Consider the following 144,179-nt stretch of genomic DNA (forward strand, 5'->3'; position numbering starts at 1 on the left):
TAAGCATACACGGACTGAAATAAAGAATATTATACCCAATAGCAGACCAGAGGAGCACAAGAATCAAACCAAAGATTTGACAAAAAACACCCAACTGGAAAAGCAAAATGAAAAAAGAATCCAAAAGTGTGAAGATAGTGTAAGGAGCCTCTGGGACAGTTTCAAGCGGACTAATATCAGAATAATTGGGGTGCCAGAAGATGAGAGACAGCAAGATATTGAAAACCTATTTCAAGAAATAATGGCAGAAAACTTCCCCCACCGGGTGAAAGAAATGAACTTACAGGTCCAAGAAGCGAAGAGAACCCCAAACAAAAGGAATCCAAAGAGGACCACACCAAGACACATCATCATTAAAATGCCAAGAGCAAAAGACAAAGAGAGAATCTTAAAAGCAGCAAGAGAAAGAAACTCGGTTACCTATAAGGGAGTACCCATACGACTGTCAGCTGATTTCTCAACAGAAACTTTGCAGGCCAGAAGGGAATGGCAAGAAATATTCAAAGTGATGAATACCAAGAACCTACAACCAAGATTACTTTATCCAGCAAAGCTATCATTCAGAATTGAAGGTCAGATAAAGAGCTTCACAGACAAGGAAAAGCTAAAGGAGTTCATCACCACTAAACCAGTATTACACGAAATACTGAAAGGTATCCTTTAAGAAGAGGAAGAAGAAAAAGGTAAAGATACAAATTGACAACAACAAATATGCATCTATCAACAAGTGAATCTAAGAATCAAGTGAATAAATAATCTGATGTACAGAATGAACTGGTGCTTATAATGAACCAGGGACATAGAAAGGGAATGGACTGACGATTCTTGGGGGGGAAAGGGGAATGGGAGATTCGGGAAGAGACTGGACAAAAATCGTGCACCTATGGATGAGGACAGTGGGTGGGGAGTGAGGGCGGAGGGTGGGGCGGGAACTGGAAGGAGGGGAGTTATGGGGGGGGGGGGGGGAGAGGAACAAATGTAATCCGAACAATAAAAATTTAATAAAAAAATAAAATAAAATAAAAATAAAACAAACAAACAAACAAACAAAAAAACCCCTGCATTTTGAATCCTGCCTATAAAAGGGCGTCTCAGCAAGCAGGTGTAAAAGGAGCAGTGCTGGAAGAGCTAACCCATAAATGCTCCCTAGAAGGCGGGTTGCCATTCAATTACTATTTGGCTGTAGAGCTATCCCTCTTGGTGGATGCTATTTAATGTTTGTGAAGCACACTAAGTGAAGAGAACTAATGATCACTGTGAGTAAAACATAAAACTTACTAATGTTTACTAAGTACAAGTAGCCCTTCCCATGCATTTTACTCATGTATTTCTCACCACTGTGGATGAAAAAGGGGCCACACACTAAAGCTGACAGGCTCAGGGGCAGCCGCAGGCCTTACAAACTCAGACACCTACAGTAACCACATAGGATGGTCTAAATTTGAAATTCCTAACTAAAAGTGAGTCATGGCTGTAATCATGTCCTAGGCCAGTATCTTTCTTTAAAAAAAAAAAAAAAAAAAGTATTTTTATTGATTTCAGAGAAGGGAGAGGGACAGAGAGACATCAATGATGAGAATCACTGATCGGCTGCCTCTTGCACGCCCCCTACTGGGGATCGAACCCACAACCCAGGCATGTGCCCTTGACAGGGATCAAACCCTGGACCCTTCAGTCCGCAGGCGGATGCTCTATCCATTGAGCCAAACCAGCTAGGGCCAATATCTTCCTTGACAAAAGGTCAATCTTTACTTTAACTGAGCATATTGTGAGTTTTTGTGTATGTGTTTTTTTGTTTTTGCATCTACCAATAACATACTTTTAAAAATGTCAGGGCAATTTCCATTTCACAAACCCCTCGGGGCATAATTCTCCCACCAGAGCCTCTCATTGTTACCATGATCATGTTAACTGCTAACTATCCGGTACAAACGTGTGCAAAAGTAGTAGGTTGTCTATTTATTTATCCAATCCCAGAGATCTCCCAGTTTTGCTTTCTACCACCTCGCTAATCTTTCAACAATGAATTTCATGTATCCCCCTTACATCTTCTCCTTTGATGCTCATGTATAATAAAATAAAGTGCAAAACTGCCATTCTCCGGAGCATTTTCTCAACCCGTTGTGATTCTGCTTCCTGGAAACTGGCTCCAATAAACCCATACAAATCCTTCCAGATGTGGATGTTTCTTTCATCAACACCATAATCCTGTGAAACAGGTACTAACGCACTCATCTTTCGAGAGGAAGACACTGACTCGGAGACAGTAATGCTGTGATGAACGTCTCACAGCCAGCCATCCGAGAGCCTAACGTGATTCTGGAATCTGGTGGATTCCCTGACGAAACACAAATGAGAGGAAAGGGCAGGCCCAGAAGCCAGAACTCCCGACTCAGGGTCCGAGGGGCTTCCATGAGCCCTGCGCGGCGTGGAAGGCCGCAGAAAGGCCCAGGGAGAAACGCAGAGTCGTGTCTGGGAAAGGGCGTCCTACTGTACCTCCCTCCTGGATTCCGGGACCCAGCCCGCCCCCCACGGCACCACCCAGGGCCAGTTTCCCGGCATCCTCCCCCCGCGAGGGCTCACTTCCGGTTCTAAGGGGGCCCAAGCAGAAGCAACAGCGGGCTCGCACCCTGCTCTTTGGACAGGCTCTCCGTTGGGATTCTAGGCTCTACACCCGTTCCACCGCCGCCCCCGCCTTCTGTCCACGCGGCCCCCTTACCTGCCCTGTGCCCCCACCCCCCACCTCGCGGCCCCAAGGCCCCCAGCTGATGACCGCCCTCACCTCCTCTCTCTTCGCCTGCCGCGGTCTTTTACAAACGCGGCCGAACTGTTCGCTGTAACGACAGTCGTTATTGGTCAGAGCCGCGCATGCGCTCTGAGTGCCCGCCCACCTCGGTTCGCATTGTCTGATGGGAGTTGAAGTTTCCTCCTCCTGTAGGCTGCTGAGAATTGCTGCAGAATACGCCGCCGTAGTTTCCTGAGGTTCTTCACTGGGGCTGCAGTGTTTCTGGCCGACCCTCCGAGTTCGGAAGGCACTGTCAGCTCTCGGGCTGGTCTGGAGAGTCCTGTTTCTGAGTAGAGTTCCATTGGAAATGATGGAAAAAATCGCCTTAGATTTTCTACGTTATTAGCAGATATCGGTTGCGTCTTACCGTTTTATCAAAGGAGGTCTTGTTCAACAAATTAATGCGTTCTATCACTTCTCTGTTTATAGTAAGCTATTTTTTTCTCCCTTAACTATAGTCTGACATATTATTTTAACGTTTTCCCTTATCATGAGTTTGAAATCGGCTTCCTACGTCCTAGTTCTGGTCCTTGGGGTCACAAAGAATAAGTACAAATGCTTTTTGTTCGTGAGTGAAGATAAATCCTGAGTGCAGTATGTTAAGGGTGAGGCCTGTGTGTGTTGATTTCCTGAAACTTTGGCCCTGGTCTGGCTACTTTCTAGTGCCGGCGCTGTGGGCGGGTTGCCTGGGAAAATGGCCCTTTCCAGGAGGTAAGGGGAGAAAGGCACACTTTCTTCTTGAGATCATATTTTTTAGTTATTCTCCCATGCTAGGAAATAATTTATTTTGTTTACATTTTCAAGTAAAGCATATTGTTATTGGTATTCTTAACATTTTTTCTTCTTTGTCTAAATTAATAAACTTTTTTGGAGCAGTTGTAGGTTCACATAAAAATTGAGCAGGGTGGGAGGGAGGGAGGTAGAAGAGGGTATGGGGGGGATAAATGGAGATGAAAAAAGTGATAAAATAAAGTTGAACAGAAAGTACAGACAGTGCCCATCTACTCATTCCCTGTCCCTACACACTATTGACATCCTGCACTGCAGTGGTAAATTTGTTAACAATCGATAAACTTACATTGAAACATCATTAACACCTAAAATCCATCATTTATCATTTACACTAGGGTTCACTCTTGGTGGTGTATATTCTATAGGTTTTGACAAATGTAAATAACAGGTATTGACCATTGTAGTATACAGAATAGTTTCACTGCCTTAAAAGTCCTCTGTACTGCCCTAACCTACCCTCAGCGTTGGCCTGCGGACTGAAAGGTCCCAGGTTGGGTTCTGGTCAAGGGCATGTACCTTGGTTGCGAGCACATTCCCAGTAGGGAGTGTGCAGGAGGCAGCTGGTCGATGTCTCTCATTGATGTTTCTAACTCTCTATCCCTCTCCCTTCCTCTCTGTAAAAAATCAATAAAATATATATTTTTAAAAAGTCCTCTGTACTCTGCCTATTCATCCCTCACTTCCTCCTAACCCCCTGAAACCATCGGTACTTTTACTGTGTCTATAATTTTCCAGAAGGTTATATTATTGGTATTATAGAGTATGTAGTCTTTCAGATTGGCTTCTTTCATTTAGTAATATGCATTTAAATTTCCAACTTCTTTTTAAATCTTGGCTGTATCTATAGTGAAAACCCTCTTTTTGTTCCTAATTTTACGTGTGCTTTCTTTTTCCTGATCAGTTTCATCATGATGTTATATATTTTATTAATCTTTTCAAAAGAACAAACTTTTTGGCTTGTTTGAACTAGTTTATTATATATTTATTTTCAATTACATTAATATTTGCTCCCATTTCATTATTTCTTTCCTTATTATTCTTTTTCTAACTTCCTAAGCAGGAAACATAGCTCATCAATTTTATCCCTTCTTTTCTATTAGCATTAAGGTTATGCATTATTTTCAAAGTGCCATTTTACCACAAATTTTGATATGTATTATTTTCATTCATTAACAATTTTAAATATTTAAACATTTTTACTGTGGTCTTCTTTGGCTCATAAGTTTATACATGTGTTTTGGAATTTCTACAAATTTTTGTTATTGAATTTAAAAATTGATTTTAGAAATAGAGAAACATCGATTTTTTTGTTCCATTTACTAGTATTCATGCATTCATTGGTTGATTTTTTTTTTTTTTTTTTTTTTAGAAAGAAGGGAGGGAGGGAATGAGAAACATTGATGTGAGAGAGAACCATCAATCAGTTGCCTCCTGTATGCACCCTGATCGGGGATCAAACCCACAACCTTTTGGTGTATGGGATGACACTCCAACCAACTGAGCCACCCTGTGAGGTTCCTGAAATATATGCTTCAGAAGTTTATTTAGTATTTGATTAATCATTGGTAAATTCTCTTGGCTTTATTTTTTTACTAGAGACCTGGTGCACGAATTCGTGCACAGGTGGGGTCCCTCTGGGTGGCTTGCAGGGATCGGGCCGAAACCTGCAGTCCAACGCCGCCTGCAGCTCCTACCTGCTGCTCCCATTCATCCCAGGCCCACTGTGCCTGCCATGGGCTTGTGCCCAATCAATCCCCTTTGGGAGAGGCTTGCACTGCTGCAGTAGCGCTCACCAGCCGTGAGCCCAGCCTCTGGTGCCCTCCCAAGGGGAGTTGCCTGCGGGATTGGGCTGAAACCGGCTTTCCAACATCCCCAGAGAGGTCCCAGATTGCAAGAGGGCACAGGCCAGGCTGAGGGACCCCACAGGTACACGATCAATTGGGCTGGGGAGGGTCTGCGGGAGGGGTCCAGGGCGTGTCCGGCCCATCTCGCTCAGTCCTGATCTGCCAGACCCCAGCAGCAAGCTAACCTACCCATTAGAGCATCTGCGCCCTGGTGGTCAGTGCACATCATAGCGACTGGTTGACCAGTTGACTGTCTGCCCCTTGGTGGTCAGTGCATGTCATAGCAAGCAGTTGAGCATCCTTAGCATATCATTAGCATATTATGCTTTGATTGGTTGTTCTGCCGTTCAGCCTACAGTGGGGCCTTGACTTACGAGTTTAATTCGTTCCGTGATGGAGCTCATAACTCAAATTACTTGTATGTCAAATCAAAAAGTGAACGAGTGAACCGAAACCGGTTTGGCTCAGTGGATAGAGTGTCGGCCTGCGGACTGAGGGGTCCCGGGTTCAATTCCTGTCGGGGGCATGTACCTTGGTTGCAGGCACGTCCCCAGTGGGAGATGTGCAGGAGGCAGCTGATCGGTGTTTCTCTCTCATCGATGTTTCTAACTCTCTATCTCTCTCCCTTCCTCTCTGTAAAAAATCAATAAAATATATATTTTTTTAAAAAAGTGAACGAGTGAGACACGTGATCCTGGGCTGATGTTGTGGCGTTCACTGTGACGTTCGCTGCGCCAACTAGCGGTGGGGTATCTGAAGCTGGCTCGTAACCCGAATTTTAGCTCAAAATCGGCCAAGAGACGGCTTGCATCTCGAAAAACTCGTTAGTTGGGACACTCGTAAGTCAAGGCCCCACTGTATTTGCATATTACCCTTTATTATATAGGATTTCATCCTCTTGTATGATTGTTTTAGGTTGGTTTTTTTCTTTCAACACATTGAAGATATTATCCCTCTGAATTCTGGTTATCAACTTGCTGTTGACATATTTGATGTCAATCTAATTGTCATATCATTATAGTATTCTTTTTTTCCCTCCCTCTGCTGCTTTTTTTTTTTTTTTTAATTTTTTTTATTGATTCTTTTACAGAGAGGAAGGGAGAGGGATAGAGAGCCAGAAACATCGATGAGAGAGAAACATCGATCAGCTGCCTCCTGCACACTCCCCACTGGGGATGTGCCCGCAACCAAGGTACATGCCCCTGACCGGAATCGAACCTAGGACCCTTGAGTCCGCAGGCCGACGCTCTATCCACTGAGCCAAACCGGTTAGGGCCCTCTGCTGCTTTTAAGATCTCTTTTTAAAAATATATATTTTTTTTATTGATTTCAGAGAGGAAGGGAGAGGGAGAGATGGAAACATTAATGATGAGAGAGAATCATAGATCGGCTGCCTCCTGCACACCTCCACTGGGGGTCAAGCTCACAACGCTGGCATGTGCCCTTGACCAGAACTGAACCTGGGACCCTTCAGTCTGCAGACCGATGCTCTATCCACTGAGCCAAACTGGCTAGGGCTAAGATCTCTTTGTTTTTGATAATTTGTAATTTGACTATGTATGTGAATATGGATTTCACTTTATCCTTTTTGGAATTCAATGTGCATCTTGCATCTGAGAATTCCTACCTTTCAACAATTCTGGAAAATTCTCAATCATTATCTTTTTGAATATTGACCATCCCAAATTGTTTTCTGTCTTTATGGAACTCAAGTATTTATTTATTTATTCATTCTTAATGTATTTTTATTGATTTCAGAGAAGGGAGAGGGAGAGATAGAAACACCAATGATGAGAGAGACAGTGGACTGGAGAGAAAGAGAGAGAATGAGAGAGAGGAGAGGAGGGGGGAGAGGAGGGTCTTTTAATATTGTCAGTGAATTTATTCCTATTTTAATTTCTTGTTCTGAAATTTTACTATTATCACTCTTCTAATTTCTTGAATACATCCTTCTTTCCTCTCAGGATATTACAGTTCTTGGAAATTTTCTAATTGATAGTTGCTTTTTGTTTAGATCTACTTTTCACAATTCTAGTTTCAACTTCGGTTATCTTTGGCTGTCCTTATTGAAAAGTGAAGAGCTAAAAACCTGTTTGGAAGATCTGTGTACATGAAAGTGCTTAATGACTGATATACTCCCACTCAATATAGGGGGATTAGTGGCCATTTGGCTTTTTTCCTATCAAGAGTTTAGCATGGTCAGTGTGGCAGTGGTTGAGTGTCGACCTATGAATCAGGTCACGGTTCAATTCCTGATCAGGGCATGAGTCTGGGTTTTGGGTTCAATCCCCAGTGTGGGGGGGTGCAGGAGGCAACCAATCAATGTTTCTCTCTCTCCCTTATCCAAAATCAGTAAAAATATATATATTTAAAAGTTTAGTTTTTCCACAGAAAGATCCTCCAAATCCTTCTTTGTGTGCAAGTGTGGCCGTTCATGTGTCAGAGCTGAACAAGGAGGAGGTAGGGATCTCATTTATCCATTATGTAAAATTGTACTTAATCCCTATTTTCTGTAGGTATTTCATCCTAGTCTAAGTAACCCTGAGTCAGACGTCTACTTTTTCCTTTTTTGGTTGAATTACTATCAGAATAACTTCTGCCTCCAATTTGAGAGGCTGTAATGTAAAATCCTATTCAATTGAGACACACTCACATAAATTTTATTAAGGCCCTTAAATAAAAATTTCTTGTTTTAGAGGATTATTCTTCAAGTTCTAAACACAACAAAATGCAGTAACTGGAAAAAATGTAATAACCCCCTCCAAAAAATGATTTTTAGAAATCACTCTTTCAATGAAAGGGTGTGCTTTTTATTTCCTATAAACACATTTTATTTTTCAAACTGTCACCTCAAGAGCACCTATAGCACTTAGTAAACCTAACTCATTTGTATATGCAATCTAATCCTAACAACTGCCTTCTCAAATGTAATAGAACTCTAACACAAAAGGAAGGGAGAAAACACTGGGATAAAATAGGAGAATAAAACTATAATGTGAATTTCATTTTCAACAAAGAGAATATCAACAAGAAAAATGAGATCTTGATTTATGAGTTGAATCTAAATAATTCCAGTTCTTTGTTGTATTAAACAGAAACACAATGCAAACCATGGTTTCTGCAATAAGATTTTTAAAAATCTAACAAAAATCTGAATGAATATAACAATATGGCTAGACCAAAAAGAAAAAAAAATCTATCACACAATAATCACTGAAGATCCCACAAGTTATAGAAAACATAAAGGAACTTTAATATCCAAACAGTCAGGGCAAAAAATACTGGATTAATGACCCATTAAGTGTGAGTCACATCAGGTTCTTTACAGTACCAGATGTATTTAAAAATAAAATTTGAATGCATATTGTAAAGATTAAAACCATTTTTTAAAATTTTAATTTCTTTTCTTGATACTAATGCCAGTAAGTTTAGACTAAAAAAAGATCTTTAAGTGATTTAACATTCAGAGTAAGATTTAAACCAAAAATAGCAACATTCCTAAATACGAATTTGTTCAGTAGTAACCTTTTCATCATGAATAATATCACTTTTTTTTCCAGAAAGTAGTCAATGTACATTTTAAGATTTGTGCAATAAAAAAAATATACTGGCTAATAAAAAGTGTTACTACTTGAGATCGTCAAAATGAAAGAAAAACTATACTTTTGCTTATTTATGCCCAAATAATTTACCCTGAACTCCACAGATGTGTAGTAAATATTTCTGAAACAGTGAAAAATAAAGGTCCTAAAATAGAAACATAAGCCAGAATAATTTAAAAATAGTTTCCTGATATTTTATTTTTTGAGTTATTTCACTTACACTGCTTTTGGTTGCATGCCCTGATCTGTAGAAGTTAACAAGGAAATAAAATTTCCAAGTATTTAAAAAATTTACTCATCTTTCATAAAGCAACTTTTAATGTAGCAACACTTAAAAATACACAGTGACTTAATGAAACATTAGTACAACTGCATAGAATTGAGCTCCAGAGAATTATATACTAGTGAGTTGTCTTTCCTGGGCTCTGGTTTACAAGAGTATTGGCTTAGAGACCAGCTTAGTCACTTGTTCCCCTTTAGGAGAAACAGGCCTTTTCTGTTCCTAAATAACGTACTAGGAGCTATCTGAAGCTCTTAAAAACAACTGACCATCCAAATATGTATACTGGGGCCCTTTCCCTTTGTGAGTCAAGGAAGGGAGTTTGTGACTTGCACTGAAAACAAAACAAAACTATTCTAAGAGACTCTGAAATGTACTAGAAATTTCAAAAACTAGAACAATGCTATCAAAGATTAAATCTCTTAATGCTCGGAGCCACCCCAAAATATAATAAAATGGGCAACTCCAGGAAAACAGGTACCAAAAGAATCAAAATAATGATTGCACTGAGGATTCTCCTCTTTGAAGGCTGTTTAAGGAGGTAGGATTTTAAAGGTTTTTTTGTTTATCTTTTGGCCTCTGAATATTTAAAAAATGCTTTGCCCGGCTGGTCCTTCAGGCTAATTTTGGCGTTCACAACGAACCCCAAGCCTGACCTAGGATATTCTACAGTTTCACAGCTATTATCTGTACATATTAAAATTAAGTTGATTTACTCTTTTTGAGTAAATACAAACTAGAAAATGGAAAATTAATATATTCCTTTACATACAACTTTGTCTAAAAATTCTCGAAAAACAAGAGCAGATGACTTTGTATTCAAAGACTACCAAAGTGTGTATTTGATAATCACATGCAAACAACTTAAAACCTTACAAATCTCCTGTCAACTCTGCATGATACCTTTAAGAAGGAAATGACATACAAAGTTTGCTAACTGTGCAAAATATTAAACTGCTAAAACATTTTACACAATGAAATAATACATGTAAATGTAAAAGTTGACACATGAAATTAGCACAGTTCATAAGAACTTATCACATTTCAGAGATTTTTTTTAGTAACAAGTTTTTTGTTTTTATATTTTCTGGTACACAACAAAATTTATCACAGAAGATAAAAATTCTTTTAAACAAAGTCAACAGGGAGTTCTTGAGGCACCTTCTCATATAAAACACAAGATGAATGCAATTAACAATCCATCTGAGAAAAGTTTTCAATCTAAGTGAACATTTGTTTTTCCATTTAAGTATATTATACAGAACTTTAATAAGGCAAGACAAATTTGTGAAAAAAAAATGTAGATACACAAATGATGTAAACTAATAATTTATATTAAAAAATCCCAAAGGGAAAACAGTGGAGATGGGATAGTTCAAACAAACCTTTGTAAAAAGACCTAAAACAGAATTGTGCACAAGCTGAAGATTATAAAGAACTTCTAGACTCTGCACAGTTTTGGTTTTTCGTGTTTTGTTTTTATATCTTTATATTACATGTTTTAAATCATATCAGGAATGCAAACTAGAACTGCACGCTACTTTAGTGGAAAAAAGTTCAACATTGTGCAATTTTCTGCCTCTTAATTTTTAAAAAGTGGCAGCAATCCCTGCATTTGTGTTTGAAACAAGGATCTGAGAAACTTTATTAAAAAGGTAATGAAGGCAAAAATTGGCAGACATCCAGCATCTTGTTTCTTTTTAAAACAATATGGATGGTTAAGTAATTTCATGATTAAAAAATGAATGTTTTAAATAAATACATTGTATCTGACATTTGCACTAACTGATTTGATTAAATCTTTAAGTAAACAACGGCTTTACTACACTCTCTGTAGCCTCAAGCCACTGGCTTTAGATTCTGGAGTCCTTTTTCACTGGGTTTCATACCCTGCCACTCGATACCCTGCAGGCTGACTAGGCAACATGCTGCCGTTCTGTCCTGGAGGTGGTTGCATTCCATAATTTGGTCCCATCCATGGCGCAGAAGTCTGTGTCTGACTGGGAGAGCATGTGAAAGAAGCAGAGGGGAGGGAAATCCACTGATTAAAATGAAAGGTAACACCAAGAACAAATAACATATAGAGAGGAAATATACTTTTTCTTTAGCTCAGAAAAAGAATTATTATGCCAAGGAAAGCAAAGGTACAAGCATCCTCACAGGTTTAATTTGTACAGCTTAATCTTGTTTGTTTAATTACAGCTAAGAAAATACCCTTGACCTGTAAACATTTATCCCCTTTGACCTCAGGAAAAAATTCATCTTTCATCTCAGGAAGAAATACCATACAACTGGGTTGGACATATGGTGAACAAGCCATTTCCTGAAATAAACCTGACCATTTGACATGATAAGACTAGCACTTATATTACTCAAAGAAAAAAGTAAAACAATTATTAGCATATGTAAGCACATAAATTTTTTCAATATTATAAATACAAGTTTCTTTTTTTAAAAAACACTGTAAAGTATTTTAATCTTTACTTTCTCAGATTGTGTTTCAGAAATTTAAGTAAAATTGCATAATTCAGGGTGTATAAAGAAGCTTCCATGTAATAATAAACCCTTTTACACAGAAAAAATGAAGAACGAATAAAACAACTAGCAACAAAATAATTGTATTCAAGAATGGCCAAGAGACCATTAGTCACATTACTTATAATGTTGGTTATACCTCAAGGCAATATATTTCTAGGCAAAACTTTAAAGAGATATACCTAAAACTATAAATTAAAAACTATTCTAAACTAAGTCCTTCAAAGGTTAAAGCTATGCTTTGGAAAGAGGGCCACGCTTCCTACTAATTACTTAAAATCTCTTAAAGTTCTTGACATTTTCAAAGGCTAATAATAAATAAAAAGAGCTAATATTCTTACTTAAATCCTGGCTGGTTCCATGGCTGGCCATACATTCCATATGCAGGTACTTGCCAACCATTAGGCATATACTGGCCAATTTGTTGCGCATTTCCATACCACTGGCCCCATTGGCCATAAGGTTGTGGATATCCAATTTGATTCTGCTATTAAGTAAAATTATAACAGATAATTTAGTATTATTTGAAGTTATATGTCCTAATATACTACAAATAACTAATATACATAGCCATACCAAATAGGGCCATCAGTACAATTAAAATGAAAGGATAAACAAGAGTTTAGAAAGTGACTGCTAAAAAAAAAAAAGTGAGGTTATATTACTATAACTTGACACAATACTCTGAATAGCATATTCTTTGTAAGGCAGTGGATAATGTTCTGGTAATAAATATTAAATTCAGTATAATGTTTAGTGCTTTATAAACTATTCACATGACTGTTTCCTTTAGATAAGGAAGATACAAAGATTATTTCTACATTCAGTTTTCTTACTCCTATCTTAATGCTCCATTTACAATTCCCTCACAGAAATCTTTGTGGGATCAAGTTAACCACTAAAGCTGCCTGGAAAAACAAAAGCAGCAAAATGCCAAGGCCCTAAACATAAATATAACTACATTTTTATTTCAATCAAGTCAACAATGCTTGTGAATTCTCCATATAATATGTGAATAAATCTACCAAGTATTAAGAAAAAATTTAATACCCTGTTAGGTTTGTCGGAGCATTTTAAAATCCACTGTGTATGAGTCAATTGAGGCGGTCACATTCATCATGTCACCACTGCAATCCATGAGCCACCACTCTGGAACTATAATACACGTAGGATGAGCCCTTATATACTATCATTTTAATATGCACTAGAAACTTATTAACATGGATTATAAACAATTTCATTCTAAAACAATATATATATTTTTAAAACAATATTATTAGTATTAGCCCAGTAATTACTTTGCAAAGTCAAGAACCTTCTCACCTGTTGCACGGGATTTATCATATCAAGAGTTTCTTTGCCCCAATAGCATTTCACAACATGACCTTCAATAGTAGTTCCATTAACAGAAACAATTGCATGTGCTGCACTTTCATGGGAGTTGAATCTATTGAAAACAATATTAAGAATCACCAATATAAATTGTTTAAAAACTTAAGAATAAAACGTATTTTTTAAAATCAAGTTGAGCCCAGCTGGTGGGGCTCAGTGGTTGAGTAGCGACCCATGAACCAAGAAGTCACCAGTTCAATTCCTGGTCAGGCACATGCCAGGTTGCAGGCTTGATCCCCAGAAGGGGATATACAGGAGGCAGCTGATCAAAGTTTCTCTCTCACTGATGTTTCTATCTCTCTATCCCTGTCCCTTACTCTCTAAAATTAATAAAAACATATTTTAAAAAAATCAAGTTGAGCCAGGCAATTTACATAAAAGAATCAATAAAATGGCATATTCTCCCCACGCCCCCTCAGATCCTGTAATTCTGGAGAAACTTCTTTTAACAGAGGATGTTTTACTGGCTTTGTGTTGAAAGATGGGAACTATTAAAAAACAGTGGCAGATATGCTAAATGCTAGAGAAAATTTTATTTCTTTATAACCGAAGTAAATTTTTAAGAAAAACACTAAGTTAAATATATAAAAATAATTTGAGAAATTTTTTATAAAGCCACCCCTACCGAACAAATGAATATCCTTTATCTGGAAAGACTCGAATTTCCATTATTTGTCCAAATGGTGAAAAAGTCTGACGCATTAATTGTTCTGTTAGACAAAAACAAAACACAAAAACACACCCATTAAATGATATTAAAATCCACAAATATTAAGCTTTCGGTTTAAAAATTAACCTCAAGATGCCATACAGGTAAAGCCCCCATACCTGTTAGCCCAGAAGTGACACCTCCGCAGTATACAGTACAGTTGCTTGGACTAGACTGATTTACGACCTCATCATATGACAGCTGTTTGGTGTTTGCTGGGGATGGAAAGATTTATATTTTTAATTAAATAAAATGTTCAGAAAGAGAAATGCAGTATTACTAGTAACTACACTACTGTAATAGTAGTTATCTACCTTGAACAAAATACTTATATAATACACATTATATCTGATTGATGATTAAAACCTCCCCCAAGAATGTCTTTAAAATTACTCAATATTCTCTATTTAATAGGAGACTTCACATTAGAGACAATATTTACTATTTGTAATTACAAAAATGAAAACTAAGTACATTTTAGAACAGTAGTCTTGATTTGCTTCTCATCTATTTCTGCAATAAGTCTCCAGGAACAGCTCTAATATTTAAAATCTAATGTATTTTCCTCCAAAATTCCACATTTCCTTTTCTTCTCCAATACACCTACACTCATATGTACTCTTTGGAGCTGGAGGCTTTCGGGTTGCCCAGTTAGTTCTGATTTGTCTTCCTCCGAGCCACTGGCCACCCATCTGTTGAATGGCGTTTTCTGCATCCTGTTCCACACAACATTAGAAATGACAAAGAAGACATTATTAGTTGATGTTAAACTGTTAGCAGTAGAGAAAACTCAAGTTTGCTTTTCACAAATGTTTTTTGAGTGAAAATGCTTTACGAGACACACAATATGTGATAGCTCACCTAAAATGCAATGGCGCTTTTAAATTATCTTTTTTTCATTTGGATATCAGACTTTGGTTATGTTAATCACCCGAAAAAGTCCAAAGCCCAAAAGCCCTTCTGAGGTAGCTATTATAAAGTTCATGTAACAACTTAAGACTATTATGGATGAAAATCTCACTTTATACAATCCAACAAGTAAATAGATATTGAACAGATACCATGTTCTGGACAGCAGGTTAAATGCTAGGGATATGTTGGTGAATAAGGCAGATGTAGTCTCTACTGCCATGGAGGTGACAAAGTAATTACAAATTGTATATGCTATGACAGAAACAAAATGTAGAGATAGAGATTATGGACCTGGAGATCTACTTTAGGCAGCATGATTAGGGAAGGTCTCTTTGAAATAATATTTGAGCTGAAGTTGAGAGGAAAAGGAGCCAGCCAAGGCAAAACACCTGGGAAGAAAGTCCTGGAAAAGGGGAAAGCATTGTAAACTGTGTAAAGGCAGCAAAGAGACTGGATTGCATCCTGAAAGAATGTGAAAGATGCCTAATTTCAGTGGAATCTAGTGAACAAAAAGGGTGCCAGAAGAAAAAACTGAAAGATTTTAAGTAAGAGATGAGCATGATCTGATTTATGTTTTTAATACATCTTATTGATTTTACAGAGAGGAGAGGGATAGAGTTAGAAATATCAATGAGAGAGAAACATCAGTCAGCTGCTTCCTGTACGCCCCCTACTGGGGATGGAGCCTGCAACCAAGGTACATGTCCTTGACCAGAATCAAACCCGGGACATGCCTAGCTGGTGTGGCTCAGTGGTTGAGTGTTGACCCATGCGCCAAGAGGTTGCCAGTTCGATTCCCAGTCAGGGCACATGCCTGGGTTTGCGGGCTTGTTCCCCAGTATGGGGCATGCAGGAGGCAGCTGGTCAATGTTTCTCTCTCATTGATGTTTTTTTTTTTTTTTTTTAAATATATTATATTGATTTTTTACGGAGAGAAAGGTAGAGGGAGAGTTAGAAGCATCGATGAGAGAGAAACATCGATCAGCTGCCTCCTGCACACACCCTACTGGGGATGTGTCCGCAACCAAGGTATATGCCCTTGACCGGAATCGAACCCGGGACCCTTGAGTCCGCAGGCTGACGCTCTATTCACTGAGCCAAACTGGCTAGGGCTCTCACTGATGTTTTTATCTTTCCCTCCCTCTCCCTCTATATCAATAAAAAAATACATATTTTTACAAAGGCCATTCTTAGTGCTAGAAGGAGAAAAACATTTTATAAGACTAATATAATATCCAGATTTTATTATTTTTTAAATATTTCTTTGATTTTAGAGAAGAAGGGAGAGGGAGAGATAAAATCATCAATGATGAGAGAGACTCACTGATTGGCTGCCTCCTGCACACCCTCTACTGGGGATTGAGCCTGCAACCTGGGCACGTACCCTTGGCCGGAATCGAACCCGGGACCCTTCAGTCCGTAGGCCGACGCTCTATCCACTGAGCCAAACCAGCTAGGGCTAATATCCAGATTTTTAAAATGCTGGTGGTCAGAACTAGTACAGTAGTAGTGAATGTAACCTAAAGGAATAGAACCGGGATGGGGGTGCACAATGAATAAAAGGAGAGGAATCAAAGATAACTACTATATTCCTGCTTGGGCAGTAGGAAGGACAGTGTTAACATTTACTGAAATAAGAAGCCTGGGAGGGAGGAGCAGAACAAGTTTGAGGAAGAAAAAAGAGCTCCCCTGAAGACACATTAAGTAAACTTAACTGGAGATATAAAATTAGAGTCAGGGCACATGCCTGGGTTGCGGGCTTGTGAAAGACTAGGGAAAGAAAAAAGCATCCTGGAATAAAGCCCTGAAAAACAGCAAAATCTAAAAATTGAGTAAAGAAAAAGTTGCCAGCTAAGGTGACAGAGGAGGAGTAGCTAGTGATGAAGAAATCTACAAAATTGTATTGTCACAGAGTCAAGGAAGCAAAAGTCAAAGGTGAACCAGAAAACTAGTGTTGGTAGAGAGTGGTAGAGAACGAAAGCCAGCTTAGAATGAACTGAAAAGTAAATGGGGTAACCTGGCCAATGTTGCTCAGTGGTTGAGCACCAACCCATGAACCAAGAGATCACTGGTTTGATTCCCACCCAGGGCACATGCCCAGGTGCAGGCCCAATCCCCAGTAGGGGCATGCCTGAGGCAGCCAATTGATGTTTCCCTCTCTATCCTTCTCTTTTCCTCTCTCTAAAAATCAATTTAAGAAAATAAGTAAATGGGGTGTAGCTTTGGTCTGCATGTGTCAAATGTGGGCTTCAACTAGAAAAAGAATAGGCAAATTCAAGGCTACCTGTCATTCTTGAGACACACAAACAGTAAATACATACTGTACCCTCCCCTTATCTGTGGGAAATATATTCCAGGACCCCCAGTTTATGCCTAAAAATGCAAATAATACTAGGAGGTCACAGTTGGATTCCTGATCAGGGCACATGCCTGGATTGCAGGCTCAATCTCCAGTAGGGAGCATGCAGGAGGCAGCCAATCAATGATTCTCACAAATCACTGATGTTTCACTCTCTCTTTCTCTCTCTCCGTTTCTGAAATCAATAAAAATATTTTAAAAAAGCACTTTATGGCTTCTCTTTAACATAGCTGAATTACGAGCATCACTACTCTTGTGAGGCCATATGTGAGTAAAATAGGGATACTTGAGCACAAGCACTGTGATACTGCTATCGTTGATAACTGAGACAGCTAAATGACTAGTGGGCAGGTTAAGTGTACTGGACAAAGGGATGATTCATGTCCTAGCTGGGATGGAGTGAGATTTCATTATGCTACTCAGAATGGTGTGAAATTTAAAATTAATGAATTGTTTATTTCTGGAATTTTCCCTTTAATATTTTCATGAATTTTCCATTTAATATTTTAGGCAGTGGTTGACCATGGGTAATTGAAACCAAGGAGAGTAAAACTACAGATAAGGCGGGGGGGGGGGGGGGGGGCAGCACTATTATATTCTCTCCCTTCCTCTCTTTCTGAAAATCGATGAAAACTTATTAACAACAAAAAAAGTCCCCTCCTGGAACATTTTATTAGCTACTCTTAAATTATCACAGGACTATAAAACAGGGAGATAATGAACATATCCTTTAGTGAGGGGTGGTTAATTATCAGTGAAATGAACAAATGGCCGGTGAAAGAAAAGACTATTAAAACAAAATGAGTATTTTAATTCTTTACTCTTGAAGCACTGCACATGCACTTTTTCTTTTTTGTGCACATGTACTTTTTATTGAGCTCACCCATTTGTTGAAAAAGGAGACAAAGCCATAGCCCTTAGATTTTCCTGTTGCCATGTCTTTTACCACTCGGGCATCTCTGAAATTAGAACAATCAGAAGTTTAGGTTTGCAAACTCTCCTGTGTATATCAAGTGAGAATTTCACACACAACTTATTTTCATGTTTCATCTTCATTAAAATGAACCTTTAATGCAAATTCACCTTTTATTCTATAAAATTTATCATGTATTAGCAAATGAGGCTTAATTTTATAAACATGCAAATCAATAACTTCTTAAATATGTATATATACATTGTACAAAAACTGCTTCCCATTTCAAAAAGTTTTAAACTTTTAAATATTAAGCATGGTGAAGACAGCTATTCAGATGAATTATTTAACCACTTACAGGGTTCACAGGCACATTAGATGAATGGCTTTCTTTATCCATGCAATTTATAACTTGCTATTTGATACCATATACTACCTAATCATTAAAATAGAAAACTGGAAACTAAGAGAATAAAAAACTTGTATATTCCCTAAATTAAGTACATTATTTTCTCAGATCAATTCATACCCCCGCCCCCTTTTGGACTATTGGTAAACTTTGAAAACTTGACATTTTCAGAAATGCTAAATAATTGAAGAAAAAACTAGACACACATTTTAGTTTTAAATTATATATGATTTTATACTGAATTTTAAAATAGCAATCATGTAAGATTGATTGGAAACTATAAGATATAAGAGCAAAATCTTAAAAAGTCAGAAAGTAAAAAAGCACGCCAACATTTATCCACTGTGAACCGTAGCTTGTAGTTAGCCAGGGCAATTCTGTCCATTCTTCAGAGATACTCTGCAAAATAACCAGACCCCTATTATTTGAGATTGAGTAAAAAACCCAACCATGATAGCTAAAAGTCCATACCTCAAAAAATTGGACTCAAATTGTGCTTCACAGGCAAATCTGCTTTTAAGTTAGCCAGGTATGTTACAATGCTTGTTCTCTCAGGACACATAAACAAAACAGGCACTTTCACAACAAAAACCCAAGTCAGAAAGCCATGCAATATAATTTTATATTAAAGTATACATAAGCATATTTTGATCAACTTCAAAGTGATTTATGAAATTTTTAAGGTCAAAATGACGAAGAGGTAGTGGTAAAAAAGGAAAACTAATGCAAGTCACTTCTTAATATGTAAAAATACTTCTTATCTGTAAGGTACACATGCATTAATTTGGTAGCTGATTCACTTCTATATCAAAATTTGTTAGATTACCCAAAACTCAAGGAATAGAAAGTTTACTATATTAATTAGAGAAAGAAAGTACTATATTTTTAGACTAATATTTTAATAGGTCACCATTTAATGCATGCCTTCTATAACTCACTGTTGTAGAATCTCTACTCAGACTATCATAAGAACCTTTCAATATATAGTTATCAACTTATCTCCTTTAACAAAAAAAAATCAGAAAATGATGCTACCCTACTGAAAATGGTTCTTTTGAATTCAGGAACACACTGCTTGAGTAGCATAAAGTTTAAATATTATTTATATATTACCTCAACTGAAAATTATAAAATTTAAGGGAAGGCCTTACCCAAGAAAAATTAATATATATATAAATAACCATGGTTGGCCTTAATAAAATCTAGACTATAATTATGATACCAACATATTTAACAAAAAGAAATTATTGATCCATGATTAAAAAGTCATGAAATTACTAAAATTTGAATGTCATTTAACTTGAGCTCACTGTTAAATAATCTTTATCTAATCCCAAACTAAAATTCCCATGTTTTCAGAATTTACTTCAATCAAAATTAAAGCATTTAATAAAATAGCTATATAACCTGTTAAAATGTTAGAAAATTTTCTTTCTAGAGTTAAGTTTCAGGAAATGTTACCCTTGAAATACATTTAATTCTTACTTATTTCTGAAAGGATTCTCTAAGGAAGAAGCAGCAAATATCTAGACCAGGGTTCTTTAATCCTTCTTTAATCCTTTTATGGTCCTATGACTACTCTGAAAATAGAATAAAACTTACAAAAGATACTCCACACCAAAAGGAAAACAAAGACAACACTTTTGCATACAGAGATTTATAGAGCCTTTGAGAGGTCAAGGTTTAATACCTTCCAGTCTAGATACTTGAAAGCAAGTTAACCATCATCAAAACCCTATGACAGATTAAAGGGAACAATAAATTAGAACTTATTTTCCCAATCAGTGCTCATAAAGGAAAATGTCACCTAACAAAAGAGTCTGTTTGTTAAACCATAATTTTGCAATTGCCTCTAACTATGCATGTTCATCATCCTACCAATGAACTACAACTCTTCCAACGAAAACTCCCAAAATTCATCACCTATTCTATTGGCACTTAACTTTCTCCTCACCTCATCTTTGCTGTTGGTCTGCTCATGAAACCAAACCAAAGCTAGTGTCTCCTTTGTGCTTCAGTTAAGATAATGTACTACTCTTCTAGCTGGAACAATAATAAAGTAACCAGAAACTCTAAAAAAATTCTGTTTTCTAAATTCAGTGATTATATGCAAAAAAATACTATTATCAAATTATTATTCTTACTCTATTATGGCATGTTTTTCAAAATATTAGAATTTTTTTCTGATGAAACTACCTTGAGTGAGCTATTTACAAAGGGCTTAAACTGTATATTTAATAACAAATGCGAGCAGGACAGAGCTTCACAAAAAACTAAAAGGCATTATTACTGTTGTTGTTAGTAACAACAACAAAAGGGTTGGTTGCCTTGAAATTAACACTTAGTAACTATTTTGGGGGTTAAAATGAGGTTTCTTTTTGTTAAAATATATTAACACAAAATGCATGGTATCATAGAAGTGCCCAAAAGGTCTAAATTCCTTAGTCACAGCACAAGTTTACTAAAGACTATGACCAAGCTAGCAAGACACTTATACATGAAGCAATATGTAGAATAGTAAATTTGTCTCTTAAAAGCTAATGCTAATTGAAAAAAAAGACTTTAAGATAATTGAAGACCAAAGATTTATTTAATGGAAAAAAAATCTTTGGCTCTTAACTGCTTAAATAGCCTCTAAACAATGTAATACCTTATATTCAAGTGTGAAAATTAATAAACAAAATTCACAGTATATTTTCAAAGTACTTCTAAATAAGATTATTTCTAATTAAAAGTATCTTCTGTTACTTACGATATTCTTCCAAATGGCGCAAATGCAGCTTTTATATCTTCAGTTGTTATTTCTGGACTGAGATCACCAACAAAGACATGGAAATGATCTTATAAGGGGAAGGTAAGGGGAAGTGAAAAGAAAAATAAAATTTTAGAATTTAAAAATACTAAAATTTATTCAATAAATTATTCTTAAAATAATTTATGGATTATAGTAGCATACAAATAAAACACTACTCTATATCTACACAAATTCTATCAATTTTAAACATAATGAATCAAGGTGACAATACCTCCTAAAGACTGATATATCTGACAGATATTCTGCTTACAGCCAATTGTTATTCTGGCCTAAGAAAATAAACTAATAATATATGTTTTGCATAAAAAAATTAATGACTTCATTACTGTTTTAATAGTAATTATTTACATTTAATCAGTTTACCACTATAATAAAGCTTTACAATTTAAAATAAAATAGTGGTATTGTGAGTTATGTAGACTAGATTTGCCTCAGTTAAGACAATTCACTGAAGCTAGACATGATATACTTGGTTTAACCATATTTTGTGAAGAACAAGCAAAGAAATACCTTGCATTGCAACAGTTTGATGTTAAAGTATTTGACAGTTTTCTCAAAAGCCAACAGTTTTGGTTGCCCAGACATTACACCATTCAGTTTATGTGAATCCATGTGCATGTGAACTAAGACTGAAGGCAACAAAATGAAAACAGTAATCCCTTCATTTTATATTAGAGCCATTAAAAAAGCATTGGAGAGAAATAACGATCTCATGTGAAGTTTAAAAAAAAGACAATGCTCAAGAAAAGAAACACTTAAAAAATACAAAATAGTTGTATCAACATTTTTAAATAGACATATATATTAATTTTGACAAAATATATTTGGAAAGAAAAGTTACCCCTACTTGGCAGGCCTTAAGCAACATATTGTGTTGCCATTTGGGAAACAGTTTCAGGAGCAACTCAAGCAATCAGAAGATCTGGATATGGAGCACAGATCGTGACCTCAAGGAAGCAGGGTATCTTGCCCTTTAGTTGGTGAAAGTATTTCTAAGGCATCAGCTGCCTCCAAGAGGGTCAGAGAGCTTGAAATAGCACCAAAGTAGTGGACAAGCCACACTTGGTCAACACTGGGAAGAAGGGGGAAAAATATTGCCAGAGACAAATAGAAATACAACCACCTCCCTCCCCACTCCCCCCAATATCAAACAAACAAACAAAAAAACAACAACTTCAGGTGGTTAGTGAATACCCTTTCAAGAGATTTCATTTTATGTTTAAGAAGATACAATTACCTTGTGAACGCTGTGTGCTGACAACGGTACTACCTGATGACAAAGATTAGATTTGTTCTTAAATTTATTAACACAAACACATTCAATCATATCTTAGGATAAAGATCAAAACATTACTGCAAACACGTATGATGTTTTTATGCTTTACAATAAAACTACTGTGTACAATAAAAACAAATGTTCAAAGAGTATAATATATACTTACTGCTTGTATCTTTCTTCTGACTGCTGGGGGTTGTTGCCCAATTCACTTTGACTTCCTAAAAAAATTTTTTTCTACATTTATATTCGATAAAAATAAAGCTCAAAATCAGATATTATAAGATTTGCATCTGTATACACATAGGAATGTGTATCTTTGAGATGAAATAGGTATCAGTTCTGGCCAAAGTTTCTTATCATTTAACCTACACCTATGTAAATAATGTTGTCAAATCCTAATCTTATATACTTATTTGTTAATGTTGAATCAACCTTTTTTATCTAAAGTACCAATAAACTTTTGCCTTCTAGTCTTTCCCATTAGTATCCAATGTTCCTAGATGTTTCATCCAAGCTTGAGTAATTCAATAAATATTTTAGTATTTATCATGTGCAATAAACATGTCCTCTAAAAGCTTTAGCCCACCTTTTTAATAATGTGATTTTTTGCGATAAAGTAAATATAATGTTTCTAAAAAGTAAACAAAGCTGTGCAACTGAAATTTCTAGTTTGGCCTGGCTAGTGTAGCTAAGTGACCAGTTTCAGATTTGACCCCCACCCCAGTTAGGGTGCAGGCGGGAGGCAACCAATTGATGTGTCTCACATCTATGTGGTGTGTGTGTCTCCCTCCCTCCTCCCCTCCCTCCCTGCTTCCCTCCCTTCCGCTCTCGCTAAAAAAAATCAATGAACAAAAATATCCTCAAGTTGAGGATTAACAACAACAATAAATTTCTAGTTCAAGTCACCTTTAATTATGACAGCTTACCTTACCCATTATCTTCCGCCCATTCATTGCAGCCAGTGCTGCAGCTGCATGACGATGCTCATAAAACTCCACAAAACAATATGGATCATTTCCAGCTGTCTGTTGAAGAAAAAAACACAATAGCCAATTTTAAGTTGCATATTCCCATTACCTTAAAATTATAACATCTCATTTACCAGGCCAATGAAAAATAGAGGGTTCATTCCACAAGTAAATCTTTAGATAAGGAAATAAACACTTAAAAATGAGCTATTTTTGCCAAGACGGTGTCGCTCAGTGGTTGAGCACTGACCTATAAACCAAGAGGTCACGATTCGATTCCCGGTGGTTTGATTCCTGATAGGGGCCCGTGTTGTGGGCTCAATTCCCAGTGTGGGGCATGCAGAAGGCAGCCAGTTAATGATTCTCTCTCATCATTGATGTTTCTCTCTCTCTCTCCCTCTCCTTCCTCCCTGAAATCAATAAAAATATATTATTTTTAAAAAGTGATCTATTTTTTTTCCTAGCTGGTTTGGCTCAATGGATAGAGCATCGGCCTGTGGACTGAAGGGTACCAGGTTTGATTCTGGCTAAGGGCACATGCCTGGGTTCTGGGCTCGATCCCCAGTAGGGGGCGTGCAGGAAGCAGCCAATCAATGGTCTCTCTCATTGATGTTTCTATCTCTCTCTCCCTCTCCCTTCCTCTCTAAAATCAATAAAATAAATTTTTAAAAAATGATCTATTTTTATAGAAAGCTATCTTTATTAACAAGTTATACTATTCTACTATATATAATCTTTTATTAATAATTAAATGTCCTAATTATGGACAGATGAATATAGCTACATTCTCCCCATCATTATACAATCCAATCTTTTTTTAAGCTACAGAGGTTAAGTTTGACTGGAATCCTATATTCTCAAGTGTTGGTATTGGTTTTTCTGCCTCTTCCCTGTGATGTTACCTTTTATGTACATAAATGTACATAAAGACTTGCTACCTCTAACTTAGTGAATAGCAGAAAATATCAACCATCTCAAGCTTGTTTATAAAATATAAATAGACTCTGAAAACTGAAGAGGTCCTTTGCTAAGTAGAGTTTTAGAGTAGGTTTTAGAATTGGGACTTTCTGACATCATTTTTCAGCTGCTTAGTAGTCTTTTAAAAATTCTCTCTTTTTTGCTGGTGTTCCAGGTAGTTGATATTTGATAATATGTGAAGCCTGGATGTTTTATTATAAATTAAGGCAGAAAAAATACCCAATATCTTATACCTATCAGTGCAAAATATCAAATGACTTCATTGAGTATTTAAAAATTCTTTCTACACTCTCCTAAAATAAGTGAACGACTAGAATGAGCCCGGCCAGTGTCGCTCAGTGGATTGAGCGTGTCCCATGCACCAAGAGGTGTCTGGTTTGATTCTCAGTCAGGGCACATGCCTGGGTTGCTGGCTGGATCCTACGTAGGGGGTGTGCAGAAGGCAGCTGATGATGATGTCTCTCCCTCCCCGTTCCTCTCTCTAAAATAAAAATGTATTTTAAAAAAAGATTAGAATTATACCAAAATAAAGGTAGCATATTGTTTCAAGCACAATAGTTTAAAAAATTCATTGGTAATGATCTTTAAGAGGCTCTGGCCAGTGCTGCCCAGTGGTTAGAGTGTTGGCCCATGCACAGAAGGGTTATAGGTTTGATTCCCAGCCTCAGTCAGAGCTCGTGCGAGAGGCAACCAATCAATGTCTCTCTTTCCCTCTCCCTCCTTCCCTTCCAGTCTCTCTAAAAATCAATGGAAAAAATATCCTCGGATGCAGATTGAAAAAAAAAAGAATTTTAGAGGTAATCACAAATTGATATTGACATTACCCATTATTTTATTTAAAAAACATTAGGGAATATAAAAATGTTTTAAAAATTGTATAATTCAAACTAACACTACACTTAATGAGAATTCTACTACAAAGATCAATGTTGATAGGCATAGAAAAAGTAATACATTTAAGAGTAGAGCAATAAACTGAAAAAGAATATCACTTTAGTTAGTTGATTTGTACTCCCAAAAAACTATTTTTAGATAAGAATGTAAGCATACACATTATCAGTCTCAATACTCCAGGAAGTGTAAAATGCATAAATATGAACACCAGTCCTACAACATGAAGAGACTAAAATATAGACTTTAATAATAATAAAAACAAAATGTTAATTTAAGCCTTTGAGTGATAAAAAACCAAAATTTATACAAAGTGGCAAAGGCTAACATAGCTAGTCTTTTTTGAAGGTCAAGCAGTCATTAATATTTTGCCTAGTGATCTTTACCAGACAAATATCAAGAATGAACCAGACAAGGAGAGAATGGCAGTCTATAAACCAATGAAGAGGCTTTATATTCAGATAGTTCAATCTGAATATACATGCTTGCTTTGCCTTATTTCTGTTTGGTTTTTTTGGGGGGGGTTGTTGTAAATCCTCACCGAGGATATTTTTTCCCACTGATTTTTTTTTTAGAGAGAGAGTGTGGAAGGGTGGGGGGAGGGTAGAGAAATATTGATGTGAGAGAGACACATCGATTGGTTGCCTCCCACACACTCCTGACTGGAGCAGGGGATCAAACTGCAACCCAGATACATGCTCTTGAATGGGAATCGAACCTGAGACCATTCTGTGAACTCTAACCACTGAGCCCACCAGCCAGGGCTGCTTTGCCTTAATTCTGCATATATTAAATGGGAATAATGTGCTTTACAAAGTTTCTGTTTAACATTTGTGATATGCATCAGGGTTAAAATAACAGGTAAGCATTTAAAAAATGCTATTACTGGGACAAGGAAGTAGACCCACATCAAGGAAAACTGGTTTGTTTTTTTTTGTTTGTTTTTTTAAGTTTTATTGAATTTTTACAGAGAGGAAGGGAGAGGGACAGAGCTAGAAACATCGATCAGCTGCCTCCTGCACACCTTCTACTGGGGATGTGCCCGCAACCAAGGTACATGCCCCCGACCAGAATCGAACCTGGGACCCTTCAGTCCGCAGGCCGACGCTCTATCCACTGAGCCAAACCGGTTAGGGCAAGGAAAACTGGTTTTAAGTTCTCCATCATTTTCCAGTCTCTACTTTATATTTCTTTATGGATACAGGGATCTTTTCTTCTTTATCCAAGGGCATACAGATATTAAATATAAAGAAAACACTTAAAAGAAAATAAAGAACAGAAACATTAATTGAAGCCATCTATATTAAATTCAGAAGACCCTGCTACCCTGCTACTTAGAAGGTTTGACCTTTTAAAATCTTAGACAACAAAAAAAAAAGCCAATTGGCTAAACAATTACTTTTAAAAATATATTTTTATTCATTTTTTGAGAGAGTGGGAAACATTGATTGGCTGCATTCCACACACCCCCTACTGGGGACTGAGCCTGAAATCCAATCAAACAGGCAAACTTTAAATGCACTGGATGATGCCCAACCAACTGAGCCATACCTGTCAGGCTAAACAATTACTTTCTAAATACGAAGTAAAAAGAGAGATAAACTGGAAAACAATAGAAAAAAAAAAGTAGCAGATACACATACTGGTATATGACTTTTTTTCCTGGAGAAAAGAAAACTAAAAGGAAAGACTGTGGATAAATGGATTCTCATTAGCACTGTCTTTCCCATCAAAAAATTTTTAAATGTCTTTTTATGCATGTTATGATTCAGGGTTAACACCAATTAGATGAATTAATTTCTTCTATACACTAAGGTCTGAGGGATGGTAATTGCCATAATGCAAGAAAAACTTGAATCACAACCTTTAAAAATAAAGTTACAAACATTTCACAGTATCACATGACTATTTTTTTGACCCAATGTCCTAATCTAATTGTAATAACTGAATTTCTTAATTAGGCTATCAACTAATACCACATATAAAATAAACAATTCTGATATGTCAATGCACCTTAAAAAGGTGTATATTTCTCATCTACTCTAGAAATCATTAGTTCTGCTCTTCCTGTATTTAATAAAACAAATTAAACTCAGTGTCCAAAACTAATTCACTACAAATTGACTAAAATCCTTATGCATTCAGACTATATAAACTAATTTGAGAGTTCCTGGAAGTAATGGATTTAAATAATATACATAAAAAAGAAGAAAGTTAACTAAAGTAAAATACCCTTACATCCATAATCATTTTGCAGTTTTTACAAGGTCCAATCTGGCTGAAGAGCTGAAGAATTAGAGCTTCTGTCACATCTCTGGAAAGGTTACCGACATATCTGAAACACAAAGAAAAATATTTACCATTTAAATTTGCTTCTTTTGATCAGTTTCTACAGTTGCTTATTGAAAAATGAGTTTAGGAGTAGGTAGATCTTTACCCTAAACTACACTATTTGGGAATAGCTTATAAAAGTTTGCTGAAACTTTAAAATCTTTTTCAAAATGGATGTAATATGTGCAACCTGCAAGTATATTAGACACTGCTAGTAGAGGGAAACTAATGTGTGTTTTTAGTCAAAGTCAGTGGTTCCCAAACTTATTTGGCCTACAGCCCCCTTTCCAGAAAAAATATTACTTAGCGCCCCCTGGAAATTAATTTTTTTTTAATTTTAATATATTTTCGTAAAATATAGTAAAGAAAGGTGTAAATTAGAAACATTGAAGTTTGAAATTATGAAACCATTTATTGAACTCAGAATAGAAAGGTAATACAAAAAAAGTTAAAACAAATGCACCTGTGGCCATCACCGCCCCCCCCTGGATCGCTGCAGCGCCCACTTTGGGAGTCACTGGTCAAGGTGTTGCAAAGTAAACCTGTTATTTCTAAGTTCCTAGGCTTACCTTAGAAAGATATTGCTTTAAAAGTTTCTCAAATGAATCATTAGATATACAGAACATTTTATACAAACAATAGTGGAAACCTTTGCAATTCTTTCTACTACAGTATTGCTAAGAACAATAAAATTTCCCAATTTTTAATTCACAATTCTCCTAACACTATCCAATTTAGGTTTACTTTGGTTTACACAATAAACGTATTTTTTGAAAAATCACAGGTAAATAATTTATCAGGTGTTGTAAATGCTCACAAAGGGATGGAAAAACCTTTCAGTGGATATCACTGATCAGTGGATATGGACAGATACTATGCATTTGTGACTAGCAAACGTAACTAGTATAGTGTATTACAAGACCACATGACTGGGATTCTTTATTTAAAGAGTTTATAAATAAATTTTCAAAATGGGACTTTGAAACCAGATTACCTCTAGACATGTTAGAGTTAGAGGGTTATCACTTCTGAAATAGAGAATGTAGACTCTCAACAATTGTATTTCTTATTCTTCTGCCAAGAATCCTTTAGAAACGGAAAACGGGTTGAAAGATCCAGACTTGCCCTGACTGGTTTGGCTCAGTGGTTAGAGGGTTTCAGGCTTGATCCGGGAGGCAACCAATCGATGTTTCTCTCTCTCTCTTCCCCCTTCCCTCCCTTCCACTCTCTAAAAATCAATGGAACCTGGCCAGTGTTGCTCAGTGGTTGAATATTGACCTATGAACCAGGAAATCAGGCTTTGATTCCAGGTCAGGGCATATGCCCTGGTTGTGGGCTCGACCTCCATTTCAGGGTATGCAGGAGGCAGCCAATTGATGATTCTCTCTCATCATTGATGTTTCTACCTCTCTCCCTCTCCTCTCTGAAATCAATAAAAAAAAATTTTTTTTAAGTGAGAGAGAAGTATCAATGTGAGAGAGGCTGCCTCCTGCACTTGCCCTACTAGGGATCAAGCCCGCAGCCCGTGCATGTGCCCTCACTGGGAATAGAACCATCAACTCCTGGCTCATAGGTCAATGCTCAACCACTGAGCAACACCGGCTGGGACCAAAGTTCTCACTTTTAAAATAGGGTTTTCCCTTCCCAGTTGTTAAGTGATCTATGTGATAACTTTGGCAGCCTGAAAATACTCATGGTATAATACCCATAGGACTTACACATAGTTAATTTAATGTGGTCTGCCTAAATTTATTGATTAGCATTTTTCTGTAAAGAGCTGTTCCCTCATCAACTAGAGCTATTAGATTACACTACACTGGAGTTTCTAATCAAAAGGCAAGGTAAATGCTTATAGGAGATAATGCTTCTCTCCCTCTAATTACTGAGTTTTAGAACAAGGATTTGGTATAATACTAACCTTTGATCCTGGAAAAACTGTTATTGGGTAGATGTTAGCTTTGCTTTTTTGAGTATCATTATTCTATCTGATAGATTCAGTACTTCTCCCTTTACCATTTTAACCTATTCCAGTGCCTTCACCACTCAATATGTTTGTTGAATGGGTAAATGGAAGGAAATGAATCCATGTTTCTGATATGTATAAATGTTTATTTTTCTGGGAAAAGAGTCCGTATCTTTTTTTGTTATTAATCCTCACCCAAGGGTATATTTTTCATTCCTCTCTCTCTCAACTCAATAAAAACATTAAAAAAAAAAAAGTGAGAGCCCTAGCCAGTTTGGCTCAGTGGATAGAGCATCAGCCTGCGGACCAAAGGGTCCAGGTTCGATTCCGGTCAAGGGCATGTACCTAGGTTGCAGGCTCTTCCCTGGCCTGGGGCCCTGGTCAGGGCTCCTGCAGGAGGCAATCAACTGATGTGTTTCTCTCACATCGACGTGTCTTTCTGTCTCTCCTTCTCTCTTCCCTTCTCTCTAAAAATCAATGGAAAAATATCCTCAAGTGAGGATTGAAAAAAAAAAAAAGTGAGAGCTTTGGCTGTTTTACCATTTTGACCCAGTGATCAAACTTTAAATCACTTTATAGATGAGACATTGTGTGTTCAATATGAATTATACAACATCACCTGTGAAGTAGTCAACTCAAAAAGGTCTAACTTGAATCTAGTCAAGCTTAAATTTAGGCTAAAGCTTACCAAATATTGGACATATAAAACAATTACACATATTTAGATATGGGATACTGTATAAGGCAACTTACTTGATCTCTTCAAAATACTATTATTCTAAAACAAAGTAATAAAAGGGAAGCCCGGCTAGCGTGGCTCAAAGGTTGAGCATGGACATATGAACCAGGAGGTCACGGTTCAATTCCCAGTCAGAGCACATGCCTGGGTTGTGGGCTTTATCCCTAGTGTGGGCCATGCAGGAGGCAGCCGATAAATGATTCTCATCATTGATGTTTCTCTCTCTCCCTCTACCTTCTTCTCTGAAATCAATAACATATTTTAAAAAGGGGGGAGGACTGTTCTTCATTTAAAGGATTTAAAAAGACACTGACAACTAAATATAATAAATAATACTTGACTGAATCCTGGATGGGGGAGGAGATAGCTTTTTCTTGCAAAACTCTAATAAATGTAGAAGGAATGAGGAAAATGATCATTAAAAAACCACAATAGTAACTGCGAATGGCAAAATCCACCCATGGATATTTTATAGTTGATGTAATTTTAAGGAGAAATAGGGTGTGTAGAGCCTTAAATTATCTCCCATAAAATACTTGTTAATTACTGGTTTCAACCAATGCAATGATTGTTTTAACGTATATTCACAAATTCTTTGATATGCCTTCCTCTATGAAGTGGAGCTTATTTTCTCTCTCCTTCAGTCTGGGTTAGTCTTAGTGACTCAATTCGAATTATAACAGAGTATATTGAGAAAAGTAGTCACTGTACAGTGAAGAAACAGTAACTTTCAAAAGTGCCATGATCATTAAAGTTATCTTCTCATATTAAAGGAGAATAAAGAGACAAAACTAAATACAGTGGTATCTTGGAATGGATCTTGGAATAGAAAAAAGACATTAGTGGAAAAACTGGGGAAACTGGAATAAACCTTGCATTGTACCATGCTAATTTCTTAGTTTTGATAAGTATACCATGGTTATGTAAGTTGTTAACATTAAAGGAGTATGGGTGAAGATTATATGAGAACTGTACTTTCTCTGTAACTCTTCCTGTGTCTTACTTGACTCTTGTACCCATAAGAAATTCTCAGGATTGCAATGACTAAATGAAAAAAAAAAAAAAAAAAAAAAAAAGCTCTTCCAGGGTGTGGTAGGAGATGGGGGGGGTGTAAAGTGTGTGTGGGGAACGGGGAACATCTGTAATGCTGTCAACAATAAAAATATATATATATTTTAAAAATGGCTCTTCTGAAAATTCAATTCTAACATCTACGTATTTTTAAAAAGCTAGATAACCCAGTGACAAGTGCATAATATTTAGGGAACCTGGATTTTAACATCTGAGAAACATTTTCTGAGTGACATTAACTAATCTGAAGATGTGAGGAAAAAAAAAAAAAAGATTAAGCTACTCTAAAAAGCACTATGGGGCCTTGCCTGGGTATATCAGTTGGTTAGAGTGTCACCCCGATATGCCAAGGTTTCTGGTTCGAACCCAGTCAGGGCACATACAAAAGTCAACTAATAAGTAAGTGGAACAACAAACTGATAATCAATCAATCAATCACTGTGGTTTGTATTGCCTTTCATTTGTTTATTTGATGTAAGCTCCAGGAGCCTCTATGAATTAACTCTACACACAGCTGTTTAGAGAAATGCTCTTCGGAGGAAGTTACAGAAACAACTTGGTCTCAGCCTTAGGCACCATTACAATAAAGTACAAGTAACATATATAACATTTTCATATCAAAGAAATCAAAGGACAAAATCTTTTTTTCTTGTACTAATAAAAATACTGCATTACATTACTTTTTTCTTTTTACAAATAAGTTAATCACTAATACCTATCTCAAAATTTTAAAAACTTAATGATGTTATAACTTTCTATGTCTATTTGCTAAATAGGAGTTTGAGACAGAAAGCCCAAATTTGAAATCTGCAGATCCTTTTTATAGACAAAACTAGAGGCCCAGTGTTTGTGTGTGTGTGTGTGTGTGTGTGTCCCTCAGCCAGGCCTGTGCTCTCTTGCAGTCCAGGAGTCCTCAGGGGATGTCCGACTGATGGCTTAGGGAGTGGGCCTAAGCTGTCAGTCAGACATCCTTAGTGCTGCTTTGGAGGCGGGAGAGGCTCCAGCCACCGCCGCTGCGCTCGCCAGCAGTGAACCCAGCTTCTATGGGAGCGCACTGACCACTAGGGAGCAGCTCCTGCGTTGAGCGTCTGCCCCCTGGTGATCAGTGTGTGTCATAGCAACCGGTCGTTCTGTCGATTTGCATATTAGCCTTTTATTATATAGGATACTTTCAACAGAAAACACACAAGTTTTTTAGTTTGTAGAATGCTCTATATTTTACAAAGTTAATCCTCAATTTTATTTATTTTTAAATATATTTTTATTGATTTCAGAGAAGGGAGAGAGAAACATCAATGATGAGAAAGAATCATTGCTCTACTGCCTCCTGCATCCCCCTTTACTGGGGATCAAGCCCATAACTTGGGCATGTGCCCTGCCTGGGAATCAAACCCTGACTTCCTGGTATATAGGTTGGTCGATGCTCAACCACTGAGGCACTCTGGCCAGGCAATTCTCAATTTCATATATAAATATTATTTAGTTGTTTCATACTAAACAACTTACCAAAAGATTTCCCATAAACAGTATGAATTTAAGTTAACATGTTTAGAGGATTAATTTTTTGACCACCAAACATCTTCCTATTTTTAGAAAAATCCTCATCCTAAGGCAGAGCCTGACTTCTCTATAGAAGCTGAAAAGCCTACATATGGTTTTATAATCTTTTTTTGTGTTCGATCTAGACTAAGTCAATTAGAGATACCAGTCCTCAACCTATAGGGCTTAAAGAAGCAGAGCATGAAGAGAATCCATTTTGGTGGCAAATAGCAATGGAGTCCCATGTCAGTGAATTTGATCCTCAGTGGATTCAGTAATAGTATCTTTTCTGGGATGGCCTATGGCTTGATTAGGACTATGGCCTGACAGTTTCCTTTCCTGAACATTTTCCAAGACAGGTTCCATAACCTTCCTATAAATTTTCGTAGTGTCCTTTATCTTTGTTTTTGTTTTGTTAATCTTCACCCAAGGATATTTTTTCCACTGAATTTTAGAGAGTGGAAGGCAGGGTGGGGGAGGTGGTGGGAAGAGAGAAAGAGCAACATCAAAGTGAGAGAGACACATTGACTGGTTGCCTTTTTCACACTGGGACTGGGGGTTGAACATGCAACCCAGGTATGTGCCCTTAACCAGGAATTGGTCTTCAGCTGACACTCAAACCACTGAGAAACACTGGCCAGGGGGTGTCCTTTATCTTTTTAATAAATTCCTTTTATGGTTAAAATTTTTTGCTGCTTGCATTTAAGAAAATCCTGACTGATACAAATATTAATACTCAAAGCAGTTGCAAGCCAAGGTTCCCTATTATGTTTACTGGACTACTAAACAGAATTGTAATTTTCTTACATTTATTAGTTTTTACTTTTCAAAATATTTTTTGGGGAATAACATTAAAATGTCCCTTTTTAGCTGTTATGTGGAATTCTTGTGAGCAGCATGGATTGAAGTATCCCACGTTGTATCACCTCTGAGATCATATACTAACCTTGTGCAGAATGGAAAGTAAAGACAAGAAGAGAATTAACTTTAAGGCATATAGATTTCAATGAACTAAGAAATGCCTTCCTCCCTGGCTGGGTAGCTTAGTTGGTTAGAGCGTCATCCCAGACAGATAAAGGTTTCAGATTAGATCCCTGGTCAGAGCACATACAGGAATCAACCAATGAATGTGTGAATGAGTGGAGTGACAAATTGATGTTTCTTTTTTTCCCTCTCTCTAAAATCAATAAATAAAAATTTTAAAGATAAAATAAAAAATGTCTTCCTTGGACAACTGGATAAGTGAATATGAATTGTATATCAGTTAAAAATATTGTATCACCGTGGCCCCTGTGGCTCGGTGGTTGGAGCATCGGCACCAAAGGGCCTCAAGTTCGATTCCAGGGTCAAGGAAACATACCTGGGTTGCAAGTTCAATCCTCAGCCCCAGGTCTAGATGCTTGCAGGAGGCAACCAGTAGATGTGCCTCTCTCACATCAATACTTCCCTCTCTCTCCCTCCCTTCTACTCTCTAAAAAAACAACAACAAAAAACAAACAAACAAAAACCCCCCAAAAAAACTCAATGGAAAAAATATCCTCAGGTGAGGATTAACAACAACAAAATTTGTATCAATGTAGTCATCTTAATATGAAAATTATATCATGACTATGTAAGAGAATGTCCTTGTTCTTAGAAAATATATGGTAAAGTAGGCCTAAAGTGTAATGATGTTTTCTCAAATGGTTCAGAAAAAAAGGTAACTGCATTCTCACATAATTACTTTTGAATATTTGGCTATTAGCAATGGATAAATCCACACAAAAGTTACTTAACTCTTCAATGTACTATTTTTTGTTACTTTTCTGTTTTAAATTTTTCAGAATAAAAAGTTATTAATGAAAACTTGCCATTCTGCCAGGGATAGAATTTTATATCAATTTAACATATATTTTTGAAGCTGATAACTAAGTTCAGAGAGTTATAAAACTGGATTCTAAAACATATAATATATTAATTTATATTACTACAGCTCTAGAAAATTTAACCTGAAGAAAACATTTACAAAACAGAAAGCTGTGATGGGCTGTTTTGAGCCACAATCTATAATAATAAAAGCGTCATATACTAATTAGACCGGACATTCTTCCAGACGACCTTCTGGACGAAGCTGGGGCTGCAAGGGAAGCCCAGGTCCCAGGTGCCAGAGGGAAGCCAGTGCTGGCAGCCGGGAGAAGGAAGGCCTAACTCTTGCACGAATTTCGTGCGTTGGGCCTCTAGTTATTGTATAAAATGTAGGTGGAGGAGGTCAATGGGGGAAAATAAGGGGACATCTGTAACACTTTAAACAATAAATTTATTAAAAAGTACAGAATTCGATACAAAGCCTCTGTGAAAAATTTAATAAAAAACATAAATAGGTTTTTAGCTAATAATAAATCTGATAAAGAAATTTTTATTTATGCTATATATCTACTGTCTAGAACCCTGCCTGGGACACTGTAAATGCTCTATAAATATCTTTAAAGAGATAACTGTACTCACAGTATTAATTTTGAATATTTGCAGTTTGCTAGGAAATTATTCCATTTTGTCTGAATTACTTTAGTTTGGGGGAAAAGGTGCATCTTTTACTAATTATGAAATTACGTAGAAGAGTAAATGCTTATATTTATATATAAGCATTTATATAGGCGAAAGTAGGTGTACAGTTGTGAGTATGCTAATACTTATTAATTATTGTATTATTCCCACCTGGATTGTAAACCTACCTTTGCCTACACACACTCACACATATTCTATACCAGCATCCTAACTTTACTATTAAACAATTTCTACTCTTCACAAAGGATCGTCTGTATGATAACTGAAACCCTCTTATGTTATCAGCTATGACCACCTTCACTTGGAGATCAGACTATATATATAAACCAGCTTGAACAAATGTATCTAATACTATGCCTAAAGACATCCTAGATATTCATCTCAAAACTGTTCTCATTTTTACTTATATTTTGCAACAAGCTATCATTTTAAATGACTGTAATTACACACTGGTAAATCTACTTATTGTTGACTTCGTTCTCACATCCCACATCCAAACCACTGGTAATTGCTGTTGCTCTACTTTCAAACTATCTCCAGAATCCACCCACTTCTCACAATATATTTCCAAAGTACTGCTGACAAGAAATTGAATATTGGCAATTTCTAACTTAACAAGGTAATGCTGAACACTCATTTGTTGAAAATGGAGGCATAGTCTCTGAGCCAAGCATGTCAAACTCGCAACCCATGGGCCACATATGGCCCACAAGGAGTATTTTTGCAGCCCAGCCAATATAATGGTATGTAAGAAACGTTTTAATAAAAATTTCGTAACTTAATTTTTACAATATCCTGTTATACATTAATAACGAACTACAGCCAAAACCGGTTTGGCTCAGTGGATAGAGCGTCGGCCTGCGGACTGAAGGGTCCCAGGTTCGATTCCGGTCAAGGGCATGTACCTGGGTTGCGGGCACATCCCCTGTGGGAGATGTGCAGGAGGCAGCTGGTCGATGTTTCTCTCCCATTGATGTTTCTGACTATCTATCTCTCTCCCTTCCTCTCTGTAAAAAATCAATAAAATATATTTTAAAAAATAAATAAATAAATAAAAATAACGAACTACAACGTTCGATAATGACTGATTACTATAATTGTGTTGCATTCATTTCCCTTACCTGCCTTACTCGCAGGCGCACCACTTCTCTCCACTAATACTAACAGCAAATATTTTAGCAGCCAATTGCCACGTTATTAGTCTTGTACTGACTTGTTTGGTGTGCACAATAGAAATATTTCGCTTTCGGAGAACAAGAAAAATAGGTTTATTTGCATTACACTTATTTGTGCAGTTACTCGCTGTCTAGTAAGTTAATGTTCAAGAAAAAAATTAATTTTTATTAAAATGTTCTATTATTTTATGTTAATGATTACTCATTTATTTCAGCCCTTTGTACTAGTATTCAGCATGTCTCTATCAAAATAAACCTATGTTTCTATGAAAATTGAAACTTTTGTTTTTTTTTTGCGGTCCACATAAACTTAAACCTTGTTTATTTGGCCCATGTTAGCCTTTGAGTTTGACATGCTTGCTTTGAGCCATTTAGGTGCCATGGATGATACTGAAATTCAGACGATATCTTACCTCCGAGAATGAGTAATATCTGGGTTCACTGCTTGGAATTGTATCAGTTTTTAAAACAAACTTATTGACCACTTACCACAAATCAGATACTGTGCTATGAACACATTAAAAGTTCTTGACTTCCAGGGTCATTAAAACAAACATTTTATATTAAAAGTAAAAACACTGCTAGGAAAATTTAAGGGTTAGTAGCTACTCATATTTAATTAGATTGGGCTCACTGGAAGAATGGGAGCTTGGTTGAAGGTTGCAGAAGCAGAGGAGATAGTAGGACACGTTTGAGCTTGGACTACTCTGGGAAAAAGATTCTTAGATGGGGTGTTCCTAGCGAAATATACATGGCAAAATAAGTCATACATGTAAGAGTTAAGAGCTGAGGACATAAGAATTGCAGGAAAATGAACAAAAAGTTTATGACCTTGGGTGACTTTAGCTTTTCCCCAGCTGAAAAATGGACCCATTTACTGCAGAGTTCTGATGAGGATTAAACAAACAGGTAAAACACTTGACACAAAACCTAGCAAATCATAAGCACTCTATCTGTTTGAATAAAGCTTCCTTCATTATTCCTCCTGCAATGGTTGGTTTCCTGCACTGCTCTTGTAGAATGGCCTGAAAAAGGTGAAGTTCTCTTCATTATTTGATATTCCCAAATCAACATGCTAAAAAGGTTAAGATCCCAGATATTTCTGGCAGTTTCTGAAATTAAAAAATTTGAAATAATTTAAGAATCTTAAATTTGAGTGCCGAAACCAGTTTGGCTCAGTGGATAGAGCGCCGGCCTGCGGACTAAAAGGTCCCAGGTTCGATACCGGTCAAGGGCATGTACCTTGGTTGCAGGCACATCCCCAGTGGGAGGTGTGCAGGAGGCAGCTGATCGATGTTTCTTTCTCATCGATGTTTCTAACTCTCTATCTCTCTCCCTTCCTCTCTGTAAAAAAATTAATAAAATATATTATTTTAAAAAAAGAATCTTAAATTTGAGGACATTATAAAAGATGAGCATTGTGTGTGCTGTTGGCTATATCAAATTTCTGGCAAAGAGGCAAGAGGAAAAAAAGATTTCCATAAACTCTATGGGCCAATAGTTTTCTAGGGAGTATTCACCTACAGATACAATCTTTCAAAAAACAACAACAACAAACAAAGGTCCTTCACTAATTGCTGCAATCTATTAAAAAGATACTTAAGGTAACTAACATTATCAGGTAAACTATGAAAAAGTTTAATCTATTAAAACAAGTGTGACTATTATTTCTCATACAGATTACAAAATAGAAACTTTTGGTGGTGAAAACAATAACTGCATTGTACTTCATAACAACTCCAATGTCTAGAGTTGCAGAAAGAAACCTAAAATTGTGTCTTTAATGCATAGAGAGTTCTCAAGCTGTCGGTATTTCAAGAATTCAAACAAAAAGGTCTGTAAAAAAATACTCGTCAAGACTTTTTCTTCTTTTCCAGAAAAGTAACCATGACAGAATCAACTCTCCCAACATACTTTGAAAAACAAAGGAGGATGCTGGGGTGGGGGGACGGACGGACGGACCACACAACAAAGAAAATACCCACGCTGAGATCATTGAACACTAACTGTAAAAATGCTGAGGGGACTGAATATATGTTAAAGGTATTTATCAACCGTTGTTTCCTAAAGAGCTGCCTGCTCCTTCTGCAACATGTCAATCCTAACAGCAGCAAACGATGATAAAAAACAAAACAAAAACGCATCAGATCCACTTCCCCTCGGTTGGCATACACCTCCGGGTGAGATTTCCATTTTTCAAAAGCAGTTTCCAAATCCTTAGGGTGTCCGGGTTTCGGCTCTTTGGTTGGGGGAGGAAGTGTTATCGAAGTGAATCCAAAGAGAGATCAAAGAAAAAGCATTTGGCTTTTCTCCCCCCGCCCCCCCCAGCAGGCAACTGCGAGAATAAAGTTTAACTCGCTGAAAACGAGGACAAGCAGCCTCGAGAAAATTAATGGGGGGGGGGGGGAATGGAAGAGTTTCAGGAGGAAATCAAAGCCAAATGAAAGGGAGTGGGCTGTGAAAGGCCAACGCAGGTTACTGAAGCGGCGGGGCGGGAAAGAGGAGGAGGCAGGCCTGGGACAAAAGGCAGGCTCGCCGCGAGCTACCGAGGTTTGAATGAAAACTCCCGTCTGCGGGCCCGAGCGCGCCGCGGGCCGCGGCGAGGCCAAAGGCCACCCTGCGGCGGCCAGGGGAGGGCTTCGTGCCGAGGGTCGAGCCCCCCCGCTCCCTCCGCCTCGTCCTCTCACAGCCCGGGCGTCGGTCCCTAAGCCTTCAGGTGTGCGCTGAGGGGAGGGAGTCGTGGGATCGCGGCGGCCACTGAAGACCATAGGCGAGGGAGCAGCGAAGGGCCGAGGCCTCCCTCCGGGGCGACCACCATCCCGCCCCCCCTCATGGTTGCCTCAGACTCACAGAGTCTTGGGCATCTCGTCCTCCATGGCTGCTGCTGTCGCGGCGGCGCCTCTGGGTCCAGCTCCCTACCCTTTACTACCTCCCAAAACGTTTGAGTGGCTCTGGCTGCAGAATAGCGGGGTTTCTCGGCGGACCGGAGGTTATCCCGCCTCCTTCTCCGGCGGCAATTACACTACACCGCCCGGCCCAGCACGAACAATGAAGCCCCAATACAAGATGGCGGCGAGCCGGGAGCCTCAGAGCAGCCAGCGAAGTGACCCGGACGGCGCATGCGCAGAACAATCTTGCACTTTCAACCTTCCGGCCGCCAAGCGGCACCTCAACCCATAGGTTCACTTGTTGCGCAGACGCCCCTCCACCCGACATTAGGAGTTTCTCCGACTGCGCAGGCGTAAGGCTTAACTATTTCAGGACTTGCTTTTTGCCTTTTGAAACTTTTTTGTCTTCCCTCTCCAGTTTCGAATGTTTCAACAGTAAATTATGACATAAGCATTTTTCTAGAAATTAAAAATGTTTCGGGGAAAAGAAAGGTTTAATAAACTCAAGTTATCTCATAGCGAGAGTAAAAGGGACTGCGCCGCCCGGGAATCGAACCCGGGTCGCAAGAATGGGAATCTTGCATGATACCACTACACCAGCGGCGCCACTGGGTACCTAAGCTTGCTGAAATGTCTTAGGACTAAATGAAAGCTAACACTCGATCCCCGAGGAGGATGATTTGTTTATTTATTTAAAAACAGAAGTCTAAGAGTTTATAACCTGCTATTTTTCGTTGATATAAGAAATTTATCTTCCCAAATACAATTGAATGGTTGTTTCTATTTTTTCTGTATAGAAAAGTCTCAAATTTTTAAGTATACTTTTTTATTGTTAATAGTATTACAGATTCAATTAAAAGTATTTTTTATTTAAAAAAGTAAGAGTGCCCTAACCGGTTTGGCTCATTGGATAGACATATAGAGCGTCGGCCTGCGGACTGAAAGGTCGCAGGTTCGATTCCGGTCAAGGGCATGTACCTTGGTTGTGCAGGGGGTATGCAGGAGGCAGCTGATGTTTCTCTCTCATCAATGTTTCTAACTCTCTATCCCTCTCCCTTTTTCTCTGTAAAAAATCAATAAAAATATATTTTAAAAATAAATAAATAAATAAGTAAGAGTTTCCAAACAAAAACTCATAGACAATAGTATGGTGGTTACCAAAGGAAAGGGGGAGGAGGTGAAGAGTAAAGGGCGTCAAATATATGGTGAAAGAATATTTGACTTTGGGGGGTGGACACAATTTTACTAACCAGTGTCACTCCAATAATTTTAACTAAAAAAATCAAAAGCTATAATGCATACCTATTTTTTAAAAAGTAATAATTTCATTAGAAAAATTTGTCTTGTGTTAACCAGATTTTTGAGAGCCAGGAAAATATTTGTAGATCATTGCTGAATTTTTCTTTTTATTTACATTTTTGTGGCATACTCAATGTACATTGGGAAATATTTTTCAATAATTATTTAATACAAATTAATCATAAGAACTCTAAAACCAAATGAGTCAGAAGATACATAAATTTCAGTCCGTTTTGAGGGGAAGCAGAAAAATAAGGGCTCTGAAATGTGGTTTAGTGACTAATTAGGCATTTTTGTATTACATTTAATAAGTTATGTGAAATATCTCTTAAACATAGGCAATTGTGCACATCCAAAAATGTGATGTCTTCTTTGAAGTAGTTCCTTTAGACTATGTATGATACTCTTGGATTTCCATTTTTGAATTTGCCTTTGGAATCTGTGGCACATCTTTTGGATTTTATTTAAAGATATAAAATAGTTTTTTGAGGATGAATAAAACAAATGTTAATGGTGGATAGTATTTCCTAACAGCTTTTTAAAAATATATATGTTTTTATTGATTTCAAAGATAGGAAGGGAAAAGGAGAGAGGGATAGAAACATCAATGCTGAGAGAGAATCATTGATTGGCTGCCGCCTGCACGACTCTACTAGGGATTCAGCCTGCTACCCTGGGCATGTGCCCTGACTGGGAATCCAACCGGGACATCCTGGTTCATGGGTCTCGCTCACCCACTGAGCCACACAAGCCAAGCTAACAGCTTTTTTATACAACTCACATAATTTACAATTTGTCCATTTAAAGTACAGTTTAGTGTATTCACAGAGATTTGCAACCATCATTATAATCAATTTTAGAATATTTTCATCACCCCAAACAGGAAACCCTTATCAATTAGAAGTCACTCCCTATTCCCCATCCCACCCAACTCTCCACCCACTAATCTTCTGACTGTATAGATTTGCCTATTTTAGACATTTCAAGTAAATGGAATCATACAGTAATGTATGTAGTCATTTGTTACTTGGTTTCTTGGTACTGGTTTCTTTAACTTAGCATTATGCTCTTTTGTTCATCCATGTTGGAGCATGCATCAACACTTCATTCCTTTTTTTAGCCAAATAAAATTCCATTTTATGGATATAGCAGAAGTATTTAATAGAGCTTTAAAAAATCTATTAAATATTGTTTTATTTATTATACTAGAGGCCTGGTACATGAAATTTGTGCACTGGGGGGTAGGGGGCGCGTCCCTCACCCCGGCCTGTGCCCTCTCGCAGTCTGGGACCCCTTGGGCGATGTCCATCTGCCGGCTCAGGCCCAATTCCCCCAGGGGATCGGGCCTGAGCTGGCAGTCAGACATCCCTTTCCCAGTCCGGGGCTCTTGCAGGCCGGGAGCCCTTGCTCCTTACCGTTCGCCTGCAGCAGAGGTGGGAGAGGCTTCCGCCACTGCTGCTGTGCTCACCAGCTGTGAGCCCACTGGCAAGCCCAGCTTCTAGCTGAGCAGCACTCCCCCTGTAGGAGTGCACTGACCACCAGGGGGCAGCTCCTGCATTGATCGTCTGCCCTCTTGTGGTCAGTGTGCATCATAGTGACTGGTCGTTCCACTGTTTGGTCAATTTGCATATTAGCCTTTTATTATATAGGTTATTATATTTATTAATAAAGTTTTGTTGAAAACTTGATTAAAGTTTTAAAGTTGCCAAAGTAATACATGCTCACTGTGACAAGTGAAACAAAATAGGCAAACAAGAAAAGGTTAATAATTCCCTCATTTTCCCTCTCTTGAGGTTATTAATGTTAACAGATTAGTCTATAAGCTTCCACATCTTACTTTATATGCATACAGATGCACATGTATATAAGTACTTGTTTTTTTTTGTTATTTAAAAGAATGTGGTTATGCTATGGATATTACTTTGCAAGTTTCTTTTTTAATTTAAACGTACATTATAGATGTTTTCAATTCAACTTATACAGATCTAATTAATTTTTAAATAATTGCAAAATATTCCATAGAATGAATGTGCCACAGTTTATTCAATGCTAAATTGTGTAAATAATCATAAATAGTACTGATGAACATTCAGGTTATTCCTTTTTTTCATACTACTAACAATGTTGCAATAATCATTCTGATATATATATATATATATATATATATATATATATATATATATATTTAATGTTTTATTTTTATTGATTTCAGAAAGGAGGGGAGAAGGAGAGAGAGATAGAAACATCAGTGATGAGAGAGAATCACTGATCTGCTGCCTTCTGCATACCCCCCCAAGGGGATCGAGTCCACAACCCGGGCATGTGCCCCTGACCAGAATCGAACCTAGGACCCTTCAATCCGCAGGCTGATGCTCTCTGCACGGAGCCAAACCAGTTAAGGCTGGTATGTATATTTTTATAACTGATTATTCTATTTCTGTATAATTAAAATTATCTCTTTAGCCATCTTAAATGTTTTTTATGTAGTCAAATATGTTTACATTTTCTTATATCACTTTTGAATTTCCTGTCTTGTCTAAGACAGAATTAATATGTAGACTATTTAGAATACGAAAGAAATGAGATGTAAAGAAGTAAGATGCTATAAAAATGAATTTCTTCAAGACAGTTTCAAAGAAGAAAAAAGACATGGAGCAGAGACAGAATTACAGATTTGAGTGTTGTCAAAGATAAACAAAGCCAGACACTAAAATTTAAATGTTAATCATAATATACTATTACAATGGGAAAAAGAGTATGTACAGTGTGAACTGAACTTTGATTTGCACAGAAGCGACTGGGTCCTTTAAAGGGAGAATGAAGAAATAGGGCGGGGGATGAGCAGGGGCCAGTAAAGTCAGGGAAGTGAAAGATCACAAAAAATCAAGAAGGGATGGGGGTGGGGGCGTTGGGGATTGTGACACAGGGCTCTATCTTCATGTGTCAGGTGGGACAAAAAGTCAATAATTTGGGGAACCTTGAGTTTTCTCAGACAGGCACTTTAAGGGGTGCTAAGGTTATCCCAAGGAGGCTGCTTTGAGCTGTTAGAAACTGTCAGTGTTTTTTTTCATCTTCATAGGCCAAAGTTGAGGCCTAGTCAAGAGGAGGACTCAGAGAGAAGCTGGGCTAGAGTTTGCCGAAGGAGAGAATCTTAGTGTTTTGCTTCCTAGGGAGACTGCTTTTTTAAGCAACACTCTTGAATAAATGTTTGTTATATTACCTTATTATTACCTGTCAGATATGAGGTAACATTTTTCCCCATGATTAAAAAAAAAATCTTTTTAAAAAGGAGACATATGCAATACTTTAAACAATAAAAATAAATAAATAAATATGTATAAAAAATCTTTTTGGCCGAAACCGGTTTGGCTCAGTGGATAGAGCGTCGGCCTGCGGACTGAAAGGTCCCAGGTTCGATTCCGGTCAAGGGCATGTACCTGGGTTGTGGGCACATCCCCAGTGGGAGATGTGCAGGAGGCAGCTGATCGATGTTTCGACCTCTCTCTATCTCTCTCCCTTCCTCTCTGTAAAGAATCAATAAAATATATTTAAAAAAAAATACTTTTGAATTTCAGTAGCAGTATTATTTTAAAAGGCCAAGAGTACAGAATACGACAGCCTTTGATCCACCTCCCACTTCTCTCACTTTGCAAGTCTTTTACACTATTTCTTCACTGTGTCCTTTCAGTAAATTCTTTTCCAAGGTTTCAGTAGCAGAAATGAAATTTTCCAAATATGATACTTTTAAGGTGATTTACATGGCTAATTCTAATCAACCAACAGAAATTGAGGGCCTAGTAGGCTTAATGCATTGAGATGTTGTGGGCATAATGTAATTTGAAAATAGGAAAGTAAAAGACACACATAGTTTAGTTCTTTCTTTGTAATTCTAGATGTAGTGCAAAAGAGGACTTCATCTTTGTATGTTCATGTTCTTAAGTAGAAGTGTTTCTTTCTTGTATGACTTGCATCTTGATCCATTAACACTTCCACTTTCTCTTCCTTACTCTGCTCCACTGGCCTCCTTGTTTTTCCTTAAACACACCAGATGTTCTTCTTGCCTGGAAAGTTCTTTCCCCAGATATTTGCCTGGTCCACTCCCCTCACTTGATCTAAGCTTTGTTCAAATGGCATCTGACTTAATAAGGCCTACTACCCTGACCATCATATTTAAAATTGCAACCCATTCCCATTCCTCATACCCCATTCTATATATTACATAATTTACTTATATACTCTAATTATCATCTGTCTCCCTTCACTAGAATGTCAGCTTCATTAGAATAAATATTTTTTAAATCAGTTTTATTCATTGATTTTTCTCATTCACCTAGAATATTTCCTGCCACTTAGAAGGAGCTCAATAAATATTTGTCCAGTAAATGAATGTTTTTTTGCACTGCATTTTCTACTTCCCTTCTCCAAGTTCAACTTTTCTTTCTTTTTTTTCCAGTATAATTGATTTTCCTTAGAATCTGGATACAATTAACTGTAGCAAGACAGTGCTCAATACTATTTAAACCTCATTTTAGGTTCTTTAAACTACCTCAGTATTTGTAAATATGAATTCACAATTAACTAAAATTTGACATACCAACAAATTTATTCAATATTGATGTAACTACAACATTTTATATGCAACCTGTGGACTTTAATATAACAGAATTTGACCTTTATAAACTAGTTACTCTTTGCTTATTTGTCCTAACCTTATTTAGTGTTGCACCAACAGAACCCCTTCTATAGCTTTTGCTATGAAACCAGATTCCGCCCCTTAAGACAAAGTGGAAAAGAAGCAAAGTTCCCACCCAGAAAAAACATTAACAGAAAAAAAACATTAACAGAATTATCCAATTCTAAAGTATCAGCAGATATAACATCAGAAATAGATTATGGGCAACTCTTAAGTCTTTTTTTTTTTTTTAATATATTTTATTGATTTTTTACAGAGAGGAAGGGAGAGAGATAGAGAGTTAGAAACATCGATCAGCTGCCTCCTGCACATCTCCCACTGGGGATGTGCCCGCAACCCAGGTACATGCCCTTGACCGGAATCGAACCTGGGACCTTTCAGTCCGCAGGCTGACGCTCTATCCACTGAGCCAAACTGGTTTTGGCAACCCTTAAGTCTTTTACTTAAGTAGTATATAGAAAGTTACAGTGTTGACCAAAAAAAAAAAACAAAAACAAAAACAAAAACAAAAACCACCCAGTTTCAACATTATGGGTTTGATCAACCAATGAATGCATAAATAAGTGGAACAACAAATCAATGTTTTTCTCCCTCCCTTCCTCTCTCACTCTCAAATCAATAAATTAAATACACACACACACACACACACACACACACACACACACATTTCTCATTGTTTTACTGGGTCTCAAAATTCTGTGACAGACCTGGCCTGGCCCGTGTGCTGGCTCAGTTGGTTGAGCATCATCCTGTGCACAGAAAATTGGCCTGTTGGATTCCTGAGCAAGGCACATACCCCAGTTGTGGGTTCCATCCCCGGTAGGGGGCAAGCAGAAGGAGGCAGCCAATCAGGTGTTTGGCTCTCACATTGATGCTTCTCTCTCTCAAAAAAAAAAAAAATCTGCAACACATTTTTACTCAAGTTGTTTCCATTAAAAAGTACTAATTTAAAAAAACTAATAACTTTAAAACTGCTCCCCCATACACACCCCAAATGGTCCACAAAACATTCTCCTTTCCTTCTGAAGGTTTTATGATGCATTATAATCATTAACCAGTCTTTTACTATTACACTTAAATGGCCAATTGAGATAAACAGTTCTGAGACAGCTCTTCCACCACTAAGCCTGGGGTGGCAGATATTAGGGATAATACTCATTTAGCCTTCTGAGCTTTCTGGGGAGACTTGCTGTCTTTGCCACCTCCAGCTGCCTTCTCATCCGCTGCTTTGATGACACCCACAGCAAAACGGCCCAGAGAAAGATAGTCAGAGAAGCCCTCTGGGCTTGCTAGGAACCATATCGATGATGGCAGCATCACCAGATTTAAAAAACGTTGGGCCATACTCCAGCTCTTTCCCAGAATGACAGTTGATCTCCTTCAGCTCAGCAAATCTGCAAGCAATGTGAGCTGTGACAATCCAGCACAGGTGCATATCCAGCACTAATCTGGCCTGGATGGTCCAGGATAATCACCTGAACTGATCAGCCAGCGGCTTCCAATGGTGAGTGCCACAACCAAGTTCTTTGATAGACACGTTCTTGACATTGAAGCCCACATTGTCCCCAAAAAGAGCTTCACTAAAAGTTTCATGGTGCATTTCAACAGACTTTATTTCAGTGTAACGTTGACTGGAGCAAAGATGACCACTATGCTGGATTTAAGAACACCATTCTCCAATAGGCCCACAGGGACAGTACCAATGCCACCAATGTTATAGACATCCTAGAGGGGCATACACAGGGGCTTGTCAGTTGGATGAGCTGGTGGTAGGATGCAATCCACAGCTTCAAGCATTGTGGTTCCACTGGCATTGCCATGTTTACGGGTGATTTTTCATCCCTTCAACCGAGGCAAATTAGCACTTGGCTCCAGCATGTTGTCAACATTCCAACTAGAAATTGGCACAAATGCTACTGTGTCAGGGTGGTAGTTAATTTTCTTAATGTAGATGCTGACTTCTTTAACAATTTCCTCATATCTTTCAGGCTGTAGGGCAGCTCAGTGGAATCCATTTTGCTAACAGCAACAATCAGTTGTTTCGTACCCAGCGTGTAAGCCAGAAGGGCATGCTCACCGGTCTGCCCATTCTTGGAAATACCTGCTTCAAATTCACCAACACCAATAGCAACAATCAGGACAGCACAGTCAACCTGAGATGCGCTGATAATCATGTTTTTGATGAAGTCTCTGTGTCCTGGGGCATCAATGATGATCACATAATAGTTGCTGGTCTCAAATTTCCACAGGGAGATATCAATGGTGATACCACCCTCATGTTCAGTTTTCAGTTTATCCAAGACCCAGGCATACTTGAAGGAGCCCTTTTCTATCTCAACAACCTCCTTCTCAAAATTTTCGATAGTTCTTTTGTCATTCCCACCACATTTGTAGATCAGGTGGCCAGTAGTGGTAGACGTACCAGAATCTACCTGTTCACTCATGACGAAGTTGAAATGAATCTTTTCCTTTCCCATTTTGGCTTTGATTTTGTGATGGTTTTCACCACATCTGTGTTCTAGTGGCAAACCCATTGTGAAAAAGCTTCAACCTTTCTTTCATACAACTTGTTTTCCTTCCACCTGTACTGCTCTTCATATTCATATACTGATTTTTATTTTCTTTTTGGGTGGCTGGATGGGTGGGGTATTTTAATTACAGAAATGGGGTCGTATAGTACTCTCCACTTCGCCACCAATTTTCTCACCTAACAATACCAGGACAATAGTTACAGGTCCTACATTCTTTTTAATGCTTTGCTTAATGTTCCACCATATATATGGGTACACTCTTTTTCACTTCCTTCACCTTGGAGCCCATCCCAGGTCGCCATCATTTTCCCTTTCACATAACATCATGTACCCATTCATCACTTACCCAACAATCCCCGGAACATCCTAGTAGTGATCACTCAATAAGTATTTGGAGCTCCACTGGTCTGTTTTAGACAGGGATTAGCTGTGTGCATTGTTTGAGAGGGAGTGACTAAAGGGACAGAAGAGGACCTTAGTGAAGAAATAAGGTGTTTCATCCAAACAGATGGGAAGGAAGGAGAGCTGGGTGAGCTTCCTCCGGTGCCTTTGGTGTCTCCTTGAAGTAGGGTAGACTTTTTGGAGCTCCTGGAAGGGATGGGTGGGACGGAGGTGTCAGGGTGCTGGCAAAGGGGGCGGGAAACCTAGGCGGGGGAGGCGGGGCCGGCGAGGGGGCGGGGCGGGGCGGGCGGAGCACGCAGCCGCGCAGCCGCGAGCTGAAGCTCAGTGTGGCGCTCCGGGGCTCCCGAGTGCAGCGATCCGGGAGACATGAGTCGTGCAGCGGGGGAACGCGTCTCTTCGCTTCTGGGGCTGTGGCTGCTGCTGTGCAGCTGGGTGTGCCCCGGGAGCACCGAGCTGCAGGCCCCGCCGGACAAGATCGGTAGGCGACCGTGGGGCGGCGCGGAAGGCGGTGCGGGAGTGCGCCCTGCGCCGGGCGGCGGCTGCCCGGTGCACCAGGCCCCGCACTGGGTCGCGCGGGCCGAGCCCTCTGCGCTTGTTGTGATCTTGCCGGTTCGCGTCTCAGTGTCGCTTTCGGTGCCCCGGAGCTGTGCCCACTTGAGGAATGGGCCGTGGAAGGGGACCCACGCGGGCGGGCAAGCACCTTCCAAGCTTCCCTGCAGCCCCTGTCTCGGAAGCCTGGTGGTGGAGGAGCCCTCTCGCCCTCTCGCCCTCTCGCCGCCTTCCCTGCTGCTCCTTTGGGGGGCCGGTCCCCTGGTTTGTCTTAGAGCCACAGGCCGCTTTCGCTCTGCAGATGACAGGCGCCCGCCGACTCAGCACATGGAGCAGTGAACTAGCTGACCCCGTATGCTTCCCTCACCGGGGCGAAACCCCCGTCCCCTCTCCGCTTTGTTGCCGTAGGCCTGCGCTCAGGCCCCTGGCTTGCACAATTTCCCTGCCTAGGATTGCTGCACAGCTGAAATATTGCACTCTCTCTACTTTGTCTTTGTGTGCGTTTGCTTCCTGTTCGTTTTGCTTTGCTTTGTTTCTTTTTTTTAATTTAATTTTATTTTTTAAAATATATTTTATTGATTTTTTACAGAGAGGAAGGGAGGAGAGATAGAGAGTTAGAAACATCGATGAGAGAGAAACATCGATCAGCTGCCTCCTGCACACCCCCCACTGGGGATGTGCCCGCAACCCAGGTACATGCCCTTGACCGGAATCGAACCTACGACCCTTCAGTCCGCAGGCCGACGCTCTATCCACTGAGCCAAACCGGCTTCAGCTGCTTTGTTTCTTACTCCCTTTAAAACTGCTCTTTGGGATCATTGTCCTGTCTACACTAAGGAAACAACAAATCTAGGCAAAAATGGCTGCCCCTTTATTTAAAAATGTATGCTGGACAGACCCATCTCCTCTGTTCCCATGAGTTGGGCACAAAAAAGGTTGTGCAGGCCCATTGGTGCCTCCACAAAGAACTGTGAGAATCTCTGGGCATCTGGCAAATGAATGTCAGCTGGCAAGTTAATTTACTGCCACTTTTTGTCCGAGGTCAGTGTTTGTGTCCAGATTCAGAATTCTATCTTCACTGGCCTTCCCCTATCCTGGCTTCCCTAAATTGTTCATAATAGCCTTAAGTAACATCTGTTATTGCTTAATGGTCTTTCAAAAACAACAAAACCCACAAAGCTGGTAAGAGTGAAATACACTGTTCCCTTTTTTCCCTCCATAGCCGTCATTGGAGCTGGAATTGGTGGCACCTCAGCAGCCTATTATCTGCGGCAGAAATTTGGGAAAGATGTGAAGATTGACCTGTTTGAAAGAGGAGAGGTGGGGGGCCGCCTGGCCACCATTACTTTACAGGGGCAAGAATATGAAGCAGGAGGTTCTGTCATCCATCCTCTAAATCTGCACATGAAGCGTTTTGTCAAGGACCTGGGTATGTAATTTGGTCTTAGAGCTTTCTGTGTGACCATCCACGGATATTTTTTATCATATAGGGAGCTGAAACCTTTCCACCTTGTTCATTGTCTTTTACAGACAAGTTGGTGAAACTCTTGCCTCACTTTCCTTCTAGCAGTTGGTACTGCCTCGGTTAGGAGGCACTCCCCTGTAATGGGACACTAGTTATCAGTATCTTAAGTTAGCTGGAATTACAGCCATGGTGTTGGGGGGATGGGGATGGTTGCTCTTGTCAGTTCTTCAACCTGTGGGTTTCTGTTGAATCAAAGAATGGTTTGGGTTAGCAGAAACCTAGTGAGCTCATAGTGGGAAATGAGACTCAGAAGCTTGTGTCTGGCTTAACGTCACTCACACAGCTATGGGTACAGACATGTGCTTAGAAACCAGAAATTTGACTACTTTCCTACCAGTGTAGAAGCTGGACAGGTTGTGAGGGAAATCTGGCAAGCCTCTGCAGGCTCTTTTCTCAAGGAATATTGGGTAATATTGGCCTCCTCCCAGTTATCTGAAATAGCCAGTTATGCAAAGCACTATTTTCACAGTCCTAGGATTCCTCCTTTCCCTTAGCCACCTTCCGTATCTCCTGTGGATGCTTCCCCTGCCTCTTTTCTCCATGAGGGCAATTGGGAGAAATTTATGCCAGGAGCAATGTATGCTGCAAAGATTCATGCCTGCCGTTTCTGTTTTTAAGTTGAATTCAGTTGATACTCTGGCTTTTTCCTTTGACTTTTTAGTCTCTTCAGACTAAAGATAGCCAGCCTAATTTTGATATATCTGCATGACCCATCTTTAAGAGAATTTGCTTTTGGACAGTGTAGTGAGTGTATCATATCACTTATTCTAAAGATAGTGCTCCTTTGGTATATCTCCTGAGAACAAGGGGAAACCCGGAATTCACTTCAGAGTGTCCCCAGTAAGTTCAGATTACCTTTCATGTGATCAGCATAGACACTACTGACTTGGCTACCCTTTCTCTGTTTTTGCAGGTCTCTCTACTATTCAGAGTTCTGGTGGCCTCATAGGGGTCTCTAACGGAGACACTCTGGTGTTTGAGGAGAGCAGCTGGTTTATAATTAACATAATTAAGCTAATTTGGCAGTATGGATTTCAGCCCCTTCGAATGCACATGTGGGTAGAGGATGTATTAGACAAGTTTATGAGGTAATGTTTTCCCCTTCCATTTAACCCTAAGACCTTTTGGTTAGATGATCATTAGGAATTATGGTTTCTTGGAACAGTTCTCTACCTAACTGGAAGGCTTATTTGTTAGGCAAAATGTTTTGTATAAACTACGATCCACTTGGAAATTAAAAGGGCAGCTTATTTTTGCTTCTGTACATGTACTTTGCAAATGCTTGTTTATTATTGCTAGACACTCTTAAATGCTCTACAAATGTTAACCTGAATTCTCATAACAGCTCTCGAGGTAGGTACTATTTATTAGCTTCTTTTTGCAGCTATGGAAGGTGGAGCATGGAGAACTTTCAAGTGTGCAAGTATACCCCGCTATTAGTGGTAGAGCCAGAGATTCTACCTGGGCAGGCTGACTCTAGTCCTCACTCTTGTTCACTTCACTGTGCTGGTGTTACGTATTAGATGAATGAGGTCCTGTGTGGAAGAGCTTGTAGAAAGGATCAGAAAAGTGGACTTTAATTGTGACATGATGTTTTAGTGAGCCAGCAACCTGAGGTAGGGTATCAGTTCTGTGCCCTAAGAATTTAAATTAAGATAATAAATTCCAGCACTGTCCTGGGAGTGCCTCTTTTTCTTTCTTTTTTTTTTTATATTCTGTATTTTCAGAATTGTCTGTGTGTATGAACGCACATTACTTTGGTAATTGGGAAAAAATAACATAAAATAACCAGTGTAATTTTGAAAAATGTAACCTATTTCTTTTAAGGCTGTTGGCATGTGCTAATTTTTATGCTGGTTTACTTAAAATTTTTATTTACTTATTGATTTTAGAGAGAGAGAGAGAGAGAGAGAGAGAGATCAGTTTGTTGTTGCACTTATTAATACATTCATTGGTTGACTCTTGATTATGCCCTAACCAGGGATGGAACCACAACCTTGGCAATGGGAATGATGCTCTAACCAACTGAGCTACCCGCCAGGGCTGGTTTACTATTTTTATTTTATCTTATTTTATTTATTTACTTATCTATTTATTTATTAAATCTTTATTGTTGAAAGTATTACATATGCCCCCCCCCCCCCCATTGACCCCTTCTGGCCCACCCCCATCTCCCACCCCAGGTTGGTTCACTAGATGCTAGAGATATTGAACTTATAAATGCTGTTAATATTTGATTACTATGACTATTCCAATATAATAAAATAATTATTAAAAAGGTAAAAATTACATGTCATATGTGCCTGCTAAGTGCCTGGTACTATTCTAGGTCCCGAGGATATACAACCTAGAACATGTCCCTGCCCTCAAAGAATATACATTATAGTAGAGCAACAAGCAGTAAATCCATAACTAAGAAAATATATAGAGGCACGGGGACCTGGGGCTTGGGGTGGTCAAGGGGAAGGAGGTAGAGTAGGGGATTAGCATTTCGCTGCAGTTGGTCGCAGGGCCACCAGTGGAAAGCTGTGCCAGGAGGGCCTGGGTCCCGTGGCAGAGGCACCATGAGTCGCCAGGCCTGCTGCTCAACCGGGGAATCCTCTGGGTGACCTCGAGGTCCCATCAGCCGTGTTTGGACCCGGTAACTTATGAGCTTAAAATTAAATTTAGTTCTGAACAAATGCAGCTTTTTTATTTGAGACAAACTATTTTGAAGACTGAGACTGGAGTTTTATCTTTGAGGATATAGTAAATCTTTGGGAAAGTCTGTAATTTATATAGCTAAAATGTGAATCCTGAGATGGAATCTCTAAAAGGCCAGTACAAGGGAATAGATATTGGTGGAAGCATTTACACCCAGGCAGCTTGAAGAGTTCCAAATGGATCCTACCACTGAGAACTCAACTTGGCAGTTCACAGTGGGAAATACAAGAGTGCTGTGATAATATACAAGACAGGGTTCTTTTCACATGGATTTCATGAAATGAATGAAGACAATAGGTTTCTTACCCAACACAAATGGACAGTGGATTTGACTTTCTAAAGACTTTTTGTATCATTAAAACAAGTTCATTTTTGACATTTGAAGATGAAAGATGGCATGTTAACAGAGATGATAGTTTGTATGCCTGGAATTTTTATCAGTTTGATTTGTATGACCTTGTGGAGTGTTAACTTTAATAAAATTTCTGACACTTAAAAAAAAAAAGAAAATAAGTAGAATTTGTGTAGAGATAGGCAGTCTCTTTTTAAAGAAGGTAGGTGGCATGGTGGTACACACTCAGCAGGAAAATCCAGTTCCAATGGCATCAGATGCCGTGCCACCTTGTATGTATAATTTTTTCCTTTTTAAAATTTATTGATTTTGCCGAAACCGGTTTGGCTCAGTGGATAGAGCGTCGGCCTGCGGACTCAAAGGTCCCAGGTTCGATTCCGCTCAAGGGCATGTACCTGGGTTGCGGGCACATCCCCAGTAGGAGATGTGCAGGAGGCAGCTGGTCGATGTTTCTCTCTCATCGATGTTTCTAACTCTCTATCTCTCTCCCTTCCTCTCTGTAAAAAATCAATAAAATATATTAAAAAAAAAATTTATTGATTTTAGAGACAAGGGAGGAAGGGTGGGAGAGAGCAAAAGAAACATTGATTTGTTGCTCCACCCATTCATGCATTCACTAGTTGATTTTAAAAATATATACATATTTTTTATTGATTTCAGAGAGGAAGGGAGAGGGAGAGAGAGATATAGAAACATCAATGATGAGAGAAAATCATTGATTGGCTGCCTCCTGCACGCCCCTGGGATTGAGCCCGCAGCCAGGGCATGTGCCCTTGACTGGAATCTAACCTGGGACTCTTCAGTCCGCAGGCTGACACTCTATCCATTGAGCCGAACCAGCTAGGGCTCACTAGTTGATTTTTTAAAAAATTTTTATTTATTGATTTGAGAGAGAGAGAGAGAAGATAGGTAGATAGATAGATAGATAGAGAGAGAGATTGTATTGTTGTTCAATTCATTTATGTATTATTCATTGGTTGATTCCCTGACTGGGAATCGAACTGGCAACCTTTTGGTGCACGGGACAGTGCCCAGTGAACTGAGCCACATTGGCTAAGGGCCTAATTTTTCTTTTTGATTTACTTTCCTCAATATTTATCAGCTTCTAAATTATGTAATTTCCTCACATTTATTTATGTTTTTATTACCTGTTTCCCTACCTAGAACACAAGGTCCAATTAGGGCAGGTTTTTTTTTTTTCTTTCTCTGTTATGTTGACTGACCTCTGCATCTTTGACACCTAGAACATTGCCTGAATCAAAGTTGATCCTCCATAAATAGTTGAGTGAATAAATGAATGAGTAAATGTTAAGAGTTATACAAATGTAGTTTGAAAAGAAAAAGAGCTGTATAAGCAATCTGATTAGCAGAAACTGCCAGATACATGTCTAACTTTTTAAAAAATATGTTTTTATTGATTTTTAGAGAGAGAGGAAGGGAGAGGGACAGAGAGATAGAAACATCAGTGATGAGAGAGAATCACTGACCAGCTGCCTCCTTGCATGCCCTACACTAGAGATTGAGACTGCAACCTGGGCGTGTGCCCTGACCCGGAATCTGTGACCTCCTGGTTCATAGGTCAGCACTCAACCACTTAGCCATGCCGCTGGATGGGGGATAATTTTTTATAACATCACATGTTATTTTTGTCATGCTGACCATTAGCCACTGGTCACTTTACATTAGCCACTCTTCATTTTATGAGATATTCAGTCGATTATTTTTCTAAAAGAACTCAGTTCATCCTACTTTTTCCAAGTTCCTAGGTCCTAGAGGCCAAATGATACGTCGGGAAGGAGTTATTTAGGTGCTCAGTTTTGGCACTTATATTATTTTTCCCCACAAAAATTTATTCAACATTTTGTTCAGTACACTGGTAGACAGTAGGTAATATTAAAATGGGTATGACATTGTCCCCTGCTCTCTAAAAATATACAGTTTATTTTGTAGAAGAAAGTTGATGTAAAACTCTCTTCTCTTGATCACTGATAAAGATATTTGATAAAGATATTTCTTTGGCACTTATTTCTTCCTTTTTTTTTTCATATATTTGTGCATACCTTATTACCTGTTTCTAACTGTAAGCTCCTTGAGGGAAAGGAACCATGTCTTTCTCATTTTTGTATCACTGGGAATCTGAAAAATTATGTATTGAATTACTGTATGAACTAATTTATATGGACATTCTTTTAAGTCCATAAAGTACAGAGATATGTCAGGTGGTATTTTCTAAAAATTAAATCATACACTGTAGTGTCTAAGTGCTGAATGAGAGGCATGAGTGGCAGGGGTGCTGTTAGGACTGATCAGATAATTGAATTGATACCCCCTTCCCTGGGAACTGACCTTCAGATCACTTCACAACCGACCTTCCCTTTCACTTAGATCACATTCCACTTGCTAAGACCATTATCTTTCCCAGGATCCAGACCCACCCAGAGAGTTCCCCTCCGAAAAAGCCCGCCTAGAGTCCCTCAAAACCTCTGACTCCCCATCCTTGGGTGCTGGTGCCATTTTGGGGCTCAGCCCATCTGGTTTTCCAGATGACCTAATAAATTTATAATTCCTTACCACTTTTGGCCTTGTGTGTACCTCCTTTGGCTACCCTAATAGGTTCTAAATTTTATGGGATTTGGGGAGATGATCTCACTGTGGACTGAGAGGCTGGATAAGACTTTGCAGAGGAGGTGTGATTCAAGCTCTGAAGGAAGTGTAGCTGTTGTCTGTTTAGGAATGGGAACTGTATTCCAGTTGGAGGAAAGAGGTAGTACAATATTAGGGAGTAATATGTAGAGCACTAGGGGCCCAGTGCACGAATTCATGCACCTTGAAAGGAACTATGGGCTGCAAGGCTGCAGTGGGCACAGGGACAGGTCTTGGCCCATCCTCTGCACCCCCGCCCGGCCCCTCCCACTGCGGTCCCTGGTCCCCTCTCTGCCAGCAGCCCTCACTCCTGCTTCTGCTCCCACGCACTGACTGCGCTGGCCCTGCTCGCACCTGCTGATGGTGTGGAGTGATTGGGGCTGGCACCAGCAGTGGGTTTGAGCAGGGCCAGCGCTGTCAGCAGTGCAAGTGGCGGCTGCTGCCCGATCACCCCTCAGGAGCAGGGGGAGGTGGAGAAGCCCTCAGAGGCGATCAGGGCTGGCAGCCACCACTCGCTGATGGCGCCGAGCAATCAGGACCAGCGCTGGGTACTGGCAGCAGGTGCCAGCGGCAGCTCTGGCGCTGGCAGCGGGTGTGAGTGGGGCCATCGCCAGCAGCAGTTGCAAGAGGCAGCTGCCAGCCCCTATCACCCCTCAGGAGCAGGGGGAGGTGGAGAAACCCTGAGGAGTGATCGGGGCTGGCGGCTGCCCCTTGCACCTACTGACGGCACTGAGCAGTCGGGGCCGGCGCTGGCAGTGGGTGTGAGCAGTGGTTCTGGCACTGGTAGCGGGTGAGAGCGGGGCCGGTGCCGGCGCCGGCGCCAGCAACAGGTGTGAGCGCTGGGCGGGACCACGGTGCACGGGAGCAAAGAATTTTCAGTGACCACCAGAGGCTTGCCCCGATGACAACAACTGGCGCCCCGCCTTAGTCTGGCGCCCCCACTCACCTGCTACACCATCTTGCTGAGGCCGACACTCGCCATGTCCCATGCGTGCCCCCTAGTGGTCAGTGCACGTCATAGCAACCGGTTGTTTGGTTGTTCTGCCGTTCGGTCTATTTGCATATTAGGTTTTTATATATATAGATATTTAGAGACTGGTGAATGGGTCAGGTGTGCTCAAGTTGAGGGCATGAGTATGTGTGTATATGTGGTGGTGGGGGTTGAGGGCAAAGGGGGCAAGTTGTGCTTGAGCCTTCTACTTGACGTGTGATTTTTTATTTTATTTAAAAAAATTTTTTTTTAAATTGACTTTCAGAGAGAGACGAAGGGAGAGGGGGAGAGAAAAACATTGATGTGAGAGCAAAACATGTATTGGCTGCCTCCTGCAAGCCCCCTACTGGGGATCGAGCCCACAGCCCAGGCAAGTGCCCTGACTGGAAATCGAACCGGCAACCTTTCAGTGCACAGGAAGACACCCAACCAACTGACCATACTGGCCAGGGCTCAACAAGTTCTTTTAAAACTTCTTTGTTTCTTTACCTGTAATTAGAGCAAAGGAATTAGACTTGAGTTTGGCTTTAAAATCTGTGATTAAAAAAAAAAAAAAGTCAGGACTTTTAGTTAGTAAGCAGCATTAAGCAAAATGTTTTTTGAATTTAAGTGGGTGGATTATAAAATAAAAGAGGTATTTTAGGGCTTCTGAGAGATTATTGGAAGAAACTAGAAGCAGGTAGATCAGTTACTAATTTTAGTAGTTTGAATATAAATCCTGACTCAAGAAGAGGAAAATGAGATTGATAAGGTTTCCTTCTTGGGTGGGAGAAGCAGAAGGGAGAAGTAAAAATGTTTAAGTTTGAAACTGAATGAACTGAGGATGACATGTAGGATGTTAGATGTGTCCTGTTATTTTTGTTTGGGATAGGGATTGGGTGGAGAGGATTAAGCCTGGTGGAAAGATAAATGATAATTTTAGACATGTCTAACTCTTACTGGAGGATACAATGATGAATGAGAATAAGATGTACCCACTTTTTAATTTTTATTTTTAAATCCTCACCCGAGGATATTTTTTCCATTGATTTTTAGGGAGAGTGGAAGGGAGAGGGAGAGACAGAAACACTGATGTGAGAGAGACACATCGATTGGCTGCCTCCCAATTGTCCCTGACCAAGGCCAGGAGCCTGCAACCAAGGTACGTGTCCTTGACCGGAATCGAACCTGGGACCCTTCAGTCCGCAGGCCGACGCTCTATCCACTGAGCCAAACCGGTTAGGGCCCGTACCCACTTCTTTAAAGGTGCTCCCGGTGACTATATTAATGCAGAAGAGTCTATACAAAGGACAGTGGACTTTCAGAGGAGGCAGAGGGAGAGGGAGGGCTGAGAGCTTCTGGGATACCTGGAGAAGATGGTGGCTGAGGTGCGTCTCACATGATAAGTAGGAACCCATCAAAGAGAAACATGAAAGTCAGTGATTCTTATGGTGCTATTTCCCTTATTTATGCACATCTTGTTTGATGTTTAATGACCATTTCTCTCTCTTTTTTTAAAGGATCTACCGCTACCAGTCTCATGACTATGCCTTCAGTAGTGTAGAAAGCTTACTACATTCTTTAGGAGGGGACGAATTCCTTGGAATGCTTAACCGGACATTTCTTGAAACCTTACAGAAAGCAGGTTTCTCTAAGAAATTCCTTGATGAAATGATTGCTCCTGTCAACAGGCTCAATTACGGCCAAAGCATGGATGTCAATGGCTTTGTAGGTAAGCCAAGGCTTGGAAAGGTTATAGAATTGGTTCACAGAGGGGCGTACCTGATGTTATGGTTACTTCTGACCTAAGCCGTGAGTTGGAGAAGACTACCTTTCTCTGTGAAACCTCAGACATTGTTGGCAAAATTGTGTAAATGTAGATGTGCATTTTTATGGGGAGAGTGTCCTTAGTTTTCATTAGTTGAATGGTTCTCAGCTGGAGGAGATTTTGCCCTCAGGGGCCATTTGGCAATGTGTGGAGACATTGGGAGCAGAACTCACCTCATTGGGAAGGGAGAGTGGGTGGAGGGCTCCTTACCGAGCTAGAATTAAAACACTTTTTTTTCCTACTGCTGACAGGGGCAGTGTCACTAGCTGGTGCTGATTCTGGCCTTTGGGCAGTAGAAGGTGGCAATAAACTTGTTTGTTCAAAGCTCCTTCAGGCTTCCAAAAGCAACCTTATATCTGGCTCAGTAATGTACATAGAGGAGAAAACAAGAACCAAGCAGACAGGTGAGCTTGAATTTCTATTTTATTGTTCCTGATTTCCCCTGTAGAAAACAATTGCTCAGGGAGAAAAAACTCTCTTCCTCCATTTCTCACTCAGTTCCAAATGATGGAATTTTAAATTATATGTGTTGTGCCATGTGGAAATATTCTTTTTTTTAAAAAAAAATATTTTATTGATTTCTTACAGAGAGGAAGGGAGAGGGACAGAGAGTTAGAAACATCGATGAGAGAGAAACATTGATCAGCTGCCTCCTGCACACCCCCTACTGGGGATGTGCCTGCAACCAAGGTACATGCCCTTGACCAGAATCGAACCTGGGACCCTTCAGTCCACAGGCCGACGCTCTATCCACTGAGCCAAACCGGTTAGGGCCATGTGGAAATATTCTTAAATGTACTCAAGTACAGTGGCATGATTCCTTGGATTTAAAAAATTTTATTCTCAAAAGTAAATGTTCCTTATTTTGTACTTGTATTATTTTTATTCTGAGTAGGAAATTGGCCTCAGTTTGGGACAGTTATCCTAATAGGTAAAGTCTTTTTTTTTTTTTTTTAGAGAGAGAGATAGAAACATCAATTTGTTGTTCTTATTTATGCATTCATTGGATAAAGTTTTTAATTCCTTAGGACTATAAATGAGTAAGAAGATATAGAATTTTTTCTTTTATAGAATTATTTTTAGGAGGTATAAAGTATAGTATATTAGAAACACTAAAGAAATGTATGTTTCCTTATTTCTTCTAGGAAACCCCACAAAGATGTATGAAGTGGTCTACCAAACTGGATCTGAGACCCGTTCAGGCTTTTATGACATCGTCTTGGTGGCCACTCCATTGAATCGAAAAATGTCCAATATAACTTTTCTCAACTTTGATCCTCCAATTGAAGAATTCCATCAATACTACAAACAAATAGTGGCAACTTTTATTAAGGGGAAGTTGAATTCAACTTCTTTTAGCTCCAGAGCCTTAGATGAATTTGGTCTCAGTACAATCTTAACCACTGATAATTCACATTTGTTTATTAATAGCATTGGGATTGTGTCCCCTGTAAAAGAAAATAATAATCCTCAACCATCTACAGATGGAGCTTTTGTTTGGAAGACCTTTTCCCCGGAAACTCTTACTAACGAGCAACTTTTAAAGCTCTTTTTGTCCTATGAATATGCTGTGAAGCAGCAGTGGCATGCATATCCTTACTATAAGCCTCCAGATAAATGCCCCCCCATCATACTCCATGATCGACTTTATTACCTCAATGGCATAGAGTGTGCAGCAAGTGCCATGGAAATGAGTGCCATTGCAGCCCACAATGCCGCTCTCCTTGCCTATCATCGCTGGAACGGGCACACAGATATGATTGACCAAGAGGATTTGTATGAGAAACTGAAAACTGAACTATGAGATAACACTTTCATTCCCCCCCACCCCCTCCTGGTTCCAAATGGAATATCACTGGCAAAAAAGAACACAATCTGAGCAGAGATGATTTTGAATCAGATATTTTGCCATTATCATTGTTTAACAAGAGTAATCCCAGTGAGTCATGGGAAAATACAAAGGTCTAAGTGTGAAGGTGTAACTATTGTATTTATGCCATCTCCAAAATGTGTGTGTAATTTTCAGAGTACATTTATGAAAGCTGGCGACTGTGAAACAAAGGAAGGACTTAGGGTAGAAGCAAAAGGACTTAGGGTAGAAGAAGCAAAAGGAGAGAGCCTAGGTGGTACTCTGCTTTGGTTCCCTAGAAACGTTATAGAAGTGAGCCAAGGCAGAGCTGCTGTTAGCTCACCGAAAAGTCAGAAAAAAGGGGCCTGGGAGACGGGTTCAGGGTGTTAGTCCTGGATGAACTGCTGCTGCCCATTGCTCCCCTGGTTGCGAGTCTTGTGAGGACCCTTAGAGTTTAGGAGAGAAAAGTAAAGATGCACGCCTGAGATGGAAAAAAAAAGCATGGGCGTGTTCCAGAGAGAGCCTGCTCCAAAATTTTGTAACTCTTAAGGTCCATCAACAGTGTTTTCCAAACTTGTCTGATCATAAGAATCATCTGGAATTTGTTAAACATATGGAATTCCCTAGTTCCTCTGGAGAGTCTGATTCCATAGGTCTAGAGGTGAGGCCTTGGATTTTGAACAAAACTTTAGAGCATTTTAAGCTGAACACTTGAGGAAGAACTTAAAGACATATCTTTTAGTTGGGGACTAGTTCATTTGTGCTTACAGCTGGTGTGATCTTTAGTCACATAGTGAAATCTGCTATGGGAGTTGGTATCTTATGCCTGGCTTTAGTAATTTATACCATTTTCCAAGTAAATGTGCCCATTACTGAAGCCTTGACTTTTAGAATGATGCTTTTGATTGCTTCTGCCTTTTTTTTTTTTTTTAGGAATGAAATTCAGAAGTCTGAGTAGTATAACTTTAAGATGTCATACAAAAACTCCAGTAAAATGAAAAGCAAATATAGGCTATTGATGTGAAGAAATTGGCATTCTATTATCAAAACCTCACCAATGGAGCTTTTATATATTTTTACCTTTTAAAAATATGTTTTTATTGATTTTATAGAGAGGGAGGGAGAGGGGGAGAAATATTGATGTGAAAGAGAAACATTGATTGGCTGCCTCCAGCATGCCCCCTACTAGGGATTGGACTCAACTGGGGCATGTGCCCTGACCAGGAATCAAAGCAGTGACCTTCTGGTGCAGGGACAACACTCAACGAACTGAGCCATACAGGCCAGGGCTCACCTATGGAACTTTAAAAAAATACAGATAGACCACCCCCCCCCCCCCCCCCCCCCCGCTCCCCAATTAGGGATTCTAATATAATAGATTGAGGATAGGACCTCACCATTGTAGCTTTTTAAAGTTTCTAATGTGCAACCTGTGTTGAGAATCACTGATTTGGGCAACTGAAATGTCTTCAAAGGGTTTGTAGTGCCTTAAAATTGTCACAAGAAATTCAATCCATAATCAAAGCAGATTCATTTTGTGAAGAATGAGTTTTCAATGAGAAAGCATTGACAGTTTAACAGCAGACAACCGAGACTAATTATTCTAGAGCAATTGACATGAGTAGGACATTCAGAATGACACCATACTTGATCAAATCCAGCATATGTTTCAACTTCTTAAGCTACTGTACCATTTTGAGAAACTGGTTGCTGAAACCTTAAGATGGTAGTCTCAACCTTGACTGCACTTTGTAATCACCTGTAAGACTTTAAAGCTTCCCAAGGGATTCTAACATGCAGTCAAACTTGAGAACCAGTTCTACATCTACTGTACAATACAAAGATCATGAGTGACTGTCAAGGTAGAGATAGAACAAGTAAAAGCTTGTGAATTCAAATAACTTGCAAAAAAGTTAACATGTACTGTTAAATATTTAGTTTGTCAAAGGGTCAGTTTTCTAATTTCATTTTTAAAATGTTATTTTTTTCCACATTGTTTTAATGAAGACAATATGTAGAGAATGTATATGCTACACTGGTACATATTAATTTATCATCTGTAGACTTATTTTGCAATGGGATATATTTTTACTTATAAGAATTTTTTTCCAACAGGAAATCTGTTGGAAATTGCTTCCTCAAAGAGCAAAACAGGTTATCTGTATATCAAGCATATTAGTTTTAATAGTTACAGCATTAAAGAATTTTTTAATTGGTTGAAAAATATCAGCTCATTTACTCATCTTTTTACAGAAGAGACTGGTAAAAATGATGCAGAGGCAGGATGAGACAGTTCTGCAACTTGAGTATGCATTGGACTCACCTGAATTTTTCAATAGGTTTGGAGTGGCATATAAAAATTTGCATTTCTAAGTTGCAAGGTGATGTTGCTGGTCTAGGAACCCCACTGAGAACCCATTCTACAATTCAGCTCTATGTGGTTGTAAAAAATCAAACCTATCAACTTCAGTGAAGATTTAAAATGTATTGGAATAAAAATGGAAAAAATTGGAAAATGTTGGACATCACACCAACTCTCAAGTGGTTTGATCCCTCTAGCTGTTTTTTGGCAAAACACATTTCCTATAAGTAGGAATACCATTTTAGAGATACATATAAGCTATCCACTGTGTTGTTTTCCAAATACCTTATGTACTCACTTATATGTACCCCATTCTCTACAGTTTTAAAGTGACTCAAGATTTGTAGGCTTTTTACCAAATCACAAAAAGAGCAGGCCTAAGCATTTGTTAGGCTTCTTAAAGTTAGGTTTATGATATACAGCTTTGTGTAAATATAACCTTCATCAGTTTGTACACTCTCATACTGGAACTAGATGAATGTATTATGGGCAGTATTATCACTACTCCACAAAGAACAATACACTGGAATATTTTTCTCTGGGTTCTATTTCAGCTCTTGTATTCAAAATATTTTCCCATTTATGTCCAAAATAAACAGCAACAGAATTACTTCCTGTTTTCTCTTGTCCTCTACTTGGAATGCAGCTGTGCTTGGAAAAGCCAGAGTATATCAAAGTTACTACAAGAATTTTGAAAATTACAATTAGTTCCAGAAGAAACCTACTCAGTTTGCAGGTTCTTTTATCTCTATCCAATGTTAAAAGATGGGAAAAAGGCATCCTTTTATATTAATGCATAAAAACCTTTGGGGAAAAAACATCAGTGTTAACTAGGTATAGTTCATATAAGAAAGAGGTAATCTAATTTTTAAGTTCAGAACATCTGAGAAAGCATTTTTTGACCAATACAAAAGTTTATTTAACAAAAGTTCAATGTGAAAATGGACTGGACTCTATTTTTACATTGTAGTAAAACAGGTGCTATGGAGAGGGGACACGTGGAAGCAGTTGATTTCTCTGGTAACTATAGCCATTCTTCATACTCGTTCCAAGGCTTCTAACATGATGATACTATTTCCTCGTATTACCTAAGAGAAAAGTAAATTTAAAAAGACCACAAGTCATTTAACAGACATACCATGATGAAAGAATTTTCACCAAATCATTAATGGTTTTGCAGTATTAAATATCAGTTTGAGGCTTTTTTCAAGCCACAGGAATACCAAATAACTTGTCTTTTAAACACTCGTGAAGTCATATAAGCCCTTTTTAATGAGATGCACGTTATCTAGATCAAAGGCTAACAACTACCCCTTTGAGATATCAAGTCTCCAGTGACTCATTTCACCTCCTGATGGATTTGCTTTTCAAAATGCAGTAATGAAAATATATTTGAAATAAACAGTAACAAATAAGCAGGATGCAAATAACATACCCATCACTGCCCCTAATCCAGTGGTCGGCAAACTCATTAGTCAACAGAGCCAAATATCAACAGTACAACGATTGAAATTTCTTTTGAGAGCCGAATTTTTTAAACTTAAACTATATAGGTAGGTACACTGTTAACTTAATTAGGGTACTCTTAAGCTGGCCTTTGCTAAAAACGTCCTCAGTCTGATTGAGGTACGTTCTCCGAGGTCGACCCCTTCCAACTTTCCTATCCACACTCGTCTTGTATACTTGTTTCAGATAGACGAGTGTGGATGGGAGAGTTGGAAGGAGTCGACCTCAGCGAACGTACCTCAAAACAATGTACCTCCCCCTCGCTGTGTATCCCATCGCCTGACCAACCGACACCCCCCATTTCATCTAATGCCACTTCTTCAAAAGACTCGCCCAGGCCAAAAACCGACTTCTGCGCATGGGCCACGAAGTTTCAATCGCACTGTACGTGTGCGCCCGCACGTGGTATTTTGTGGAAGAGCCACACTCAAGGGGCCAAAGAGCCGCATGTGGCTCTCGAGCCATGGTTTGCTGACCATTGGCTTAAGGGATCCATAAATTAATGGGGAAAAAAGTGCAATAGAATATGCATGTTATTAGTTTTGGGTGAAGATCAATTAGGAAACAAACCAGAATGAAAGTTGTGCAAAGCAGGCTCTAAGAAATGGCATTTTAGCTGAGTTTTGAAAATTGGGTAGATTTTTTTATAAGAAAATAGGAAATTCTGTATCTTATCTGGGGGATAAGGAAAGAATCTAATTGGCAGTAAAAGATTATGAAGGGAAGTGGAAACAAAGATAGTTTGCACCCAATCTTAGAAGGCCTCAAACACCAATCTTAAAAGTGTTTGGAGGGGACCAAGAAACCAACAATGTGTTACTGAAAATTTCACCGTTGGAATGACCAGTTCTGGCAACAGCATAGACAGACAACCTTTGAACAACACCGGACTTAGGGGGCCAAATGCCCGCACAGTTGAAAATCTATGTACAGCTTTTGACTCCCAGTCTTACCTCGAAGGGGATCGTTTCCAGGACCCCCTGCAGATACCAAAATTGACAGATGCTCAAGTCCCTTATATAAGAAAGCATACAGATGGCTCTCCACATCCATGGATTCCCAACCACGAAAACAGTATTTTCAATCCACAGTTGGTTGAATCAGTGGATGTGAAACCCAGGGACACTGTGTAGCTACTGAAAAAAATCAGTGTATAGGTGGGCCTGCATAGTTTAAATCCATGTTGTTCAAGTGTTAACTGTATAAGAGAATGGGAGAGAGTTTAGAGGCAAGAAGAGAAGTTATACAGAAAAGGCCCTAGGACTAGCATAGTGCCTGACATAGCCAGACACTTATGAGAGCACAGATGAAATGGCTAGTAACTGAGTTCAAGAGCGATAGAAAAATAAGTCAAACTCCAGGGCAAGGCTTCTGTGAATACAGGGTTTGGCAAAAGTAGGTTTACAGTTGTGAGCATGCAAAACAGAGTTTATTCTTGTATAACCTAGATCAGGTCAAATAGAAGCTCAAGGAGAATGTACCTGAAAAGGTCAATTTACAGGAAACTTGGGAGAAAGTCTTTATACCTAGAGACTCTAAGCTGTTTTTCCAGCCCTGATGATGGACTTTTCAAAATGCAGTAATGAAAATATATTTGAAATAAACGGTAACAAATATTGGAACAAGTCATTAAAAAAAAATTACACCCCTCTATTGCTCAAACTAAAAAAGGGAGTAAGGGGAAAAAATCAAGTCTAACAACTAGAAACTCTTATGACCTCATAGAGGTTTCTACTCTCTATGATTTGCTAAAGCTAAGTTGTCCTTTTTGATTCAACTTTCCCAAGAAACTTGGACTTACCACTTAGTGGGTATATTGTCCTGAGCTGGGCAAAGAGAGGGATTCAAAGTCTGGGTCTTGCTGAGAAACATCAAAAATTGAACCCACAACCTTGACATACTGGGTCAACACTCTAACTGAGCTACCCGGGCAGGGCTTACCTTGACCATTTTTAAATTTGGGTGTGATAAACTAGAAATCCAGGTTAATTATATACACAATTAAAAATAAAATTGTGATCTTCGGACTGGCAGATATGCATCAAATGGGCACTTGTTAAAAATGCATCAATTGATGCAAAATTGATGCTTATTCCAAATGGGCACTTGTTAAAAATCTCAGGTTCCACCCCCCATCTTATGAGTTAGGATCTGTATTTTTACAAGATTATCTGAGAATTCATAAAGATGTTTTTTTAAGATATTTTATTTCTATATTTATTTATTTTTTAGAGAGAGGAAGGGAGAGGCATAGAGATAGAAATCCAATGAGAGAGAAAAATCATCAATCGGCTGCCTCCTGCATGCCCCCTACTGGGGATAAAGCCTACAACCCAGGCATGTACCCTAACCAGGAATCCAAATGGTGATCTTTGGTTCCTTGATCGATGCTCAACCACTGAAACACGCAGGCCAGGCCATAAGCATGTTCTTAACCTTTACTACACATTAATATTTTAACAAAACAAAACAAAAAGCACCACTAGGGATAGCTTCAATTGTTTTGGGGTACAATCTAGTTCTTGTTTTTTTGGGAAAACTCAGGTGATTGTAAATAATCTGCACCGTTAATCTTCACTTTACATTCAAATCATCTGCAGAACTTAAAAAACAAACAAACAAAAACCAAAGCCCTCTAAGCTACATCCCAAACTAATCTGATTCTAAGATGCAATTAAGATGCAGACCTACTGCTCTTTAATAAAGATTGACTATGGGCTTCTATTATAGAATAAAGCTTAAAAAAAAAAAAAGACTTCCAACAGCTATTTCAAGTCCAAGGACCTCTGAGGGTTCTATGTAAGATGCAAATCTAGCCCTAACCGGTTTGGCTCAGTGGATAGAGCGTTGGCCTGCGGACCCAAGGGTCCCAGGTTCGATTCTGGCCAGGGGCATGTACCTTGGTTGCGGGCACATCCCCAGTTTGGGGTGTGCAGGAAGCAGCTGATCGATGTTTCTCTCTCATTGATGTTTCTAACTCTCTATCCCTCTCCCTTCCTCTCTGTAAAAAATCAATAAAATATATTTTAAAAAAAAAAAAAAAAGATGCAAATCTAACTTGCCAGGTAAGTGCAGATCTAACTTAAAGGTAACTGGGATATTAACCACAGTTGAATGACTGCCAAGTGTTAAACTCAAAGGAAGATGGAAAGTCTAATGTTGCCTGTAATTTGCCTAACTTCAGTTTAGTTCAAGACTTTGATAGAGAAAAGTTGATGCTTATTCCAAATGAAAAATAAGTCTCTTAAGAGAAACGTCACATCTTTACTTACCACCATTCCAATATTGTTCTGTTGCCCACCAGTTGCCATCTCCACACATTCATCTATCACAAGATTCATAAAGGGATCAAATCCCCGTAATATTCCTTGGACATGTCTGCCACCATTTAATTTCACTATAAAAAAAGGAAAATGAAGTTTTAATAAAACTGGGCATTAACTATCACGTATTCATTAAATATTAGGTGGAGCCCAGCTGATGTGGCGCAGTGACTGAGCGTCCATCTATGAAATAGGAGGTCCCGGTTTGATTCTGGTCAGGGTGTGTGCCCAGTTTCCGGCTTGCTCCCCACTGTGCAGGAGGCAGCAGACCAATAATTCTCTCTCATCATTAATGTTTCTATCTCTCTCCCTCTCCTAAAAAAAAAAAAAAAAAAAAAAAAAAAAATTAGGTGGAGTAAAACCCAGGTACATGAGATGTGCAATCCACTATCCTTACTATATGCTAAGCACTGGGCTAAACATTTTACATTTACTTCCACATTCAAACTTACAAGAATCCTGTAAAATTATCCCAACTTTTTACGAGGGAACTGAGGTATAAGGCTTTTAAAAGTAATTGGTTCAAGGTTATACAGCTATTGTGTGGTAGGGCTTGGATTCAAACGGAAAGTTGCTTACCTATCTCTAAAGCCATGATCTTAACCCCTACAAACTTCAAATACTATGCAGGTCAGATTTTTAGTTCTTGTCTATGTCCTTTGTTTAAAAAAAGATAAAATTTCAAATATCACAGAATAGAAAAATCCTGTTAATTTTGTGACAGTGAGGGAGGGCTTATATAAACTTTTGAAAAGTCTGAAGTTCTGTGCAATTTATTAAATTGCAAAAATTAGGCAAATAAAACTGTCTAGTTAGGATTTTGCTAGACCTGCTTCATTCGTCAGAGGCTCTGTGTGCTTTGAATCTTTATAAAGTTGCTCCAAACAGTGTATACTGCCAAGACATTTGTAATGACCAACTGAATAATTAAAAACAAAAAAGAAAACTTACATGACAACTTCTTGTCCATAAATCTGAAATAGCAAAGAGATAAAGATTATATAACTACTAAAATTATATTTACACAATAGGAATAACGAAATTTAGTACTTATACAAAGCAATGTATTTTGAGAAGAAGCATGATAAATAAAATGGAATAGGTTTATAATAAATTAATGTACATTAAATTGAGTCTTTATACTGACGTAAATTACAAAAACATTCTCCTTGTTCAATACTGACCTAATTTCCTATGGCTGGATTTTATAGCCATAATAGAATAACAAATATTTTATTTTATTTTGGTTATTTCGAAAACCAAACAAAATTTTGAAGAAATTAGAAGTTGTAATCAAACCACATCCAATCCAATAGCTATATTTGAGACAATAAGTGGTGTTTTGTTTAATATTAAGGTTTTATTCTTCAATACATAATGACAGTTTAGCAAAATAATTACATATTTTGAAGATTTAAACAATTTAAACCAGAAAATCCCATCTCAGCAGAGTACTATATCGGATCTAGTACAGGATGGTTAACAAAGGGTTCGAGATCTTCAAGTCACGGGGGAGAGCGTGGGGGAAACGTGGGGCCTCGGTCAAATCGGGGAAAGCCAGGGGCCTAAGCTGCCTTGGGTAACCATGCCGACCCAGCAAAAAATGCGATTTCTGCGCGGGTTCAGGCCCGGAAGCGTGGGACCCTGGCTGGGACCTGCGCGGCCGAGGACCCGAATGCGCACGCCAGGTGCACTGACGGGAAATGGAGGGGCATACAAAGAAGCCGCCAATCACCCGCGGCCCCCGCAGATACTTACTTTTTTAACTCGGGAGGGTGAGCTTTGCTCATGGTGGCCAAGCGAGCTCAAAGGTACTTCCAAACGGAATTCGGGGCCGCTCTGGCGCTCCCGCGGTAGGCCCGGCGTTTTGCGTCTGACGTCACCGATCCGTTAGCCAATCGGTTGCCGGCAACTTTCACATTTCACCTCGCGATACTAAGGGGAAGCCTGAGCGTGTAGACTCGGCCCGAGCTTCCGGTTGCGTCGCCAGCGATTGGCCAGGGCAGAGGGGTGTGGCCTCGCGAAGTCCTTGATTTCGTTTTCTCTTCCGTAAGATTGAGATACAGGTCCCGACTCTTTTAAACCACACCGGTTAATCCCTAATTTTAGTGGGTCGCGTCGTTTATTTTATTAACACCTAGCAAATGAAAATAAGCTCTAGGTAGGCGGGCCCCTGATAATTCTTTGGAATGTATTCCCACAGCATATTGCTTGCTAAGCCTGGGGTTCCTTTAACATCGCAATTAGTGACCTCTGCACCAACAAGTAGGGTGACATGCCTCAGTTCCCAATAATTTGAATCCAGAGCCCGGAAGTAGATTCCCGATGGGATGGTCTTGCTATTCTTGTAACACTGCCTACGGATCCCTACTTAAATGTGAAATGTACCTTGATCCCATACATAAAACATTAAGCACAGCACACACACTCTCCGAGGTATTGATTTTCAAGTCAAAAGCGTTAAGTGTAAAAAGTAGTCTCTGACTTGTTCTCAGTTAAGTTACCCAAAATAGGGGAATCCACATTAATGAATGAAATACAATAGGGATTAGAGAAGACTTGGACCAAAATAGAAAAGCCTTGGTGATTCTAAGTACTGGCTGGTTCTCTTAAAATTGAATTCATTCCTAATATTCAGGAATGGCTCAACAGGGGTGGGCAAAAATAGATTTATAGATGTGAGTACACGAAACACAGTCTTTATTCTTATATTATTTATTAATTATTGTATTTTCCATATGAACTGTAAACCTACTTTTGCTCACCCCTGTATTGAAATGCCAATGATAGTAAAGACTTAAACGAATATATTTTGTATTCTCTTGGTATTCAAAATCCTAGACACTGCATCTTCTCTTAAGAGGTCATAACAGTATCTTTCCTACCTCCTGCTGTTAGTGTTTAGTTGAAACTAGAAACCTGATATATTAGTAGATAATGAATCTTTTCTTTAGCTTTATAGTTTCTATCTTTTTACTAGTACTTTAATGGAATTCAAGTAAAAGTGCCCTAGTCTGCCCTTGAAATTTTTCCCATTTACAACAACCAGGTCCTGCATCCAAACCATAACACATAATTTTCACTCTTCTAGACCTCAAAGAAACTTATTTACACATTACAAGGAAAAGCATTCTTAGAAAGTTATATATTCACTGCCCAGATATAAAACACACAATAGTAGAGGAAAATTAAACCTTATTTATTTTTTAAAACCAGACCATTAGGAAAATATATCACAGTCTTGAAACAGTAAACAGACAAGCTATTTTATCATTTCAAGTAATAAGTTGGTAAAAAGACAGCAGCTCCTTATCAAAACAGTAAGGTGCCAGAGCTGGGGTAGGAACACTGTATGTTGCAAAGGGCCCAGCAAAAGTGGTATTTGGTAATGGGGGGCTGCCCTTCTTTTTTCTCCCTTGCTCTTCCTGTTGCCAAAAGATTGTCTCAGTAGGGCTCTGTTATTTGAGGCGGCTACGTAAGCAATACTGGATTCAGGTTTCATTCCTGAAAACCAGGTTTTTCCCAAATCCAGTACTTCATAACTCTTAATGAAGCAGCAACAGTTCCTCTCTCACTGTTTATTCCTGGATATTGGTATACAGCACAATCAAAACCCTCTTGCCCTTCAAGGTGGAGGACCATGGCAAGATTGTCCCGTCACTGCTGCAGACAGGCTTAGGACCCATCACGGCAGCCAGTGAGAAGGAAGGTCTGCTTCCATGTCCAGGGTGATATTGCCTCTCATGTTAATGTAGGGTTTCCGAGCTGAAAGGTGTAATGTGTGAGCATTTAAATGAATGTCTGCATCTTGGACAGAAACGTTATCTATCCAAAGGAACCTTTTCAAGTTCTTATCCAAACTCCCTCCCTCAACTCCACATCTTAAATGAACTTTATGCCCTTGTACCTAAAACCAAACCAAACAAAACAAATACTCAGAAACCGTTTTTCCACTTCTCAATTAGTAACCTCATGGGTTTTGTTTCACAGCTTATGGACAATGGTGTGGTAATGCTTCTGGTAAACAGGAGGTTGGCAACAAACAGAAACACCTCTCCTCCCCTCCCACCAGACCACTGGTAGGTTAGAGGACACTGTCAGCTTGTCGGCACCTCAGAGGGCTCTGGCTTCATATGAGGGAAATGCCTGCTGCCAGGATAAGCATTTGCCACATAAAATTTAGGCTCTCAAAAACTCTCTGACCCAAACTTTAGCACCAGTTTTTCCCCCCATTTCACTTTCTAGGATTAAAACATAAAAGAACCCTGTCCAGAGGCAAGTGACCCATGCTTTAAACTTGCTGCCATCCTTAATCTCTTCATCCCTAAACTGCTTAAAAGACCAACATTCGCACTCTTCATTTTAAACAGGTTCCTGCCCTCAGCCTCCATGGCCAATGGCAAAGACTGCTATTTCTGAATGGATGAGAGAGACTCCTTCATCTTCTTGGTCATGGTGGGAATGAGGTTCATATGGTCATCTACGCACTTGGTCACACAACTCTCCAGCTGCCGCTTCACCTGACGCTCTTTACTCCCTGCATCTATGGAGTCTTTGGCTTTGTCATTGCAATGCATGGTGCACCGGGCCAGGCGGTCCTGTGGCAAGAAGGAAGAGAACAGAGAAGGCTGAGAAGTTGGCCTCTATTTACTGAGTGCTTATCACGTGCCAGGCCTTGTGCTACATACAGGTAAGTCCTCACTTAACGTTGTCATGGAACTGCGGTGAAATGATGTATAACGATACCATAGGCTAATCTGTATACAGGAGTCAAGTTCCTCTGGTTTCTTATCCATGTTATAACAAATGACCTTGTTTGAAGACCTGCTGTGTTTTGGCTTGGCATCTATTATCCTGATGAATTAAAGAGACCCTATGGTGAAATTAACCAGGATTATCCTGATTGAAACAGAGGGTGGCACCAGAAGGGCCCAGACAAAGCATCACTAGAAAGCAGGTAAATGACAGAATAAATTGTACAGAAGCCCCTTCCAGGAAGTGAGAAGTAACTAGAGACCAGTTACTCAATTACAGAAAGACTTACAAACATCTTGATTATTTAATGTCTGTCCTTGCTATAGAAAAACACTCAACAATTACTTATTGACTATCTTCTATGTGTCAGGTACTCTCCTAATGGGGGATACAGCAATGAATAAAACAGATAAAGTCCTTGCCCTTATAGAACTTATATTCCACTAAGGGTAGACAGACCAACAAAATAAATAAGTGGAGATGTTGAGGAAACCGCTGGATATGTGAATCTGGAGATCAGGAGTGCAGTTGGTCTAAAGATATGTAGTTGTCAGCAAATAGATGATAATTATAACCATGAGACCAGAGAACTAGGTAGAAAAAAGGTTCAAGAATAGCCCTTGGGATTCCAATGTTCAGAGGCTGGAAAGGGGAAAAGCCGGCAAAGGGGGTCGTAAAAGGATGGCTAAAGAGAGAGGTAGAAAACCAGGAAAGTGAGGTGTCCTGGTAGCCAACTAAATAAAGCGTTTCAAGGAGGGCAAAAGTGATGCACTGTGTAAATGACGCAGATAGGTTGAGTGAGATGAGGAATGAGAAATGACCACTGGGTTTAGCCCAATGGAGAGGAGTGGCAAGCGCAGTTCTGGCACAGGAGAAGAGCAAGTCTTAGTGGAGAGGGCTGAAATGTTCTACAGCAGTTCAGGAGTCAAAATTTCAAAGACCCTATTTATAAAATTAGGTGTCAAAATAAACACAAAAATCTTTTGGAGTTTCATGATTTTGGAGACATTATTCTTATCAGCAATTTTAAATAATTTTTATGTAGCAGAATATAAAAATGTATCACATTAGAATATAACTTATCCATGTGAACAGAATCCCAGACTATGAAGAACTGAATAGAAATGGGCCCTGCTTCCCCCCAAGTTCCAGAAAAATATACTCAGAGGAGGGGAGTAAAATGAAGTTGTGGCTACCCTTTGCTCCAGACAGGGATTTGGGGGACTCCTAGTGACCTCAGAGGGACTTGTGAGGCAGGGAGTCAACAATAATAATGCTTCATATAAATGACTGCTCTTTAGTGACATGGGGGCTACCTTCTGTGTGTAGCAAATAGAGGCTACACCCAGAGCGTGTAAATCCATAAGATGATGGTAGGATCTTGCTCTAATCTGTACGCTTTAAGACTAGTCTATTCCACTTTCCTGGGGATTCTGCTATTATATGAATGAATGAATGAATATATGTTTTAGAAAGATCTGTACTATACAGTACACATACATATTATATTTGGTAACTACAGAAAAAAAAAAAGCATAGGGCTCTTGGTTACGAACTCCCTCCGTAACTCATTGTTTCTATGGGAAATACAGCGCTCGATCTCCAGTATTGTGTCCAAAATTTCAAACTCTGTGAAGATTGGTTGACCGTAGCACTGGGATATTGCTCACCTGGAACTTCTCCAACTCGCTGGTAACCAGGGCCTGGGCTTGAGCCAGAGGTGCGTGGCAGCGCTCAATGCACTGGTGCACCTGCTGCATGGACGCCTGGCTGTCCTCACAACAGTCAGCGCTGCACCGGAACATGAGGCCCTGGGAAGGGAGGGCAGAGAGAGGTCAGGTAGGGGCAGAGATGACCAATGAAGTGCAACAGGGGTTGGGGGGAGGGTCAAATATTTGCACCTCTCCTCAGACCAGCCATCAGGACGTTAAGACCACAAACGGGAAAACTATCCTCAGTGCCTCGCAGAGTGTTTCATAGCCTTCTTGCTCCTATCTCAGTGGCAACTGTTGCCTCCAGGGCTGGGTGGACACGGAGGTGGCGGTGGGTCAGAGGAAGCCAAATTCTGAAAACCAGGTGCCTATACCAGAGTTCAGAGGCCAGCAACCTAGTAATCGAAGTTGCACCAGGGGGCAACCCATCCATTAATTAACGGCAAGGGAAACTCACAATCCTGTCAGGGAGGCAGGACCAACACCACAAAACATCAGGGGATCAAAGCGGAACAACACATAAACCAGCGCTCGGTGCCCCGAGACCTGGCCATGACCTGGCCACCGAGGGGCGGAGCACTCTCGCCTTCCCGTCCCTCACCTGGGCTGGGCTTTCCCCGCGGGCAGCGCCCGTGCACAGGGGGCCGGGCCGGAGGGGAAGGTGGCCGGGCAACACCTCACCCCGGGGCGCGCTAACCCTGGTCCGGCCCCCTTCACCCCCGTGCAGGCCGGGGCGATAAACGGCCTTGAGCCTGGCGAGGACGCACACATTTCATCCGCTCGGCCGAAGCGCTAGAGTTTCTGCCCGAGGGCCAGGCCTGCTTCCGGGGGCGCCACAGCGACCCCAGGGGCCCCGACCGGGCTCTGCGGGGAGGGGGCGGCTGCGGGAAGGGGCCGGGAGTCGCGGGAAGGGGCCGGGGATGCCGGACCGCACCGCCGGGCTTCCCTCGAGTCGGCTCCCGCCAACTACCTGCATCTTCCGGATATTCTCTCTCTCCAGACTCTTCACCATCGTGTCCACCGCCTCCTGCACCCGAAGCTGCTGCACGTCCGCCATGGCGACCCCGCGCTGCACCGCGCCGCGACGGCGCCCACATGGACTCCGCGCCCGGACCCGCCCCCTCGCCGCCGCTTCCCGGGTCACCGCGGCCGTCCTTCCCTGCCCACGCCGCCGCCTGGCGGCCGAGAGGAGCAACTGCACGCCGCGCGCGCTCCCCCCCTGCCCCGCCCCGCCCGCTCCCTCCTGCCCCGCCCGCTCCTTATTCCCCGCGAGCTCCCCCCTTCCCCGCGGCTCCCGGCGTGGGCACCCCGCCCTAGCCGCCTCCGGGAACCGACGGCTTATTCGCTTGATCCTGCACCGGGCACCGCAACTGCCTTTCTCCCTTCTCTTCTTCTCTTCCTTCCTTCTCTTCCAACTCTTAACACATATTCAATACGTACACTTAAGGTACAGAAAAACGCTCAGGTCTTAGGTGTACAGCTTGATGAATTTTAACAAACCCGCTCTTTCCCAGTCTCTGCCCTTTCTCCCCTTATTCCCTCACTCTCTTACCCCAGGTAACAACTGATCTGCTTTCCGTCGCTACAAGGTTACATTTTCCCTTTCTGAAATTTTACATATAGGGTGGGCAAGAGTAGGATTATAGTTGTTTGGTATGGAAAATAACACAATAATGAATACATAATATAAGAATAAACTCTCATAACAGTAATCCTACTTTTGCCTACCCCATATGAACTCTTTTTTTTTCTAACTTGTTCACCTAGCATAAGCTTGTGAGATCCAGCCCTGGCATGGAGTCCTGTTCCTTGCCAAATGGTAGCCCATTGAACAGACATAGCACAATTTATTTTTCCATTCCCCTGTTGACATTTGGGTCTTTTCCAATTATTAGCTGTTATGAATAAAGCGGTGACTGAACATTCTTGAGTAAGTCTTTTGTAGACAAAGATTTCCATTACTGTTGGGTAAATATCTCAAAGTGGATTTGTTAGATTGTTGGTAGATGTATGTTTATGCATTTATAAAACACTAGTGGAGGATGAGAGCATGAGTGGGGGGGGAGGTTAGGGGTTAATGGGGGGATGAGGACACATTTGTAATACCTTAACCAATAAAGAAATAAAAAAAAACAAAACTAGTGACTTGGTGCACGGATTCATGCACATTGAAAGGAAATTAATTAGAAGGTTGCTGGTGGGGCGGGACTGGGCAAGAAGGGCTGGACACACCCTGGAGCCAACCTCCCACAGTCCCTCCCTGGTGTCTGTGGAGTGAGCAGGGTCCCTCCACCTGGCCTGTGGGGATCGGGCCGAAACTGGCTCTCTGACATCCCCCGAGGGGTCCCAGAGTACGAGAGGGCACTCTGCAAGTTGCTGTTGTACAGGGTATGCAATGCAAATGCAAGTGTGCAGTAAACCAGATTTGGGGTGGACAGTGCCCCAGCAACAACATAACCCACGGCCCAAGGTGGAATCGAATGGCCTTGCAAGGAATCGGGCTCCCTCCTCTCTGTTTTCGGGGTGCATCATGTGAGAACTGCTGCTGCCAAGTCACTGCAGCTCAGCAGCTCCTGGTGGTCAGTGTGCATCATAGCGACTGGTTGGATGGTAGGAGGGATACTTAGCATATTAGCCTTTTATGTGTATAGATTATTAGCTTCAAAGCCAATGCAGAGGCTACAGATATTCAATTGATGATGGAACATTTACATACCAGCAACAGCAAGCCATTTCTGAGCTCCTGGAACAGTTCTATCTGGAATGGCCCACCTTCCCTATCCTATGCATTCACTTATTCAACACGTATTGGGTCCTTGCTAGATGCCAGGCACTGTGCTAGGTAGGGGTAAGGGTCCACAGGGGAGCATCAGTGAAGGCGAAGGGGGCAGACAAAGGCAATGGAAGAGATGTGCTCTGGGGGATGGTCCAGGCTGGCAAGAAGGAGGTGAGGGGTTCAGGTGCCTCAGGAAAGTTTTCTTAGAGCTGTTTGCCTGGCCACAAGAGGTGAAGAGAATGCCGTGCCAGGCACAGGGAACTGCTGTGAACAAAACAATGTGAAATAGCTTGAAGCTTTGGGGACACCAAGTGACTCTGCTGACTTGGATCCTGGAATAGAACAGGAAACTGATGAGTGGGGGACACAAGGAAAGGGGCCCTGACATTGGAATTTAGGCATTTGCTGCCATTGGGCACTAGATGGCAGGAGAACTCTGCTGTGAGGGTAGGGGGAGGCTTGGGTCAACCTACGTCCTTTCAAGAAAGCTGCTTTCCAGTGCTCGCTTCGGCAGCACGTATACTAAAATTGGAACGATACAGAGAAGATCAGCATGGCCCCTGAGCAAGGATGACACGCGAATTCGTGAAGCGTTCCATATTAAAAAAAAAGAAAGCTGCTTTCTGGATGGACCTAGACTCTAGGTGGTCGGCAAACTCATTAGTCAACAGAGCCAAATATCAACAGTACAATGATGAAATTTCTTTTGAGAGCCAAATTTTTTAAACTTAAACTGTATAGGTAGGTACATTGTTATTAACTTAATTAGGGTACTCCTAAGGCTTAGGAAGAGCCACACTCAAGGGGCCAAAAAGCCGCATGTGGCTCTCGAGCCGCAGTTTGCCGACCACGGACCTAGAGGGTATTATGGTAAGTGAAATAAGTCAGTCAGAGAAAGACACATATCATATAATTTCACTTATTTGTGAAGTCTAACGAATAATATAAATGAACAAAGGAAACAGAAAACAACTCATAGATACAAGAGAACATACTGATGGTTGTCAGAGGGTGGGGGTTGGGAGACCGGTTGAAAAAGCTAAAGGGATTGAGAAGTACAGATTGCCAGTTTCTTTTTTCTTTTTTTCAGATTGCCAGTTTCAAAATACTAGTAGTCATAGGGTCGTAAAGTACAGTGTAGACAATATAGTCAATAATATTCTAATAACTATGTATGGTGCCAGGTGGGCACTGGATATATCAGGGGAACACTAACCACCATGCTGTACACCTAAAACTAATACAAAATAATACTGAATGCAAATTGATTAAAAAAATAGGTAAAAAAAAAAAAAAGCTGCTTCCTTCAAGCATAGGCATTCTTAGCCCTAAGTGCTGGTAAAACTCCCTGGTCACAGCTGCTCATTATATATATATACGCATTATATGTATATAATGCTAGATTTACAGAAACATTCCAACTAATATTCAGAGAATTCTTGTCTACCCCTCACCAGTTTTCCCTAATGTTCCAGTAACATGGAACATTTGTTAAAACTAAGATGTCTGCATATTATTATTAACGAAGCTGCAAATTTTATTCAGATTTCACCAACTTTTTGTTATAATGCACTTTGATGTTCCTGGATCCAATTTAGGATACCACACTGCATTTAACATCTAGTAATTATGTCAGAAAATATAGTTCAACAAAAATCCCAACCAAAATTGGATTCTGTTTGGATTCATTCTAAGAATTAGTGTGCTGCAGTTATAATCAGAATTATGTTACTATATGATAAAATAAAATTTTAATCCTATTATTTTCTTTCAAGTTTCAAACTGGAGAACCAATCAGACCATTTCTTACAGAATTTACTACCAAATTTACTTCCCATTTGTAGAAATTTAACTTTGACCAGTTTTTTTTATGCTTCTAACTATGCTTAGATAACGACAATAGATGGTTAGCAAGGCTTCCTTAAAATACGCAAAAGAATATGTGATCAGGATCTGTGGATTAAAAAAGTAAGTAAGTTTGATGTCTGTATAATCAGTGGAACTGTGTGTAATAGGCATATTGTTCCTTTGAGGTACGAGTTAAATAAATGAATAAAGCAAGACTAGTTTTGATACAGTGTGGAACCCACAGATGAAGCACTGTCAGATGTTAATTATTCTCTGCCTGCCTCTTGTTGCACAGATATATACTTTCAAACAGATATGCAGCACTGTAGTAAAAAAAAGATTTTCATTCAGTTTAGGAGTATTTTATTTCACCAATATCACTTTTATAATGTTAAAAAATGAGCCCCAATGGATATGTAGCTTCTATATTGGGGGTAAGGCACCTTTCCATTATTTATTGGTTCAATAAATAACTGTCTTAATATCTAGGAGAATTAACATTTTCCAAGAAGCCACATTCACTCTTTTCTTCAAAATTTTTTACTGAACTGTGGCAGTTAGCTAGTGTCACAAAATTGCTGTGTGGCACACAATACTGCACATTTATTTCTCAGGGGCCTGAAGGCTTCGGCTAGGTTGGCCAACATGTGATCTTGACTGGGCTTACTCATATGTCTGGGGATTGGGCTTGGAGGCAGCTGGTTTAGGTGGGGCTGGCTGGGTGACTGGGCTCTGCTCTGGGTGACCCTCCTCCTCCTCCTCCTCCTCCTCCTGGGACAGTGAGCTAGGTGGACCCATCCTCCTTGTGATGGCAGAAGCACAGCAGAGCAAGCCCAGATTGTCAAGCCTCCTCTTGCATCACATCCGTTCTTATCCCATCGGCTAAAACAAATCAGATTCTAAAACACTGAGAATCCAGGGGTTGGAAGGTGTACTCTGTTTCCTGATGGGAGGAACAGCAAAGTCACACGGCCAAAGGCACAGGCACAGAGAGGGCTGGAGACTCATGGATCTGTTGGTTGAAACCCTTTAGCCTGGCGGGCTGGTGTGGCTCAGTGGCTGAGCATCAACCCAGGAACCAAGAGGTTGCTGGTTCCATTCCCAATCCGGTCAGGGCACGTGTCTGGGTTCTGAAGATCCCCAGTAGGAGGCATGCAAGAGGCAGTCAACCAAGAGAGGATGTTCCTCTCTTTCCCATGTTTCTATCTCTCTAGCCCTCTCCCATCTTCTCTAAGAATCAACAAAAGCATATTAAAAAACAAACAAACAACAACCCCCAAATGATTTAGCCTTCTCATAACAGCAGCCTGTCTTACAATGCTAAAAATTCAGTAGGGCCTGGCCTTTTAAGGATTACATATAGGAACAATCTCAAAGCCTTAAAATGCAAATTGTAGCACCCAATTTCTATCATTAGATTTAGAAAAATAATTAATAGTCTGGGCATCATAATTTTACAGATTCTACAGGTTAGGTTCAGTGCACTTAACTGACTCATCTATGTCCATTCCTTGGATGAGGACTCATCTCTGAGTCTCGGACCAACGTCTCTTCCCTTTACACCTTGAGCATTAGCCCAGAAAACTCAGGTTATTCTTGGGAATGGCGGGAGGCAGTTTTAAAGTCACAGCACAGAGCTACATGCAGTTCATAGGAAGGATTCATTCTGAGTAATAAATAAATGTATTTATTTAATTATGCCTATAAGCATTGATTTTAGAGGGATGGCTACTATTATGTGGCAAGGTTTTAGGGGATTTGAAAGAAATATGACAGGATTTAGTTTCTTAAATAAGCACTGCTTTACCACTATTATTTTTCCAAATGGCTAATTTTAGGAAAGTTTTCAAATTCTATCTTCATTCCATTTTTTGTTGTTGTTAATCATCACCTGAGGATATTTTTCCATTGATTTTTTTAGAAAGAGTGGAAGAGAGAGGAAAATACAGAGAGAAACATCGAGGTGAGAGACACACATGGATTGGTTGCTTTCTGCAGGAGCGGTGACCAGGTCTGGGCCTGCACCCAAGGTACATGCCCTTGATGGGAATCAAACTCGGGACACTTTGGTCCGAAGGCTGTTGCTCTATCCACTGAGCCAAACTGGCTAGAGCCCATTTTTCTAAATCATTTAGGACCATAAAGCACAGTGAAGTGAAGGTGAGTGCTATGGTCTGAATGCTTGTGACTCCCACCATGCCCCAAATTCATAAATTGAAATCCTACTGTGCCAGCTAATGGGATTAGGAGTTTTGGGATGGGATTATGTCCTGGGGGTGGAGCCCTCATGAGGGGATTAGGTCCTGGGGGTGGAGCCCTCACGATGAGATTTGTGCCCTTATAAAGGAGGCCTGAGAGCCCAGCCGCTTCACTCTCTTCTCCGTCTGCTCCACCTCCCAGCAGCTCCCCTGCGCTCCTGGCCTTCTCCCCTTCCCTGCTCTCTTGTGGGTCCCGCACTGTGCTCCCCTCTGCATTTCTCCTCAGGGTCCCGAGGACCAGCAACCCTCTGCTTCCGTCGTCATAGTGGTTACGTCTTCTCTGCGCTGGAAGGAGAACCTGCGAACACTTTCGGAATTATGGCGGCTGTGGATATCCGAGATAATCTACTGGGAATCTCTTGGGTTGACAGTAAATGGATCCCCATTTTGAACAGTGGAAATGTCCTAGATTACTTTTCAGAAAGAAGTAATCCTTTTTACGATAGAACGTGTAATAATGAAGTGGTCAAAATGCAGACTACCATTAGAACACTTAAATCAGATGGTTGGAGTGGAATACATCCTTTTACATGCTCAAGAGCCCATTCTTTTTATCATCCGGAAGCAACAGCGGCAGTCCCCTACTGATTACTATATCATTGCTGGAGTGATCTACCAGGCACCAGACTTGGCATCAGTTATAAACTCTAGAGTGCTGACTGCGGTGCACGGCATTCAGTCAGCTTTTGACGAAGCTATGTCATACTGTCGATATCATCCTTCCAGAGGGTATTGGTGGCACTTCAAAAGTTAAACCTGAAACCAAAAGGAAAGAAGAACCAAGCTCTATTTTCCAGAGGCAACGTGTGGATGCTTTACTCCTAGACCTCAGACAAAAATTTCCACCCAAATTTGTGCAGCAAAAGTCTGGAGAAAAGCCTGTCCCAGTGGATCAGACAAAGAAAGAGGCAGAACCTACAGCAGAAACTGTGAAGACTGATGAGAAAGAGACCACAAAGAACATCCAACAGACAGTGAGCACTGAAGGTCCCCCTGCAAAACGCATGAGACTTCAGTGAGTATTGGACAAGAGAGGCTTGTAAGACTTCTTGTCCATGATTATACCTCATACTGTGACAGGCTCCTGAACTTTGAAATTCTTTGTCACAACTCTCATTTGTATAGAATGCGCTTGCTCTTTATGCTCTTGAAGAAATCCAGAGACACAGCTGTAAAGACCTAGCAAGATGTATGGCTGCCAGTGTCTTTGCCACCGCCTCCTGCCTCTGCTTATTTTTTGTTGTGAAACCAAATTGACAGAGCTTCAAATACTCCTCACTCTCCAATTCTGAGGCTCAACAGACTGAAAAGAGAGCAGCACAGCGTGTTCCTGGGCCATTTTCTTTTCTTTGGACTACTAGTTGGGGTAGTCGTCCTGAACCTCAATGAGGGTCAGAGTCGGTTTGAAGTCAATGCGGCGGAGCTTCCTGAAGAAATGGACATCTCCACATACATGGAGCCGAGCCGCTAACCACACACCTGACATCCCGGAGCCGCCCTGCTTCCCACGTGCTGCTTCAACTCACTCCTCTTTCTAGGCGACAGTGGGGCTTTCTTTTTCTGTTCAAACACCGTACATTTGTGTAACAACAAATTTGTATTATGGAAAAATAAATAAATATATGGGCTTGTATTTTGCTTCTTCCCCCCCATTTTTCAAGTCAGTCTGATGTGGCTTTTTCCTAAGTAACCTGTCACTGTATTGATTATATTCTGACTTAGCAATGTGGCCTTGGAATGCTAAGCAAATATGGATGTACAGGTTGTAAATGTTTATATATTGTACAGTACCTTTATATATACACCTGAGGTTCTGATTAGAGAAAGAGATCTTTAAATGGCTCACTATTTTTTATCTAGATATTAAAAAAAATAAAAAATAAAAAAAAATTATCTAAAGGTGACACAGTGTTTGAGGCATCCTTTCCATTTCAAACCAAACTAGAGCTGTCTCCAGCAGCCACTGGAAGCAGGGTCATGCCAGCAATTACAGCAATGTGCCGGCTCTGTTTTAAGTGCTTTACATGCATTATCTCATTTAATTCCCACAACAATCCTATGAGGTGAGTGCTTTGTTATCCCTTTTCTCCCACTCAGAAAGAAACTGAGGCCCAGGGAACGGAAGGCAACCTACATGAATTGGTGGAGCTAGACTTCCAACCTGAATAAACTGAATCCAGACTTTAGAAGTAGAAACCTCTGTCATGACTTATTTAATGTTTATACTTATGTCTCCATATTCCACGGAGAGGTTTTTCTTTCTTCTTTATAGCACAACCTGAAACTCTCCACTTCCCCCCCTTATTCCTAATGTCACACTGAATGTCTCCAACTCCTAATTGTAGGAGCCCAGTTAACCACACTAAAATGAATTTAAAATTCCATGAGTAATGCAGCCTTGCTAGTTTGTGTATGTGAAATGAATGGTTCTTTTTTCAAATATATGTTTTTATTGATTTTTTAGAGTGAGAGGGAGAGGGAGAGGGAGAGAGAGAAACATTGATCATCGGCCTCCTGCATGCCCCCTCCAGGGGATTGATCCTGCAGCCCATGTGCCCTGACCTGGAATCAAATGGATGACCTTTTGGTGCATGGGGTAACACTCAACCAATGGAGCCACAATGGCCAAGGCTATGGTTTTGTAGTATTAATGAAAAATGATTCCAATAGCAGTTGGCTTTGGAAACCAACTGGGAATTAGGTGGAATCAGAGTTTAATATAATTTTAGGAAGCTCATTGGTGATCTTATCTAGGGCTTAACAGTAGGCTGGCAAGATATGATTAGATTCAAGAGATCTCTATATATAAAAGCCTAAGTGACTGGCCGACTGACTGGTAGCTATGAAGTGCACTGACCACCAGGGGGCAGATGCTCAAGGCAGGAGCTGTCAAGCAACAGCAACTTTGCAGAGCTACCTCTCACACTCTGGGACCCCTCAGGGGATGTCAGATTGCAGGTTTTGGCCTGATCCCTGCAGGCCAGGCTGAGGGACCCCACTGGTGCATGAATCCATGCACCGAGCTTCTAGTATTTACATAATGGTAGGATATTTATAATCATAAAATATTTGATTTATTTTATGTTTATATAGAGCAGTAAACAATAAAAATCAAATCCAGACTTAGTAAGAAGAAACTTTAATAAAAATTATTATTTCAATAGGGGAGGGAGGACTACTTTAAAGGTGGAGGGGATTACTGCAACCAAAAAATCTGCAAACCTCTGTGGAGTTAGGCAAGAAGATTTTTTTTTTGTAGTTAATCCTCACCCGAGGATATTTTTTCCATTGATTTTTAGAGAGAGTGGAAGGTAGGGGGAGAAACGCAGAGAGAGAAACATCGATGTGAGAGAGACACATCTATTACTTATCTCATGCACGTGCCTGACCAGGGCGACCAGGACTGAGCCTGCAACCAAGGTAAGTTCCCTTGACTGGAATCGAACCTGGGATCCTTCAGTGCATGGGCCAATGCTCTATCCACTGAGCCAAACCAACTAGGACAAGAATAATTTTTTTTTTTTATAGAGCAGTAAACAAAGCTAATAAAAATCAGGTGTGGGGAAGAGGGATGACAGGATGGTGAATCAGGTATAGATCAGATTGTTTTACCTTGAGGCCAGCCTATTTTCTGGGAGGGACACTTTGGGGGAACTGTATGCTGGCTTAGGCTAAAGGTGGGCCAAAGTTCAGGGACCTGGAGAAAGGAAAAAAGCTTCACAAGAAAGTTTGGTTAATAACATCTTGTTCAATTGATTGATCAATAGGGACAAGCAGTTCAGTCGATCATTTATAAGGGGAAGAATGCGAATTTGGAAGCTCTGTGTCCGGCCTTGTCATAAGTGAATAAGGAAGGCATGTATGAATCTTATAAAAGTCTTAGGGGAAGGGTGGTTCCTTGCAGTAGGCTTTCTGGAACACAAAGGGTGGGGGGACTTCTTAATCTTCACTGTTTTCCAGGATCACTGGGCTCAGGTTAAATTCTACCTAGTCCAGGAAGCAGTTTTAGAGGTCAAGTAAATTGTCTAAAGGTGACACAGTTAAAACACAGTGGGAATGGTACTCAATTGAGATCTGGTAAACTCCAAACCCACACATTCTACCCTACTGTTGCTGGTCTCACTAGTCTAACATTATAGAAATGGCTTTTGTCAATGGAAGCATTTCTCACAGCACCTGGTGGTCTGCTGGTCAGGTGTACCTGGTAAACACGTATTGAATTGAATTGTCTCATTTGCCACGGGTGGTGAAGGTATGTGTGTGTGTGTGTGTGTGTGTGTGTGTGTGTAAGTGGGTGGATTCACTGTTATTATATATTTTAAGAAATATTTACAAAACACCATTTTAATGTTCATTGCAATGTTACATTTTAAATAGAATGAATTCTTTTATTAAAATCTATATTTTTCACTTCCCCTAACATTGTATTTTGAAAAATTTCAAACTTATTATGAACATCTACCAATATAGTTTTCTCCTAGATTTACTAATTGTTAATATTCCTTTACATTTTCTTTCTCTTTCTATATACATATTCTCTTTTCTGATCCACTTGAAGTACATTTCAGATGTTATGATTCTTCCCCCCTAAATACTTCAATATGTACCTCCAAGAACAAGGGTCTTGTCTTACATAACACAATAGCATCATCACACCAAGATCCTTAACATGACCCAGAAGTATCATTTAATATGAGATCACCTTCAATCTCCCTTATTGTCCTTCCAAGGTACTCCGTGGTGGTTTTTTTTTCTACAGCCAGATGCAATTAAAGATCACATATTATATTTAGTTGTCATATCTCTTTGGTCTCTCTTAACCTAGAACAATCTCTTACCTTTTCTTGTATTTTATGACAATAAAATTTTTGAAGACTTCCAGGTTTCATGTCTTGTAAAATGTTTCGCAATCAGAATTTGTCCGATTGTGCCTGCATGCTTAGATATGGGTTAAACATTTTGAGCAAAAATTCTTTATAGTGAGATGCTATTGCAGGTGTACTTCTGCTATTATATCTTCATGTCACAAATTTTCTTCTACTTTTATCTGTAACCAAATTTCTTCCTGCCATTTTAGAGAATCTTATGCGGCCCTTCTCCCTTAGGACTGCTCATTCATTCATATTCCCTCCGAAGATGGTTTTCCAAATGTGGGCCATTGTCATTAGTGTGCAATGAAATACATTCCGGGGATTGCAACCAGCACTTTAAAGAACGAAACAGAATAGAATAGAATGAAAGAGAAAATATCAGAATGGATGGCACCTGGTAAGGGTTGAGGATGTTTTGTAAAAACCTTTCCCCCGTTCTCTCTATACGGACATATGTACAATCACATTTCTTGCTGTTGATAATGGTCACAAGTTTAGAAAGCCCTGGGCTGAAGTATTATATAGGTCACAGATCTAGGTTCTGTTAACACAGGTCTACAGAGTCATCTTGGGCTGAGCATCAAACTCTTCTTGTTTTCAGCCTACCTATGACAACCATTGACAGAGCCTCGTCCCCTTCCTCTTCCTCCTTCTCCCTTATATAATTGCTATTAACTCTCAGGGGTGTGGTGACGGGCCATGAGTTAGTGTCTCTGAGGTTTGAAGTAAATAGTTATTATTGTTGTTGGGAATCCTGTCTTTCCCTCTCTCCCACTCTTATTATTTTGGTTGTTACAGTGAAAACAACAGTGATAGCAATAGTAATAATAATAATAATGATAATAATAATAATAATAATAATTTGTGAAGCCTGCTGTGAAACAGGCTTTGGGAGCAGTGCTGAGCAGCCCCCATGAGGAAGACCTTTTGTGGGGTGGTGTTCAGCTCAACTTAGAGGAAGAGAGGCCTCTCATACATGTTCTTAACCCAGAGGGCTGTTTCTCATACATTTGGGGAATTCTGGGTCTCTGCTCACGTTAGGCCTTTCTTTCTCTAGGACTCAGTTTATTTATCTGTAAAATTAGCAGGATTTGATCAGACCATCTCTGTGGTTCGCATTAACTTTTCCCCTTATGACACCCTTTACCAAAGCGACTGAGAGTCTCTTAGTAACTAGAAAACTCCTGACCACCAAATTTTGAAGGATAAGAGTGGAGGAGAGATCCATCCTGAGGTTTTCTGGAGGCTGGGTAGAGGTGTGGCAGGGATGACAGTATAAGTGGTGCAAATAGTGGGCAGTTAGAGGACAGAATGAGGAATGCTGGGCTCCTGAGAAAAGCAGGGATTAGAGAGAAGTTTTAAGAGGGGACTCAGGGAGTCACAAAGACTGACTTCTACTACAAACACCGAATACTTTATATATTGTAAACACCATGCAGCGCAAGTATTATAAATATACCCGGGTTTGTCACAGGTCAACAGGAGGAGCGATGCTAGTTGGCTCAACGTGGTGTCTCTTGGTGATAGTAGAATGTCCGTGGCACTTCACACAAAGTCTAGACATCTCAGATCTGACAGGGCAAGCACAACAGCTCTTTCCTCATCTGACTCTCATCACTGTGAGCCACTTAATCCTAGGGAAATGAAAAGGTTGCCTTCGACTTTACAAAACAAGATTTGCATGCTGACTTGTGTCATGAAATCAACCTAATATCGTGAGCAGTAGGGGGAGCGAAGGGGGAGTTGTCATGTAGGAGATCAGTGCTGAGGTGAGGCCTCCAGCTGCAGCCTGTGGCTCCTGGTCAAGGGCCCAAGGTCAGGAGGCAGGACCCCTCCCAGCAGACTTGCAGGGTGGCTCCATCTGAACAGCACAGGGCGTGGGACGCATTTCCTCTCCTGGCTGGAAGCAATGCTGGCAATAATGGGAAAGATAATTCGCGTGACTTTCTCTCCTCCCGGACGGAAGCATGATGAGTTACTTCGCAGGGGCCTGGTGAGCACATTCTTAATGAAGGGGCAAGAAATGGAGAGCAAATGCCCTTCGCTCACCTGTGCTAGCCTGAGAGGACCTCAAGCTACCCAGAGTAGAACTGTGCACCCCTAACAGGAGTGAGGCACAGGGTGTGGCCAAGGCTAAGTTTCTCCAATATTTGTACGCAGGAATAATAAAGCTAACATGTGTTCGACAGGCAGACGTGAAGGAGACAAGGTATTACATAAAAGGACAATCACAAAAGGGTGGGCTGTGTATGGGAGATGTGTGGTGGGTAAGAGAAAGGGAAGGAATTAGCCAGTAGGTATCCAAAGAGTTGCCTGGAGTACAGACATGTGTGTACAGGAGCCTTGAGTGTATTTCAGCACGGATTTTCCATACCTCTTTGGCCCCCATTATTACTCCACTGGAGCTGCCATATCCTGATGGCAGTTTGGGTTCCCTATAACTTGGGGTGTGGATATCATATGAAATGGTCATCCAGTTGGAAATAAATGAAGACCAAGTGAATGAGAAAGTAAGGCTATTTTTTCTGAACTTGATATAGTAAGGAGTCAGCCACCATCACTTGCATTTGGGCAGAGACTCAAAGACAGGGGGAGGAGTGAGGAAGATTTATAGTGGAAAAAAGGGAAGGCTTCAGGTCTGTCCTGATTGGAGGCTGTTGGCATCAGGAAGCTATAGGCTAACTAAAAGTGGGCATACTGCCCTGGCTGGGTGGCTCAGTTGGTTGGAGCATTGTCCCATACACCAAAAAGGTTGCCAGTTGGGGCTCATACAGGAGGCAACCAATTACTATTTCTCTCTCTCTCTCTCTCACCCTCTCTCTTTTCCTCTCTCTAAAATCAATAAAAAACATATCCTTGGGTGAGGATTAAAATAGTAATAAATAAAAATGGGGCACCCTATGTGATTGATTAAGGGTGCATATTTGGCTTTCTCTGGTTGGTTCTAAGTTTGAAGTAGGAATAAAGATGAGGGAAGCTGTCAGTTATCGATCAAATCCTGGCCATTTGGGGCTAATTATTATAAAAGTTATTGTTTAGCTTCCTGGATTGTCATTAGAGACAGCAATTTGGCCTCCTGCAAGCCTGACGTATAGCAGGCTGGTTTCCTGGGTTTATTGTAGATGAGTGGGTTGGTTTTCTGGACAGGTTGCTGCAGGTTGTGGGTCAGAGTTCTGTTTTACGTATAGTCTGGCCATTGTCCATTTGTATGTTCAGTCTCAGAACTGTTCTGATAGAAGGAGCTGCAGGGCTGGGCTTTTCCTCCAGTCAGTTTTTTCCTTTGGAGAACTGAGTGGTTGGATTTTCTGAGACGGTGACAACAGTCTCCTTTTCTCAGCTTGTGTGGTGTCAAGAAGAAGCCTGGGAAGGTTGCTTGGAAGAAAAGAGCATGGCAAAATAGAACCTAGTTGGCCCTATTCAAACTTTTGTTGTTGTTAATCCTCACCTAAGGATATTTTTTCCATTGATTTTTAGAAAGTGAAAGGGTAGGAGGGGGCAGAGGGGAGAAAGAGAGAGAGAGAGAGGAAAAGAGAGAGAAACATTGATGTGAGAGAGACACATTGATTGGTTGTCCTGAGGTACGAGAGATCATGCCTACTAATGGAGAGTGAGGGGATCTAAAAAGAACCCATGCACCCAGTTTCTAGGAAAAATACCAGACTTGGATAAAATCCTTACAGTTTAGAAATGAGAAACGGATGGACCCTCCCTCCCCCAACTCAGGAGATATATAAAAAATTCAGTGCCCTGCAAGAAAGAGACTATAACAGAATAAGGGGTGGAAAAAAATGCCTTTAAAAATGATTTATGGCAGGAAACAAAAGAAGGTTTCAGATAACATCTGCATGATTCTTTAGATAAAGTTAAGAAAATGTGGTTTCTAGAAAATGGAAAAAAAAGATAAGACAATGGGATCCTAGACAAATAAAAATGAAGCTCACTGATGAATACATAAGTAAAAAGGAAGGCAGAAGAAACAAGGAAAAAGTACTTTGAAATGAAATGGGGGGGGTGTGTGTGTCATAGAATTTAAAAATATTTTAGAAGAGGAGACCGAAGGGGAGAAATCTAGATATCAGTTAAGGCAAGGAAATGAAGGAAACATTTAGCAGAGAGGTTGACAGTATAGGGGGATTTATTATACACAGAACAAGTTCTGGTGGGCACAGTGGAAAAGTTTGGGAAAGAGGAATAGAAAGAAGTCGAGCCAAGGTGTAAAAACCCTGAGTGATTTGGTGATGAAAATACAAGAGAGATAGATGGCCAGAGTAGCTAATGCATTCCCTAGAACCTTAGGGGGCACGCACAGCCCAGGCCCCCCTGAAACCTTGACTTTGAACTTCTGGCCTCCAGAACTGAGACAATACATTTCTGTTGTTTTAAGTTACCCAGTTTGTCACACTTTGTGTGAAATAATATCCAGCTTCACTAAAAATTTAAGAAATAAAAAATAAAATCACTTGTGGGGAGCCGCTATAGGGTTAAACCTTGGACTGACCTGTTGGCAAAGTCACAAACAAGTCCCAGCTTAGAGGGCACAGTCCTCTTAAGCATAATTAGGCTTGACCTTATAGTGCTCCCTAGATCTTATCTGGGAAGCTAATGGGCTGAGGGAAGTGCAGCAAGAACAAGAACAAAAACAAGTGAAACTCACAAGAACAGTGTAACTTTGGTAACCACTACCTTATTTACCTCTGACTATAAAATAAAGGCTCAGCTTGCCTCAGGATCTTTCTCTGTGGCCTCAGCCAGGCACAGGAAGATCCACGGAGACTAAAGAGAGCTAGAGAGTTCTGAATACTGTCTCCGTGTAAAACATTCTTTGCCCACTCCGTCCACACCTTTGGGAACCCCTGGACTGCTGGGGGTGGACCCCGGCAATCACTGTCCCTTATGTCACTGTTCAACTTGTTAGATAGCAAAATAAAACAAATTGCATGTGAAAATGAGAGGAGAACGGAACATTTATACAATGGTGGTGGAGATATAAATGGTATGACTTATCAGTAGAGCAAGACCATTTAGCAATATATATCAAAAGCCATAAATAACATGAAAACTCCTTAGCTTAACCATTTATTTTTAAGGAGGACCCTAAAGGGATAATCAAACACGTTTGGCAAAAACCGTGAACAAGAATATTTAGTACTGATTTATATAGTCCATATTTGGAAACGATGGAAATGTGTAACAATAGGAAACTGATTAAATAACTACTACAGATACCATATAATGGAGTACATAAAGAGTGATGGTATACTGTATAGAAGTATTTTTTATTGACATGGAAAGATATACGTCACATTTGAGTGAGTGAAGAAATCAGGTAACAAAAGAGTTCTATACCTCATGATTTTTTATTTTCATAGGAAATAAAAGTATACATGCATAGAAGTTTAAAGAGTTACACAATAAAATGTTAAAGTTTGTTACATATGGGTGATGGGATTATAAATGATTATGATTTTCTTTCTGAATGTTTATATGGAATTTCTAAGTTTTCTCCAATAAATATGTCTCTCTTGGTTATACTATAGTATAAAACCTCTTTCATGTTGGAACATTCTATCATAATTGATGAGCAAGAGAGTGAGGATGGATCAGCTCATGTAAGACTGCAGCTCACTCAACAACAACGCTTTAAAATTATTATTATTGATACTGTCAGGTGTTTTTCCCTCAAAGCCTTAGGGCCATGTCACTACCCAGATATACTAGTTGGAGTAGCACGGGGAGCATGGGAAAGTCAGCCACGTGTCGGGGAGCTGGCTGTGTGGAGTTGGTTTTCATCCTGACAGGTTGGTCCATCTCTAATCATAGCTCTGCCCAGATTGCCTTAATGACTGCCTTGCCTCACCTGGTTTCCTGAGCGGATGCATTCCTTCCCAATTGGGTCACATGATACTACAGTGGGGCCTTGACTTACGAGTGCCCCGACTAACGAGTTTTTTGAGATGCCAGCTGTCTCTAGGGACGATTTTTTGCATTGAGTTGATAGAGTAATTTGAGTTAACGAGCTCGGTCTCTGAACGAATTAAACTTGTAAGTCAAGGCCCCATTGTATTCTGATTCTTCAGAGGGTGGGCCTGTCCTAGCTCAGTGCCTGCTTACCAAGGACCTGTCCTGAGTCACTCTTTCTTTGGGACTGACAATCTGGTTGCTACAATGGGATTTTTTTTCTTACCTCCTTCAACTTCAAGAAAACACCTCCTACTCACTTCTCTGCTGGCTTGCCCAGGTAAATCACTCTAAGATTTAACAGGATTATTTTTCCTCTCTGACTTTGGGAAAGCAGGTGAGCTGGCAGGAGTCTACAGGGCAGATAGGGGCTCACTGGAACTTGGACCTCTGTTCTGATGGGTTGCCAGAGTATGTAAAGTACTTTGATAGGAGAGACACCTGCTAACTTGTTTACAGTAGTTAATCACGAGTATCTGCTGTTAACCTTTCCACATATATATGCGCGTGTACACACCCACACCAATATGTTAAGACCTATAAAATGCTCTACAACTGTTAGTTATTTTATTATTAGGGGTGCTTTTGGCAGACTTTTCAATTTGATTCTTCTGAGCACATCGATGAAGTGGAAAACAAAAAGATCAAGGTAGGCATTGAAGTATTAGTATTTGCTAATTCAGTGTTAGCGGCAAATTGACAGAACATAACTCTGTGAATAACAAAGTGATTGTACTTTGCCTTATCCAAGATAGTAGACCTCTGCCTAGGAACCTTCATAAGGTCCCAAGAAGATTTGAGTGGTGAGCTGGGCACCTAGAGAACATCTCACGTAAGGCATTAGTTTTCCAAGAGGCTGTAGCGTAGGTCTTGGGGGCAGGCCCTGCCTCGGCCTCTAGCGCTCAATTTGTGAGGCTCAGGGTGGAGCCCTCTTCTGCATTCTGATGTCCAGACACCAGTGTAAAGTTACTTTCTGCTTCTCCAGGCAGCTCAAAGGTGCCTCTGGAACCTTATGGCTTAAGCTTGATGTCATTAGACCTGCCTGACTGTAGGGGCAGATGAACTCTTCAGTTCTTCCAGCGCTACATAGAGATAGCTATTGTGGGAGTAGAGAGGACTGTTCACCTCACAGCTGAAGCAGAATAGCAGAATGGAGACAGCCTCTTAGTAGAGGAAAGAAGTAGAGATCAGCCCGGCCAGTGTGGCACAGTGGTTGACTGTGGTTCCAGGAACCAAGAGGTCATGATTCGATTCCTGGTCATGGCACATGCACGAGTTGCGGCTTGATCTCCAGTTGGGGGCATGATGTTCCTCTCTAATCGATGTTTGTTTCTCTCTCTTCCTCTCCCTTACTCTCTCTCTAAAAATCAATAAAAACATATTGGGAAAAAAAAGAAGTAGAGATCATGGCCGAAGGCACTATGGGGAGGTGCAATGACAGGCCATAAATTGAATTTGAACCATGAGGTTAGGAGCTGATGGGCCTGGGAGCAAGTTAGGATGGAGCAGATGAGACAGAAAGGCATTTAACAAAAGACATCAAATAGATGAACAGAGATGAGCAAAACACTGAACAAAGGTTATAACCAGGTGGCAGCATTTCACCAGCTTCTGGGTGTGAGCTCAAGGGAAATCAGGACAGCTTGGAGCCAGTTGTTTATCCCATGAGGTCTGCATATCTGTGCCAGTGTGCATAGCAGAGCTGAATGGATCTGACTTTATAGTGGCTTCTGCCTCTATTATCACAGTGAGTGGGAGTGTGCCCTCTCCCAGAGTCTTGCTGGGAGGAAGAACAGACAAATTAGACCCACCCAATTAGACTGTAAGTTATTTATACACTCTCTAGATGGTTATGCATATTAATAAAATATCTAAATAAGGCTCAAGGACCAGACCTATGTCTTAAATACTTAACATTGTGAACATTTTAGCAATAGCTCTAGTTCTTCCGATTTTCCCCATGACTCCCAACAGCCCATCAGTGACTCATGGGCTCCCTCAGGATTGAGACCAGGAGGTTCTTAGATGCATGTGAATCTTCTCCAAATATTTTTTCCTACTGAAAAATCTGAAACAAAAAAGAACTTACATTCTTGGGCTGATTTTTCCTCTTCTTGGACTCAGTTTTCCCAGCTGAAAGTGAGGTTAAATCAATGTTTCTAAATTTCTGTTTTGTGAGGTGATCCTAAAACCAACCAAAACCAAACTCCCAACATAGTTCAGATAATATTTTTTTTAAATGCATTTAAAAAATGTAATAAAATAGAAACCCACACTAATATGTGATAGAAATTGTGATTATTATGTTATAAACTGTCTTTAAGGGGTGATGATGACCCAAGCCGAGGCACAAGAGATAGAGGGTGTGGTGTGCTGCATGGACAGGCAGTGGTTACTTACCACGGTGGGGTTGAGGCCCATCATCTGCTTGATGATCATTGCATTATATTAGGCCTCATGTTTTGTATTCATTACGCACTTTTGTCATAGTTTGTGCTTTTTGCTCTTCGTACAATACTACTGATTTAATTGATCCAATATTTTCCACCCCACTAAGAGATAAGATAACATGAGTAAACTGTGGATCCTTTGGTGAATTTTGGCTGCTTAGTTGAATCCAAGTGACCTTACTCACATTCCATTAATGGATAATGATTAAAAAATTTTTTAATTGTGAAATTTCCTAAGAAAGCACTGGATTGTAGGATTTCTAAATTTCCTTTTAGGCCATGGAATCTATATTAATATGAATGGCATTTTGGGAATGAAAGAAGAAACAAAGGTAGGAGGCTCCAACAAGTAGGAACTTAGGGGTCTACCAATCAAGGCAAAGTGTGTGTGTGCAGTTGTGTGTGTGCAGTTGTGTGTGTGTGTGTGTAAAACACTGAAGTACAAGGAGTATTCAAATGAGTAGTGAGGGTCTGCTCCTGGAGCTTATTGGGAAGAATTTTATTGAAAGGCCTTCCCAGGACTCCTTCTATGGCCACCTACACACCCAGACACACACAAGACAGAGACACTTAGACACACACAAACACAGACACACTCAGACACAGAGACACAGTTTTGTATTCTTTTATGAGAAGGTCAGTCAGGTGCAGCTACAAGAGGAAACAGAAGAGAGGCTCAGGAAAACACAGTTCATATACTCACAGGACCTACGGACACTCCTGAGGCACACCGCACAGGGACAGGCCTGAGGCACACCACACAGGGACAGGCCTGAGGCACACCACACAGGGACACTGCTGAGGCACACTGCACAGGGACACTCCTGAGGCACACCGCACAGGGGCACTGCTGAGGCACACCGCACAGGGACACTCCTGAGGCACACTGCACAGGGACACTCCTGAGGCACACCGCACAGGGACACATGGGGAAGACACCAGGGTGGGCAGGAGGCAGGAACGAGGGGAGTGCTCAGTCCAGAGCCTTTATTGGAGTTTCCCTGGCAAAGGCAAGGCAGGCAAGAGGGAACAATTTAGGATTGGCTAGTTTGAATAGTTTTAGGGGGCCCTTAACTATAGGGGTGGTCCCTAGTTGCTGGAGCAGGCTGGGCAGTCCGGTAAAACTCACAATGCCCAGTTGTTATAAGGCCCAGAGGTGAGGCCTTAGTGCAGTGGTTCTCAACCTTGGCTGCACAATAGAATCACCTGGGAATCTTTTTAAAATCCTGATTTCTGAGCCCCATCCTCTGGAAATTCTGTTTCTTTGTTACTAATGTTGTGGCCCCACCCCATAACAAAGAAACAGAATTTCTGGAGGATGAGGCCCAGAAATCAGGATTTTAAAAAAGATTCTCAGGTGATTCTAATGTGCAGCCAAGGTTGAGAACCACTGCCTTAGTGATTCCTACACTGTTTATTAATCCAAATCTGCTCTTAATCAGGTGGGAAGGGGGCTAAGAGGGCACTTTTTTTTTTTTTTTTTTTTTTTGCTACATGGCCCTGGGATGATTAAGGCACAGGAATAGTGCTTTGGGGCCAGATAGAGGAGGTATGGCCTAGCTCTGAATTGCTTCGCTTCACATCATGGGAATGCTACTAGCTGGGTCTTTTGCTATCTCTAAGAATTGGCTAGCCCAGGGAGGGGCAGTCTTTCCTCAGACAGAAAGGTTATTTAAGATGTCAAACATCATCAAATACAGAAATAATATAATAATTATAATAATATATCTGAGTGTGTTCTGTAATACATATTATATATATTAAAGTACTATATTATAATACATTATATATTATAGAACATACTCAGACACACTCGGACAACACAGAGAGACACATGCAGACACAGACATATACTGGTCTTGTGTTTTTAGATAAACACAAAGCTTTTTTGTGGAAAATGCTTAAGTAAACTCTCCTTTTAAAGGAGTCCTGGATGAGGTTTCTGAAAAATCAGGGCTATTTTCAGTTACATTCATGGTGCAGTGAGAACGCTCAGAATTCTGGCCTTTGCACAATAGAGTTAACCTTCATTTTTCTAGGGAAATTAGAATTTAAAACATGCTGACAGTCCTCCCTGTAACTCAGTAGATCTCAAACGTTAGTATGCCATGACCAGGGAGCTGGGGCTTGGGCCCCAGGCCTCTGATACTGCAGGTTCAAGGAGAGGCCCAGGAGCCTGCATTTTATAAGCCCCCAAGTGATTCTGATGCAGGAGTTTCATGGAGAAACAGCCATCGAACTGTCTCAGAAAGCCCATCAATGCAACAGGGTATTTACTGAGAGACCCAAGGTCCTAAGTATTACAGTAAAACTACACAAGAACCACCTAGCACACCCCTTTCCTAGGAATCACCTTCTTTTCTTGCTCTCACAAGCAGAAGGCATTTCTGCTTTCTTTAGTTCAGATGATAAAGTTAAAAGGGCCCAACTATAATCTGCTTGCAAGGTACTAGAATCCCCAGCCTCCTTGACTCACTGCAATGATATTAGCCTCAGTGGGCTTTGTATAACTTCCGGGATCCCAATAATAATCTAGCCTCCCTAAACTTTAAAATAGGCATATGATTCACAGAGACAAATGCATTTTACTTCTTAATCCACATAACATATACAAACATATGTTTTTCAGTCTGTTCTGTTCTGTTTACCTTTTTTCTTGATCCTCAGCTGAGGATATGTTTATTGATTTTAGAGAGAAAGGAAGGGAGAGAGAGAAGCATTGATGTGAGATGGAAACATCGATCGGTTGCCTCACGTAAGCACCCTGAACGGGGATCAAACCTGAAACCTAGGAAAGTATTCTGACTGGGAATCAAATCTGCAACCTTTTGGTGTATGCGACAATACTCCAACCAAGCGAGCTATCCGGCTAAGGCTGTTTTAAAAAAACATACTGGTCATGGTATACTAGACTGAATTCATGATCCACTATTCTGGTCATCTATTGTTGCATAACAAATCAAGCCAAAACTCAGTGTCTTAAAACAGCACTAATTATTTTATTATCTCCCTTGTTTTCTGTGGTGCAGGAATCTGGGAAGGGCTCAGCAGGGCTGTTTTGACTTAAGTCTCTAAGTGGCTATAGTCAGTTAATGGCTGGGGCTGGAATAGTGTGGGGCTGCTTCAGCGGTCTCTCCAATAGTTTCTCCATGTGTTCTCTCTGCATGGGCTCGTTTGGTTTCCTTACAGCACGGCAGTCTCAGGGCAGTTGAATTGATTACATACAGGTGGCTCAGGGCTCCAACGCTGAGAACCAGGGAGAAGGTAGCCTAGCCTTGGAAGTCACACAGCATCACTTTCTTCATAATCCCAAGCTTGCCCCATCGAAGAAGAGAAAACATAAACTCCACCTTTCGATGTGCCCTGTGACAAAGTCACGTTGTAAGAAAAGCAGGGGGGATGGGAGATAACTTCCCTTGTCATCTTTGGAAAATGCAATCTGACACACCCCTGAGGGCACCATTGCAATTTGAAAAATACTCCTCTAGATGGCACTGTTGTCATGTGAGATCAGATCCATTTGAGCTTAGGGGATGGTGACAGGCAGGATGTTGGGAAGAGAGACAAAGGAATCTGGTGTTGGCAAAGGTGGAGCAGCACTTCCGTTTTGAATTATTCTTTCTGTTGCATAGACATGTGATGGCAGGGATGGGTGTGTGTGGGCAAGTGGGTAGCCTAGCTGGATAGATGTAGATGTGAACAAAACTAACTCCATCTCTGTGTTCTGGATTTCATTTCATTTTTTAAGTTTTATGCTGTGACATTTGACCAACCCTGCCGTCCTTGGCAAGCATATCAAAGCTTTCTAGTTGGTGTTTATTTGTGTGTCTGAAAATGTAGCCATAAATATTTTTGTTAGAAATAGCCAGAATGACATGACAACCAAGATAAAATCAAACTGGTAGTAGTATTGCACATAAGCAATCATCCATCACAAGACCACCAGGAGGTATGGCCCTTGGTGCTACTGCATACTTTGTCCCTTTGTCTGGTCAATCATTAGTACTCCTGTTATCCTATAAAAAAAGTAACAGGGGTCTGTTAGTGGAGAATAATTTGCATAAAACTTCTGTCAACTCAGGCCCAATCTGTCAGCTCAGGCCCAATCTACCTGCAAATGAATTACCATATAATAAATTCCATTATATTCTATGGAATTGCCTGCTTTTTCTTCTGGCCTGAAGATACTTTTTCATTACGTTTACCAGTGCAACTTTGCCCCACGTAGGACACTAGGAGGAGGAGGGCCGGTGACCAACTTGCAGGGTTTTAAGTCTATGTGAATTCCCCACACCCATACCGTCTCCCCCTGAAACCCCCCAAGCAGAAAGCCTTGCACATGGATCCACTTTGACAGCTAAGCATCAAGTGCTTGGGAGTCACCAGGCAGAAGTCCAAACTTTGGGTGGGATAGTGCCACCCCTGGTGCCCTCATAGAACCCACAGTTCCCAATAAAGCGTGGCTGGCTCCATGCCTCCAGTGCTTAGGGATTGGAAAGGATGATTTGGAAGAATATTGAAGATCTGTTAGTGGATGAGCTTTTCCAGGAAGAGCGTGTAAAGTGAGAAGAAAAAGGGGCCAAGGAGAGAAAACTGGGGGCCTTCGGCATTTAAAGAGAAGAAGAAGAGTGGCAAAGGAGACTAAGAAGGTGAGAGGCGGTCGGGGTGCAGGAGGAGAACCTGGTGAGAATGGAGCTCAGGCTCGGACAGAGTTTCCGGGAACAGGGGGATGGTCCTGAGGGTCAAGTGTGGCAGCAAAATGGAGACTAGAAATAGACCACTAGATTCGGCACCGAAGAGGTCCTTGGTGACTTTTATGACGACATTTGCAGGAAGCCAGGTGGGTAGGGCACTGTAGGAGTTCGGTAGTGATGGGACAGACAAGTAAAGGGTGGAGACTTGAGAGGGGGACAAGGTCAAGAGGTTGCTTTTTAAAAATCGTGGGCAAGTCCAGCTGGCGTGGCTCAGCGGTTGATCGTGGACCTATGAACCAGGAGGTCATGGTTCTATTCCCAGTCTGGGCATATGCCTGGGTTTCAGGCTCCATCCCCAGTGTGTGGTGTGCAGGAGGCAGCCGATCAATGATTCTCTTTCATCATTGATATTTCTATTTCTCCATTTCTCTCTCTCAAATCAAGAAAAAATATTAAAAAAAAGGAGTACTAAGAATTTTGAAGAAGACCACGATGAGGCTATTTGCCCTTAAGTTACTAAGACAACATAACACTGTAGAAATTAAGACTGGGGTGAACGGGCTCCAGGACAGGGATCCACATAGGCAGGAAGCACAAGAAGCTCATTTAAGGCAACGCTCTGTGAGGAACATTACAAAAGCCTCCGAAGCGCGCCATGAAAGTGGGGTGAAACAAGGCCACTGGCAGGCCAGGACACAATTTTTAAAAATAATAGCTTTATTGGTCTATAATACGATATAATTCATCCATTTGAAGTAGTATATTCACAGAGTTGTGCAAGTGTAACCATAATCAATCCCTGTAGACTTCCTTTTATTTTTTAGCTTAAAACAACAGAAATTTTTTCTCTTACAGAGAGGTTAGAATTCAGAAATCAAGGTGATGATAGGGTCGCTGGCTTCTGGAAACCCTGAGGAAGAATCTGTTTCACACCTCTCTCCTAGCCTCTGGTGGCTGCCAACAGTTCGTGGCATTCCAAGGCTTGTGGTGGCATCACCTCCATGTTCACATGGCCTTCTCCTCGGTGTGTCTGTGTGTCCTCTACTCTTCTCATAAGGACACCAGCCATTGGACTTAGGGTCTGCCCCAATCTAGTATTCAAGTCAGGACACAACTTAAGCCTCTTTGAGGACAAAAATGATCACGACAAGCAAGGACAGAAAAAGGAAAAAGAGAAAGGAGAAAACTGGGTCTCAGATGAAGAAAAGGGGAGGGGTGGTGGAGGTGGAGGTGGGGAGAAAGGAGGATAAGAAGAAACGAGATGAATACCTTATAGAGAATGACGCAGAATGCCTCTGGGGTCAGGCTCCTAGAAGTTTGGAATTTCTACTCTGAGCGGCCTCCTAAAAGCTCATTAGCCAAATAAGAAGGACAACAGATATCCCTTCCAGAGTTTTTTTTTTTTAATTTTTTTTCGAGGAGCTTTAAGTACCCGTATACAATAAAATTGAGAGGAATGTGGAGATTTCCCACATACCCTCTGCCTCACTCATGCATAGCCTCCCCCATATTCAATGTCACTCACCAGAATGGTATCGTGTTTTTTTTTTTTCCCCACCAAGGATAAGCCTACATTGACACATCATAATTACCCAAAGTCCATAGTATATTTTAGGGTTTATTCTCGGTGTTGTGCATTCTATGGGTTTGGACAAATGTATAATGACATATCCCCATCATCATATTGCCATACAGAGTAATTTCACTGTCCTGAAAATCCTCATTTTGCCTACTCATCTCTCCCCCATCCTCCATGGTAACCACTGATCTTTTTTTAAAAAAATATATTTTATTGATTTTTTACAGAGAGGAAGGGAGAAGGATAGAGAGTTAGAAACATCGATGAGAGAGAAACATTGATCAGCTGCCTCCTGCACACCTCCTACTGGGGATGTGCCCATAACCAAGGTACATGCCCTTGACCAGAATCGAACCTGGGACCCTTAAGTCCACAGGCCGACGCTCTATCCACTGAGCCAAACCGGTTAGGGCACCACTGATTTTTTTATTGTCCCATACTTTTATCTTTCCTTTCAGAGGTTTTGAGTCAACAGATGAGGCAATCACAGAGAAAGGACCTAAAAGCTTTCTTTTCATTTTTTATTACTCCTGACTACTCTAAAGTCATTAGACATTGTTGACTTTAGTACCATAAACGAAGATATCTAGAATAATGAACACCAGCCCATAAAAGGGCTAGAGGTTAATTTAGAACTAATGTGTACCAATGCCATTTACACCATTCATTACAAAGCTGCAAAGAGGCTATTGGGCTCAGGGGTGTAAATTCCAAGCCTGGACCAAACTCAGATCCTGAATCAGTACATAATCTTTATGGCAAACTCACAAAAGACTGAAGAGTAGAAAGACAAATGCCTTTCAGAGAGGAGAGAACCATGGATGCTGGCCAAGGGAGAAAGAAGAATGTGTAGACTCTGATGCCAAAGTCTTCAAAATTCCCACTGAGGAAAGGGAAGTCAGATATGCGTGGCAATGAATGTAAAGCAACAATTTAGGAAGAGAACGGGGCGGACTGGCTCCATAGCTTGCTATGGTCAGTTGGCTTTGAAAGAAAACTAGAAAGTTAACAACACTGAGCCTTCTCCTTTCTGAGTACCCCGTGGGAGGAGAACCAGGCCACCGTTCTGTAAGACAGGATGACAACTCAGTGGCTTCAGTCTGACGTGAATCTCGACGAGGGGTCAAACCAAATCCCATGGCACCATTTACTAGCCATTCATTGGGCAGCCGCTATTTTGAGACAGTGAAGTAATGCTGAGGGGCATTTTGCCCTAGGATCACAAAGGGAACCCTTTCAACAACGCAGGAAGACAGGAGCTCGTGATCCCAGTTTGCAGGCGGAGAACAGAAGCTCAGAGTGGTGGGTATGCTGCCCCAAGTGTTGAAGTTGGGAAAGGCTCCCAGAAACGGCAAGAGGCTTGGGGAAAAAAAGTGACATTGGAAGGTATACGGAAATCAAAGGATTCAGGTCGATGGCACAAAAGGTTTGTTTCACTAACAAAGGCCTTTCTTTGTTTAATCAGTTATCTCATTTCTAGGGGGGAGACCTCAGTCTAAGTTCTCCTTATAGAAAGGTCAGCTCTCTGAGGAATGTGTGTTTTTTCATGAGTTCAGGCTTCCTGATTCATGAATTGAAATTTAGTTTTCTTACTGCCTCTCTGAGAAGGATGAACGCATTGGTGGTGAGAAGAGCAGCCCTCTGTCCTTCCTTCCCTTCTCCAAATGCTGGAAGAAGTGGGATGTAAACTCTAAAATGTCACAGAAGCCTATGAAATGCTGACTCCCAGATGCCAGGCATAACTGGGGTTGGCTCAGAACGTGAAGACAGGGCAACAACATCATCTGCTAAGAATTCATTGCTCTGCAGCTTGCCTAGGACACAATGGTAAGACTGAAACAGGAGGGATAGATGTGGGGCCGGGTGGGGGCCGGCAAACTGGGTGTGTCTTTGCAGACACGGCCTTCTTGGGGGTGGGGACAGGAGCAGTGCAGGGTTAGTCAACAGGCAGACTGTGCGTGGGTTTAAGACACCAAGAAGCAGGGACACAAAAAACTCCTGACAGAATAAAGCAAAAACAAAACAAATATCCAAACAAAGAAAGGGAGGGGGAGCATTGGCTTGAAAAGATTTTGATATTCACTGCTCAAAAGAAAGCATTGAGGTAATCATGGGAAAATTCAGAACTTTGTTGAGAGTTATGTATTTTGAGTCACAAATGGTGGGTGGGCACCATGACCTTTGCAAAGTCTAGGGTGCTATTTGGATCAGAAGGTCTGCTGGATTGAATGGCGCCAAACTCTCTTGTGGGCAAAAGGGCAGCTGAGGTCCTGATGCGTGTGCTTTGAGCGGCCCTGAGCTGACCCTTGACCCGTTCCAAAAGGGCTCCAAAGGGTTAGCAGTTAAGGTGGGACTGGAGATTATTTTACTTACATCTTTGTTCTTTGTGTATTTCCCACATTTTCTCAAATATATATATTTAAGACCTCAATTTTATGAATGTAAAAATCACACAATTAATATGTTACTGCATATTTCTGGAGCAAAATTATTATTTTATGGTAAGAGTAAACTAAGTCCCTTTTAGCCATTGCTCCTTTTGGGGGCTTTTCTGTGCATTCACACACACACATATTGAAACACACAGATGAACATTAGATTGTTTTGTGTGAAGGGCATTTTTAAAAACATAAATGACATTAAAAAGAAACAAAAACATAAATGACACTGGCCTGTACCTTTCTTCCTGCAAATTGCATCTTTTCACTCAACAGCATGTTTTGTTGGGTGTTATGACACATTAACTTGCTTCACTCATTAAACTACAGCATGCTAGTCCATAGAGTGACTTTATTATGATTTAGCTACTCCTTTTTTCATGGCCATTTAGGTTGTTTCTAATTTTCATCATTGCAAACAATGTTTCAGTCAACATCCTTGAACATAATTTCTTGGGCATAGGTACAGGGATTTCTTCAAGGCAGATATAGAACACTGGGTTCTAAGACTTTAAATTTAAATAGATACTGGCAATTTGCCCTCCAGAGGGGCTGTAATAATTAATAACTGACATTTCCACTGCAGTATTAAAGTATCCATTTTCCACAACTTTGTCAACACTTCAGTCTGGTGAACGAAAGGTGACATCTCATTGGTTTTCTCTGGCATTTTCCTGATTACCAGTGAGGCTATGTTTATTTATTTCTTCATCCTTTCCTGTATTTAAATGTTTCCTCAGGAAACACATGCTACTTTCATAATATTGAAAGAAGTTTTCTCCTTTTCCTTGTTGTTGTTGTTACAGACACAAGCACATGGATGAGGGTTGTTTGCTCTAATTGGCCACTATTAGGAGATAGGAAAACCTGTCACTGTGGGGAGATGACAATCATCCCCGTGACTGGCTTGCAAACCACTCCTTGACAGGGGGTAGGGTCAATCCCAGAGTCCTCATGGCCGCTACTGGGTAGAGAAGGGGTTTGCTTTTTGTGCAATGGCCCTTTCCAGTTCTGATATTTTTGAGTGTATGAAGTTCTGACATATTGCTTATTTAATCAATGATCTTTTGGTTGAAAAGAACCTACTCAAGCTAGATCAAGTGATAAGTGGGATTTATTTGGGAGTGGGGGAAGCAGAGGGTATCTCCCAGAATATAGGGCAGAAAATAGAGCAGGACTGGGTAGGAACTGGAATGCTGGCAGAGACAAAGGCCAATCTTTCCCTCTCTGCTCTTCTAGGCACATCTTCTGCTTTTCTCCCTTTTCCTTCTGACCAGCTGCTTCTGCTCATATATCTTGTGTGTGGCCCAGACTGGCTATCTCAACTTTGATTTAAGGTCTTTTCTCCAAAAGTACCCACCATTTATTTCCCCTAGTTCTATTTTTTAGAGGCTAAAAATATGATTGGTTTCTAGCCAGCCAATGGACTGGCTGGTTTTGGCTCATGTGTTCAAACCTGATCCAATCAACTTGTTAGTCTGAGGTGGAAGACAGGCTTGTCCCTTCCAGTGTCCGTGGGGGTGACTGTTCCCCCAGAAACTTCAGGGGCAGGTTAGGCAATGAAATGTGCCTTCTACAAAGGTGTGGTCTCCTAAAATCCGAGGAATTGTGCTGTGTTCTAAAGTATGTTAGCAAGAGTTAGAATGTCATGAGCTCCCAGAAAATCTTCTCTTCTTCCTTCCTCCTCCTTTGATCCCCAAACTCAAATTCTGGAACTCAAAGCTAAGTTTTATGCACAAAGATGTTCTATAAGTCATATAGATAATACTGATAAATTGAAATGAATAAAATGTTCTGTACTCAAAGGATGGCTAAATCAAATATGTTCATTCCATGAACATTTTATTGTGTCATTAAAGTGATGTTCACAAAAATTTAAAATAACAAGGGAAATGCATATTATAAGATACTAGAGGCCCACTGCACAAAATTCGTGCAAGGGGCTCAGCCCCTGCTGCTGCAGCGGCCACCTCTGCCTCGGCCCCTGCTGCCGCAGCTTGGTCTGGAAGGTCGTTCGGAAGGATGTCCGGTCTAATTAGCATATTCTGCTTTTATTATTACAGATAATAATACTAAGATTAATAATAGACTATATCTGTTCATGTAATATAATGATAGCTATATAAATAAAACCAAACCAAAATTATACATATAAATAAAATTTTATATGTATTTAAATGAAATAAATACACATTGCTTTTGTAAAGAAAAAACACTAGGAAACTTTATTTGAAAGAGGACAGCTTGGGCCTCTTGAGCCCTGGCTATGTGATTGGCAGCTCTTCTCAGTCATGTCTATTTTAAAATATAATTTTTATTGATTTTAGAGAGGAAGGGAGAGGGAGAGAGAGATAGAAACATCAATGATGAGAGTGAATCATTGATTGGCTGCCTCCTGCATGCCCCACACTAGGGATTGAGCCCCCAAACCTGGCATGTGCCCTGCTTGAAAATGGAACCGTGACCTCCTGGTTCATAGGTTGACACTCAACCACTGAGCCAGGCTGGCAGGGCTCAGTAATGTCTAAAATCCATTTCCAGTAGAGTCAGTTCTGGGATGGTGGGAATATTCTTTTTTAAAAAAAAATTTATTTTATTGATTTTCCACAGAGAGGAAGGGAGAGGGATAGAGAGTTAGAAACATCGATGAGCAAGAAAGATCGATCAGCTGCCTCCTGCACATCCCCCACTGGGAATGTGACTGCAACCAAGGTACATGCCCTTGACCGGAATCGAACCTGGAACCTTTCAGTCCACAGGCCGACGCTCTATCCACTGAGCCAAACCAGTCAGGGCGGGAATATTCTTTTTATCCCCCCAATTATTTATTCTTTTTTTTTTAAGTTTTAAAATTGATTTTTAGGGAGAGCAAGGAAGAGGGAAAGCAAGAGTGAAACATTGATGTGAGAGTGAAACGTTAATCAGCTGCCTTCTGCACATCTCTTATAGGAAATTGAGTCCAAAACCCCAGCATGTTCCCTGACTGGGAATTGAACCGACAACCTTTCAGTGCATGGGAAGATACCCAACCAACTGGGCCACACTGGCAAGAGCACGGGAATATTCTTTATCTCACTTCTGTGTCACCAGAATTTAGCAGACTGACTGATGCCTAGTAGACACTGGGCAAATATTTGCTGAATGAGTGAATGAATAATGAGTGATTCATTAAGCTGAGGGTGATTGGGAGAGAGGAGACTAGATTAGTGGCCCCTGTGCTGTGGGATTCTAGCCTCTTGCCTAGAAATTTGAGTGGGATGAACTGATCAAATCAGTGGCTATAGTTTTGGGAAGCCCTGCTTGATATGGGAGACAGTTCTTCCAACCCCTCAGCTTTTCCAAATGAATAATCCTCATTGGAGAAGGAAAATTCATTTGGAGTCCTATTATCAGCTCAGGACCCCCATTGATAGCCTACTCTTTCCAGAGACTTGGGAGACCCTGTTGGCTCACCCTTTGCACCCACCGCTTTGCTGACATCCAAGGGCTTTGGGGACTTCAGGCTAGAAGCTCAGTGCTCCATCCAGGCCAGAGCTCAGCAGCATGCCCCATTCCAGTTCTCCACTATAATCAAGTGCCTTCCCTTTCTCAGGGCTCTGTGTTTCTGCAGTTGGACTGAGGTTTTGCTAAAACCAGAGCTTTTTCTGGACTATCAGTGCAGGAGGATGTGAGCAAGTGTGTGTGTGTATGTGTGTGTGTGTGTGTGTGTGAGAGAGAGAGAGAGAGAGAGTAATTTTGAGATCAATACATCTACTGAGAAGGAGTGTCCATGTTGCCTAAAATCTCCTGAAACCTGTCTGTGCGGCATCCCCTTTGGTTACTGAACACCCTGAGTTCCCATCATTCTAGATTTCATCTCTTTTCTCATTTACCTGATTCTATCCTGCTGGTGGTCGCTGCCCAGATGGCACATTATATCTCTTACAGCTCTTGTGTCCTTCAGGCTCCGGCACCAACCTGTTTATCATTGATACCCTCAGTTTCCAGGGGCTGCCAAGCAGCTTCTCACACACTCCCAGAACATTTTATTCACAGCAAGTAAGCTTTCATTCCCGTTACCTTTCACCTCCTGCTCCAGTGCCCTAGATGCCCCCGTGGTGGGCAGTACTGAGGAGAACTTGAGGCCAACCAAAATTTAACAAATATTTACTGAAGACTTACTATGTGTCAGGCCCCTTCTTTGTGCTGGAGGCACAATATCGGGCAAGGCAGAACTGATTCCCCCCTTAATGCCTTCTAAGCAGTGGTTGGCAAACTCATTAGTCAACAGAGCCAAATATCAACACTACAACGATTCAAATTTCTTTTGAGAGCCAAATTTTTTAAACTTAAACTATATAGGTAGGTACATTGTTATTAACTTAATTAGGGTACTCCTAAGGCTTAGGAAGAGCCACACTCAAGGGGCCAAAGAGCTGCATGTGGCTCGTGAGCCGCAGTTTGCCAACCACGGTAGGGGATTCAGACATCAATAGAACCAATACATAATGATTGAAGCTCAGTGGTGATAAAAGTCACGAAGAAAAGTACAACATGCCAGGAGAGTAGCTGGGATTTGACTGAGTCTGGGTGGGTGGTTAGGTTTCATTGAGAAAGTAAGAGAGAGAGGGTGAGCATGAGTGAGGTAGGTGACGTTAGGTGGGTGCAGTGGACAGTGCTGTATGCCAGCACTTTAATGTGCATTCCAGTCACTTGGGGATTAAAGTCTGCATTTCTAACAAGCAGAGCTCCTGGTCAGGGAACCTCATTTTGAGAGTCAAGGCTCTACGCCAGTGATGGCGAACCTATGACACACGTGTCAGAGGTGACACACGAGCTCATTTTTTTGGTTGATTTTTCTTTGTTAAATGGCATTTAAATATATAAAATAAATATCAAAAATATAAGTCTTTGTTTTACTATGGTTGCAAATATCAAAAAATTTCTATATGTGACACGGCACCAGAGTTAAGTTAGGGTTTTTCAAAATGCTGACACGCCGAGCTCAAAAGGTTCGCCATCACTGCCTACGCCATGATCTTAAACTTGGCTGCTTATTGAAATCATCTGGGAGGTTTGAAAAATACTGATGATTGAGTGCTACCTACAGAGATTCTGATTTGCTTGGTCTTGGATGTGTCCTGGGTCTTGGGGTTAAAAAAATCCTCCCCGCCCTAACCGGTTTGGCTCAGTGGATAGAGCATCGGCCTGCGGACTGAAGGGTCCCAGGTTCGATTCCGGTCAAGGGCATGTACCTTGGTTGCGGGTGCATCCCCAGTAGGGGATGTGCAGGAGGCAGCTGGTCGATGTTTCTCTCTCATCGATGTTTCTAACTCTCTATCCCTCTCCCTTACTCTCTGTAAAAAATCAATAAAATATATTAAAAAAAATCCTCCCCATGGGATTTTAATGTGCCTCCAGGTTTGAGAACCCCTAATCTAGGCAGGGGTAAATAGCGTGAGTAAAAACCAGAACTAGGAAGAAAGGATCACAATATATCAGCAAACGGCTTTTCTGGGTGGAGGGCCAAGGGGCCACTGCAGCAGGACAGTGGCAGGACTTGAGGTGGGTGAGGTAGGCAGGGGCTGGATCATGCAAGAACTTCTGGTTTATATGAAAAGTTTTGGGTTTTGTACTAAGAGCAGCTGAAAACTACTGAAAGTTTTAAGCATGGGGTTGAGTTTGGTTTTGAAAAGATCTCTTGGTCTGCAGCTGCGGTGGGGGGATGGGTTAGGAAGGGAAAAAGGATATCGGGGAGAGCAGCTAGACAACTAATGGAATAAGCTGGTGAGAGAGAGTAGTTGCTTGTTGCTATAACTTGGGTTCCCAGGAGCAGATGCTGGGTTGGAGTTTGGTGGGCAGGGTACTATTCCTTCCCGGGGAAAGGAGGAGAGAAAGCAGGGTTGGGCAGAGAAAAAACCACATTGCAATGCAGCCACAACAAAGCCATGGCCAACCCTACTGGAAGCTCTGGAGTGTATTTGGGCTGACAGATGTCCCTCATTAGCACAAAATGACCAGGCATTTAGTGAAAATTAATAAAGGAAACCTCAACTGACATTGGAGTTGGGAAGGCCTGCAGAAGGAGTTCTCATGCCCTACCACCGGTCATCAATTACCCTAAACAGGAAGAGACATACCTTGCAGCTTCCACAGAAAAGTGTTTTGCTTTATGACTTCTGCAGGAGGAAGGACAATTTTCTTCTTGCCAAGCAACAAAGCTCAGCCAATGAAAACTGTTGTCACCCTGAATTCTTACTTTCCTTTCATGAACTTTTTTGTTTTTTGCTAATGACTTCCTTGTCTCACCCTCATTTCTATAAAAGTCTTTCATTTTGTACAGTTCCCTAGATATAAAGCCAATTAGATCTCCAATTTTACTTGGTTGAATTTTAAAAAATATAATCTACTCTTGTCTTGGTAGGGCTTTGGATGTGAGTTGCCTTTGATGGGTGGCTCTCTGCAGCAGAGATAAGGAGCTGGCTGCAGGGCAGGTCCTTTTTCAAAGAGACCTACTAAATGCCAGGCACTGTTCAAGTTCAACAGTGGGGATTCAACATTGAATAAAACAGACAAAAAACCCCTATCCTTGTGGAATTTATCTTCTATAAGGGAGACAGAATAACTACTATATATAAGTGAAATATATACCAGTAGAATGTTAGAAAGTGATAAATGCTAAGAAGAAAAATAAATCATGGAAGGAGGATTGAAAGTATTCATGTGTGCATGAGTGTGGGGTGTTGCAATCTTAGAGTGGGAAGGAGTATTAAAAAAGTGACTTGACCAGAAACACCAATCAGAAAGGATATATGCACCCCTTTGTTCATAGCAGCACAATTTTACAATAGCTAAGATTTGTAAATAGCCTAAGTGCCCATCAGCAGATGAGTGGATTAGAAAACTGTAGTACATTTACACAATGGAACACTAAGCTGCTATAAAAAAGAAGGAACTTTTACCACTTGCAACAGCATGGATGGAACTGGAGAGCATTATGCTAAGCAAAATCAGTCAGTTGGAGAAAGATAACTATCACATGACCTCACTCATATGTGGGATATAATGATCAACATAAACTGATGAAGAAAAATGGATTGAGAGACAAGGTGGCACTGTGCAGACCGTCCAACCTCGGGGAGAAGGAAGGGGAGGGGCGGTTAGAGAGCAACCAAAGGACTTGTATGCATGCATATTAGCATGACCAATGGACACAGACACTGGGGTGGTAGGGGCTTGCCCTCAGAGGTGGAGTGGCGGTGGGGGTGGGGGGCGGTTAATCGGGGAAAAAAGGAGACATGTAATACTTAAAACAATAAAAAAAGTGACTTGAGTAAAGATGTAAAGGCAGTGAGCAAGTGGCTGCATGGATAGATGAGGAAAGAACATTCTGAGTGAAGACACAGATACAATGACTGAGGCTGAAGTATACTTTATTTGTTTGAGGGTCAGCAAGAAGCCAGTGTTATTGGAGAAGAGTGAGGAAGAGTGAGTTTTTGCAGATGAAGTTAGAGAGGGGACAAGGGGCGAGAGTGTTTAAAGACTTATAGTTTATAGGTGGGACTTGTTATAGTGAGAGTTGTCAAGAATGAGCCCCTGATCTGGTTGCCACATTGAGAGGATGATGGTGCCACTTGCTGAGACAGAAAACCCTAGAGAGGAACCAGGAAGTTGTGAATTCATTGATAGATATGTTGAGATCAAGAGGCTTAAAGAACATTTAAGTGAAAGTCTGCTAGGCAGCTGCTAATATGTCTGGAGCTCAGAGACATTTTGGCAGCATACAGATGGTGATGGGGACCATGGAAGCAAAACTGCATTAAAACTAAGAACTTTTGTTCCATCATTATGGGAGTGAAAAGAAAGACTTGAGACTGAGAGAAGATACTTGTGATCATATTTATATATATAAGCATCACTGGTATAATCTATTATATACACACAAAGTGATTATATATATACTAGAGGCCCGGTGCACGAATTCGTGCACAGGCGGGGTCCAGCAACCCGCCCCGATGGGTTCCCATTGGGCCTGGCTGTCGGGGGGAGGTGCCGCAAGGGGTTGGCCCCTGATCGGGGTGGGGGGGCGATCTGAGGCAGGGCCATCCGGGGGCCGGGGCCATGGGCAATTGGCTGGCCGGCCCCACCCCTGATGGGGGTGTTGGGGGCCGATTGGGGGCAGGACCAGCGGGGGGGGGGGGGGGCGGCGATTGGGGCCCAGATCAGGCCGGTTGGCTGCCGCAGTGCGCATCATAGTCACCGGCTGTTCTGGGTCGTCTGGTCGTTCCGCTGTTCCGGTCGCCAGGCTTTTATATATATATATATCTACACTAATAAAAGAGAAACATGGTAATTGGTGTACGACCGCTACCCTTCCCATTGGCTAATCAGCGTATCCTTATGCAAATTAACGGTCAGCCAAGATGGCGGCCGGCAGCCATGCACTGAAGGGAGCAGGGAGGCTTGCTTGCTGCAGTGACTGCAGACTCCAACGTTCCCCGCCTCTCAACTGCAACTCTAAGCAGCTATTACTATGTTGCAAATAAGAAGCTAAACAAAACCGGCTTTTAGTCAGCCCCGGACCACAACATTGTATCCATGTTTTCAGCAGCGAGGCCTCAGAGCTAAAGCTGGCCCAGAATAAAAAAAAAAAAAAAAGAAAACAAGGAGCGGTTGGGAGCTTTTAGTCAACTGCCAGCGGGAAAACAGTCCTCAGCCCCTCAGCCAGCCTGGCCAGGCACCCCAGTGGGGACCCCCACCCTGATCCAGGACACACTTCAGGGCAAACCAGCCAGCCCCTACCCGTGCACCAAGCCTCTATCCTATATAGTAAAAGGGTAATATGCCTCCCAGCACTGGGATCAGCGGAGCAGCAAGGCTCCTGGCACCAGGATCAGCGTGACGGGGCAGCGCCCAAACCTCCTAATCAGCCCTGCTCTGTGCCTGATGGGGGGAGCTCCCCAATCCCCCGATTGCCCTGCGGCTCTGTGTGTGAGAGGGTGCAGCGCACCAACCCCCTGATTGGCCCTGCTCTGTGTGTGACAGAGTAGAGCCATAACCTCTCCATCGGCCCTGCCCTGAGTGTGACAGTGGCAGTGCCCCAACCCCCTGATCAGCCCTGTTCTGTGGGTAATAGAGGGTGGCACCCCAATCCCCCTCCACGGGCCTTGCTCTGTGTGTGACAGGGTAGAGCCATAACCTCCCCATTGGCCCTGCCCTGAGTGTGACAGGGTGCAGTGTCCCAACCCCTTGATCCGCCCTGCTCTGTGTGTGACAGGGGGTTGTGTCCCAACCCCCCTGATGGACCCTGCTCTTTGTGTGTGACAGGGGGCGGTGTCCCAACCCCCCTGATGGACCCTGCTCTGTTAGTGACAGGGGGCGACACCCCAACCCCCTGATTGGCCCTGCTCTGTGAGTGACAGGGGGCAGCGCCCCAACCCCCTGATCGGCCCTGCTCTGTGCGTGACGGGGTGGCGCCGCAACCTCCCCATTGACCCTGCCTTGAGTGTAACAGGGGGCGGTGCCCCAACCCCCCAATCAGTCTATCCTGAGCGTGACTGAGGGTGGCATTGCAACCTCCCGATCCGCCCTGCTCTGTGCATGATGGGGCGGCGCCCCAACTCCCCAATCGGCCCTGCTCTGATCCTGACCAGGGGCTGCACCCAGGGATTGGGCCTGCCCTCTGCCACCCGGGAGCAGGCCTAAGCCAGCAGGTCGTTATCTCCTGAGGGGTCCCAGACTGTTAGAGGGCACAGGCCGGGCTGGGGGACCCCCCCCACCCCCGAGTGCACAAATTTTTGTGCACCGGGCCTCTAGTATATATATATATGTCATACTAGAATCTATGCAGATTTTATACAAGTTAGTAAGAAAAAGATAGACTACCAGTAGAAAAATGGGTAGGCACATTACAAAAGCACATATTCAAGTAATTAATACTTATATGAAAAAGGCATATTGGCCAAAATACTGGTTTCTACACAATTCTAAAGAAAATCCCATGAAGTTGTTTTGGAATAGAGAAGTTATATGATTGAGATCTTAAATTCTAAGAAAAAATGAACATAATGAAAGACTGCTGCATAGTACTTTTTGAAGTAAAGTTTTGCTTAAGGATAGAATACTTTTATTAGATTAAATCTGAGTGATCTTCCTCCTATGGAGTAAAACTAGTGCTTACCAATATAAAGTTGCATTTAGTTTTTGAATGGAATTGAAAAAAATGAAAATATAAATAAAATAGGTGAAAGCTTCCTTATAGTTCAGGTAAAATACACACACACACACACACACACACACACACACTCACAGGCTGTCATAATTTAGCTCTAACCATGTCTTGTTAGGTAGGAGGTCAAGTCATTAGCTGAGTCCTAGGGTGGAGGTGGGAGGATCAAAAGTCTGAGGAAAGTGGAGTAGTTGACATCCTCATGGTAGAGAGTTGGCCAGAGAAAATAGTTGTTTAAGGCAACGTTAAGTACTTGCCTGAGATTGATGATCATGAATTTTATTGTAGGAAAATTCTACTCATTGAATGATTTCTCCAGCAGCTTTTGGTTACCCAGGCCTAGGCATAAAGAAGGTAAATGATGGGTTTTATATAGCACTGGAATTTTGTCAGTTATGACAGAAGAATAGAGAAACTAGCTAGTGTAGGATGTCGGCAAGAGTGTGATAGAAATGATGGAATATGAAATCAAAGCTATAAAGAGAGTGATGTAAACACAAAGGCAGTTCATGATCAACAAGGCCAATGGAATGGAGGTTTTTTTGAACTTCCAAATATTTTATTTCACTTGAGTAAATTTTCATATTCTCTTTTAAAAAATATTTTTATTGATTTCAGAGAGGAAGGGAGAGGGAGAGAGAGACAGAAATATCAATGATGAGAGAGAATCATTGATTGGCTGCCTTTTGCACTCACCCCACCGGGGGTGGAGCCTGCAACCTGGGCGTGTGCCCTGATCAAGAATCGAACTGTGACCTCCTGGTTCATAGGTTGATGCTCAACCACTGAGCCACACTGGCCAGGCCATATCCTCTTGTAAAGACTCAAAGAGTTATTTTTCTAATTAAAGAAAATTTTCTAATTATCACTATTTATGATTTCCATTAAAATGCTCTTTAAGCCATAACCAGTTTGGCTCAGTGGATAGAGTGTTGGCCTGCAGACTGAAGGGTCTTGGGTTCAATTCTGGTCAAAGACATGTACCTTGGTTGCGGGCTTGGTCCCCAGTTGTGAACGTGCAGGAGGAGCTGATCGATGTTTCTCTCATCGATGTTTCTAACTCTCTACCCGTCTCCCTTCCTCTCTGTAAAATCAATAAAATATATTTTTAAAAAATGCTCTTTAAAATATTTTAAATGTTAAAAAATAATTTAATCATATTCTAACAGAAGAAATAAAGCTTAGGGAAGTAGATTTCTACAAATAACGAAATGTTAAAACATCTTAAAACTCTATGAACAATGTATGTTTTTCCATTACAAATAAAAGTTGTCTATAAGATTAATTACAAATTATCATTTCCACAAATACCCCATCTTTAGAAGATACTCTGAGTTTCAATTAAATTTTGAACATTTTCTTTATTATACTGACCATTTTCATTGTCTGTTATATAGTAAGCGTTTATTTAATATGTAATTGAAGGTTTGAAGAGGTAAAGGATGTTCAAAATTAAGTGTGAATAATTGGACAAACAAGCTGGAAAGTTAGTGTTCTGGTTGGAGAGTGGGAAGTTTGAGTTGGCAAGGTGGAGCAAGGTGACAAGTTCCAGGAGGTGCTAGTGGGGATGGGTGGCTGAAGTGGAGACGAGGCTGTCAAGGAACTGTGAAGCCAAGGTTCTGGATGGGTTAGCTTTGTGGGTAGACATCTAACTCATCCAAGAAGCAGAGAAAAGTTGATCCAGGTGGCACATTCTTTAATGAAGAAAAAATTCAGGAAAGGGAAGTGATGTGGAAGGGAAAAGCGTGGGGTGAGCCTCAAAAGAGATGGTCAATAAGAAGAGAAGTCGTCTGGAAAGGGGTAGTGGTGAGCAAGTGGTCCCCTTTGGGTTTTGACCAATGGGAACAGGATTGAGGTGCTTATGGAATTTTGTCCTGATTCTGTCTTGGAGGAGGGAGAGCAGCGGCCTAATGATGAAGGTGTCTGTAAATAAGAGCGGAGGGATGTTGGCCTGTCTTAGCTGGTGCAGTGTGAGGGTTCAGCTCACCCAGATAAAGGCTTGTACACGAAGTGTCCCGACTGGCACTGTACCCCTGGGGAGGTCATTTGGGTGGCAGATGCTTTCGGAACCTTTTCCAAACACAAACATGCATAACTCTCTCTCCAACCTCCCCCTCCCCTCCCTACCATGTACCGAGAGCTGAGGGTCTTTTGTTATTGTGGTTTGAATCCTGGCTCTGCCACTTATTACTGTGTAATCCCAGGCAAAGTACTTAACCTCTGGGTGCTTCAGGTTCCTTATTTGTAAAGTGGAGATTAATGATAGCAACTCTCACAGGGGTGACCTGAGAATTAAGTGAGTTAACACATACACAGTGCTTAGAAAAGTGCCTGGCATCCAGTCAGCACCAATAAAGTATTACATTATTGCTTGTTTTCCTATGAGGTTACAAATTTGCCAATCTCATGGAATTTTTCATTTCACTTTGTTTTGTTTTATTTCTCAGTGCCTCTGATAAGGGTCAGGGGAGTGGCTGTGGGATAGACACTCATCTCCAAAAAGTTACCAGACCTTGTCAAGCCCTTCTACCAGGCCCCGCTGGGAAACACTGTGTGGCTCAGGTGAGGGTGGCAGTAGGTCCTGGTGGAGAAGGAAGGAGTGGGCCAGCAGTGTGTTAGAGCTGGCTCATAGTGACTTGCAAGAGCTAATTGCTAATTTTTCAGGAATTTTGTCAACTGGTTGTTAAATGTAGCCATTATTAAAAATTATTTAAATTTACAGTTAAGTAAATTATATCACACAAAGGTAATACTAAACCATCACATCTTAATTATTCTACTATATTTTTTACAATTATGTTTTTGAGTTTATGTCTACTTTATATGGTGAAAATAGTACATAGTGGTACAGTATTGAAAAAATTTGATTCATTGTGTAGTAAGCTTATGTTGATAATTCAAAAGCTGGCCATGGTGTTAGTATTTATATCATAGAAATCAGTAAAGGCTACAGATCAGAGGTTGGTGTATTTTTTTGTTGACTATCTAGACTTAAAGTGATGGATAAAATAATAATAATGAGTATTAAGCTTATAAATGTATTGTGTCACAGCTGTTACATTGTGAGTAGCACAAAAATGAGAAAATATTCTCCTAGTAATATAATGAGCAAGTCATTTGTTACTGTAAACAACATATCAACCAGTATTGATGTCAGAACTATACTCAGTTGGCAGTTGCAATTTTAGGTTGGCTATCTGTAAGATAGTTTTGTAAAAATCAATAAAAACCTTCTTTGGTTTATTGATTAATTGGCTATATGGAATTTACAATAATGAGTATTGTCTATTTTATCATTTGTAAATTGTGTATTACGTATTCTTTTTAAAAAAATACATTTTATTGATTTTTTTTTACAGAGAGGAAGGGAGAGGGATAGAGAGTTAGAAACATCGATAGAGAGAAATATTGATCAGCTGCCTCTTGCACACCCACTTCTGGGGATGTGCCCGCAGCCAAGGTACATGCCCTTAACCGGAATCGAACCCGGGACCCTCAGTCCGCAGGCCGACGCTCTATCCACTGAGCCAAACCGGATAGGGCTTATGTATTCTTTATATCAGTAAACTATATATGCAAATAGGCCACTCCAACCAAGTTGGTTGTTAAACATTTACCACAGGGTTGGAGAGAGACAGGGAAAAGAGCCAGGTCTTGGTGGTGCCTTTATGGATTCCTGGGTACAGGTAACAGGAGGCCTCTAGCACCCAATAAAACAAAGCTGCTGCTTTCCTTTCGGGTTCTCAGATTTCCTTCTTCTGCTTTCCGCTAGGAACCTTTTGAATTCACCTGGTTCCCATGGTACCCCTCCAGCTGCCTCAAACTCAGACTCTCCCCTTCTTTCCCAAGGCCTCTGGGTTGCAGAATCATTCAGTAGATTCCTTGAGGGGAACCAAAGCTACAACTCTGTTCAGCACCCCAGTCCCCAGCTTGTTTGGGAGAAAGGGTTAGACATATTGCCCTCCTCAAGAGAGTTTAATGTCCGTGTACGAAATACGTTATTAATATAGAGTAGGAGAAAAGTAGGTCCACAATTGTGAGTACAGGAAACCCAGTTTATTCTTGTATTGTTACTTATTAATTATTGTATTATATTCCATCCGAACAACTGTGAACCTACTTTTGCCACACCCTGCATTTATTCTGTTTTTATTATTATGTTTTATACCTGCTGTTTTTGAGCAGTTACTCTGGGCCAGGTGGTCTGCTAGGAGCTTTACATGCATTATTTCTGATGTTCATTACCCCCTGTGAGGTCATTTTACAGATAAAGAAATTAAAAGTCATAGAAACTAAGTAGCTTAGGGTCACATAACTAGTTACTAGTAAGAAGAACCCGGGGCTTGAACCCAAGGTCTGTGTGACTTCAAAGACAGTTTTAAAACTACTATTATATAATGAACATGGACTCTAGTCTTGCCTATGATGCAAAAGAAAAATTAAATAGCTAACATTTTTATAGAGCATTCATAAGCTGACAAACTATTTTCACATACAATATTTTCCCCAAGAGTGATGGGAAATTGGGCTGCTTGAACATGTCTTTATTAAAAACGTAATTAGACTATTTTCTGTGCAATGGTCTCTTTTGACTGAGCAGCACGTTTGGTAAAAGAGCCTGTTAGATGAAACAAAGCCTTCACTGATCTTGTGCTGTCAGACTCATTCCCAGGAGCAAACTGACAGTGGTGGGGACTGACAGCTTTGAGGTCTCTCTCCAAATTTCCCATCTCACCTCACGTTGGGCACCCCTAGGGAAATAATACAAATACTATGTACTTTAGCCAAGTTACTTTGCACCCAACTTTGCATATGTCCCAAAGCATTTTGCAACCAGGATTGGGACGCCTATCCCCTTCATCTATCCGAACATAAAACCAGAGAAGGCGATGAAGGTGAAGCTGCAATAGTCCTCCCTTATCCCCAGTTTCACTTTCCCTGGTTTCAGTTACCCGTGCTCTACTGTGGTCTGAAAATATTAAATGAAAAATTCCAGATATTAACAATTCATAAGTTTTTTTTAAAAAAAATATATTTTATTGATTTTTCACAGAGAGGAAGGGAGAGAGATAGAGAGCTAGAAACATCACTGAGAGAGAAACACCGACCAGCTGCCTCCTGCACATCTCCCACTGGAGATGTGCCCGCAACCCAGGTACATGCCCTTGACCGGAATCGAACCTGGGACCCTTCAGTCCGCAGGCCGACGCTCCCTCCACCGAGCCAAACCGGTTTCGGCAACAATTCATAAGTTTTAAATTTCGTGCCATTCTGGGTGGTGTGAGGAAATCTCATGCCATCCTGCTCTGTCTGCCCGGAACATGAATCATCCCTTTGCCCAGTGTCTCGATGCCGTAGGCACGCCCAGCCCTGTAGTCACTTAGTAGCCATCTTGGTTATCAGATGGATAGTCTCCGTATCAAAGTGCTTGTGTTCAAGTAACCCTTGTTTTACTTAGTAATGGCCCCAAAGCTCAAGAGTAGTGATGCTGGCAATTGGGATATGCCAAAGTGAAGCTGCAAAGTGTTTCCCTGAAGTGAAAAGGTATGTGTATATAGGAAATATCATAATATATGTTGGGTTCAGTATGATACATGGTTCCAGGCATCCACTGGGGGTCTTGGAATGTATCCTCTGTGAATAACGGGGAATTACGGTAATGGAAGGTCATTGTCTTACTGAGCCTTCCCTCCCTCCCTCCCTCCCTCCCTCCCTCCCTCATACATACATTAGAAAACTCTGCTTTGAACAGTCAGAGGGCTTGAGCTGCAAGGCCAAGCTGGTCTCACTCATATATCTGGCAGAGGGCCCTGGCTGTCGGCTGGAGTTTCTCAGTTCTCCATGAAGCCTCTCATCCAAGAGTCAATAGGCTGACCGGAGAGCATCCTTCTGTAACAATGAAGGTGGAAGCTGTAAGGTCACTTAAGGTCAGGCTCTGGAATTTACAATATCATTTCCTCCCCATTCTATTGATCACAGGACTGCTCAGATTCATGGGTGTGGAGACATAGACTCCAACTCTTTAAAAATTATTTTTAAAAATTGATCTCAGAGAGGAAGAGAGAGAGAGAGAGAAACATCAACGATGAGAGAGAATCATCGATTGGCTGCCTCCTACATGCCTCACACTGGGGATTGAGCCCACAACCCGGGCAAGTGCCCTGACCAGGAATCCAACTGTGACCCCCTGGTTCACATGTTGATGCTCAACCACTGAGCCACACCGGCTGGGCTAGACTCCACCTCTTTTTTTTTTTTTAAAATATTTTTATTGATTTTAGAGAGGAAGGGAGAGGGAGAGAGAGACAGAAACATCAATGATGAGAGAGAAATCATTGATTGGCTGCCTCCTTCACACCCCACACTGGGGATTGAGCCCACAGCCCAGGCATGTGCCCTTGACTGGAATCGAACCTGGGACCCTTCAGTCCGCAGGCCAATGCTCTATCCACTGAGCTAAACCGGCCAGGGCTAGACTCCACCTCTTGATGGGAGGAGAGGTAACATCATATTACAGGAGGCTTAGGCCTTTATTCATTGTAATCCTCACGGGAGGATATGCTTTTTTGGTTTTTAGAGAGAAAGAGAGAGAGAGAGAGAGAGAGAGAGAGACATTAATGTGAGTGAGAAACATTGATGGGTTGCCTCCTGTATGCACCCTGACAGGGGATCGAATCCGAAACCCAGGTATGTGCGCTTACCGGGAATCAACCTGCAACCTTTTGCTTATGGGATGACACTCCAACTAACTGAGCCAGCTGGCTAGGGCGAGAGGACTTAGGCCTTTAGTGTAAAGATTTACTACGCAGGTATGTATGAGCCCTGGTCAGAAAACGGAGTCTCTGGGCTGGGGATGGAACCTGTTAAATCTTATGTAATTGTACGTGATAGTGCTCTTAGCCTGTCTATTTGAAATCCACATTCCCTGACTCAGTTGTCCCAGAGCAACAGGCTTAACTGCACTGCAATCCAGCCTCGAAGGGCCTTCGGAGCAGAGCTGCTCTCCAGCTGAGCTTAGAACTCAGAGCAGTTCCCACCCTACAGGCAAAGTATGTCCCCGTAGCAGTAGGCAGCTGTCAGCATGATGGGCCTGGAAGGAAGGAGGGGATGGCCTCCTGCCCTTCAATGCTGTCTATCTTCCCACCAGAAAGCCCACCATTGTTTGGGCGGGGGTCGGGGGTGGGGGTGGGGGGGGGGTGGGCGGTGCCTGAGCTTTTTGTCCTTGAGCAGGGAATTCAGGTCTGGTGAAGTTAGACAAAGAGAGAGTAGAATTGGGGACATGAGAGTCAAAACCAGCCTGGGATTTCACAGTGCCCTTGGCCTGCCCTCACATCACCTGGAAGAGAAACTGGGCAGAACTCTCTTTAATCAGGGCTGTAGTTTTGGCAACTGGGGGTGAATGATGTGGACCTGTAAGTTCCCATGCCACCAAGGCAAAGGAGAGAGTTGTCCCTCCTGTTCCTCCCCTTCACATCTTACTCTCTTTTAAATAAGGCTTACTCCCGGACCCCATCCCCTGCTTTTTCCAGGGACTGCAAGATCCCACCCTATGGCTGCCTCAGCCCAGAGAGGGCAGAGGGAGATGCCAGAGCCAGTCTTGGGTGGCGCCCCTCCAAGGGGCTAGAAGGACCACTCCTTTAAGGCTGGGCCAAATGGCACTTCCTGTTTCAAAGAAAAGAGGCTTGTTGTGGAGAGGGCTCCAGCAGCTTGGCACCAGCCAGCGGAAGAGGGAAATGTACGTAAATCACGGAATGGGACAACTGTCTCTTGAAATGCAAACTAGGTTTTAAAACCCCAGGGAATGTGCTAGCTTCCTGAGATGGGTTGAGTGGAAGATGGTGGGTCAGTGAGAAGGCGAGTTTGCTGTGGGTGGGCCGGTGTATGCGCCGGGGCACAGGGCAAATGGATGTGTAAGAAGCACAAAGGTTTAGAAATCTTCGATGGCCACCGAGTACTCTCTCCTCTGCCCCTGGGTTTCACATCTCCCAAGCCTGCCAATGGAGGCTCACAGGCCTGCCCTGACCTTTCTAGCAGCAGAATCTTTAGGAATTGAATTCCTAAGCTTTTCTAAATCAGTGTTCAGTTTGCTGAGCCCTTGTTCCCCCAGACTTTGGCTGGGTCAGCCCAGGACCTCAGGTGTTTTCACTCCTATTTGAGAAGACTGGTCCTTCCAGCCCTAGGTCAAGGCCTGTCTTGCTCCCACTGGGGAACCTACTCACGCAGCCTCCTTCTTCCAGCAGCGCTCATTTAAATCAATCCCTTCAGCAGGGGCAGCTACAGTACCAACAGCCTTGTTTGCCGTTGCTGTGGATGAAGGGTGAAGGGGTGAGAGAGGCTGTAAATACGGGTGAGGGCCCTAGTGAAGGTAACTGATGCATCAGGTCTGTTCAGGGGCAGGAGGACTTGGCATCTAGAAGGTCCTTGAGGGAGGGAAAGTCAGTGGGAAAAGGAAGAGCAGACAAAGGAGCCCAGGCCTGTTAAATCGTATTTCTGTAACTTAAGAAGGAGGCAGAAAAAGGCAGTGTGAAGTGTAGCTCAAGGGAAGTTTGGATGATTGAGAAAAATCTCTGCTGAGATGCAGGATGGTGGCAAGGGCACAGCTGGGATAGAGCCCCTGATTTTTTATTGGCAGCAGTCCCAATGATTGTGTGATTCTCCCCCATAGTGCTCGGGAGCCCTGTCAGGGATACCATCCCCCAGAACAGAAGAATGGGGGTAGCCGACTGACCCTGTGAGAACCTCAGTCCAGAATTCTCAGGGTCTCAAAAAAAGGTTTATGGCATATACAGACCAATTTTTAGTGCTAACTGTATATGTATCCTCAGGGTTCTCCAGAGAAACAATATACTTTTCCATATAATATACATATTATATGAATTGGCTTATGCAATATATAACCATGGAGGCTGAGAAGTCCCATGATCTGCCACCTGCAAGTTGGAGACCCAGGAAAGCCAGTGTGTAGTTCAGTCCATGTCTACGGCCTGAGAACAAGGGGAGCCCACAGTGTAAATCCCAGTCTGAGGGCCAAAGAAGATGAGATGAGGTGTCCCAGCTCAAGTGGTGAGGCAGACAGAAGAGGGGTAAATTCCTCCTTTCTCTGCCTTTTGTTCTATTCAGGGTTGGATGATGCACACACACTTCTGGGCCCTTTGGGGTGGGCCATCTTCTTTACTGAGTGCCTCAATTCAAAAGCTAATCTCATTTGGAAACACCGTCTTAGACACACCTAGAAGTAACGTTTATTTATTTTTTATTTTTTTCAAGAAAACGATTGTAAATACAATAATATTACATGCACAACATTAATATTTTATTTATTTATTTATTTATTTATTTATTTATTTATATTGCTTAACAAAACATTAATATTTCAAGAAAAAAAGATTTTAAATATAGCTAGAGGCCCAGTGCACAAAAATAGTGCACTGGGTGGGGGTGGGGGGGGTCCCCTCAGCCCGGCCTGTGCCCGCTTGCAGTCTGGGACCCCTGGGGGAATGTTTACCTGCCAGCTTAGGCCCCATCCCATCGGGCCTAAGCTGGCAGTCAGACATCCCTCTCGCAGTCTGAGGCTCTCACAGTCCGGGACCCCTTGCTCTTTATCGCCTGCCTGCAGTGGAGGTGGGAGAGGCTCCTGCCACTGCTGCTGCACTTACCAGCCATGAGCCTGTCTTCTGGCTGAGCGATGCTCCCCCTGTGGGAGTGCACTGACCACCAGGGGGCAGCTCCTGCATTGAGCGTCTGCCCCCTGGTGGTCAGTGAGCATCATAGCGACCGGCCATTCTGCTGTTTGGTCAATTTGCATATTAGGATTTTATTATATAGGATAATATTACCAAAACTGTACTAATATAGTATAATATTACAAAAGTTGTAGGAAATATTAAAAATCTGCAAATAACAGGATTACTTATATTATATTCTAAATTTTTTTCCCCTCTGGCTCTATTTTTTGTTCATCAGTTATGTTCAATTAATGTTTAATTTAGACACTCCATGGCCAATCCATTTGACACATGAAATTAACCATCACACTGGAAATGCTGATAAATTAGAAAAGTTTATACATTTAGTAAATCAAAATGATACTTACCATAGTGACTGATCAGTGCCCTCAGATGACTCTTCTTGGCAAGATATAGTTTGCAATTCGATAAAGGGCATTAGAGGGCCTCTTGGGCTGAGTCTGTCCTAGCCTTCATATTGACGGTGACCAGGTGATCTGACTCCTGCTTACTTTTCCAGCCACATCTCAGGTTAGTTGGCCATTCACCTCTTACACTTCAGTCATAGAGAACTGCAGGGCCACAACGTTGGCCCTTCTCTTCTATGCCAGTGCTCAAGCTATATCCTTGTCCTGTAAAGCCATTTTCCTTTTCTCCTTATGGAGAAACCATTCATCCTCATTCCACTTACCTGTCTGCAACTCCAGAAAGGCCTTTGCCAGGCAGTTATGCATTTCTTCCTCTGCACTCCTTAGTCCCTCTCATACATCTCAGTTACAGCATTTATCTGATAATATACTTTTTGTCACATCATCCTGTGCATGTGCAGGTTTCTCACTAGACTAGAAGCTCAGAGTCAGAGGTTGTGCATTATTTATCTTTATATCTCCAGAGCTTAGTATAGTATATCTGGCACGTGGTAAGTGCTTAATAAAGCGCCTTCATTTATTTGATTTTATAAAATCAAATAATTCAAAACCTTTTCTCTATAAAGGAACCATAGGAATGCTTTAAAATGAAGTGAGGATAGGTGTGCAATTTTTTTGGAACAAGTTGCAGGTTTTTTAAGAACATAAGGATGGTGTCTCAGTTTGCTCAGGCTGTCATAATGAAAACCACAGACTGTTTGACTTAAACAACAGAAATTTATTTTCTCACAGTTCTGGAGGCTGGGAAGTCCAAGGTCAAGGTCCAGCAGGTGGGTTTCTGGTAAGAGCTCTCTTTCTGGCTTACAGACTCCTGCTTTGTCCTCACAAGCCCTTTCCTTTGAGTACACACAAGGAGAGAGAAAGCGAGTTCTCTGGAATCCCCTCTTTTTTACCTTTAATTTATTTTTGAATTGAATTTATTGCAGTGACATTTGTTAATAAAATTATATAGGTTTCAGGTATACTCTGGTATCCCTTCTTATAAGGACACTATAATCCTATAGGATCAGTGTTCTACCCTTATGACCTCATTCAATCTTAATTACTCCTCAAGGCCCCATCTCCAGATACAGTCACATTGGCGGGTAGGGCTTCAATGTATGACTTTTTGGAGGATGCTGTAGTCCATAGCAGGTGGTGCAAACAATAAACACAAATATTATAAATGTAGTCTGAAATGAGAAATGGTAAGTGTGAGCCCTTTCTCTCAGCAGCCTAAGACCTTGTTCAGTGTTGTCTATTCTCCCAAATATCTTCTCCCCAAGACTTATTACTGCACTGCCTACCCTGAGTCCTCTCCATCTCTTTGTGAATTAAAAAATTTTATTTAGGGAAGGAGTGCTTTAATTATTCACAAATGGATCACAATGGATTCCATTGCTGACCTTCCCCTGGGCAGGCCTTGGGGCAAATGGAGGGCTTAACTCCATAGGATCTCCTTTACCACCACCTTTTCTCCTTCTCTCTCTCTCTTTTTTTTACTTTTTATTTTTTATTACACACTACCTAATACACTGCATGTAGTCATACACTGTATAACCTTCTAGCCGGGGTAGATAGGCAAAACTGAGTTATTTTTTTATCCATCAGGAAAATACTTCCTTAATCAATATTCTCCAAACTTTTGGCACATTGTGAAGATTCGTTCCAGAGACATGACAATATCTTTACATCAAAATCCACTAATATGAATAATAGGCAACTGTTTTTCCTTGTCCCCTGTCAGTGAACCTGTGGGTGTGTGAGTGGCCACTCCGGGGATGAGTAAGCACGTGCCCGTGACAGCAATCTGGGGAGAAACTGGAACCACATCATGGAATGGTTACCAAGTTCTCTCATTCTCTCTCCTTCTTTTAAAAAAAATACTTTAAAAAAAAATTTATTTCAGGGAGAGAGAGGGAAAGAGAGAGATAGAAACATCAGTGATGAGAGGGAATTACTGCTTGGCTGCCTCTTGCACACCCCCTACTGGGGATGGAACCTGCAACTTGGGAATGTGCCCTGACCAGGAATCGAACGGAGACTTCCTGGTTCATAGGTCGATGCTCAACCACTGACCCACACTGGCCAGATTCTCATTCTTTCTTGATGTTGTGTTGACAACTTTGAGAGGACCAGCCTCATATCAGACCCAGGGGAAGTGGGGAAGTAGGAGGGAGCTGAGCTATGGCCTAATAAAAACACCTGACAAACATACATGTATACTTTTATTTTATTTAAAATATTTTTTATTGATTTCAGAGAGGAAGGGAGAGGGAGAGAGAGATAGAAACATCAATGATGAGAGAGAATCATTGCTTGGCTGCCTCCTGCATGCCCCACACTGGGGATCAAGCCTGCAACCCGGGCATGTGCCCTGACCGGGAATTGAACCATGACCTCCTGGTTCATAGGTGGACTCTCAATCACTGAGCCATGCCTGCCAGGCCATGTATACTTTTATTAAAAGGAAGATACAATAAAGGGTACAAACAAGCTCATTTTATTACCTTGTTTGAGTATTAAATTTCATCTTTATGTGGCATGTATCTTTTGTACCAGTGGCTAACATTTGTTAAGCACAAGGTTTTGGAATGCTCTGGCTTGTATAATTCTGGAAGGTTCCGGAATGTGGTTCTGGTAGGTTTCCCGATTAAAAATAGGCCCTGGTACTATCTCTGACAGGGACAGGTAATAAGCATTCACTAAACTGCCTAATGAGCATCTTGATGGAGATTAAAGGCTGGGTAGGTGTTTTTCCTGGCTGTACATATAATTTAAATTTAAATCTCTATTTATTTTGCACTGATTAGTCTAGAAGTTGTTTTCTTAGGAGCAAACACGGAGCCATGTGTATTTCCTTTGTAAAGAGGAAAACCAAAATATCCACGAAATGCAAGAGGCCCTTCAGTTTCCTGGAAACTGCCAGTTGCATCCCCCCCTGTAGAGGCTCTTGGTCATTTATTGCCTTGCAGGTGCTGTAGGCTTCCTAATCCTGCTCTGTTTCTCAGTATCTTAGGCCTTGCTTTGAGTAGAGAATATATTGTAGTCTTTCCTCTTCAAAGACTTCTTTTGTGTGACTATAAAGTAATTTGTGTTCACTGGAAAAATGTGCCAAGTGCAGAATGCTATAAAGAAGGAAGAACAAAAACTGCCACTCATGCTCTTTGCACCTAAGGACTGAGGATTGGCAATCCTTATTCACGTTTTGCCTTATTTCATTCCATTTGATTTTCTTTACATAGTTGACATAGTTGAATCACACTGTATTTTTCAATTTTTGACATAGTTGAATCACACTGTATTTTTCAATGTTGCATCTTGTTTTTTTCACCTGATATTTCTTAAGTAGTTTTTTTTTATCATTCAAGCAAAGAACTCTGTATACATCATTTTTTACTGGCTGACTGACATTCTCTTTTGCAGACAGTGTGTGGATAATTTTTCAAAGGTAAAATTATGACTCTCATACAAATATAAAATGAGCACATGTCAAAGATTTTATTTAAATTATTAATGAATGAGGGTACCAGTAAGATGCTGCAATTGGTTCAGTGGGGGAATTTAAAGAACTGCACATATACACACAATAGGGAGTGCTGAAATAAATTTACAAATGGTTTCGAAACTGTTCAGAAAGCAATTTTGCAAAAACAATTGCATTCCACTGGATACAATTTATTTGCACTTCTATGGATACAAGGAATTTGCATTTTTATCAGTTTCTACAACTTACTCAAAGACGATGAAAGGCACTTCTAACCCAGTAATCTTTTTTGGCTGTTCGAAAGTCTTTTACAATTTTTCTTGGCAAGATTTAATATAATTTTACATAGCTGTTTGGACTGTGTGTGTCGTGTGCCTACATGAACCTGTGTGTGTGGTAAGAGGACTGGCTTTCTTTCTCGTTTGAGAAAGAAGCGGCATGTTGCTGAACCTCCCAGGGTCCACAGTTCCTCATCTGAAGAGTGAGGACAGGTTGGATAGTTTCTGTAAGTCTTTCCTGAAGCTCTGATGTCCACCACTCTCCTAATTACCACAAGGCAAAGGTTCATATGGGACACATTGTTGTTTCTTGGTCTATCTCTGCTCCTACCATTCCTTTTAGCAAGTTCATACACGTAGGATATTTAATTCTAAGTCCTCACAATTTCATTGATTCTAAGATTTAAAAGAATATTTTATCAGCCCTGGCTGGTTTGGCTCAGCTGGTTGAGCATTGTCCCATGCACCAAGAAGTTGCCAGTTTGATTCCTGGCTAGGGCACATGCTGGGTTGTGGGATGGATCTCCAGTAGAAGGCATGTAGGAGCAGCCAATTGATGTTTCTCCTTTCCTCTCCCTCTCCTTTCCTCTCTCTCTAAAATCAATAAAAATGTATTAAAATATTTTATCAACTCTGGGGGGAGGCTATCTTACAAAATACGATGCGTTATAATGGCTGTTGAGCAGGTGGTAGTCATGATCACGACATATGCTTGCACATACACGTACCCTTGATTGTCATTCCTGGTGGTGTGACTGGACAGCTTCTACTTTTTCATTTTCAGTCACCAAAATCATTTAAGAAAGAAATACAAATCTTCAGTTATTGCCTTAAAACCTCCTACTAACTTCTGGGAAGGTTAGTTTTAAACTTTGCAGAATAGGTGACAGTGACCTGGAAAATAATGAAGCTCTCTTCTAAGAAGTGTTGGGTCACACTTTTAGGTCACGCAAGAGAATATGTATGTAACAATACAGACATCAATGACTTTGAGTTGAGAAGTGATTCAGAAAGGTTGGGCTCTGAATGTTAAGAAAGTTTAGTAAAATCTTAACTGATTTATTTCAGTTAATTTTTGTGAATGTAAGCCCGAGTGTTATATAAGATAAAAATGCATGTTTAAACATTTTAAAAATATATATATTTTATTGATTTTTTACAGAGAGGAAGAGAGAGGGATAGAGAGTTAGAAACATCGATGAGAGGGAGAGACATCTATCAGCTGCTTCCTGCACACCTCCTTCTGGGGATGTGCCCTACAACCAAGGTATATGCCTTTGACTGGAATCGAACCTGGGACCTTTCAGTCTGCAGGCTGACGCGCTATCCACTGAGCTAAACTGGTTAGGGCTAAAAATGCATGTTTAAATTAGTCTTTAAAAAAGCTCTTGCAATAAGTTTAAATAAAAATTATGAGTAGAAAAAACATTGTTATAGTTTAGATGCTATTGTTTTTCCTTTCTTAGTGGTACATAAAATGATGCATCTTACCATTGGTCGTGTTTTCAGATTGATGAAATATGGCAGCAATTTTCAACCGGTGTGCCATGACAGACTGGTGTGCTGCAGTAATTTTAAAACATGCAATACCTGACTATTTAGAGACACTGACCTCTTTTCCCTTAGATTGTCAAATAAAAAAATGACAACAAGCAACACAACAGTAGTGTGAATGAATCACATTATACCTATATTTTGTCAGATTGGCCAAAAAATATATTTTTTGGTGTGCCACAGGATTTTAGTAATTAGTTTATGTATGCCATGAGATGAAAAAGGTTGAAAATAGCTGAAATAGAGTAAAAGCTTTACAGAAAGGAAAAAGAAACACTACCATAATAGTAAACAGACTATAAGATGCCTTCACATTTTAGAAATATTAAAAGAATTCTAAACTAAGAAACAAACAGAAAAAAAGCCATGAGCATTAGAAATGAGAAAATATGATATTTACCTTTTGTTGGTGGGTAAAGAAAGATCTAGAACATAAACCTTATCCTGCCTTATAGATAGTAGGGTTTGGTAACCCAAATAAAACAAAAAACAATAATCCAAAACTTAATTTTTTTCCTGATTGCAAAAGCAAAATTTGTTGGAAGCAACTTAAGTGTCCATAAACTGATGAATAATGAATGGATAAAGAAAATTAAGTATATCCATAAAATGGAATATTATTCAGCCATAAAAAGGGATGAAGTACTGAAACATGCTACAACATGAATGAACTTAGAAAACATGCAAAGGGAGAGAAGCCAGACACATAAGACTGATTCCATTTATACAAAATTTAAATCCAGAATAGGCAAATTCATAGAAACATAAAACAGATTAATGATTGCCAGGGGTTTGGGAGTAGGAGTGAATGAGAAATGATTGCTTCCCAAAAGTGTATTTGGAGTAGTGGTGATGCTGGCACAATACTGTGAATGTACTAAATGCCATTGAGTTGTACAATATAAAGTGGCTAAAGTAGTAGATTTTATGTTATGTGTATTTTACCACAATAAAAAAAATACATAGCCTATCCCAAAGTAGTATTTGTTGGAAAGTTTTAAAAATTCTGAATTGTAAAAAAAGAGAAAGTGAAAGCAATATTAGTCATGGAGTAAATATTGAGTTCCGTAGTGATTGGAACCTGCCACTTTATCACTATAGTAAAGTGATTATTGTAATAAAATGAGTCACATAAAATTTTGGTTTTCTCAGTGCATATAAAGGTTATGTTTATACTATACTGTAGTCTATTAAGTGTGCACTAGCATTATACCTACAAAAACACAAAGTATGTACTTGCATTAAAAATACTTTATTGCTGCCATAACCAGTTTGGCTCAGTGGATAGATCGTCGGCCTGCCTGAAGGGTGGGTCCCAGGTTCGATTCTGGTCAAGGGCATGTACCTTGGTTGCAGGCACATCCCCAGTAGGGAGCGTGCAGGAGGCAGCTGATGATGTTTCTAACTCTATCCCTCTCCCTTCCTCTCTGTAAAAAAATCAGTAAAATATATTTAAAAATACTTTATTGCTAAAAATGCTAAGTGATCCTGTTGGAAAAATGCGGCGGACAGACTTGCTTTACACAGGGTTGCCACATACTTTCAATTTGTAAATAACGTAGTATTTGCGAAGTGCAATAAAGCAAAATGCAATACATTGAGGTATACCAGTACATTTGAGAACATAGGTGTTCATAATTCAGGGAGAAAGACAAGAGCCTATACAAATCCCCCTGTGAAACTTCAGGTGCAGTAGGATGAGCTCTTTGCATGATGAGAGGTTGCTAGAAGGAGATATGTCAGAGTAGGTACCCTGAGGGGTCAGAGAAAGCTTTCAGTGGCTGAGACCTGAAAGGTGTGTAGAAGAGCCATGCAAAGTTGTTTTATTTATTTTTTTTAAAATATATTTTATTGATTTTTTACAGAGAGGAAGGGAGAGGGATAGAGAGTTAGAAACATTGATGAGAGAGAAACATCGATCAGCTGCCTCCTGCACATCCCCTACTGGGGATATGCCCGCAACCAAGGTACATGCCCTTGACCGGAATCGAACCTGGGACCCTTGAGTCCACAGGCTGATGCTCTATCCACTGAGCCAAACCGGTTAGGGCTTATTTCTTTTTTAAAAAATATGTTTTTATTGATTTCAGAGAGAGGAAGGGAGGGTGAGAGAGATAGAAACATTGATGAGAGAGAAACATCAATCAGCTGCCTTCTGAGAACCCTGGGAACCCTCCCCTAGGGAATGAGCCCACAACCCAGGCATGTGCCTTGACTGGAATTGAACCGGCAACCTCCTGGTGCACGGTACCATGCCCAACCAACTGAGCCTCACCAGTCGGCCAAAGTTTTGTTTTCTAAAATATATTGCTTCAACTTTCTCTAACTTCCACCATAGAGGTAGAAGTTTATCTTTGCTTCTGGGCCATTTTTGTTTATATTTCTTTCTCTCATGCAAACATTTTCTAGGCTATTTTATACCTCATGTCATGGCCAATGTCTTGAAGAAGCAGGTAATTCTCTCCCCACAGAAAAGAAAACAAACAAACAAAACTTCCCACAAATTTCGTCTCTGGCAGAGCATCACTCTGCTAGGGCACTCCATTTACATGAAAACAACTAGAGAATAAGATATAAAATAATTAGTGACTTGGTTTTGTGTGTTCCAGGAAAGCGAGGATCAGCATGGATTGGGCTTTTGTAGCCACATCCGGGAAGAAGAGAGTTTGAGGGGAGGTAAGGCTTGGCCTGGGAAATCAAGTAGTGGGAGTCTAGGAGGAACATTTGAAGAAAGATGGGAAATAAATGGGATGGTGAAATTTGTAACTTAAGAACTTGTTTGGGGATCAGAAAAGTTATCAGGCTACTTGCTGCCTTCATTTCTGGATCTGTGAAATGGGCTTCACTTCTGCAACTCCCTCCTTGAGGAGGGGGTAGCATTTGGAGGACTGAGAGAACATTTGCCGTGTGTTCAGAGTTCTTTAAAGAAAAGCCTAAGAGGACTACAAGGCATTTATTCATTCAATATGAAAACCTCCCCCACCCCCCACCTCCCCAACCCGGAGACTTTGGTTATAAAGAAATAATGCAATGACTGTGTTGCAACATGTTTTTCTCCTGGTCTGTTTCTTATTCCTCTGCAGTAAGAGGCATGGACGTTTAGATCTCAACTGAAGGCATTGATTGGAAGGGTTTCTCCCAGAGTTGGCCTACTTGGAAACCAGGTAATCTGAGCTGGAGGAAAAAGGCAAAAAATCTCAGTTTGTTAGCACACACAACACAAAGCTTTTAACTCAGATCAGAGAGTTCAATTGGCCTTTAGTGTGAGGGGGGGTGAGGGGATGGGAGTGGGGACTGGAGGCAGTCAAGTTGGAAAGGGGATGGCAGGGAATGTTCTTGCTTTTCCTCAGAGTCAAGATTTTGTTGGGGTGTGGGAAGCGAGGAGGGAGGGAAATTTGCCGAAATGAAAAGGAGGAGCTAGAGAAGGGTAGAGTTATCAGAAACCAAGGCTTCCTTTCAGGGAAATCTGGATGTTGGGTTGGTTGGTGTGTTTTTCCAAAATCCAAACTCCTGTGATTCAGGACTGTGGTTTTAGGAATTATCCAACTACTACTTTGTCCTTACACGTAAATGGTCAATTACCTCAAACTGTCAAAAGGGCCCAGAAGTCTCAAAAATCAGTTCCCCAAGTCAGGGAATGAGCTGACCCATTTTTTTAAAAGTTTCAGGCATAGGTATGGAGATAGCATGGCTCTGTGTGGGTGTATGGAAGTGTGGGGGGAGGATTAGAGTCTTTCTTTTTTAAAAATAGTTTTATTAAGATATAAGTCACATACCATACAATTACCCATTGAAATTGTACAAATGCACTGGTCTTTAGTATATATATATATATGGAGTTGTGTAACTATTACCATAGTCAGTTTTAGGACATTTTATCAACTCAGAAAGAAAACCCATGCCCTTTAGCAATCCTCCCCCTTTCCCACCCTACCCTAGCCCTAAACAACCACTAATGTACTTTCTGCCTCTACAGATTTCCCTGTTCTGTACTTTCCTATGAATGGCATCATGTAGTATGTGCTCTTTTATGATTTGCTTCTTTCATTTAGCATAATGCTTTCAAGGTTCATCCTTGAACCGTGTTGTAGCATGTATCAGTATTTCATTCCGTTTTATGGTTGAATTGTATTCCATTTTATGAATATGCTTCTTTTTGTTTATCCATTCATCAGTTTATGAATATTGGGTTGTCTCTCCATTTTGGCTATTATGAATAATGCTGCTATAAGCAGTTATGGACAAGTTTCTATGTGGACATATGTTTCCATTCACTTGAGGGTATATTCAGGAGTGGAATTGCTGGGTCCTATGGTAATTCTGTGTTTATCTTTGTGAGGAACCACTGAGTTGTTTCCCACAGCAGCTGTATCATTTTATATCCCCACCAGCAATGCACGAGAATTCTACTATATCTATACCCTCAGAATAAAACCTGCTTTTTTTCCATTAAATTTTTTTTTAAAAATGTATTTTTATTGATTTCGGAGAGGAAGAGAGAGGGAGAGAGAGATAGAAACATCAATGATGAGAGAGAATCATTGATCAGCTGCCTCCTGCACGCCCCCTACTGGGGATTGAGCCCGCAACCCTGGGCATGTGCCCTTGACTGGAATTGAACCTGGGATCCTTTGGTCCGCAGGCTGACGCTCCATCACTGAGCCAAACTAGGTAGGGTCCATTAAAATTTTTTATAGCCATCCTTGTATTAAGTGGTATCTCCTTGTGATGTTAATTTGAATTTTCTTAGTAACTAATTGAATTATTTTTTGCATCTGGCATGGGTTAAGGGTTTTATTTTCTCCTTTTGCATGTGGCTCTCCAGCACCATTGGTTGAAAGACTGTTCTTTCCCCCATCAAATGGTCTTGGCACCCTTGTGGAAATCATCTCACCATATATGTAAGGGTTTATTTCTGGATTCTTAATTTGATTCCATTGATCTATATGTCTATCCTTGTGCCAGTATCACCCTGTCTGGATTACTTCGTAGTAAATTTTGAAATTGGGAAGTGTGAGTGTTCTTACTTTGCCCTTTTCCAGGATTGTTTTGGCTATTCTGGTCCCTGGAAACTCAATATGAATTTTACAATCACCTTGTCAACTTTTATACAGAATCCTACCTGGGAAGTCTGATAGGTTTTTTGTAGACCAGTTTGGGGGATTTTGCTTACTTACCAATGTTAAATCTACCAATACATGAACATGGTATGTTTTTCCACTTATTTAGATTTTCTTTAATTTCTTTCAACAGTGTTTTGCAGTTTCCAGAGTAAAGTTTTCTATTTTTTTGGTTAAATTTATTTCTAAGTATTTTATTCTTTTTGATGTTATTACAAATGGAATTGTTTCTTAATTTTTAGATTACTGCAAGTGTGTAGAAATACAGTTGATTTTTAAAAATATATTTTTTATTGATTTTTTTTTTTTTTAACAGAGAGGAAGGGAGAGGGATAGAGAGTTAGAAACATCGATGAGAGAGAACCACCAATCAGCTGCCTCCTGCACACCTGCCACTGGGATGTGCCTGCAACCAAGTTACATGCCCTTGACTGGAATCGAACCTGGGACCCTTCAGTCCACAGGCCGGCACTCTATCCAAACTGAGCCAAACCGGTTAGGGCTACAGATGATTTTTATATATTAATCTTATAACCTGCAACCTTGCTGAACTTGTTTATTAGTGCTAATAGTTTTTTAGTGGATATCTTAAAAATTTCTGTATGCAAGATAAAGTATCTGTGAATAGAGATAGTTTACTTATTCCTTTCCAAACTGGATGCCTTTTATTTCTTTTTCTTACCAAATTGTCCTGAAGAATGATGTTTTAGAAGTCACTGGAATGACCAAAATCTACTGGACCAACCTCTGGAGAGAAACTCAAAAGTGTACCCACTGTGTGCTTAGCATCCTACCAGTGATCATGCATGCATTCATTTATCAAAACAAATCAGGAGTCATTACTCAGAGCCAGCAAGCCTGGGCTCCCATCTGATAGAGTATTCATTGTGTCCTAAAAATTTAATGGGAATGCCCTTCTCCTCTTGAATGAACACTTATTAAAGCCTTTTTTTTTTGCATATTTTTTTTTCTAAGCAATAGGGACATGGTGCTGAACAGGAGTGGCCACCACTGAGCTCAAGGCCTAGCCAGGAAGACAAACAAGCCAAATTGATAATTATATGCTCATGAGAACAATGTCGTCTATGGGAGGGATATACAGAATAATATGGGAGTTTAGGAGAGGAGGAACTGGGAGAGGGCAAGGGGGGAAAATCCTAGCAGAAGTAGACTGATTGGGACTTCTTGAAAAGCAGGCAGGGGGCCCAAGTGTATTTCAGGCACATGCCAAAGGCCCAAGTGACCCTTCACCATGACCAATTTCCCAGTGAGTTCTCTTTCCCTATTTGGCTAGTGTGTTCATAGGAGTGTGTAGATGCCCCAGCAGGAGTCCTCAGTTCTCCTGAGTGAGCTTAAGAGAGGAGAAACAGAGAGAAAGAATGTCTGGGGCCAACCAGGAAATGTAAAATTGACTTCCTTTGGAGAGAAATTACTTATCCTTCCTCTTCTTAGCAACTCTCCTCTCCAGGCCTATCTTTCAGGTGACTTTGTTCTGTGGTTCTCTCCTGTACTCAGGGCCAGGGTCCTCGGCTCAAATCCTGCCTTCCGTAGCCACAGGTATCTATTTATTTTGTTCAGTTGAAAAGGTCCCTAATATACCATCAAAATGTCTGTCTGTAGGGTGACCAAGCATCCTGGTTTGCCTGAGATTATCTCAGTTTTAGCATGGAAAGTCCTGGAAGACCCATAGTCCCAGGCAAACTGGAATGGTTGCTCATTTTCTCAGTATGCCCTAAACAGGAGCAGTCTTCAAAGTGTGCCGTGCCAGCACAGCCAAGGGTGAACCTGAGTGGGGCGGCTGAAAGGCTTAGAAAAGACAGACAAGAGAATCAAAGCTGCGTCTCGATGGGACCCTGCTTCTCTGAGGGACAGCGATGATGCCCACAAGCTGTGTCTTCATTTAATAGCAGATTCCACAAGGCAAAGTAAGGGCATGACCAAGATGTTTACAACATTCTCCTGGGTTTCAATCCTACTCAACTACATACACCTGAACTCTATCAAGCCCACATCACTCAGGCACATGGGGCGACGTGTTCAGACCACAGGCTCAAGCTTACAACTATAGCTGTTGGCTATAATTGTGCTGGGAGGGCTCTGCCCTCCAAGCTGGGACTTGCATATGGCAATGAGAGGACTGTGCCCTCTCATCAGTCCGAGGCTTGAACCTGTCCAAAACACTGTAGCTGTTCCCCACACAAAGGAGTTTCTTTAAACACCCAGAACCAAAGGTTTTAATAATGCATCTGGGAAATGCTATGATCTATTGTTGATTAGTTAAGACTCCGGAGTTGAAATTTTAAGACCTAGGACAGACTTTCAGCACTGCCAGTTACAGTTTCCAGACTTTGGGCCAGTTATCTAACATCATGAGCATCAGCTTTCACATTTGTAGAACTGTGGGAATAATATTAATCTTTTAGGATTGTTGAAATGAAATGCAAAGTGCTTGCACAGGCTCTGGAACGTTATGAGGGATCAATAAATGATCAATACTTTTGTTCAGAGTTTAGAATATTATGGATGATGAACCAAATTCTGCCAGCTTTCTGTTTTTATAAAGTTTTATTGGAATAGAACCACAACCATTTATTCACAGATTGTCTATGACTTCTTTGAAGCTAAAGACACAGTTGAGCAGTGACAACAACCCTAAGCCTACAATATTTATTTTCTGGTCCTTTATAGAAACGTTTGCTGGCTCTTGCTCCTATTAATATTACCAGACACAGTTGAGGTGTCATTTCTCAAAGCCAGGAAGCCTGGGCTCCAGTCTCATAGGCATTAGCTCTGCGACCTTGGGCAGATCACTCAATTCCTCAGGATTTATGTCCTGTTCTGTGAAACAAGCTGATGATGTGTCGGGCCCATGGCCAACATTCTGGGCCCTATATTTTGAACCTATGAGACATTTAGGGAAAGAAATTCTATGAAAGGTGGGTGAAGGGTGCAGTGAGTTCTGGCTTTGATGCCTCATTCTCAATTTCCCCAAATTTGATGAGGCACTTCCTTCCTGAGCTGCACCCTTTACAGTAAGTCTCAGCAGTCTTCAGGAGAGGGCAGGCTGAGCAAGCTCATGGAACCTGCCAGAACATCTTGGTCAACAGCTCTGGAGAAGTCAGGGGCTATGTCTTCCTGCCAGGGAGCCTGGTTTCTAGTGTGAGGAACAATGAATCATGACCCTCTCTACCCGAGGAGCTATGGAAGAGTCACCCTGATTTGCTAATGATAATTTTTAAGTGACTCTGAGCCACCTCAGAAGTCTGCCTTTACTTTCCTGAAAGTGCTGATTACAGAGTTACCCTGTGGTTTCATAACTGGACAAAATACACACACACACACACACACACACACACACACACACACACACAGAGAGAGAGAGAGAGAGAGAGAGAGAGAGAGAGAGAAAACCTGGCCTTCATAAGGTTTCCATCACATAGAAAAACTTCCACCAACTATTTAGATGTACTCCATAAAAAAATCTCTTCCTCCTTTTTTCCCCCTTCCTTTCATTCCAGCTACTCTTCCTCATCTGTCCCTGAGTGCCTACCTTGTGATTTACCCCTTCAAGAACCTTCTCTAGCTAATCCCGGTCACCTCATTCTTACCTTTCTGCATTTCTGGCCTGTGTGGTTGGAGCCTCTATTCAGCCTTTTCTCCACAGGAATTAGTCTCCTCTTCCCAGAAGGACTGTCATTCCCACGAGGGCAGGGCAGGGGTTGTGCTATCTACCTCATCTGCATGCCCTCTGGGCTTGGGCTGGGTACACAGGAAGTGCCGCCCTGCCCTGGTAGAATGTTCTTCTCACCTGCCGCTGGCCAGTTCCTGAACAGGGTTGGAACTTCTCAACCTCATCCAGGCTGTGGAGGTTACATTAAAAAAAATTTTTTTATGTTGAAAGTATTACATATGTTCCCTCTTTTACCCCATTGACCCCCTCCCTGCCGCCCGCCCCCCCCCCCCCCCCCCGCCCCAGGCCTTCAGCACTCTATTGTCTGTGTCCATGGGTTGTGCATATATGCATACAAGGTTTTTGGTTGATTATGGAGATTACATTTAAACCTCCCCAACACCCTGCTTTCTTCTTCACTTTGTTACACTAGCAGGTTGGGTTGATTCATCCTGCCCTGCTCATTCCCTAAGGTTATTGTGTGTCCTCTGATTAGGATAAGATCAGAGTTTGGCTGGTGGGCAGCCTTTCCTTAATGATTGGAAAAAAAGAAATGTAACATTACCAAAAACCAGTGCTTATCTACCTTGTTCTATTTTTGTGGAGCAATTAGCATTCTGTTGCTATGAAAGCCACCAGTGTCACGAGGATGTCTAATTGCACTGATATATTAGAGCACTTTTGATTTTATTCTGTCAGCAAGCTTCATTTTGATGAGATGGGTGGAAAAGCTAAACCTTTAAAAAATTAAACCAATGTGGACATTAATTATCACCGACATTCTAGCAGGAAAACTCATTCAAGAACACCTCCTGCACTTACTGGGCAGCCTGTGAAGTGGTCTCTGGGATCCCAGCTGCAAGGACATTCCTCCTTCCCCCAAGGATAGTGACCAGCATGGGACAAAGGAGCCAGGCTCACTCATTCACTCATTTTTTATTGTGTCTACCAAGTACTCACATATACGAACACAATGTTTCAGTCTGCATATTCCTTTAATGCTTTATGTTTATATTTATATTCCATTTGTTTTCCACATGGACTTTGTATTTCCTAAGTTTATATAGCACACACCTGGTTAACCAGCCCCTTTTGGAGTTCATGTGTAGTTGGACAGTGAGAGGAAAATTTCACCTTCTACACCTGAGGTGCCAGCCACAAGGAACCATCTGCTATTCCCCAAACGTATGCTTTTCAGGGAGGTAATCCTTGGTGCCAACCCCATAAAAAGCCTTGGGGTCTGGCTGATGCTGAATCATCAGCGGGAAACGAAGGAGCCATCAGGCTCTGAGGTGGGAAGGCACCTGAACTAGTATGGGGGTCCTTGTGTGACTGGCCCACTACACTGACTTTGCTAAGGAAAACACTGTTAACTGCAACGTAGGCTTTAGCATTTTGCTTTGAGTTCAAGAGGGAGCCAAGGGTCTGTTTGATCTTAGGTACAGCAAGTAACCAAAGTTTCATCTAACTCACAGAGACCTGCACATTTATAGGCCGGCGAGGCTCATTTGAAATGGTCATTGAATTCAGGCAAGGTTAGAGAAACATTTTTGATGTTACTTTGAACTTTGTTGTCCCAATAGGCACTAGGCAAACCTGCCTCTCTCCCAGGTTCCTTGTTAAAAGGGACATATTGTTTTTCATTTCTCTTGTTTTCACTCAGTTTGCATTTTGTATTCTTATCAGTTCTTCCTCAATAAAGGACATAATTCATAACACGGCTCCTACCACTTGCATTTTAAAAAAACTCAACACACATTTGTATGCACACAATTGTATGCCCTGAGTGATACAATTTCTGTGCTATCTTTATAGCCAGTTTTTTATAGAAGTGGAAGACTGCCTATTTTCAAGACTTAAAACAGCATTTCCTACCAATTTGGATACTGTTTTGCTCTTTGCTTTGGTGGTTTCCCAAACATAGGCAGGCATCAACAGATTTGTCTGCAGGAAGCTGCTGCAGATGTGGGAAGAATATGAAGAAAGTGTGAAGCCAGAGGAGGGAGGTGCTGCCCCACCCCTGGGTGCCTGCTCAGTGTAGGCTTGCTGGGTTGGCAAGCAGCCTGATCAACCTCAGGGCCTGAAGGCTCTGCTCATTTGGGCCCAGGCCAGGGCTGCAGCAGAACCTTCGTCTCGTTCCTCTCTCACTGTTAACCCATAAGTTCTGTTCCATATGAATGGACGAAAGGCAGAACCCCATTTCCTTTAGAAAGTCCCCTGGCTATCCTGCACATGCGTGTGGAGATCTGTGGAGATTGGTGAGGAGAATCTGACTCGAGTGGATGGACTAATTCAAGAGTAGCTCCTGAGGAGGCCACTAGAGAATGGAAATGCTGTGGGTGGTTCTTCTGAGAGGGTGGAATTTGGGATGCCCACCCAACCCTCCTCTAGGAAATGGACACTGGTAGACCTCCCTCCTTCCTGAAGCAGTCAGGACCACGATCCCCTTCAGATGGATTCATTCCCCTCCAGTGGGACAGGGATGGCATTGTGCTGGGAGTTAATGTGATGGTTGACCTTGTGAGCTCAAGGGGAAAGAGAGATGCTGGATGGAGCAATGGCCCTGTCAAACTAGAACAGGAAACCACAAATGTAACAGGAGCAAACAGATTTTCTTTTTTACCCTGATTGGAAAACTACTTCCTTGGAGGATGCCAGGAGCCCCTGGTATCTTTGTTATTTAAAATATCATCAGAAGTAGGGGTTTTCCTTCTTTTTCCCTCTCCATGTGCTCAATCCAGCCTTAGAGCACTTTGCCAGCTTACCTTTTGTAACAGGCACTGGTCCATGTTTTGTTCTGGCACACACCTTGGGCCCATCCTAGGCATTGCTCACCTGAAATTGGAGGCCACTAACCATTGTCCTGATAAGTGCCCAGTGGCTTCATGTTTTGCTGTGTGCCGTCCTTTAATTCTGTTTAGCTCATGCAGCTTCATAAATGTAAATACTTTTCATGTATTCAGAATCATGAGGTTACATAACATCACATACAAAAGAACTACATGACCCAGTCCTAAATTTCAGTCTTCCCAGGAAGATAAGATACTTACATGAGCCATAACTGGTTTGGCGTCGGCCTGCGGACTGAAAAGTCCCAGGTTTGATTCCGGTCAAGGGCATGTACCTTGGTTGCAGGCACATCCCCAGTAGGGGGTGTGCAGGAGGCAGCTGATCCATGTTTCTAACTATCACTCTCCCTTCTTCTCTGTAAAAAATCAATAAAATATATTAAAAAAAAGATACTTACATGAAACAATCTGAGACTAGTCAGGATGAAAGAGCTATAGTTAGTATAGTCCTTGTTGGACTAATTAGAGGTTTAGGTGCTCAAATGAATGATCCAGTCAGAGAGTTCTAAGACTGGTGAGGAAGGAGAGAAATCAGAAATGGCTGCAGTTTAAAAAAAACATATATTTTGATTTTGTTGATTTCAGAGAGAAAGGGAAAAGGAGAGAGAGATAGAAACATCAATGATGAGTATCATTGATTGGCTGCATCCTGCACACCCCCCATTAGTGATTGAGCCTGAAATCCAGGCTCGATTAGAACCATGACCTTTGGTTCATAGGTCGACACTCAACCACTGAGTCACACTAGCCAGGCAAAATGGCTGCAGTTTTCAGGGAAGACTAAACTAGAAGATATAGGCCCTTAATTAGTTCTTGGAATTTTATTTAGTTTAAAATATATTTTTATTGATTTTAGAGAGAGAGTAAGAGGGAGGGAGAAAGATCAATTGGCTGCCTCCTGCATGCCCTCTACCAAGGACTGAACCACAACCCGGGCATGTGCTTTCACCTGGAATCAAACTGGCAACCGCTCGGTGCATGGGACAAAGGGACAACAATCAATTGAGCCACACCAGCCAGAGGTAGTTCTTGGTATTTTAAAATGGGTGATACTAAGTTTATGTGGGCATTTCAGGATCAGGATCAGGGAAAATTAGAAGAAACTAGAGGAGCAAGAAGAATTGCTTAGCTTCTGATAGAAATGAGACATTGGGTTGAGGGAGAGAACTCTTAGGACAGGTAAGAATTAGTAGAAAGAGGGGGCAGAGATGGAACATGGACTTGAGAAAACAGCCCGAATTATTTGGACTGTGTGAGATGGTTTCCAAACAAACACCCCTCCCCTTTCTCCATCCCATGCCTTTTTCAGTTTCCAGACTCTGACGTCATGACTCAGTGCAGCTGCAGTTGTGTATCTTTTCCTTTCCGCTTGACCCACCTCAGCTAAAGTACCGCTTTCTTGGCACTCAAAGTGGGGTGCACTGCCAATGGAGCAGATGAGAGACTGAGTTTGGACTGTCAGCCTGATGGAAAGCTGAGGGCCATTGCATGGCCTTCCGTGAGGTGGCCACTGGAGAATGGAAATGGTGTGGGTGGCTTCTCTGAGAGGGTGGAATTTGGGATGTCCACCCAACCCTTCTTCCTCCTTCCTGAAGCAGTCAGGACCATGATCCCCTTCAGATGGAGGCCCAGGGTTCATTCTCCTCCAGTGGGATAGGGATGGCATTGTGCTGGGAGTTAATGTGATGGTTGACCTTGCGAGCTCCGAGGGTTCAAGGGAAAAGAGAGATGCTGGATGGAGCAATGGCCCCTGTCAAGCTAGTACAAGAAACCACAAATGTAACAGGAGCAAACAGATTTTCTTTTTTACCCTGATTGGAAAACTATTTCCTTGGCGGATGCCGGGAGCCCATAGTATCTTTGTTATTTAAAATATCATCAGTAAGAATTTTGGGTGGGCCCTAGTCTTTCCTAGGTGAAGGAATGGACACAGGACTAATGAGGTTTCATTAAGATGATTGCCGCAGGGGCCTTGGAAATGGTACCTTGTGCCCAGAGCTCTGGAATGCTCCTGTAAATTAATTCACTTATGCCCATCTCTTCCCAAGACAGGTTAGAGAAGGGGAAGGCAGATCCATAGAGGGAAGATCACAAGTTGTTGGAAAACACAATTTCCTTTCATTATATTGCTCCCACCTGCATTATTCTAGTTCAGTAAAGGGTTGCCATGGCTGGTCACCACTTTAGTTGCGCTGATCTGATTGTGATAGTATACCAGGAAGAGATGACTTCAGTGACCAAGTCAGTTCAGACAGTCAGTTTGGCTGCTTACCAACAAATAACTGGAAAATCCATGTCTGATAGGGGAATTTGGCCTGGGTGACTTTCTTTGTGGAATTTTGGCATAAGAGAAAGAAAAAAGGCAATTCATTTATTTGCTAATCTTTTTTTTTTTAAATTAAATCTTTATTGTTCAGATTATTACATTTGTTCCTCTTCCCCCGCCCCCATAACTCCCCTCCTCCCAGTTCCCACCCCACCCTCCGCCCTCACTCCCCACCCACTGTCCTCATCCATAGGTGCATGATTTTTGTCCAGTCTCTTCCTGCATCTCCCACACCCCTTTCCCCCCCAAGAATAGTCAGTCCATTCTCTTTCTATGTCCCTGATTCTATTACAATCACCAGTTCATTCTGTACATCAGATTATTTATTCACTTGATTCTTAGATTCACTTGTTGATAGATGCATATTTGTTGTTCATAATTTGTATCTTTACCTTTTTTTTCTTCTTCCTCTTCTTAAAGAATACCCTTCAGCATTTCATATAATACTGGTTTGGTGGTGATGAACTCCTTTAGCTTTTCCTTATCTGTGAAGCTCTTTATCTGACCTTCAATTCTGAATGATAGCTTTGCTGGATAAAGTAATCTTGGTTGTAGGTTCTTGGTATTCATCGCTTTGAATATTTCTTGCCACTCCCTTCTGGCCTGCAAAGTTTCTGTTGAGAAATCAGCTGACAGTCCTATGGGTATTTCCTTGTAGGTAACTAAGTTTCTTTCTCTTGCTGCTTTTAAGATTCTCTCTTTGTCTTTTGCTCTTGGCATTTTAATTACGATGTGTCTTGGTGTGGTCCTCTTTGGATTCTTTTTGTTTGGGGTTCTCTGGGCTTCCTGGACCTGTAAGTCTATTTCTTTCACCAGGTAGGGGAAGTTTTCTGTCATTATTTCTTCAAATAGGTTTTCAATATCTTGCTCTCTCTCATCTTCTGGCATCCCTATAATTCTGATGTTGGTATGCTTGAAGCTGTCCCAGAGGCTCCTTACACTATCTTCGTATTTTTGGATTCTTTTTTC

The 144,179-nt window shown here is 41.1% G+C and overlaps 4 protein-coding genes, 2 non-coding genes and 2 pseudogenes across 16 annotated transcripts; 3 read left to right on the forward strand and 5 right to left on the reverse strand.

Moving 5' to 3' along the window:
* Positions 1 to 8,478: 8,478 nt before the first annotated feature.
* On the reverse strand, positions 8,479 to 39,899 carry TIA1 (TIA1 cytotoxic granule associated RNA binding protein). Of its 11 annotated transcripts, none has more exons than XM_070429416.1 (13): positions 39,676 to 39,899; positions 27,702 to 27,798; positions 23,553 to 23,651; positions 22,790 to 22,844; positions 22,585 to 22,617; positions 21,285 to 21,372; positions 18,094 to 18,169; positions 14,547 to 14,655; positions 14,059 to 14,154; positions 13,856 to 13,940; positions 13,162 to 13,285; positions 12,180 to 12,322; positions 8,479 to 11,303 (listed from the first exon to the last, which is right to left on the reverse strand). In XM_070429416.1, the coding sequence occupies exons 1-13, from the start codon at positions 39,699 to 39,701 to the stop codon at positions 11,177 to 11,179; spliced, it is 1,158 nt and encodes a 385-aa protein (XP_070285517.1). In that variant the 5' UTR covers positions 39,702 to 39,899; the 3' UTR covers positions 8,479 to 11,176. The 11 variants fall into 11 exon arrangements, 8 of the variants coding, with proteins under 8 accessions (XP_070285517.1, XP_070285519.1, XP_070285516.1 ...); XM_070429415.1 differs by having other exon boundaries at positions 8,480 to 11,303; positions 12,180 to 12,325; XR_011473178.1 differs by lacking the exon at positions 8,479 to 11,303 and adding an exon at positions 12,889 to 12,993 and having other exon boundaries at positions 12,235 to 12,322.
* Positions 39,900 to 40,248: 349 nt separating this feature from the next.
* Positions 40,249 to 40,319, reverse strand: TRNAG-CCC (transfer RNA glycine (anticodon CCC)). The gene has a single exon. It is a non-coding gene; the product is annotated as a tRNA-Gly (tRNA).
* Positions 40,320 to 46,860: 6,541 nt separating this feature from the next.
* On the reverse strand, positions 46,861 to 48,182 carry LOC139019447 (elongation factor 1-alpha 1 pseudogene; annotated as a pseudogene).
* Positions 48,183 to 48,965: 783 nt separating this feature from the next.
* Positions 48,966 to 64,029, forward strand: PCYOX1 (prenylcysteine oxidase 1). The gene is made up of 6 exons (XM_070429424.1): positions 48,966 to 49,116; positions 50,410 to 50,616; positions 51,626 to 51,800; positions 58,901 to 59,112; positions 59,460 to 59,612; positions 60,354 to 64,029. The coding sequence occupies exons 1-6, from the start codon at positions 49,005 to 49,007 to the stop codon at positions 61,010 to 61,012; spliced, it is 1,518 nt and encodes a 505-aa protein (XP_070285525.1). The 5' UTR covers positions 48,966 to 49,004; the 3' UTR covers positions 61,013 to 64,029.
* A 267-nt stretch (positions 64,030 to 64,296) lies between these two features.
* On the reverse strand, positions 64,297 to 70,129 carry SNRPG (small nuclear ribonucleoprotein polypeptide G). The gene is made up of 4 exons (XM_070429425.1): positions 70,007 to 70,129; positions 69,200 to 69,222; positions 68,198 to 68,322; positions 64,297 to 64,507 (listed from the first exon to the last, which is right to left on the reverse strand). Exons 1-4 carry the CDS (start codon positions 70,036 to 70,038, stop codon positions 64,457 to 64,459), a joined length of 231 nt encoding a protein of 76 aa, XP_070285526.1. The 5' UTR covers positions 70,039 to 70,129; the 3' UTR covers positions 64,297 to 64,456.
* Positions 70,130 to 71,426: 1,297 nt separating this feature from the next.
* Positions 71,427 to 75,833, reverse strand: FAM136A (family with sequence similarity 136 member A). Its single transcript, XM_070429426.1, has 3 exons — positions 75,686 to 75,833; positions 74,674 to 74,814; positions 71,427 to 72,846 (listed from the first exon to the last, which is right to left on the reverse strand). Exons 1-3 carry the CDS (start codon positions 75,770 to 75,772, stop codon positions 72,658 to 72,660), a joined length of 417 nt encoding a protein of 138 aa, XP_070285527.1. The 5' UTR covers positions 75,773 to 75,833; the 3' UTR covers positions 71,427 to 72,657.
* Positions 75,834 to 77,989: 2,156 nt separating this feature from the next.
* On the forward strand, positions 77,990 to 78,096 carry LOC139020297 (U6 spliceosomal RNA). The gene has a single exon (XR_011473289.1). It is a non-coding gene; the product is annotated as a U6 spliceosomal RNA (small nuclear RNA).
* Positions 78,097 to 81,915: 3,819 nt separating this feature from the next.
* LOC139019448 (mediator of RNA polymerase II transcription subunit 6 pseudogene) lies at positions 81,916 to 82,616 on the forward strand (annotated as a pseudogene).
* The last annotated feature ends 61,563 nt before the right edge of the window (positions 82,617 to 144,179 follow it).

The sequence above is a fragment of the Myotis yumanensis genome, unplaced genomic scaffold (assembly GCF_028538775.1).
Source record: "Myotis yumanensis isolate MYYU_CA2020_CCGP unplaced genomic scaffold, mMyoYum1.0.hap1 SCAF_11, whole genome shotgun sequence".
In the NCBI taxonomy this organism is placed as follows: Eukaryota; Metazoa; Chordata; class Mammalia; order Chiroptera; family Vespertilionidae; genus Myotis; species Myotis yumanensis.

What these genes read in the sequence shown, in the direction of transcription:
- TIA1 (XM_070429415.1), bottom strand. Translation starts at nt 39,701, where the DNA reads ATGGAGGACGAGATGCCCAAGACTCT. An exon ending in GCGCCATTTGGAAGAATATC is followed by an intron (nt 18,170 to 21,284) that starts GTAAGTAACAGA and finishes TTCTAATTTCAG; the next exon opens with AGATGCCCGAGTGGTAAAAG. An exon ending in TCCAAAGAGTACATATGAGT is followed by an intron (nt 14,155 to 14,546) that starts GTAGGTGTATTG and finishes TTCCATCCCCAG; the next exon opens with CAAACACCAAACAGCTGTCA.
- PCYOX1 (XM_070429424.1), top strand. Translation starts at nt 49,005, where the DNA reads ATGAGTCGTGCAGCGGGGGAACGCGTCTCTTCGCTTCTGGGGCTGTGG. An exon ending in GGCCCCGCCGGACAAGATCG is followed by an intron (nt 49,117 to 50,409) that starts GTAGGCGACCGT and finishes TTCCCTCCATAG; the next exon opens with CCGTCATTGGAGCTGGAATT. An exon ending in GCGTTTTGTCAAGGACCTGG is followed by an intron (nt 50,617 to 51,625) that starts GTATGTAATTTG and finishes CTGTTTTTGCAG; the next exon opens with GTCTCTCTACTATTCAGAGT.
- SNRPG (XM_070429425.1), bottom strand. Translation starts at nt 70,038, where the DNA reads ATGAGCAAAGCTCACCCTCCCGAGTTAAAAAA. An exon ending in TATGGACAAGAAGTTGTCAT is followed by an intron (nt 68,323 to 69,199) that starts GTAAGTTTTCTT and finishes CTTTTTTTATAG; the next exon opens with TGAAATTAAATGGTGGCAGA. An exon ending in AGAACAATATTGGAATGGTG is followed by an intron (nt 64,508 to 68,197) that starts GTAAGTAAAGAT and finishes CTTTTCTCTTAG; the next exon opens with GTAATACGAGGAAATAGTAT.
- FAM136A (XM_070429426.1), bottom strand. Translation starts at nt 75,772, where the DNA reads ATGGCGGACGTGCAGCAGCTTCGGGTGCAGGAGGCGGTGGACACGATG. An exon ending in AGAATATCCGGAAGATGCAG is followed by an intron (nt 74,815 to 75,685) that starts GTAGTTGGCGGG and finishes CTCCCTTCCCAG; the next exon opens with GGCCTCATGTTCCGGTGCAG. An exon ending in GCGAGTTGGAGAAGTTCCAG is followed by an intron (nt 72,847 to 74,673) that starts GTGAGCAATATC and finishes TTCTTGCCACAG; the next exon opens with GACCGCCTGGCCCGGTGCAC.